General features: G+C 46.4%; 3 protein-coding genes and 1 non-coding gene across 13 annotated transcripts; 1 reads left to right on the top strand and 3 right to left on the bottom strand.

Annotated features, from left to right (window-relative positions):
• Nucleotides 1–12,224: 12,224 nt before the first annotated feature.
• Nucleotides 12,225–19,573, bottom strand: SLC35B1 (solute carrier family 35 member B1). Of its 2 annotated transcripts, none has more exons than XM_037033280.1 (9): nt 19,443–19,573; nt 18,337–18,440; nt 17,600–17,705; nt 17,288–17,318; nt 16,575–16,732; nt 15,489–15,615; nt 14,207–14,313; nt 13,916–14,069; nt 12,225–12,455 (listed from the first exon to the last, which is right to left on the bottom strand). In XM_037033280.1, the coding sequence occupies exons 1-9, from the start codon at nt 19,443–19,445 to the stop codon at nt 12,403–12,405; spliced, it is 843 nt and encodes a 280-aa protein (XP_036889175.1). In that variant the 5' UTR covers nt 19,446–19,573; the 3' UTR covers nt 12,225–12,402. The 2 variants fall into 2 exon arrangements, with proteins under 2 accessions (XP_036889175.1, XP_036889174.1); XM_037033279.1 differs by lacking the exon at nt 19,443–19,573 and adding an exon at nt 19,114–19,339 and having other exon boundaries at nt 17,600–17,730.
• A 2,099-nt stretch (nt 19,574–21,672) lies between these two features.
• Nucleotides 21,673–87,627, bottom strand: FAM117A (family with sequence similarity 117 member A). Of its 5 annotated transcripts, none has more exons than XM_037033278.1 (8): nt 87,606–87,627; nt 40,811–40,980; nt 32,767–32,862; nt 30,875–30,985; nt 30,281–30,415; nt 28,834–29,035; nt 27,320–27,470; nt 21,673–22,868 (listed from the first exon to the last, which is right to left on the bottom strand). In XM_037033278.1, the coding sequence occupies exons 2-8, from the start codon at nt 40,943–40,945 to the stop codon at nt 22,568–22,570; spliced, it is 1,131 nt and encodes a 376-aa protein (XP_036889173.1). In that variant the 5' UTR covers nt 40,946–40,980; nt 87,606–87,627; the 3' UTR covers nt 21,673–22,567. The 5 variants fall into 5 exon arrangements, with proteins under 5 accessions (XP_036889173.1, XP_036889171.1, XP_036889169.1 ...); XM_037033276.1 differs by lacking the exon at nt 87,606–87,627 and adding an exon at nt 66,268–66,339; XM_037033274.1 differs by lacking the exon at nt 87,606–87,627 and adding an exon at nt 65,831–66,026.
• Nucleotides 87,628–87,778: 151 nt separating this feature from the next.
• Nucleotides 87,779–123,180, top strand: KAT7 (lysine acetyltransferase 7). Of its 5 annotated transcripts, none has more exons than XM_037033268.1 (15): nt 87,780–87,970; nt 90,808–91,018; nt 93,848–94,024; nt 97,989–98,228; nt 102,665–102,747; nt 106,208–106,297; nt 107,712–107,810; nt 110,398–110,508; nt 112,119–112,310; nt 115,356–115,445; nt 115,685–115,825; nt 116,894–116,987; nt 120,022–120,168; nt 120,813–120,919; nt 121,548–123,180. In XM_037033268.1, the coding sequence occupies exons 2-15, from the start codon at nt 90,832–90,834 to the stop codon at nt 121,647–121,649; spliced, it is 1,860 nt and encodes a 619-aa protein (XP_036889163.1). In that variant the 5' UTR covers nt 87,780–87,970; nt 90,808–90,831; the 3' UTR covers nt 121,650–123,180. The 5 variants fall into 5 exon arrangements, with proteins under 5 accessions (XP_036889167.1, XP_036889163.1, XP_036889166.1 ...); XM_037033269.1 differs by having other exon boundaries at nt 87,781–87,970; nt 90,871–91,018; XM_037033272.1 differs by lacking the exon at nt 120,813–120,919 and having other exon boundaries at nt 87,779–87,970.
• Nucleotides 100,537–100,668, bottom strand: LOC118978239 (small nucleolar RNA SNORA41). Its single transcript, XR_005064666.1, has one exon. It is a non-coding gene; the product is annotated as a small nucleolar RNA SNORA41 (small nucleolar RNA).
• Nucleotides 123,181–126,527: the final 3,347 nt, after the last annotated feature.

The following is a 126,527-nucleotide window of genomic DNA, read 5'->3' as shown; positions in this document are numbered from 1 at the left end:
CCTGCCACAGTGTCCACTGTGTAATGTTCGGTACTCCTCACTGACATTATCTATCGCAGGGGACTCATCCCAAAGAGGAAGCGGGTCAGATGCCGGACTGCCAGCCCTCCCATGTCATCTGTGAAATGGGGCATTCATTACAGGGTCCTAAGCAGCATAGAATGACATGATATTTGTTCCAAAGTGCTTGGCACATAAAAGGCATTCTGTTACTCCACCTCTCTCTTTAATAAAACAAAAGGCTCAGAATGGTGTAGTTATTTGTGGATTTGATCAATGTGCTTATAGATATTGACCTTCTGAGGTTTCACCGAGAAAGAGGGCTAGGAAACATACATCTGAAGGTAAAGTAACCGCAAAGAAATGGCAGTGGGAAAGAGAAGAGAAAGAGAAAAGAGGAAACATTTACGTTTGAAAATGTCTAGCTTTCCTCTGACTTTTGCCTTGAACTGACAACACAGCTCCATCTCCATCTTGTTCATCTTTAAAACAGGTCTAAAAATTGCCTGAAGCCATTGCTCATTGCTTTAAAACAAGTTTTTAGCAGATTAATATTTGTTTTCAACAAAAACTGTATTACCAAATACAGATAATCTTCACCATTATGAATTATTTTCAGTGGGTCTTTTGGGGTCCTATTCTGATGGGGATTGGTCCACCACCTGTTGACATGTGCCCTAAAAGAACATTTACCTAAATGTAGATAATTTGTTTAGCATAAACACATTTTTTTCTTTGCCTCAACTCAAATAGAAATTACTTTGGATTCTACCATTTTAGATTACCCTGGCCATGGCTCTACTTTATCAAAGTGAATTGATTTCAATTGAAAGTTTACCCTACATTAGAATCCTATTTTGAAAAGGGAATTTAATCTAAAATTCAATTACAGAAGGTCTCTGCCAAAGTGAACAGTCAACTAGCACTTACCGAGTGCTCCCCGGGTACAGAGCTCTCCACCTACCTCGCTACAGGAGAAGGCAAAAGAAGTAGAAGCATTGTCCCTATTCCCAGAGAGTTTTCAGTTTCAAATAAAAAATAAAATTCAAAACTGGAAGGACCCCGTAAAGATTCTCCAACCCAGTGGTTTTTGAATGGTACTTGCTTCTCAAGCCCTGGGCTTCTGAAGATTTGTCCCAAAGGCCCCACAGCTGGTCCAAATGGGGTTGGGGCAGAACAAGCCAAGCCAGCCTGCTTCTCTTTCCACTCATTCAGGCCAGAAATTAGATAACATCCTTGCCTCCTCTTTTCCCCTGATACCTCCCATCTAATCCATCAGGAGTCCTTGTAAATTCCAGTTTCCAACTCACCCACACTCTCCTCATCTCCCCTGTCCTATCCAAGTTCTAGCCACGGCCTTCTTTCACCTGAACCACAATGAGAGGGTCTTAATTAGGCTTCCTAATTCTTTTCTTGGCCCTGGATCTTTTCTTCACTCAGTACCCAGGCCAATCGAATTAAAACTTAAGTCACATCATGCTGACCCCTGCTTAAGACCTTTTAATGGCTTCTCTTTGTACGGAGAATGAAATCCCAGCTTTGTACCACTGCCTACAAGAGTCTCGTATTCAAAGATGTCTCATGTCACTTCCTCTGTCTCCACTTGAGCCTAGGCATCTGTCAATGTCTAGAACTGATAAGGCCCATCAAGCTCTTTCCCTCCACAGGCCTTTGTATTCACGGTTCCCTCTGTCTGGAACGCTTCCCCCCAGCTCTTCACATGGGTGGTTCTGCCTCTCCTTTCAGATCTCATTTTAATTTTCACATCTGCAGAGAGCCTCCTCTGGCCACTCACCTGATCCAAAATAAGGGCCTTCTGTTATTTTTCTATCAAGGTACCCTGTTTACTTCCTTTACAACACTCACAACAATTCGCAATTGCTTTGAGTATTTACTTGTTTATTATCAGCCTCCCTTCCCAATTCGTCAGCTTCATAGGGACCTGTCTGTTTGGCTCTCCACAATGTTCCAGCATTCAGCCCAGTACTGACACACAGAAGGTGGGTAGTACGTAATGAATGGATGGATGGATAGATGAATGGATGAATGAATGAACGATCGAATGAACAGAGACAGAAAACCCTGGACTTATCTGGAATGTCAGAAAAGGCTCGCACAGAGATCTGAAGCCTAAAAGGAAGGTTAACAAGCAAAGAGTATGAAGAAGGGGAATCAGGAAGGAAAGCAGTCCAGAGACGCAGAGATCCTAAAGCCAGGGAGCACGAAGTTTTCTAGAAACTCAAAGAAAATCTGTGTGACTGGAGTACAGAGAACAAGTGGGAGTCTGTGGGAGGCGGGTCACAAGGGGCAGGCAGAAGCAGCCAGCCTCTCTCCCACAGGACCCAAACCACAGGACACCTCTCAGCAGGAGAAGGGAGAAACGAGCGCTAGAGGCCGACAACAAGGGACCATGGCCCCTGGTTTTCCTTCCACCCCTTTGGCTGCTTCCTTTAACCATCCTTTGAATATCCGGCTCTCCTTGGATTCTGTTCATTTCCTCTCCTCTTCACACTGTCCTCACTTGCCTGAAATCGCTCCTTCCCTCTCACAGCTCCACTGCCATCCATCTGCTGAAAAATACTCCAAATCTATCTTGAGCCAGGTCTTTCTCTTGAGCTCTAGACTCACACACCCAACTACCAACCTGACACCTTCAGCTGGATGTCCTGTAAGTACTAAGAGTCAGCAGATCTAAAACTTGCTTCTCCTCCACTGTTCTCTGTCTCACCAAGTAACTTCAGCCTGGAACTGATAATTATTCCTGACTTCTCATGCCCACTTCTCATTCAACAACAGGTTCAGATAATTCTATGATCTAGTTATCTCCCAATTCTGCCTACTTCCTTCCACCTTCTTGACACTTCCCCAATTCTCCCTGGAATCACAGCAGCTTCCTTACCTGCCTCCCAGCAATTCCCCCTTTCAGTTCATTCCCCCTTTCAGTTCACTCTCTGCTCTGCAGCAAGAGCCAGCTTTCTGAAATGCCCATCCGCTTGAGTCACTTCTTTGCATACAGCCCTTCAATGGCTCCCCACTGCCCTCCAAATAAAGTCCACACTCCTTCACGGAGTCAAAAGCTCTTTACCGGTGACCATGCCTTGGTCTCTAAGGGCTCTCTTACTCTCCCAACACCACTTAGCAACATGGTTTCTAGTCATACGCAGAACTACTTTCAATTCCCCGAGTAAACCAAGTTCTGCTTTTTGCACATGCTGTTACCTCTTCCCAGAATAGTCATCTCCACACCTTCCTCTGCCCCCACCCCCACCTTCCCCAGGTTAATTCTCTGCTGAGTCTCCAGGCTCTGATTTACCTAGTATGTTCCTCCAGGAAGCTGCGCATGTTCTCTAACCCTGAGCCACGTCTCCCCGTATTTCCTCTCCCACTGCAGTATCCTCTGATTCTTGGTTGCTTGATACCCTCTCTGTGTGGGGGACATGGATTCCTTTTTCTTTTTGTCTGGTATTGCCAGCACCAAGCAGCATTCCTGGTACATAATAAGTATTCAGGGAAATGCTTGCGTGATGAATAAATGGATGAATGAGTGAAATAAACATTCCTTTCAGGAACTTGGTTGCTGTAGTTTCACGTACAAAAGCCTCCAGCAGCTTCCTCTTCCTGCATCCACTGTTTGGCCACAGGCTTGTCAGCAGGCTGGTCAGCAAGCAGCCTGTGAGAACGCTGAACCCCGGCCCAAGGGGCTCCTTGACTCACGCCCAGTGCTGGGAGCCCAGCTTTGCCTTAAAAGGCCACCTTGGTGAAAAGTGCCTGGGATGGCATTTACGAGCTCTATTTTTATCTATGTTGGAAAAGTCTCACAGTTAATTCCCAAGCCAAAGACCAGAAACTCAGGAACCTGGATGAGCGAGGAGGCATCTACGTGACGCCTGTGAGTCACGGCTTTGTTTTCCATGGATGGCCAGGGCCTCCACTCCCTCCTGTCACTGGGCCCTTGTTTTTAAGGACCTTCCGACTCTAAAGAGCTTTTGATCCCACGTTCATTAACAGGAGATCCTGTGGCCCTTACTGGCCTATGAAATGATGCCCTCTTCCCTAAGATTCCCTTAACTCTGCTGGGGCCCTCAGAGCAAAACCCAGAATGGATTGCCAGGCATCTCCCAGTCAACTCAAATGAGCTTTCCACCTCCATCCCCAAATAGATAGGAATCGTGGGTGATAGATAGCACTGCCTCAGCAGCAGGAAAGAAGGAGGCAGGGTGGCCAGAGGAGAGGGCTCCCAATGAGCCTGGCCAGAGCAATAATTGGACAGAAGCTACAGAAACGAGGAGAGTAACCCAGCAGGGCTGGCAAGCAAGTGGAGGGCCTCTGCCAGGGAAAGGATTTGCCATCAGAATGGCGGGAAGGGAGGAGGGAGTGTGGAGAGAGGAAAATGCCAGTGAAGGAGAGAAAGGCGGAAGAGCAAGCAGGAGGGAAGCAAGAAGCAGCAGCAGAGATGGAAGAGAGTGAAGGGGAGAGAGGGAGCTCGAATTCCTGTTAACCCAAGTGAAGTAACTTGGAAAGGAGAAGGTTGGAAAGCCGGGCGGAGGCCCAGGAGAGATAGTCCTGCCCTTCCCCCGCCCCCCAGCACATTAGAAATGACAGCTGCCTGGGAATGTATCAAAGAATGTTCCCACTCTCAGATTCAAGGTTCTGACTTTGCCACCATTCCTGCCTCTGGGAATTTAGGAAAGATAGATTTTGTCCAAGGGTGCTGGATTCAAGCCACTATTGAGTCTCTCTCCCTTTTCCCTTAGTGACAACCTCAACCATCTAAAGTCCATACCTCATGGTTTCTGCATCCCCCTCACTCCCCCTCCTCCCAGCAACACACCCACAGGCCAAGGTCACAGCTCCCTCTGTGCCTGTGCCTCTGCCGGCTACTCTGGGATGGGGATCAGGCTTGGAGCTTGGAGTCTGGGCTGAGTCAGCACTGCCTGTAAGAAGGATGGCTTCCTGGAAAGTCTTGCTTCAAAGCTTCTGGCTGGCCAAGCGCTGGTAGGAAGCAAGAGGGACCCTGGAGGCTGGAGATCGTTTTGGCTTTCAAGATCTCTCTCACCAGAGAAAGAATAACGGAATAGAAATTTCCAGAGTCTAGCTTAACAAGTGATTCCAAAGTACTTCAGGCTGTCCAATACCCTCCACCCTCTCCAGTTCAGAAAATCACATTTTCCAGCCCTCACAGGAGTTTGGAGCAAAGATGGAGGCTCTGATTCCTAAATGACCTAGTTCTCCTGAAAACTAAACAACATACACTTTCTAAGCCTCAGATGTCTATTTTCCAAAGATACGTCCTCGTTCATTGGGCAGCAAGAGTACGTATGGGATGCTCTGTGTGGGCTCAAGGCGGCATCCACTCCTACGAAAAGGACAGCATAGCAGTAGCAGGGATCAGCAGATTTCTGCGCCGGTGGTCAAGCTCCTGCTCAGTCTCCTGGGGGCTGTGGTGGGCAGTCTAAGCCACCCCCACCCCTCTCTCGAACTTGGGAATTTTGATCTCCAGTGCAGGGGGAAGGGTCATTTTGATGATCTCACCTTGAACGAGTGAGAAGAGAATGAGTTTTACTTTGCCCCCCACGACTGCTTGCTATGCAGCGGGCACGCCAGCGGGTGGCAACCACAGCTGCTAGACGCCTTCCCCCTGAGGGTGTATCCATTGGAGCCAAAAGCCTATATAAGCTCTTTCTGATCTCAGTGCCAAGGACTACAGGTCCTGGAAGGAAGCCGGGAGTCCACCATGAGCCTTGCATTCTTCTTCTCCCCCTCCCTTGCCAAGAAGGGGTAGGGATGGCTTGGGAGCCCACCAAGAAAGGACCTGGTGGTTCTTACACAATTTTCAGCTGTCACACCTGCTCACATGAGAACTCACACTCATGCACACTGAGAAATAACTAACAGTTTCAGGCTGTCTTGTTCCATGTGCCCCCCACGCAAAGCAGTTGTAATAAAAACTCCCATCAATAAACTTGTTCCCAGTTTGCCTCCTCCCTCCCCCCTCCCCTTTTGGCCCTTCCACCAATGTTTATTAATGTTTGACTGGCACCTACCATGTGCAGCCACTGCGTTAGGGGCTAAAGACACAAGAACAGTCTTGGGGGAGAAAGTGTATGTGAATACTGATCAGATGCAAGACAATGATATCGCGTGACACGATGGTGGGTCAACCGGTGGCCACAGGCCAAATCTGACCTACAGGCATGCTTAGTATAGCTGGCAATGAGTTTTTAAAAATTGGGAAAATTGCCCTGGCTGGTGTAGCTCAGTGGATTGAGCATGGGCCTGTGAACCACACAATGGCGGTTCGATTCCCAGTCAGGCCACATGCCTGGGTTGCAGGCCAGTTCCCAGCAGGGGATTCACAAGAGGCAACCATACTTTGATATTTCTCTCCTTCTCTCCTTCCCTTCCTCTCTAAAAGACAAATAAATAAAATCTTTAAAAAATAGCAGATCTGGCAACAATTGGAAGAAGGTGAAAAAGCCACTGTCCCCTTTAGCTGGGACATGCATTCTCAGTTTGTCACAGGCCATGCCTCCCCACCTCCCCACCCCACCCCCTTCCCTACTACCTCAATGGGCTCTTCACTCATATGAGTTCCCTGCAATGACTGCGGATGTTAGAATACAGGACCCTGAAAATGAAAAGCCATCAGAAAGATGCAGAACAGAGAGCCATTAACTCTGCTCCAGGAAGTCAGGTGAGTTAACCTTTGAACTAAATCCAAGCACCTCACTGATTTAATTACGTGTTTATTGCTTCTCCCCTCTCCCCATGGTGACATGCATAAGGGAAGGGCTGTAGTCTGCCACCTTCTCCACAGGAGGTCCAGAGAGTACCTGCGAGCCTGGTGCACGGTTGGTCTCAATACGTGCTTGTGAGATGTGCTGAATGAATGGAGCCACTAGAAGAACCAGGTGGAAAAGGGAACTCCAAGCAGAGGCAATTGTGGGCACAAAGGCATGACAGTACGTAGTGTGCAGGGAAACTGCAGATAGTTCGTGATGGATGCGGGTGTCGGGAAGTGTGAGGCGGGTGGGATCACCCAGGGCAGAAGCTGCAGCCATGGACCGGGGAAAATAAACTTCACTGGGACCCTGAAGCGCTTTTGATGCCCTGTTAATTTACCCCAGGGAACCTTGGATGTGACTTAAGGAGTGAAGTAGTGATAGGATCGGATTCTGGTTTCATGGATATCACTCTGGCACAGTGGTGGAAGGGGAAAGTGAACTCCAGAGACAGGAACAGCGAATAGAATTCAATTCAATGCTCTCCTTACCTTTCTGAGGCCCCTGAAACTCCACTGGGATCTAGTTAAAGAAGATGGTGCCCCCTGCTGCCTAAGTCTGGGCTTGCACCTCCCCTGGGCCCTGGAGAAAAATCCCTGGAAGCCCTGTGCACAGAATTGCAAGCGGTGATGTATCCTTATCCTAGGAACATATGTGGTAATGACTGACGCCCCACACAGTCCTGCCAGATAAATCCAGAATGCTGGCTGCATGTGAATTCCAGATAAACAACCCATAATTGTTTGGTATATCTCAAGTAATGCAGGACTTAATTTTTAAATTAAGTATGTCTAAAATGATGGGTTGTTTATCTAAAATTCACATTTAGCTGGGCATTATTTTTATTCACTAAATCTGACAGTCCCTGACCAAGTGTGCAGAGGAACTGGGAGATGAGCAAGAAGGACAGTGGGTGGGCCGCTGCCCCGGGGCGGGGGGGGGGCGGCGGGGACCTCTGCAAACCCCACTCCACCACACCGCCCAGGCAGCGCCAGAAACAAGGAGTTCTCACGCTTTGCAGCGGCACCCGGTTACACGACTTGGTTTGGGGAATCACTTTTAATGAAAGTGCAAGACCTTACACAGTGTGCGTGGACCCCTTTGAGAATCTGGAGAGCTCTATGGATTCTTTTTTACAGAAAAATGACACGTGTGAGCACTTGTGCTATCTCACACACACACACACACACACACACACACACACCTTTACATAAAATTTCAGGGAGTTCCCCGCCTTCCTGTAAGAGTGACACCTTCCTTCTAGGGACGGGGTCTGGACGTGGCAGCGCTGGATTCTGAGGAGGAAATGGTGCTTAGTCAGAACCTCAGCTGACACGGTGCTTCTAGCAGCTCTGGCCTCCCACGTACGGTGAGGAAACACAGAAGTGGGAAGGAAGAAAGAGTCCGTTTCTCCCCTTGGGAAATGCCTGGAACCTTTACGCTCCCCCACCTCTCCCAGAACCGACGGGGAGTCAGGTGTATGCGGACAGAAAGCCCAGCAGCCCTCGAGGACTTGCTCCTCAGCCAAGTGGCAGGTGCTGGATGAGATCACCCCTCACTCCAAGACCCTCCTGGTCCCCCTTCTCGTGCGTCCTTCTTGCCATGGCAGGCACGGCCCACTGGTTCCCGGTCTGAGGGTCGTGTCTGTCAGAAGTCAGCTTTCACCAGCAGGTGAAAGCTTGCAGAATAAGTTCTGCACCCGCGGAGATGGGTGAGCAAAGCCGTGGCCTGGACATTCTGGGAGCTGATCTCCGAGTAGGGGAGCCCCTCGGCCTCCAGAGTCTGCTCCGGGCCCTGTAGAGGGAAGGCGGGAGTGGCCCAGGTCAGAGGGTGTGGTTTTCACTCTCAGAATATTCTAGATGATGAAAAAACTCCCTGCAGGCTTTCATCTTTGTTGGCATGTTTATGCGACATCCTATCTCCTGTGGACTGCACTGTGGAATACGCCCTCAAACTGACCTCGTTGTCTCAAACGAACAATCATTAACGAAATACCCAACCACAGGATGTTTTACGTTGAACGTTTTCTGCAATTAAAGCCAAATTAACTTGTCTCATTTTCTGTATGGTGGTATGATTCCCAACTTTAATTTCTTTAGACGGGTCCTTTATTCTAAAAAAGATAGCTTTTCCTAAAACTTTTAGAGTTTAAATGTCCTTTTATAAGCCATGAATGGTGATATTAGATTTTTTTTTAATGCTCTTACCTTAAGAAAAAACCCACATACCTACATCAGCCCTCCACATTATCTGGAGCGCTCCGAGAACAGGAGCTGCGAACTGGGCGCAGCCACCGACCTGACCTGCGGGGGCGGAGACTCGCTTTGGGGCCCTGCCCTCCCGCAGTCCTGCCACTTCCAGCAGATGGGCTTCAGGCCCCGCCCAGTTCCAAACACGGGAGACTCATCCCTGGCCTCAGCTCCCCCAGGAGTGTTGTAAAGACAACACGCCACGGACTGAAAAGCTTCGGGAGAGAAGGAGCTCAGCCAATACAGGAGACTGCTGCTCCAAAAGGCAGCTGGCATGTTCTCGGAGGGCAGGACCAAGGATCCCACAGAGACCCGGGACAATTTCTTTGCCAGGGCATCTGGGGAAAGTGACCAGCACCACTCATGAAATGTGCAAACTGTCCCACTGACAGGCAGAACCGGCTGCAGAGGCAGTGGCCCCCTGGGGAGCTTTGCTTCCACTTCCTCCAAACGGCCCAGGTCCCAGACACAACTGCAGCTTGGGGAACTGAGTTCTAACTAATGTCAGGGCCACACCCAGGGACTGCCTGCAGGCCACCCAACCCCTCCTAACTTGTTTTCTCATTTCTAGAAGGTGCAGATGCTGGCTCAGTCCTCTTCATAAGGGTGTCACAGGACTGTGAGAAAGCACACCATGCATTCCTAAATACCTCCCTTTAAGATTAGCGAGTGTTTCATTACTGCCTCATTAAGTCCTCTGAAAAATAATGTGTAATTTTTCTGTCTTCTAATGTTTAATTCCATAGCAGCTTTCTCCATGGTTTTACCCCAAATCACATTTGTGGGCACTCCCGTTGCTGCAGGCCAAGTGGAGTACAGGTACTTTACCTGGAGCCTGGGCACAAACTGGGGGGGGTGGGCCTCGTGGTCTGACCACAGCAGACTTAAGTACAGTTCACCCCAAACTAAAAACAAGTGTCTAAAAAAACCCCGTGCTGGTTCCCTCCCTTTTACACATAGCTCAGAATTAACTGCACGTGAAAGCCCTTTGATCCTTAGAAACCTGAGGCATTAGGCCGCCCAGGGTTAGGGATCAACAATACTTTTGTTTGAACTTGTCTGGAATTCCACATTTGTCAGCCCTATTATAACCTAACAGAGTGCTGTTGAATTGAGTCTCACCTAGTGCACTCAGTTCTGGTGACCCTGTGGGTGAGCGTGCCATCCCAGACGCACTGGCAGCTTATACATTCCCAAGTATCTTCCAACTGAGCTGAAAGGTGTCTCACTGCAGGGCCACCCTTCTGCCCAAGCTCTCACTTGGAAGGACGGGAGGCAGTGGCATGGAGAGGAGCCAGGCAGTTTAAAACCCCATTCCCCACTTGGCGGCAGAGCCAAAGCTCAGTCCCTCCACCTTTCATCTTCCCACTCTCTCCAGCTCAAGCCTCACCTTGCCCAGATGCCTTCCTTCCTTGTTGCCCCTGAACACCTGAGATGCAAGGATTTGTTTACCCATCTCCCTACTAGACTATGCACCCCCTGAAGGCTCAGTACCGGTGCCACTCAACTTCAAACTCCCAGCATACTCACGGATGTGGTGCACAGAATGGACTGGGGACTGAATGAACACACCAGAACCGGGCTTCTTGCCCGTTGTTGGTAAGACACGCTTGCTTTAGCATCAGGTTGAGCCATGCCGAGTTTTTAGAAATTCTGCCTTGCTCTCGGTGACTAGTGTTAGGCATATCTGAGACAGCCAGTTGGAAATGGCAGGGGGCAGAGGGAGGGGATTGGTACCTGGGAAAATGTCTCTTGTTAAGACAATAGGCCCAGATGTGGATTGCTTGTAGGCCCCTGGCCCTGGTAACATGCTCTATCTACCAAACCAATCCACAGGAGAACATCAGTCCAACAGAGAAGGAGCTAATTGATGCAACTTTAAGGATGAAAAACAGCAGGGAAAGGGGTGAAGGAAGTTCAGCCCGATGTACGGAAAAATTCTTTTCTCAAGGAGTTCAAAATGAGAGGGGGCCTTGAGGGCCAGTGCTGCAGTGATACCCAGGCCCCTCGAGAGGGAGATGAGTGCAAATGAGGTAGGGCTTGAAAGGCTGGGCGGGGGGTGGCAAGGCAGGGCTCAGGAAGGAGGCTGGGCTCCCATCTGGAGAGCCCAGGGGCCGGAGCTGCTGAACAGATGGAGTGAAAGTTGCAGCTGGTGGAAATGCACTTTCATGTGTAAAGCTCGGTCCCCGGAGGATCGAGATTTCCAGCTCTGAAGGCAGCAGTGGGCAGGTGGCGGCATGCCACGCTCCGCCTCCTCTCCCCGAGGCCGCCCAGAACACTCGACAGCAGCTCTGTGCCAGGACTCGGCCACCCTGCCTTCCGCCAGCATCCCTTTTCAACAGAGAGAAGCTGGCAAGCTGACACCTTGCCACCGCCAGGACGGCTGAGGACTGCAATGCTTTGGCAGCTGAAGGGGGCAGGGAGATAGGAAGGATTAATCCAGCCTCCCCAGGAGGGGACCAGGTGGACTGAGAACAGACAGAGATGGAGAGGGAATGTGACGTCCCAAAGCTGTCCGTGACATACATATCGGGTCTCCACTCTCGGATGAGCTTTGGGGGAAGGGGAGGCAGCGGGAAAATGTGAGCACACAGCAGACTCTGAGGCTCTGGGCCCAGTTTACCCCACACTCAAGAGCAGTTTCTTGACCTGGCTGGTGGCTCGGTTAGCTGGAGCATCGTCCCATATGCCAGAAGGTTGTAAATTCAATCCCTGAGGGCGGTACCTGGTCTGGAAGCATACAGGAGGCAAATGATCAACGTTTCTTTCTCCCGCCCCTTTCCGCTCTCTAAAAATAGTGAATATATCCTTGTGTGAGGATATAAAAAATATTTTTAAGAGAACTTTCTTGAGGGGAGAATATATATAATTTTTTAAAGAGAACTACTTGCCCACCAGAGCTTTAAGAGAGAAAGTGATTTTTTTACATTCTATGGCTCAAACACAGCCACCTGTCCCGGCATATTTAGACCTTCACCGGGGGGAATGGGGAATGCGAGCACAACTGCACAATCTATTAAAGCTCCTCCCTGTAAGGGTCGGGCTCTTGAAGGAACCAGCCACCCGACTGGGTCAACCACACCGACAGGCAGCAGCTCGGGCAGCGATCACTGGGCTCTGCCGCGTCCCTCTCTCTCTCTGTTTGCGGTGGGCCGCGCTCCAGGTCATCGAGAACAGAAAACTGCCAACTCTGTCTTGTTAAAATCCAAGTACTTTTTTTAGAATATGTGATTTTGTTTCCTTTAAAAAAAAACAAAAACGAAAACAGACTGGAGCCCAGTCCTTTATCCCTACTGTGTCCATTTCCCAAGAGATAGCACTATTGAGATAATAACTTAAATACTCCCGCAGTGGAGGTAGGCTCCCTCTTCCTAGTGGGATGTCTTCTTGGCTCCTTTCCCAAATTTGGCATCAAGACCGAGACCTATGGAAAGGGAGAATATGGGCTGAGCATTATGGAGAAAAATAAAACCTACTAATGATTTGGGGGGAAAAGAAAAGGTTGGCCAAGGTTCCCCCAGTTTGGGGGGAACCCAAACTTATCCTTCCCCTTTAAGTCAAACTAGTTCCCAAACATGGGTTTTATAAAGCTCCCTCAGAGAGAGAATGGCATTGAATCAATCACCAAGATATGGGTAACTATGCACATACACACACGCACATATACATACATACAGCAAGAATGAAAGAAACATAAGAGTCAAGATTTCTAAGCCTGTCCTCTCAGCTTGTCCCTAGCATAAACAGGGAATAAATACAGTGATTTTACCCTGTTCAGCATCTGGGGAAGCCTGAATCACTGAAAGGAAATCACTAAAGTGAAATGCTCATTAAGAAGGCCGGATTAGAGGTAATGCTTCCTTTCTTCTTTTAAGAAAGGTGAATTCCCACGTCTCCTGGCATGGAAATTCTACTTCTGGGTATTTCTCCAAAGAAAATGAGAACACAAATTCAAAAAAATATGTGTTATTGCAAGATTGTTTACAATAACCAAAACCACGGAAGCAACCAGATGTCTGTCCATCAATACATGAATCGATAAAGTAGATGTGATACACACAAACACGTATTTACGTATGTGATATAATAATAGACTATCACTTAGTAATAAAAAAATAATGAAATCAAATCTTGCCATTTGCAACAACATGGATGGACCTAGAGGGTGTTATACTAAGTGGAGTACATCAGAGAAAGACAAATATGCTCTGGCTGGTGTGGCTCAGTGGACTGAGTGCCGGCCTGTGAACCAAAGGGTTGCTAGTTCGATTCCCAGTCAGGGCACACGCCTGGGTTTCGGGCCAAGTTCCCGGTAGGGGGCGTGTGAGAGGCAACCTCACTCTGATGTTTCTCTCAATTCCTCTCTAAAAATGAGCAAAATCTTAAGAAAAAAGAACGACAAATGCTGTATGATTTCACTTCTATGTGGAATCTTAAAAAACTGAAACAAAACAAAACAAAAATAGACTCTAGACCCAAAGAAAAAAACGGGTGGTTGTCAAAGGGGAAGGGGGATGGGTAGACGGGTGAAAAAGGCGAAGAGGAATGAGAGGTATCAACTGCCCATGACAGAACGAGCCACAGAGACATGGCGACCAGCACAGGAGACACAGACAGTAACAGTGGGATAACCTGGCATGGTGACGGGCAGTCGTGTGACCACACTGTCAGGTGTGGAGATGCTGCATCATTATGCTCCACACCCGAAACGAACATACTATTGTACGCCAACTACAGTCATTAAAAAAATTTGCTTTAAGTTTTCCCTAAAATAACTAAATAAACTTCATTCATGTACGAGTAAATTTTAGAGGAAAAAAATAATAAAGCTCTGTCACTGTCGCTCTGTGTGGTCCCCAGGCGCCTGTGGCGGATGGAACTCACCCAGGAACACGAGCACAGTGCCCACCCACTGCATGGGGCTGATGGGGTTGGCAAAGAGGATCACAGAGGCCAGAATGGTGAAGAACTTCCGAGTCGTGGTGATGATAGAGCAGGTCAGGGGACCGAAATACACAACTGTCATGAAGATGAAGCTCTAGCGGAAGACAGAAAAGTGCGGTCAGGCTGGTTCTTGGGTCACTGCCACAAGGTCTCGAGTCTGGACCAGGACATCAGGGCTAAGCCCAGCACGCCTCTTCTCCCAGCCAAGCTGCCCCCTCTCAAGGCACTCACCTGACCCAGGGCACTGGTCAGGCCGAAGAGCAGGATATTATAGAGGATGGCAGGGTACCTTTCTGCGAAGCTCAAGAACTGCCAGAGCTCCCCCGTGAACAGGATTCCTAGGAAGAAATGGCACAAGATGAATGGTGCATCCTGTGCAGCCACACCCTCGCAGACCCCACGGATGGCCCGCTGAAGTTGTCTGACAGAGGGTGAGACGTGGGGAATGTACGGAGTGAGCTGTTACTACCCCACCAGGCATCCTTTTCCTATTTTTCTCACTAGAGAAATTAAAGTCTCTTCCAAGAAAGGTTTGGAATTAGTTACTTCTGCCAAAAGTGACTGAAAGCAGAGACCCCGAGATGTCGTGGAGACACTGACCCACACCGCCCCAGCTGAAGGTAGTCGAGCCCACTCCCTTCCAGCCATCAGCAGAGTTAATTCCAGTGAGTATTTTTAAATGAAAAATACTTCTTACATGTGCCCAGGTTTGGAAAAGGTTATGAGGTACTGATCTAAAAAGCAAATGCATTAACTTTTTAAAAGATTTTATTTGAGCCCTGGCTGGTGTAGCTCAGTGGATTGAGCGCGGGCCTGCGAACCACACGATCGCGGTTCGATTCCCAGTCAGGGCACATGCCTGGGTTGCAGGCCAGTTCCCAGCAGGGGACTCACAAGAGGCAACCATACATTGATATTTCTCTCCTTCCCTTCCCCTCTAAAGATAAATAAGAAAAATATTTTTTAAAAAAATTTTAAAAAAGATTTTATTTATTTTCAGAGAAAGGGAGGGAGAGACAGAGAGAGAGAAACATTGATGTGTGGTTGCCTCTCACATGCCCCAGCTGGGGACCTGGCCCGAAGCCCAGGCACGTAGCCTGACTGGGAATTGAACGAGGGACCCCCTGACTCCCAGCCTAGCACTCAATCCACTGAGCCACACCAGTCTGGGCCAAATGCATTCACTTTTGAGCTATATTCAATATATGCCACGTACCACTGTCTCGCCTCCCCTAGAGGAGGGTGAGTTTCCAAGGTACCTCTTTGTTCTACCACCATGTGTCTTCCCATGTTACCCAGCACGGTATACCCGAGACCGTGCCAGAACAAGTAGCTAGCACAACCTGCCAATGAAGGTTTCTCCAGGACGGTTCTCGGGAACTTGGAAATAAGGGCATCTTAGGGTTGAGGCAGGACTCTGGCCCAGGCTGTTAGCAACTGGCATCGGAGCAACTGGATAAGGGCAGCCTGCCCCCTGGTGACACACGGGAAGAACAGCAGAAGTGCTCCTTACCAGCTCCGAGCAGCAGCGTTGACCAGAGGTTAATGTTCAACATCATGTGGTTGGAGCCTGTCTGGTAATGAGCCCGCATGTGGTCTTGGGAAACACCTGTCAGTCCGTCCAGGGTCAGAGATAATAACTGGGGAGAAAGGGTGCGACCTGCGGTGAGAAGGCCAACAGTGCTTCTCCCCAGCCCAGGGCTCTCATCTTTCTGAGACTGCTCAGAAAGCTGTCGCCTTAAGACACAGCCCTCAGAACAAAATGCCGCCATATGGCCATGGGTGGAGGAAGGGGAAAAGCCACACAGGGTCCCTTGTCCCCCAGGCACTGGGATGACAGGCTGAGCCACATGGCTGTAACAGTCAGAACAGGGCAGGAAGCCTACCGATCTCCAACACAATGCCATGGAGCCTGGCGTGCAGGGCCCCACAGCAGGCTGGGGGGAGCCACACACATTCTTCCATTAAAGCTAGAGAGAGAAAACCTATTTCTAGCAGGCTGGCCTCCGGACACAGAGGAGAGACTGGATTCTGCGACCACACTGCCTGGATTGAAATCCGGTACAGTGTTAACCACTGACTGCCACTTAACAGTTGGGGGTAAGTGACTTAACCTCTGCATTCAGTTTTTTAGTCTACAAAATGGAGATAATACTGTCTATGTTTTAAGGCTATTGTTGTAAAAATTAATCAGTAGGTACATAAATCACTTGGAACACTGCCTAAATGCATAGTTAGTAAGACCTACTATATTATTATTTACCTCTGACTCTGGCTTCCAAGTTTCTCAGGAAGCCACAGTGAGAGACACACTACTCCTTCACTCTTTGTTCTCAGACTCTGAGAACACCAGCATTTAGACACAAGCCTCTGAGTCGTCCCTTCCACAGGAGAGCTGAGCCGCAATGAAACATCTCAAGCTTCCCACTGTGGCCTTGGCAGACCCAGGGGCCAGGAGGCAAGAGACAAAGACCAGCTATGGGGTGAGAAACAACACAGCCTCCCTCAAGACGTGTAACTAGCCTTTGCCTGCCACGGTGGGGTTGTTCCTTGGTGAAGATCACTAGAAAGGGCTGCCTCTCCCACCAGGACCACGTACCAGGAGCAGCTCTCCATAGCCAACTGTGTGTTCTTCCATCCCAACTACTTTCTTGGGTTTGTACATGAAAAGGGCCACTCCAGCCACAATTAGCAACACACACAGGTACTTTGCCATTGGGTACTTCTTCTTCAAGAGGGTCACTCCAAGGAGCATGACTTATAGGGAAGAAAGAGAGTGAAAAATTCAGGCCCCCGCAGGCATTGCTAAACCCAACACCCTCTGCCTAGGAGCCAAGAAAAGGTTCACAGGAGAAAAGAATGTCTGAGAAGGAAGGCCTATGGATGATAAGGGGAGGGTGTGGGAGGCACCTAGATAGAGAGGGTTGGGCAACAGGGTTGAACAGAGAATGTAAGGCAGAGAACCAAGATGAAAGGTCCAGCAAGGAACAGAGCAAAGGTAGGGAGAGTGAGGAAGAATGAAAGCTTGAGAGAAAGTAACTCATGACCAAAATGGGGTTCAGGGTGTCTAACAGCCAGGTAAGCACACAGGACACAAAATGCGAAGCCTCTGGCTCACGGCTTATGCACACCCAACACCAAAGGAACTGACACAGATGACAGGACGGTGCAGGGAGAGACAGAGGGAAGCCCCGGAGATAGCTGTGATGGGGTGGTGCAGCCTGAAGGGACGCGGAACTCTAGCAGAGAAGGTGAGAGCCCATTACAGGACAAGTGAGGATGAAAAACAGGAGCTCATCTTCTTCTGCTTACCTGGAATCGGTTTGCAGGATTTACCAAGGACCTGAAATTAAATTCAGCAAATCATTTCTGAGCATCTGTCGTGTGCCAGGTATTACACTAGGTGCTGCGTTAGGATGAGTCAGTGGGGGCCTGCACCAGAGACCACAGCCTCAGAAAGCAGCCCTATCGGGGCGACCCACCCCCACTGAACCTCGGATCTATGGTTCTTCGCACTCTAAAGCTCTCAAACACACTCTCCTTTTATTTAAGTCACAGACCTATGGTCCTTAGTTCTTTTCCAGGAACATCTGAGCCAACCCTCATCCCATCCTGAGGTTGCACCTGAGTTGGGTAGTTGACGAACTGTAGTGCCGAGTTGCTGGAGACCATGGCACCCAGGTAGGAGACAGAACAGGCAGCATAGAGCCAGCTCTGGGTTCGGTCCACCCTGGCAGTGTCAAAAAACTGGATCACTGGGAGAAGACAAAAAAAAAAAAAAAAAAAACCAGACAAAAAAAAACCTGATGGCGAAAACCTAGAATGGACCTCTGAGCCACAGTCAAAGCCACATGAAAGGAACTTGACAGTCAAATAAGATAAGAAACTATTCTGCCCTCTTGCACTGGGAAATCTCTGTAGATCATTCGATTTCCCAATCCCATCTAAGCTTAACACGGGACCACATCCAGGGCACAGGTGGGGCACTCACTGAGTTCAAGGGACTCAGCAGCTGCCTGCTGCCAGCCCCCAGGGAACAGAGAGAAAAGCACAAACTGTGTCTGAAGCTGACACATAAAGGAAAATCAAAGGGATGAAGGAAAAATTAAGCGGTCTCCACAGGGATCTGAAGTACAGAAGGCCCATTCTCTGCACGTGTCTGACTCAGGTGGTCTAATTTAAGGAAATAGGGTTTTACCCTGTGCCAAAGCCATGAGTTTTATAGGCCGAACAGAGGGGCTGTGTGAAGTGCAAAAGGGAGTGGGGACCTTGAGAGTTAGACCTTCCAGTTGGACCATTGCCTCATGCCCAGGACACAAGGAGGAGGGAATGTAACAACCAATCACTAACAAGGTACTCACAGATCTTGGCAAACACAGCATTGATCACACACTGGATGAAGACCAAAGTTAAGGCAAAAGTGAACTTCTCCTGCTTGGCTCCCTCCCCATACTTTCCTCTTGTTCTAGGAATAAAATGGATGAGAAAGAAAGGGGAGAGATTAGTGAATTCCCCTCACTGTCATTTCCTTGGCTCCCTCAGAGCCAAGGAAAGCTTTGAAATTATCTTGCCTCTCTGAATGTAGGGAGAGTCTGTTAAGGATCCCTGGGCTCATTTACAAAAGGAGTTGATTTTACTGGATTTAGAAATTAGACATCCCAGTCTGCTAATCCCATGGCCCAGAACAAGAATGTCCGTAAAGGATGGAGTTAGAAAAAACGTAGAAAATTAGATGGTGACTCGAGGCACTGCAGGCAGCAGAAGAAATCTGGGTTACAGCAGTGAGGCTGAGAGCGAAAGCGTCTGCTGTCTGCAAGCATCTAGGAGTTCCAAAGAGGAGCCGGTACAGATCAAGGGAACCTGTTTGGGAGCATATGTCTTAGCCTGTAACATCCCGGCCCTTAGAACCAACGGGGAAAAAAGCAATTAAGGGAAGAGAAATCACTAACTCCCAAGACCAATTTTCGCGTGTTGCACATCTGGAGAGGCTAAGCCGTGCTGCAAAGGTTCTGGAGGGCTGAGGGCAAGAGGGAACACCGTGGACAGGGGCCGTGAAGACTGCGAGCCCCGCCATGAGCTAGGGGGAGGAGGCGGGGTAGCGGGGAATGTCTGCTTTGCGACCCCTGGGACATGCTCACATCTTTTCCTGAAGGATCCCATAGTAGAAATAGCAGACAAAGACACCGAAGAAGCAAAGCGGCAGACGCAGCCGGTCGGGCACCAGGGAGCTGCTAGCGGCCATGAGACGCTCGGACGACCCGACCGGAGACCCGCTCAAAGCCGGCAGCGGCAGCGGCGGCGACAGCTCCAGTCGGACATCGCCGACCGGCGACAGGGGCCTCATAGGAGCTGCACGCGACTGCCACTCAGCAGGGCCCAACAGCCACCGCCAGAACTGCCAGCTCAGAATCGCCGAGGCAGAAACTTCTCAGAACCCAGAAACCGCGTCCAAAGAAAGGAAACCCACCATGAGACATTGCTTTCGTCCCTAATGGCCAGAAAAACTCGCTGCCCCGGGATAAAGTCTCGCCCTCCAGATTTTTCCGATCAGGCAATTCCGAAGACAACTGCAACCCGGAGTTCAATGGGGCGACCTACGAGGAAGGCGGGCGTGGAGTGATGATGTATAAGGATGTGGAGGCTGCCGATTGGCTGCGGGGGGGTGGGGGGGTGGGGGGGTGGGGGGGTGGGGAGGTGTGTGTGTGTGTGTGTGTGTGGACAGGATGGGCAGGGAGGTGGTGCGAGAGGCTGGGAATCGAATAGTCTTCTGCCCGGTCGGCCGTCAGGCTTCTGCTGGGTCCTAACGCCATGAAATTCTTAGTGGAGCCTTAGCGTCCCCTAGCCGCTGCCTAGCGTCATCGACTCTACCCTCTCTACCAAAAGAACGTTCAAGGCCCCGCGTTTGAGAGCAATCCTCCCGCAAAGGCAATTTCATTCTTTAGGCTTCCAAGGGTGGCAGGGCTTTTGTCGCAGTTCCTTCATGTCAAGGCAGGGCAACCTGAGCACGACACCTAAATTCCGAGCCAGTTTTCTATCTGTAAGCTAGGGATAGATAATCAGTAATTAGAGCCACCTTGTCACCTCTTGACTGTTCCAATGAGCTGAGATTTGGGAAAGTATTTTCTACATTGTGAAGTATGCTGATTATTATTCTTTATGATTCGTTATTCTTTCTCAACCCTAATCTTACTTCCTCACATGCTGGAAATGGAAATAGAAGCTTACCTAAGTGAATTTTCTTTAGGGTCTCACAACTTACCAACTATGGAGCAAACCTTCTCCCTACCCTCTGGACTCTTTCCTATTAATTGACCTCGTTGGTGGACCTGTCCCTTATCCAAGTGTTGGACTTTCACCTGCCGGCGCCAAGAACTAGGGCAAGATTGACCCCAGGTCTTTCCACTACCCACCCAAAACCCTCACTTATTTGCACTGGGGTGCAGCTATCTGGGTACAGGCTCTTTCTCCCCTTCTAGCAGCCTGCTCCTTTGGCACAGCCTCCGACAAAGGAAGGAAACTCAGGGCAGCACCACACCCATCACTCTGGGCCTGACTCACTAAGACTTTGGGGACTAGGCCAACTATCTTTTAGGGGGAGGGATGAGGTCTGTCCTCAACCCCCTCTCCTTTATGATAGTGGAAGAGGAGGGAGCCCCATACGTTAGCTCTTGTGTCTTTCGTGCTGAATGAGTGATTCCAGGGCACCAAGAAGCACCTGGGTGAGAGAACTGGGTTCCAGTTCCTAGCTCTACTTCTTTACTAGCTGGGATTTTAAACAATCCACTTGACCTCTGAGTTTAGTCTCATCTGAAATTAATGGGAATATAACAAATGGGAGTGCTGAGGTTAGAAGCACGGCCACTGGATTTACATGATTCAGTTCCTAATCCCAGTATTGTCTTTGTCTCAGGGTAAAGTTATTCAGTCTGTCCTTCCCTCCTGTGTACGGTGGGGTTTATCACATTTCTCTAGTTGGGTTGTTTTAATATTTCAATAACATTTTATGCAAGCACTTAATAGGGTTATCTGATGTTTACCAAGCCAACGACTTGCAGTGGGGACAGCAGCCTTAGGAGTCTGTCTTGAGGTCTTTCAGATGGCTGCCATTGTAGTTACAATCACCGCCCTTGGGGTAGTCAGCTTTTCTTTCATCCATCCAAAGGAGATTAATGTGTCTTTTGTGAAAATGCTTTGTAAATTGCAAAACACCCCTCAGAATGTTGGGGTGCTTATTCCTTCCCACTTCCTCCAAAAGCCTAAGAGCTTCTCCAGGACTGGCCCTGTAATAGGTGATAGGTAGCAGCAGGACAAGAAGTTTCTTCTAGTCAAGAAGCACCCACAATGTCCACTTGTCTCCCATTGGTCACCCTCATCTCTGAGACCCATCCCCCCTAGGGAGCTTTTCCAGAGTCACTCAAGAAAGAATGACTTCGTTACCGCACTCTTTGCTCTGAACAGCCTTTCCATGGACCTACTGTTCATGTGTCCACGCACAGAACCAAAGCCTAGCGGGTTGAGACAGGGACTCTGTTCATCTACATCGTTATGTGTTAAGTAAAGGCTCCTCTTAGAGACAAGGATGAAGTGATCAAAATAATACCCTCAATCTCCATCCCACTCCCCATCCCCAAATATTGAACAGAACCACAAGCTGCTGGGAATACTTATTTATTTGGTCTATTAACAACAAGATTTGCAAAAAAAAACAAAAAAACAAAAAAACACAACAACTTCTAAACACAGGATAAGAAAACTTGAACATTAACATTCTTCAATTTTGTGAAGCTCTGCAGTACGGAAAATATACAAACTTCAAACAGCTGCAAAAATAGTGTCTTTGGGAGAAAATAGAGTTTCTACATTGATACAAGAAAAATAGGCATTTTTCTAATCCAGCCCGACCCTGGGCAGGTAGAGGGCACAGAGTCACCACTGCCACCGAGAGGAGTGCCAGCTCTCCCCCCTCCCCCCTCCCTGGGGCTGGGCTGCTGCATAAGACAATCTTAGTCAGGATGAGAGCAAGAGGAAAATGCCACTTGGGAAAACATTAGGCTCCCCCTCTGCCAGCAGCTGGATTGGTCAAGTGTTAGGCCCTTTAGGGCTGCTTTGGTCAACTCCTCCAATGAGAGGGAAGTGTGGGGATGGAGGCTGGGAGGACGGCGGGTGTCTGTACTCAGGTCTCCTCTTCTGTGTCCTTGGAGGGGAGGGAAAGAAATCTGTGGTGTCCTCTTTCCACTGATCACGGCCAGCTTGCTCCATGACCAGGACAAAGGACCCATGTACAGTCCCTTGGACACACGCCAGGGGTGGGGGACCCAAGACCTTCTGGGTGAGTTTTCCACCAAGTAAGAGAGGTGGCAAGAACACAGGTGTGACTTGTGAGCTGCCCAGCTGCTAGTGGAGAAGGCAGGTCCCCTCCCATTCGGAGGGGACAGTGTCCGTCAGAAAGAGGACCCAGGGCTTTGACACAATAAATGAAAGTGCTCGAAGGCTGAGAGGGAAGGGCTCCTTTATCGCCCACCTCAGGGGAGCCAGGGACGGGCCTGCCACCAAGGCACTGGTCTCCATGGAAAGGCGGTGGGGGTGGGGCCCTCAGACCACCAGGGAGCTCTGGAAAAGCACGGGCTCTTCTGAGGGAGGGCTGTGCTGCCACGGCTCAAAAGGCAGCGAGGAGGCCTTGGAGGCCTCTGGATCCTTCCGAGGCGGTGGCCTGGGGCTGGCAGGAGGAAGGGGGGACCCCGGGCTTGAGGGGCAGTTACGGAAGATGAAGCCCATGCTGGGGAAGAGGGGCTTCATCAAGCTGACAGGGCAGAAGGCCGAGCCGGTCGGGTTGAAGTGGACTTTGTTCTTGTCAGGACAGGACGTCAGGAAGGCTAGGTCAGGACCTGGAGACCTGGAGCATGGACAAAGAAACACAGATGTACATGTGCGCGCACACACAGACAACCAGTGAGAAGAGATGAGAGACGTCCCAGCGTCTGGGGAGGAGAGGAGCTAAGTCTCTGTTCAAACCGCACAGTAATTCCACCAAAAGACGATAAGCTACTGAGCTCTTCACATTTTAGAAAGATGGCTAAACAACAGGAAATCTACTGTAGCCAGAAACAGGAGGGATTGAAGCTAGACAGGAAGAACTTCCTGACCATGTGATTTAACAGAGACTAAGGGTTCTCTTCATCGGCGAACAGTGTTTTGGGGGCAGACCCCTTCCCTCAAAGCAGACATCCAGGCAGTGGCTTTGTAAGACTTGGTACGGTCTGAAGCAGCGCTTCTCCGCCTCAGCACCACCGACACTTTGGGCTGGATAATCTCCAGCTGTTGGCCTGTCCTGAGCATTGCAGGGTGTTTAACCGCATCCCTGGCCCCTACCCATTAGGTGCCAGTAGCAACTGACTGCACCCCACCCCCACAAGCCGCGACAACAAAAATGTCTCCTGACATTGCTAAATGCCCCCTAAAGGTAAAAGTTGGCCCCCACCGAAGCGTACCATCCTAAGAATCTCATTCTGGAGCGCACTGGAAAGGTGTGAATCTCAAAGCCTTTGCTGGGAGAGACGAGCAGCCAGGCCTTATCAGATGTAAGTTCTAACTCGCCATGTAGTCTTGGTCCCGGTCGTGGCCTGAACTGTCTCACCTCTAATGTGAGAAGAATCATCCCTACCCTTCTGGTCACGTAGGGGAAATGAAAAGATAAAAGGTGAGATTAGAGAGTTCTAGAATAACAAATCCATATGATAAAAAAAAAAAAAGAGGACTTCCGCCAAGATGGAGGCATAGGTGGAAACACTGTGCCTTCTCCCACAACCAAGTTTGAATACAACAAAGGTTTGGAGAAACAAAGACACAACCAAAGGACAGAAAATTGAATTATACGGAAGTCCGACTACATCTAACCGTTCAGCGGGACGGTAAGAGGGGCGGAGCCAGCAGCGAGCAGGGTCAGGCAGGACAGGGCCCCCGACCCAGGCGCGCAGGCAGACGGGAACCAGTTGGGGTGCGAGGCAGACCGCGGGCGCATATTCGCGCACAGTGAGACAGACCACGCAGGCACCAGGGAGCGAGGGCTGACAGTGGTGGCACACTCGCGTGCAGTGGGACGAAACGCGTGGGCCCGGTGACGGCAGCAACTGCGGCACTGGTGAGGGCTGTGGCAGCAGGCGGCGGACAGGACGCCAGAGTCCCTCTTTGACCCCGCCCCCACATACAACGTTATAACCCAGCGACTTAGTTGCCCTGTTCTAGTGAACACTTTAGGGCTCTGATCCTGCTATGGAACAGGCACGAGCAACCCGAAACATGGCGCAAGAAGAACTCAAAGTCCCAGAGCCAATTACTCTAAGCGACCGAGAAATTGCCAGCCTCTCAGAAGCACAATTCAGGACACTATTTATCAGGATGCTCACAGAACTGGTAGATTATAGTCACAAATTAGAGGAACATATGAAGGCTAAACTAATTGAAATGAAGGGAGATGCACAGGAAACCAATAGTGATGGAAAGGAAACTGGGACTCAAATCAATGGAATGGACCAGAAGGAAGAACAAAACATCCCACCAGAAAGGAATGAAGAAATGAGAATTCAAAAAAATGAGGAGAGGCTTAGGAACCTCCAGGACATCTTTAAACGTTCCAACATCCGGATTATAGGGGTACCAGAAGGGGGAAAGAAACAGCCACGAGTGGAAAACTTATTTGAACAAATAATAAAGGAGAACTTCCCCAGTCTGGCAAAGGAAATAGACTTCCAGGAAATCCAGGAAGCTCAGAGAGTGCCAAAGAAGTTGGACCCAAGAAGGAACACACCAAGGCACATCATAATTACATTAGCCAAGACTAAAATGAAGGAGAGAATCCTAGAAGCAGCAAGGGATAAGGGGACAGTCACCTACAAAGGAGTACCCATCAGACTGTCAGCGGATTTCTCAAAAGAGACCTTACAGGCAAGAAGGGGCTGGAAAGAAGTATTCCAAGTCATGAAATCCAAAGACCTACAGCCAAGATTGCTTTATCCAGCAAAACTTTCATTTAGAATGGAAGGACAGATAAAGTGCTTCTCAGATAAGGTCAAGTTCAAGGAGTTCATCAGCACCAAGCCCTTATTATATGAAATGCTAAAGGGACTTATATAAGAAAAAGAAGATGAAAAATATTAACAGTGAAAGGACAGCAAACACACAGTTATTAACAACCACACCTAAAACAAAAGCAAACCAAGAGGACAGCTAGATCAGGAGTGGAACCATAGAAATGAAGAACACATGGAGGGTTAGAAACAGGGGGGTGGGAGGGGGAGAAGGGGGGAGAAGGCACAGAAAATAGCATAGATGGTAGGTAGAAAATAGGGGGGAGGGCGAGAATAGTGGGGGAAATATAGAATCCAAAGAACTTGAGACATGTGGTTATAAACTAAGGGGGGGGGAGAATGGTGGGGGAGGGAGGGTACGGGTGGAGGGGATTGAAGGGGGGGAATAGAACTGTTATGGTATAATCAATAAAATATATTTTTTAAAAAAGAAGTGTATAACTGCACGTGTCAAGGGGGAAAGAGCCCGACAACCTGCTGGTTGTGAGGATTCTGGGTGAGAAGACCAATGTGCAGGAAGATGGGGGAGCTCTATCGCCAATGGGTCCCATCGACTACCTTTTTCTTTAAGTATACTATGCATACAGAAAAATGTATTCAGTGTGTAGCTTAATAAATTGGTAACCATTTCCATTGTAGATTCTAAGAATTCCAAACCCAGGAAGAAGAGGGAGGCACGAGGAAGAGGACAGAGGTTGGCATGGAGTAAGAGGTGGAACGAAGTGCAGGCCTGGGGTCCAGAGGATTCCCCACTGACAAAGTGTCCCCTGACCAAGAGGGTTCAAAAGGACCTTATTTTATAGAGGGTCAGGAATGGGCAGGGGAGGGGATGCTCTCGGTGTGTGCAGGCGCACACGGGGAAGGTGACCAAGTGATGTTTGAGATAACCCTGAGCAGCCCCAGGGCCCCGCTGGGAATTCCAGGCCATCTCTCAGCGTCAGCAGCAGGAAGAGGGAACTGTGGTAAAAGAATCACTAAACATGAGAACTTCCCAGCAGTGAGGCTGACACAATGAAGAGACCCCGATGAGCTGGGAATGTCCACCTTAGAAAGTAAGTGATAGATCAGCTCCTGTCTTAAAGGGCAGACACTGGGGTAAAAGGCTGGACAAGATGACTTTAAGACCTCTTCTGAGTCTACAGAAGAATCACGACAAGCAGCCACCTAATTTCCATGAGCATTCCAGGTTGTAATTACTCAGCTATAACGTGGACTAGGGGAGGGCACAAGAGGCCAGAGTCTGCTACACACACTGGCCTCTTCCCTCCATAAGCCCCAGAGTTCTAGAAAGACACCAGGCAACAGTGATGATGCAAGGAACATGCCAGTGGCTCTGGTTCTCTCCTTAACTCCTACTCTGGGGTATGTATGTACCTCCTGCCCATACCGTGGGCTGTCCTCTCCTTACCTTAGATATGAATCGAGTCCGCAGGGTCACAAACCCTGTCCCAGCTAAATGTCCATGCATACACCATGATTCAACTTCCTGACTACTGTGGAAACCACACCTTCCATGGAGGATCTGCCTTAATGATACTAAAGCTGCTGGGGGTAGTGGGGAGGGAGAGGGCGAAATGAGCTCTTAGGGCACCTATCAGAGGAGTTGGACATGTGGGCTGTGGAAAGGCCGGCTCGCGCTCCTCTCTGAAGAGGCTGGCAGGGAATGCAGTGATGAACGGGAGAACGGCTTCTGAACTGTCCAGTTGGGCTCGGGAATATTCCATAGTCCTCTTACTTGTAGGACTGGAAACTTCTGTCTGGACACTTATGACACCGGAACCACTGAAGCTGCAGGGCACAGATGTGACTCACAAGCAATCAGAAAGTTGTTCAAGTCCCTCTGCCCCCCAGCGGGGGACGAGGCATTTCTCATCTCTACCTGACAGGAGCTGCTAATATATTCTCTCTCTCTCTGATTATGGTCTGGCAAATTCTCACACCTTCCCCAGGGGTGGAAAAAAATAGAAGAAACAAAGGGTTTAGGTTTCAGAGCTCTTTCCTTTCCAGCTCCTGCTGCACTTGCAGCTGGCATGTGGGCAGAGAGCAGGTTTCTATGGAGATAATGATAAGCAAAGATTTAAGTGCTCAGAGTAGGTAATGTCAACAAGTTTGATGGTGGAAAATCTGCAGTACCAATAATCTAGAGTTGACAGTACCTCTAGGACGGGAGAGAGAGTCAAGACTGAAGCAGGGCCTGTCAGGCGGGACAACACAGGGCCAATTAACTCCCCACGCCCGTCCCTCCCTCTGGTGTACTCACGTGGCCTCTTCAAACACACGCACTCTCTCACAGCCTTCCGGGGGCTCCCGTTTGAAGACGTAGCTGTGATTGGGCCGAGGGGAGGAGGCAAAGGCAAGGACCGGAGATGGGCTGCCATCTTCAAGGAAGGCTGGGTGGCCTGGAGAGGAGGCTGCAAACAGAGCAAGGCTGAGGCCAGTGGAGCCGAAAGGAAAGGGCACCATGCTCGGCTCAGGCCCGGGTGCAAAGGGAAGAGGCTGGCAGACATGGTGAGGTCGGGGGCAGGTTGTTTGTCTATATGCTACCTTAAAAGATCTTTGAGGGCCCTGGCTGGTGTAGCTCAGTGGGTTGAGCATGGGCCTGCGAACCACACAATGGCGGTTCGATTCCCAGTCAGGGCACATGCCTGGGTTGCAGGCCAGTTCCCAGCAGGGGACTCACAAGAGGCAACCATACATTGATATTTCTCTCCTTCCCTTCCCCTCTAAAGATAAATAAAAAATTTTTAAAAAAAGATCTTTGAGGCAGCTTACAAAAATACATATCCTGTTACATAGACCAATGCCCCCCCCTGAAAAACCCCAATACAGTTGAATTGATGGGAAAATCAGGTCTAATACCAATTTATATCCCCAGGAGATAAACAGTGATTGCAACGCCAAGCCTCGGACTTAAATAAGGAACCCGAACTCCTATGTCTCTCTGCCTTTTCAAGGCTTCACCGCCCTGCCTGGCAACATACCACAGCTTCTTCCTCTCCACAGCCTTGAAAATCTACCCCTTCTTCCAGGAAGAGCTCTTGCACCGACTCAGAGAAGCAGTCTTTACTCAACCCCACTCATCGGATAAGATTCCCCTTGCTTTTCACACAGCTAATGTACTTTGCCTAGGTTGCAAATATTGACTTTATCTGTATTTATCCCACATCTATCCCTTATTACTCTCTGCTCTGTTTACCTCTGTGTATGGTTAGAGCATGCCCTTGGCCAGCCTACTGCATGGGGTTGCTGTGAGAATCAAATGAGGCGATACAGGCCCTAACGCTTTATAAGGTGAGGGTCATTACTACCGGGAGCAGGGCCCACAGCCGGTCCTGTGCACGATGCAGCAGGGCACAGCCGAAAGTTGAGATTCGGAGTCAGAGAGCTTGGGTCTCCTTCCGGGTCAAACTAAGTGACCACGGGCACGTATAGCCACCTTGAGACCTATCGCTCATAATGGGTACCACAGACACCTAAACAGACTCAAGGGCTTTCCAGCCAAAAATGGGGATGGGAGGGAGCGCTTCTTTGGATCACAGTGAGGATTCAATAAAAGTGTAGAAACAGGGACTATATGTAAATAATAAATCAGAATCAATATCAAGGACCATTATTATTACCGGTATAATGCACAAAATAAAGATGACTCGCAAAGATATTCTAGTTGGCTGACAAATAAAAATGCCAGGTCTGAAATTGACTAGAGACAGAAAAGGGAGTGGAGATGCCACCGCGCTCCGAGCAGGTCCTGTCGCCTCGGCCTCCTCAGCTTACCTTTGTCGCTGGGGACGGGTGCCAGCTCCTCAATGGCACCCCGCTGCTCTTCACGGCTGGCCTGGCCCAGAGGCTGGGGAGATGCCAGGGGCATGGAGGGAGAGCTGGAGAGGTTGCCAGGCTCCAGGAGGAGGAGGGGGTGATCACAGCTGCCACTCTGGGGGGGAGCTGGGGCGCGGTGCCCATCAGGGATATCAAGGATCTGCCAGGGAAAGGGCGGGTGATGACTCTCAGGCCTGCCTCTTCAGGCCTGCAGAGCTTCGGGGACGGTCGGGCTCCTCCCTTTGCCCTTGTCACCCTCCAATCAGGACACACAGCGACAACAGGACACCATTTCCTCATGTCACTCCAGAACCCTCCGACCCCAGCCAATCTAAGAGAAAGCCCCTCCCATTTCTCTCCTAGCTCTTCATCCTTTTCTCTCACAGTACCTGCAGATCAATTATAATTCTATATTTATTTGAATGGTTTCTCAGTGTGGCACCCCTCCAGGCCATAAGCCTCACAAGGGCAGGGACCTTCTGTGTGTCAGCCACCGGGACACAGCTGCAGGACACATATGCAGATCATTGTTGTGTATTAAATATCCCTCCCACCCTGGCTGGTGTAGCTCAGGGGATTGAACACAGGCTGCAAACCAAAGGGTCGCTGGTTCAATTCCCAATCAGGGTACATGGCTGGGTTTTGGGCCAGGTCCCCAGTGGGGGCACTCTAGAGGGAACCATACACTGATGTTTCTCTCTCTTTCTCCCTCCCTTCTCCTCTCTCTAAAAATAAAAAAAATAAAAATCTTAAAATAAATAAATACATACCCCTCCCTTCCCTTCACATTTGATGGTGCTTGTACCCACAGCTCACCAAATTCTGTGCGTGTTTGGGTGGGTATAAAGTCCTACATACATGCAAATTTAAAATCAACCAGCAAGTAGATTATAAACCGAGAGGTGTGCACGTAAGAACTGTATTAATACTGCCAACTGGCATTCCCTGGTTGCACTGTATCAGTATGGAAACGTGCCTGAGACTGCAGAACAGGCAGTGAATGATTCTGCCTGGGAGTGGGGCAGGGAGCAAGGCTGCACAGGGGACCTGGGCATGAAGGATGATGAACGTGTGCCACCAGGCAGGGGTGCAGGGAAGGGAAGCGGTAACGCAGCAATGGGGTGGGTTCAACTGAGCACGGGGGTGACAGTCCCAGGGCCAAGTACGTGGAACAGTGGGCTGGTGCTTTGGCTGAAGAATGGTGTCTTGCTCATTCTTCCTTTCTGGGACCCTCCTCTCTGCCAACCCCTGCTCCTTCTCTGTCAACTCACCACCTCAAAGTGCCTCCCAGGTACAGCCACCCAGCTCTACTGTAGCCGTGGCCTGTGAGTCCCAGAGGGCAAGAGTCCCACCTCCCCCCAGACCCAGCCTGGCCTGCCTGGCAGTGCCCCTGGGCCCCACTCACCCGCAGCAGCTCCTCCTCACCCTGCTCCCTCACAAACACTTCCTCCAGCTCTTGGTTGAGCCCTTCCAGGCTCCTGTGCAGGCACGGGCTAAGTCGAAGGACAGGGGACCCCGAGGGGAAGCTGGGAGGCGACGCCTGAGGAAAGAGCAGATGAAGCACTCACTGAAACCCACCAAACCCTGACCATTGTCGGTTCTGCCCGGGGGGTAATGGTCACATCTATACGGCAACACCAAGTGAGACAAGGAGGGCTGGGTACAGTCACTGACTGCAGTAGGTCTACTCAGTGTGGTTTTCTCCAGAAGTCAGAGCTTTCAGAGGTCTGATGATTTTAAAGGTTGCAGGGGCATCACAGCCTCATCGTAAAGATGAGGGTAGAGGAGAGAGAAATCAGAACAGTAGGACGCTTTTCCAATGTCATTCACCAAGTCCAAGTCTGCACTACAGCTTCAACTGGGCACCCCTGTGGCCACAGGGCATGCAGTGTGATAGGGCTCTGCTGCTCAACTGGAGAGGTTCTGCCCATGTGGTGGGTGGGTGGGTGGGGGCTGCGGAGGGTGACAACGGGGAGAGGGCGGGGCAGGGGGAACGTACCCTCAGTGTTCCCCGCACTGCATGGTCCCCTTGGAGAGGGGAGCCCCGCTCCTTCTCTTTCCCGCTGCGGCTCAGCTTCGTCCTCTGCAGTTGTTGCTTCAACTTGGTAATCTGGAGGCCCAGAGAAAGGGAGAGGGGAGGCAGGTGAAGCAAAGCGAAAGTGCACCGGGTCCCTCCTCCCAGGTGTGGCTCCACCAGAGGCCCGTGAACATGCACAGAAGGGAGATGGCAGTTAACTTTCCATTCCACGATGCCTCAGCAGTGCTGGAGCTGGGAGGATAGGCCCGTCGGGTAAGCTGGGCACCTGGTTAACTCAACTGTTTGAGCTTTCAGATTACCACACATTCCACAGGTGAACCAGTTCCCCCAAACTTTAAAACACACAACACTGAAACGCTTTTTTGTCTTTCATCAGTTCCACAGGCATGGAATACTACTCTCTATTAATAAAAATGATGTTTTTGAATTCACCCCCCAGGTACACTCAGGACTACCTCAAAGGCCCCGAGACCAGGAAGGATGGAAGGATTTCCCCCCATTTTAACACAGACTGCACTGAGCCAGGAGCCAGCTCCAGAGGAGGAATATCAGATTCGGTCCCAACTCCCACTTCCTGTAGCAGTTATGGATCATCACCAACGATTTTGCACATCATCCCCGTCACATTTGGGATTCTGGATCTGCCTGCCTCCGCTGGCAAATGCTCAGGAGACAGAGTTATTTAAGTGTGGGCCTAGGAGGGACTGGGTGGAGGACAGTGAAGGAGGAAGAATTGGGACAACTGTACTGGCATAAACAACAAAATATTTAAATTTAAAAATAAAGTAATTCAATAAATAAAGGCCCGAGTTAAATGGAATTCAGCGGGGAGATCTGCTGCCCACAGCCATGAAATATGCACCTACCGCCAAAGAGAAGGTCGGTGCTTTTGGAGTCACCATCGGGGACCGTTCAGCCACAACTCCATGCTTCCCGCAAATGGCGGCTTGCTCTGATCATTACAAACTTTGAATGCCTTGTGTTTTCCACTAGGACTGAAACACTTCATGTTTTTTCTCTGTTCTTGCAACCAAGAGGGCAGAAGTGGCTCTCCCTTAAAAGGGGTGGAGAGCGACTCCTGGCTACTGGTCCCCATCAGGCACTACCCCACAGCATGGCAGATGGAACTGGTGCGGGAGCTCTGGAATTCCTGTTTATGGCTTTCTCTACTCAACCTCAATGCCTGGGACCCTCCTGAGAGAAAAGGGGTGCCAAAAAGTGCTTAGGAGCCCTGGCTGGTGTAGCTCAGTGGATTGAGCGTGGGCCTGCGAACCACACGTTTGATTCCCAGTCAGGGCACGTGCCTGGGTTGCAGGCCAGTTCCCAGCAGGGGGACTCACAAGAGGCAACCATACATTGATATATCTCTCCTTCTCTCCTTCCCTTCCCCTCTAGAGATAAATAAATAAAATCTTTTTTAAAAAAAGTGCTTGGGAGCAATAACTATCTTTTCCTTCTTGTCAAGCAGAGGCAGGATGAACAGTTAAGTATAACAGGACATGCGGCTGCAGCTTTTCAGCTCCCAGGAACTCACTCCATATCTCTCTCCAGTCTCTGAACCGCTTATCTGGATCCAACCTCCAAGTAAAGTGAGAACAATGGGGCTCCCTACCCTGTGCTTGGCTGCTGGAGGGCACCAGCAGTCACTGGCCAAGTCCCTGCTGGCAGGAGGGTCTTGGCTCCAAAGGCCTGGCCACCAGGAGGCTGGGAAGCAGCTGTGAAGGAGCCATCTCATTAAGCAAAGGCTGGGTGGAGACTGGAAGCATGAGTCTGCTTTGGAGCAGGTGCCCACAAGGCGCTGAGGGCAGACAAGAGGCAACAGCTCTGGCCAGAAAGTCAAAAGGGGCAGTTACCTCTTTGCGGTGGTCTGTGCTGCCCCAGGACGCTGAGCGCTTGTGTGTACAGGAGCTGGCCTGCTCGCCGTCAAGCTCTTGCCAGGACAGTGGGGTCTGCAGGGAGAGGAACCCCATGAGACAGAGAAGTTTCTCAGGCAGGCTCAGGGGAGGCAGACATGCCCTTTAGTGGACAGAGGCAGTGGCTCTTTGAAGTCTTCTCTGTCATCAGCTCCTCAACCTCCTCAATGAGGTTGGCCTCTGTGCCTCTTTCAGGCTCCCCCCACCCACCTGCACTTCCTCTTCCCAATCACCGTCCTCCAGGAAACCTTCCCTGACGAGCCAGTGAGGCCAAGCTGCTCTTGACTCTCTTGTGACTTTACACACGGGTGACAGGCCTGGCTCTCCCCAGTGCTCCCCAACGGTGAGCACAAGCACTACCCTCCCATCCCCACCAGCTCCAGAGGCGCACAGGCCCCAGGATCCACAGGCATCCTCGCTTCTCGTACCCTCCGAGCACCTGGCACAGTCCCAGGTTCCTCGGAGCCCAATGAAAACAAGTTACTAGACAGGTCTCTATCAAGGAATCATTCATCAGTAAAGCAGGAAAAAAGGTCAACAGAGATCCCCATCCCTCCATCCCTGACCAAAGCAGGAGATGTGGGTGCAGGGCAGTGCCTCAGGCTGTTCCCCGGTTTCTCCCAGTGCTCAGAGTCCATGCCTGGGGGGTGGGGTGGGGAGACTCCTGCATGTGCAAGGGAGGCACCATTTTCAGAAAGGAGGGAGCCAGAATTCTGAACCCAGTACTGACTCCTGACCCCTCTTGGCTTTATCACAGCTCCTTCTCCTGGGCCCTGCTCTGCCCCTCGTGAGAACAGGGTTGTCAGTCTGCCTGCACCCTCCCCTGCTGCACAGAAGACAGAGTTGGCCCAAGATGGAGGCAGGGGGAGTCTGCAGACCCACTTCCTGAGCCCCTACCCGAGGGAGGAAGCTGTTGGCTCTAAGCACGAAGCAGGAGGACAAGATCTCTCCCCACCGCCGCTGACATCCCTATTTCCATTCCCAGGGAGGGGCCCAAGGGGGAATGTGCGCCAGTGGAACCAGTTCCTCTCTAGCTTCTTTGCACAGGCTGCCAAAAGCATGAGGGCCTGGGAACCGTCTCCTCCAACAGATCTGCAACCTCCCCTGAGAGGCTGCTGCAAACAAAAAGGGGGAGGAAAAGAGAGAAAACCCAACAAGTCAACACCCAACAGCTGCTAAGAAGAGCTCGGTAGGGCAGTCCGAGCAGGGCTGTGGGAGCAGCGCGCCCCGTGTGACAGCTGCTGCAGAGGGGCCACCATGGGCCCGGGCTCCTGGGCTCCCCCTCCTCTCAGCTGCTGGCAGACCAGACCAACCTCTGCTGGGCCGTGCGACACAGCCGGGCAAAGCAAAGGCCCTACTTTCCTTCACTGAGGCTAGCACCACGGGGAGAGGGTCAGAAATCCATCCCCCACAACGCCCTCCTTTAGAAAAAGAGCAGGCCACGCACCCTCCAGGCCCACCCCCCAGAGTCCTGGAGGTGAAGCTGGCCCTGCCAGTCTGTGGACACGAAGCTGCTGTCTCCTTCCAAATGCCTCCATCTCTCCACACGGGAGCTGACTGGAAAGTGAGGAGGAAGCCCACCTCTCCCACAGGCCCCTTGGCCCAGCGGAGGCCTGGAGACTCCTCCTTCCAGGACTCCAAAGTCAACCCCTAGATGACTAGATCTGCTGATTGAAGTGCCAGGTCCCACACTGGCCTGCGGTCTCTAAAAAGGTGGCAGACCCTACGGAGGAGAGATGACAAAGGCCAGGGTGATGAGCCTATTTCCCCTCCTCCGGGAAGATACTGTACTCGCAGGTGGGTGGTGAGAGGCAAAACCAGTCACAGACAGGCTGCCACCAGTTCTACTGGCATCTCTGGCAACCTCTTCAAGTGCCTTCTTTCCTGTGCAATATGTGGGGGGTGGGAGGAGAAACGCAGGCTCACGCTGGGGTTTAGAAAGGGTGTGAAAATTCATGGTGGCAAGAACCACCTCATCTCAATCCATTTTACCCCCTGCTCTCTCTGCTCAGCAACATCTCCCAGCAACCGCCGCCTACTCTGCAAACTGTGCTACCAAGGCCATCGCCTTGCCTCAACACCCCGCTGTGGCCGTAGATGTCACCATCTCGCCCTCCCTCCCAGGGGCTGTCCTCTCCACACAGGGCTCTCTGCCCCGCCCCAGGCAAACCCAGCTCCTTTTCCTCACTCTTGCATTCAGTCAATGGCTGCTGAATGCTAACTGTGTGGCAGGTACTGTTCCAGGCCCTGGGGACACCACAATGCACAGAAAAACAAAACTCCTCATCCCCTTTGAGTTGACCTTCTAGCTGGGGACACAGTTTCAACGTGATAAATACTAAAGAGAAAAATACACCAAAGAAAAGGTCCGGGGATGGTGAGGCAGGGAAAGGGGAGGAGGCACTGACATAACTTTAAATGTCCAGAAGTCTCGGGGGAAAGCTAATGTCTGAAGAAAAACGAGAAGGAGACGAGGGAGTGAGCCACATGGCCACCCGAGGGAAGAGCGATCCAGACGAAGGGCACAGCAGGTGCCAAGGCCCTGAAGCAGGAGCAAGCCTGACACATCTGAAAATGATGAGGAGGGCCATGTGGCTGGAGCAGAGCGAGCTGGGGTGCAGCAACAGATGAGGTTATTAGGTGTGACAAATTGAAAAATGGTCCCCCAAAGTATCGGGTTGTAATCTCTGGGACCTGTATACGTTACCTTAGGGGGGAAGAATTTTGCAGATATGATTAAGGTGGAGAGATTATCTTGGGTTATCTGAGTGGCCTTAAGTGCTGTTACAAGTGTCCTTATGAGAGACAGACAGCAGGAGATTAGACACACAGAAGAAAAGGCAAGGTGACCATGAAGGCAGAGACTGAAGTGACGTGGCCATAAGCCAAGGAACGCTGGCAGCCACCAGAAGCTGGAAGACGTCTGGATTCCCAGAGAGCCTCTGGAGAAAGGGCAGCCCTTGCCAGCACCTTGATCTTGACCCAGTGAAATGGAACTTGGATGTCTGGCTTCCAGAACTGTGAGAGAATATGTTTTTGTTGTTTCGAGTCACTAAGTTTGAGGTAATTTGTTACAGCAGCTTTGGTACCTAATACACTAGGTTATACTGTGTTTGAAGCTGTTTATAATTTGGGCCTCGAGTATTCCTAAGGCGGGCACATGCACGAGTGCGGTCTTCGGCCCATCCAACTGAACTGAGTGCGCCAAGAGTGGGGACCAGGCCCTCCCCCTTATTTTCAGCATCACTGGGTGCACGGCCCCCTCTTCCTTTGGGTCTCATCACAGAGGTCTGAGCCAAGGGCTCCTTGGAGCACAGAGAAGTCACAGCTACTGAAGGCTATCCTTCAAAGCACTCCCCTTCACAGCACGACAGGGGCCAAGCCACATGACACGACAGCACTGTAAGAGGTTGTTCCAGACGATCTTTTGGAAGCGGGGTAGAGCTGGAGCTTGGCCGGCCAGAGGCATGTCTGTCAAAGGGACTTAAGCACCGGAACAGATCTGCTCGAACACCCTGGCCCCGAGGGAGCAGCTGAAGTTCGCAGGGCTAATTACTAGCCGTGAGTGGTGCTGGCCAACTGTGCAGATGATGCTCGGATCACGCAAACGTGACTGTGGGTTGGACCACGGAAGCCTTGCCAGTATGCCAGAGTCCCCGAGCAATGCGTGGAAGGCTAACTGGGCACAGGGATGGAGGAGAGGTTTCCAAAGAGCAGCCTGATGGAACAAGGTGGCAGGGGCCAGATGGAGCTGAAAATCCCTCCCAACTACAGTCTGTTTCTCTGCCCTCCACCCAGTTAAGTCTCTCCCTGGACTCTGAGACAGGAAGAGTCCTGGTTGAGTTGTCTCCAGTGATGCTGGCGGAGCCCAGCTGGGCCCTGGGAACACCACCCAGTACACCTGTGCACAGCGCAGGGCAGTATGGCGCCCAGCCTAGTACACAGGGTCAGTAACTACATGCTGAAAGGAAATCAAACAGAAAACCAGCCCCCTGGGTCTCTGGCCAGGCAGAGACAGGAAAGACTCCGAGGGGGGTCTGCTGGTCAGCTCTGAGAACTCTGGCTGCAGGTGGCCAAGGCCATCGTCTCTGGCCCCACAGTGACTGTGTAGCCCTCACATTTTCCACCAGGAACCCATCTTCAAACATTCTATGCTGCTGTCACACCACATGCTGCACAACTGGCCCCGCTCATTAGTTTGGAAAGCAGGCGCTGTGCCCAGGCCCCCACACCACAGGGGCCGGCCCGTGGTGAGCAGGCCGAATTGTGTGTCATCGCTAAATGCTGCGGCCCTGGCTTGGGAAAGGAGGAAGACTTCCGCACTGAGGGCGGGTCCCAGAAAGGGAAGTCTTCCCAAACAAAGTATGCCACCTCCGCTCCTGGCCTTCAGGACACTCCATGAGGCTTGTCAAGGCCTTATGCTGTTTTTGCCCCCCCTCCCCCCAAGGGTAAGTGAGGCCTAAAGAAAAAAGTCTGTCATAGAGATTTCCCCACCTCACCTGGAACATGCAGAGAAAGTAGAGGATGGGATGGTGGCGGGGGTGGGTGCAGAGGCAGAGCAGGTACCCAGGGTCCCATCTGTCTGCAGGATGAGAACACCAGCAGGGGAACTTTGCTCAAACAGTCATTCCAGCTGTGGTGAGACCACTTCCTCCCTCCAGAAGAGTGTACGAAGACTCAAATGCTTTGCAGAGCAACAAGGGAGAAAGGCGACCGCAACTGGCATGTGGTGCCATCACCGCCCTAGCCGAGCTCAGCCACTAGGAGAGGCCAGCCCAAAGCACAGACGGCCGGCTCTGGTTTACCAGCTGACCCGGGGGGGGAGGGTGGTCCACGGAGGAGAAAACATATTCAGGTTGATTTGGAGAGTCCCGACAGTTATCCAGATGCTGGGGCCCTCCTCATTCTCCCTGGCTAGCTGGCCACGCTGTGTCCAGTTCCTGCTGCACCCGAGCTCTTCCTTGTACCCACCAAGCTGGTCTCTGGAGGCCTGGTCATCATCCCTCTCCCATTGCTCATCCTGCCCCAGAACATACAGTGACTCCAGACACCCCTTCCCCGGTCACCACATTCACACCTCCTCTCCCTCCTAGAACGATCAGCTGCCCAATAAGACCCACCCACCCCTCTCCCTCCCCTGCCCCGAACACCTGGGTACCCCAGCTCTCCCTGTCACACTGTAAATTGCCTGAGAACTACCTGTGCTACACTCTGTGCCTGCCTAGAGCTTTAATCACAGCTAAGCCAGGGAGGGGATCCTGGGGCTGCTGGCAACCTGACATATTGGAGAACGGAGAGTTTTTGACTCCACCTTCCGCCTTGTGAGGAAGCCTCACAAATGCCACCTGAATGGCAGATGTTTGTGCTCACTGCCCAGGTCTGAAACTCACTTGCCATGGACGGGCCCTTGCTTGCTCGAGAGGGGTTCAGAGAACGTAGTCGAACAATGGCTTCCTGCCTTCACTGCAAAGCAGGCCCCCAGGAATACCAAGGCTGGTGTGATCTCCAAACACGCATTCCAGCTGCTTGCTCTGGATTTGGTGGGGGTGAGGGGCTTGGCGGGGCAGTGAGAGGTGCAGGGGGAAAAGTCAAAGTGCAGAAATGAGGGCCAGCCTGATACAGTAGACGTACTATGCCACTGTGGCTGGAGAAGAAAGGGTAGAAAATGCGGTAGGGGTGGGAAGAGGCCCCCTCAGTTCACAAGAATTAAGGCATTGATCTATTTTTAACAGTTTAAAAGCTTCCAAGGACTTTGGTAGATCCCATCTCCCCACCTTTCCTCTTCCCTTCCCCACCCTCCTTTGCACCTTCCTGATAAAAACTCTCCCTCATCTCCAGTCTGTGCTGGGTGGTACACCCATGCTCAGTAGGGAGATGCCAGGAGAGCCTCAGGTTGCCATGGTGTAATACAAGTGTGGAAGAAGGGAGCTTGTGCCAGGCTAGGGACTCAAGTAGGAATTTGAATGGATCCCAAACCTTAGAAGCAAAAACTCCCAGAAGGCCAGGAATGCAAGATGGGCAGAGCGCATATTTTGTAGGCATACTGGATGCCCACGTTGATCAGAATTCTCCCACCTCCTGGCTGCAGCCATAATATTGACAGGTTGCTAAGAGTTCCTCGAGGGCTGGAGCCCATCCCAGGGAAAGAGGAAAGTTGCACAGCCCGGCCTTGCCAGACCCATGGAGGCGCATCGCTGACCTCTGTCTTGCTGTGGCAAGAAGCCCAGACTTGTTATATAAAAGATCTGGCCTGCAGCTGGAACCTGAACGGCAACACAGAGCCTAGAGCCCACACCTCCACATCCAGCCAGGGAACATCTGCGGCCAACCCGGCCTTGGGCTGACAAAGCGCATGCTACCTGAGGGGTGGGACAGAGGCCTCCTAGAAGGCTGGCAGCAGGAGTGACAGACAGGCTACACGGAAGCCTGCCGTCAGGAAAAAAGCAATGCGATTGTGAGCTTACACACTTGAAACAACCTCAAGTCCTGCTCGTCCACAAAGCCCTCCTGGACTACATACACTATTTGGGCTAAACGCTCCTCTCAAGTGAGAAAGGGGTGTGCCCTCCGGGCCTGTGAGGGGAGCGCATAACCTATCCTACTTGCCCTTCTCCAAGGGTACAGGGAAAGAGAGTGCCCAGGGCTCCTGGGAAGAAGACCTGCTCTGTCCGCCACCTGCAGTGTGCTTTCCCTTCACGTTCTATTCTTAGATGTAAAGAGAACCATCCATTTCGACTGCGGTAAATCCTTGTAAGTTCAAGGCAGGGCATTCCCAGGAGAATTCCCCTCCTTTGAAATGTGCCAGACGTTTGGCCCGTCTCACTCCTTGGCGCTCTATTCACTGGCCTTCATGGAACTGGCATCCAGACGCAGAGGCCAAATCTTGTTCTCATTTCCTTATTCTTCACTTCAACATGCCAAGAACAGTACTGGGCATTCAGACTTTCACTAACAACATTCGAAAATGGAGCTCAATAAAAAAATAAATAAAAGAAAGGGACTGACGTGATGTGCTCCGAAGGGGAGGTATGGCAAAGCGAGTGCACAAAACACTTTCGCATTTGGCTGTCACCCCACCTACGGGCAGGCCGAGTGGGCATGAGCCCTCCATCTCTGCCCCCCCTCCGGCCCCCGGCCCCCGTAAAGGAAGAACTGGCCTGACCAACACCCCCCAGGACGCTGCTTTGACTCTGAGCCATGTCCTCCTCCTTCCTGAGAACAACTCATTTTTTCTGAAGTTGAACAGGAACGGGTTTAAACCCCACTAAAAGGGGGAAGATTTGACTCTTAACAACCTAACAAACAGCTAAGACTGCTGAAGTCCTGAATCAGATGTAAAAATATCTCCTATAAGTTCATAGTTAAGATGACTTCTTGCTCAGGCTAACACGATCTTATTCAGGAACTGACAAATGGACTGGACAGTCTGCGGCAACTGCTTCCGAGTTTTATGATTCTCAATGAAAAGACTGTCATCTTTTGAAGAGAAGGGGGACCCAGGCTCTGCAGGACTCCAGGGCGTCCCCTGGGACCCCAGACGGGGATGCCAACTAGGGGTCGGCGCCCTGCCACCTGAGAGCCTGCCACTCCTGCTGCTCCGGTCAGATCAGCCCTGGCTCAGCGCCCTCTCGGGCCGCCTCTGCCAGTTGTCTGGGGAATGCAAAAGCGATCGAATGTTGGCCTCAGTTTAATTTTAACAAGGCAGATCTCATTTTTAAAAATCTACAATAAATTCCAAAATCAACTCTTGCTTACCCACGCATGAATCCTCACGCCATACTGAAAAACCCAGACTGGCTTCTTTCTCCCACCTGTCAGGTGGGATGCAAGCTCTTTTTCACGTAGGTTTACAAACCCAGCTGGTAAACATTAGATGATGAAGATAATTCCAAGGACTGAGAGTTGGTAAGCAGACTGAAGGCCTGTTCCTCAGCCAGCCCGACCCCCCGTCCGCATCTCTTACCCAGTTAGAATACAGGGTTACCTGGGTGGCCTTGTCATTGGTACAGCAGGTGAAGGCCCCATCAGCATCTCGTGGCCACTGGCCCAGAAGGTACGAGCTGAGGATGGTGTCCAGGGAGAATGTACGTCGGACCTGGGGAGGCTGAGGCCTACACATTGGCTTTTCTGGGGCCACCGAACACGGGACGCTGGCTGGAAGAGAGCACAGCATGCCCCTTGACATCAGCATGGTGGAAAGAGACATGGAAACCAACCTTCTCTCTTCCAGGAAGCCTCACCTCAGCGCCACCCCTTCCCTTGTACTACCCCCTCCTGAAGGGATTCGAAGCTGCCCATAAAAGCACATACAGTCTGTGGAGCGCTCTCCTGTCCTAACCAGCTGGCTGTCATCACGGGAAACAATTTATACCATTTTACTCTGGACTGGGGTGACTTTATATACGTGTCCTCCATCTCTGTCCTGTTCCTAACGACCGATGAACTGTGAACCCTGAGAGCTCCATTCTGAGTTTCCTGAGAGCAGGGCTGTTTCCCATCTTTAGAGAGGGAACACTCCAAGTGGATAAAAACAAAGTTTTCTCTATCTCTTATCTCCTGCCCTTCTCCCTCCACCCAGCACTCATCACAGGGCCCCTAAGTACTGCACAAACTCAGTGAACTGACGGAGGGACCCTTCATACTCCCTGCAGGGATGGTCAGCCCCAGGGAACCTAGGTGCCTGAGATGAATGATGTAGTAATGACTTTCAGTTGTCCAGGACTGAGGTATCAGCTTAGTGGACTAGCCAAGTCTTCTGGTTCTCTCCTCTATCTCAGACCTCTGGCTAAATGGGACAAAAATAAAGCAATTATAAATGCACTCGCTTTACTTTTACCTTGGCCAAAGTGTTCTGGGAGAAGGGAAAAGTGGAGACTGGTGACAACATGTAAGGGCTCTGGCATCATCTCTAAGTTTCAATTATCTGGGTGGGCTGGGGTTTCCGTGGCCACATTCAAAATGCTGTCCTGACTTCAGATCTGTAAGACTCTCCCCTTTACACAGAGTGAAACGCTTTCACATCTGTACTAATCCCTTGAAAATTCACGTGTGCATTAAGCACAGCAAAAGGAACTGGGGATTGAAGATATAAATAAACTCGAAGAGCTTTACATTTAAAAAGACACTAACGGGCTGGCAGTTCCTCAAAAAGTTAAACACAGAATCATCATATGACCCAGCAGTCCCACTTCTCGGTACATACACAGAGAATTGAAAACGGGGTCTCAAAGAAACATTTGTACATTCACGTTCATAACTCCATTACTGACAATAGAGAGAGGGTGGAAACACCCAAGTGTCCATCAGCAGATGAATGGATCAACAAAATACGGCGTGCACATGCCATGAGATGTTCATTTCCAAAAGGAATGGAATCCCCATACATGCTACAACGTGGATGAAACTTCCGATACTGTGTTAAGTGAAATAAGACACAGAAGGGCGAGTACTGTACGACTGCACTCAGGCAGATTCACAGGGACAGAGAGTAGAACAGAGGCTCCCAGGGACTTAGGAAGAAGTGCTGGGGGTTATCGTCTCACGGGCGCCGGGTTTCTGCTCGGGGAGACAAACACATTCTGGAAATGGATTGTGGTGATGGTGGCACAACACTGTGAGCGTGCGTAATGCCCGAGTTGGAAAAATAAAATATGCTGAAAAGGTAAATTTCATGTTATGTATATTTTACTACAGTAAAAAAACAATGATAATACAATCTATGTTCCCCAAATCCATCTAAGTATTTACATACTTGTACATTTTGACAGTTGTAATCAATATGAAATGTACTCTATGTTCTATCCATTTCATATACCAATTTCTAAGTATCAACAGTCTACATTTCATTTTTAATGACTATATAATATTCCACCAGGTGGCCATACATAGTGTGCTCAGCCATTCCCATATTATTGGACATTTGTGGCAGGTGTCTCTTCCCTTCCCATTTGGGACATCATAAATAATACTGCACGGACAACTTTTAGTCTCAGTTTTTCTCTAATTCCTGGCATATTTTAAGTCATCTCCCTCAGCCATCATATAGTATGTGCTAATCTAAAACAAATTTAAAATGATTTGTAATTACACAAGTAGTATGTATAAATTGTGGAAAAGTCAAGACATGCAAAAATATAAACAAACGAACAAAAAAACCCTCAGCTCTCAACACCCAGAAGGACTCATTGATACTATGAGGATACTACCCTTCTCGGTCTTGCCTTCTGCACGTCTGTGTGTATGCTTAAAAAAACGAAATCATACTGTACATAATCATTTTGCAATGTGGTTTTGCCTTACATCATAAACACTTTCTAAATCAATATGTATTGACCTATAATATACCCTTTTAAATGATCTTAATATTTCTGTTAAGGCTCTTTAAAGGCCCTCTTCCAAAGATGGTGGTTGAAGTCCTCATGTTCTGGTCCCACCAACCTGTCCCTTACACTTCACTCCTCTTCCGAGTCTCCACGTCCTGGACAAATCACACTACACTGTTTCCCACCCGGGTCCCCGGTATCCCCTCCTCTGAGGTTTGCAGACGTGCCCAGGGTTGAAATCCCATCTGTCCACGCAGACCAGCCTAACTACCTGCCTCCACCCCTAGAGCCTTCTGGATCCCCTGGGAGAAATGTCTCAAGATTTTCTGATTTTCTCCAGCACTTTGTATCCTTCTGGTACTTATCACTGTATCCCCTAGATCACAGATATTATATTTGTAACTCCTGGATAATAAACAACCTGTAGCCAAGGACTGTCTCTGATTTATCTTTGTCCTCCTCCCAGTGCCTAGAGAAAGCATAGGGCTGGTGATTGGCAGGTGCCTAAGTATTTGCATAAAATCAAAAAACTCTCACTGCAAGGCAAACCTGTTCTAATCATGTCATAGATTCTACGTTTGTCTGCATATCCAAGCTCAACCCACTCCCCAGGAATAAGGGCTCCAGAGCTATGTAACTCTTTCTCTCTCTGAGGCTCCAAATGGCCCAACCTCTTTCTTCCCTGTCCCTTCCCTTTACTGGACACTTTGTCGCCCAGTAAATCCATGACAGGCACACTGGGTTCAGTTCCCAACTTCCTGTCCTGCACTAGCTTTTTAACCACTTATCTTCTCATTCTGTGCTTAAGATCAAAAAGCAGCAATCAGCAATGGTACTTCTGGGAGCTTCTAACCTGCGTCGGCAGCCAAGGCAGACACCAGAATGCTGTCCCCTGTGGCCTTCCTACGCTGTCTTTAAGAGCCCAGTGGGGAGGTGGGGGCTCTGCAGAAGCAAGTTTACAAGATTATGACAGAGAAGCAAAGACACAGGTGGGAAACAGAGGAGCAGAGACTGATATAAAGGCCAGGACACCATGATTCCTAACGGCGGCGTCATCACTGTGCAAAGGCAAAACCAGGGCTGAGAAAGAAGAGACAGGGGAAGATTTCTTGGAGATGCCTCTCCCAGCCCCTCAGCGTAAGTGGCTGCCTGTGCTCTCCTGGGGCCCTATAGCCCTCAAATCACGCCCCATCCCCACAGAGTACTTGTGTGTATCATCATCTATTCTCCCATCAGCTTTCAAGGGTTCTAGGGAAAGACTGGGGGGGAAACCAAGGCACAGAGAACCCCAGTCTGGGATTAGACGCAGTCTCCCAGCAAGTCAGAGGCATTCCTAAACCTAAATCCAAGACTCCTCCCTCCTATGTCAGTTCACTGGGGCTCGGGGCCCTCCTGCATGAAGAATACACTCTGAGGCTGCGGGGACACCTGCCTCTTTAGCTCCTTTTCAGGGAAGGAGATGATAGGCCAGACCTGGCAGTCCGCAATGACCTTTTTTGCTTTTTGGTTCTTTTTTTTTTTTTTTTAAAGAAGTCTTTGAAACCTGGAGTAAAGAATTCTGCTACCTCCTGAGGACAACTTAAACCACACTCATTTTATATCAGTTCCTATTACCCCTCGTATCCCACCCGTCCCTGCGCAGGACTCCAATCTCAATCCGATGTGGTACTCCACTGTCAGCTCTCACTCGGCCAAGGAAGACCCAGAATCCTGGAATCTGATGTGAGACTCCAAACACCCACTTTGGTCATCTCTATGTGCCTTCTGACCACCTCCGACCAAAGTTATTCACAAAAATTCTGAGGACTTCATGGGTCCTGACTTACTCCTTCATAACAAGGAAAAACAACAACAACAACAAACTCAACCAACCAAAACAAAACAAAACAAACTAAAAAAGAGAAATGCCAAAAAAAAAAAAAAGGAAAGGGGGGGAGGCAAGGAGGAAGGGGTTAAGAGATAGAGAGAGTAGCGGGCATGGGGAGAAACCAAACACCCTAATCCAGACCCCGTGGCTAGACCTGCAAGGGTCTCACGACAGCTAAGTTGAACTAGAGGACCTGCCTCAGTTTCTTGTCCTTGAACGAGACAGCTGGGCCTCAGCCCCATCTCTATACTGACCACATCCTAGTGCAGGGCATTGGCATAGCTCCTAGCCAGCCACAAGATGACAGAGTTACCTTCTGTCTCAGAGGCCCCAGCAAGGACCTCTCCCCTCCCAAACCCCCAAATTCTTGGCACGTCCAGGCCCCTGGGAGGAGATAATAAAATGCTGTGTTTCCGCCCTGGCTGGCGTAGCTCAGTGGATTGAGTGTGGGCTGCGAACCAAAGGGTCGCTGGTTCGATCCCGTCAGGGCACATGCCTGGGTTGCTGGCCAGGTCCCCAGTCAGGGCACACGAGAGGTAACCACACATTGATGTCTCTTTCCTTCTTTTTCTCCCTCCCTTCCCCTCTCTCTAAAAATACATAAATAAAATCTTTTTTAAAAATGCATGTTTCCTTTATAACCGAAAAATAAGGGGGGGCACTTAAAAATCAAATTTTCACTGGAAAAAAAATCTACCACTTATTTCAAAAACCTCATCCCAAACGGTTTGGGGAGCACCTATTAATTTGGGCACCAAAATTGACTAAGGACTAAACAAAGGTGTCAAGTTCCTTCTAAGTGAATACCAACTGAAGCTAAAATCAGACACTGACATGCTTTGTTCCATCCTCCAAGGGGCTGCAGGCTGGAGCAGCGTGGCCCCCAAATATCTGGGTGCTCAGATGGGAGAGATCTCGTTCTGACGGCAGCTCTGCCCTCACCGTGGCGTGACTGCAGCCAACATCACGCAACCTCCCTGGGCCTGCTCTCCCATCTGGCAAGCAGCAGCACAATCGGGCCTAAATTCCCTCCAAGGGGTGCTGTAAAGAACAGAAGATGAGATGCAAATACAATTTAGTCTCATCAGCTAGATTAGGTCAAATCAATTGTCACTGAACCCCTCCCTCCATCACAATCCTTTAGGATTGAAGGTGGGGGTGAGGGAACCTAGAAAGAGGAGGCTGCCTAGAAAAGAGGTCAGGGTGAGTTCTAGCCACCACTGTCCCCTAGGAAGGTGCACATATGCACAGAGCCCCCTCATATACTAGGGACAGTCTAACCCAGCATGGACACCACCATAACTAAATGGGGCCAGGGTGGGACTAAAACTGCCTGTAGACATGGGCAGTGGCTGCTGCAGGTCAGCACTCACGTTGTGCTACCCACTGAGACCTACCTCAGTTAGAACACCCCCTGAGAAATCTCACAAGCCAGTGTAGTGGAAATAGGAACTCACCAGCTTATCCCTCCTGGGCAAACCGGAAAGGTCTGGGTAGTGGAATGTGCTCTGCAACTGTGTGATTATGGTTATAGGAGAAGCAGTATTGAAAAGGCCCAACGGCTGCTTGTGGTTGGAAGATGAACTGGTTTCATTTCTGGAAAGTACCCCTCTCAGATTTGGGAAACGGGGAGGGAAATAAGACAATCGGCTCTCCTATCTGAGAAGAGCCGCCCGTATCATGACAGGCCGTGACAAAGCAGCAGGCTGCTGGGGCACTGGCTGGGTGGCTGCGGGAGGGTGGAGTGTCCTGTTTACAGCACTGTGGGGTATTATCGGCCCATCGCATGCAGCAGCCTCCGCGGCTCAACCACCTGGTGAAGTACCTTGGCACGGGGCCAGGCCATTTCACTGTGTAGCTGATCAGTGGCGGATGCTTTGGTTCTTGGGCAACGGCAAATGGAAAAAACAAAACAAAACAGCACACACCGGAGATAAGAAGCCTTAGGTGCTATCTTCCAGAGCCACTTGGCCCTGTCTCCCAACTGCTCCATTTTTATGGCTTCAGGGAGAGGAGACTCTGAGAGCAGAGGACCAGCAGTCAAGTGTCTGTGCATTGCGGGGGAAGCACACAGACCACAGATAAGACACCCAACCAAGAGTGGCCAAGGGTGCCTGGCACACCGCAGTGGACTGATTCCTTCGGTAAGCAGATTTTGAGCACCCACCACAAGCCAGGTCTGTGATAAGCACTGGTGATACAGGAGGGGTAGGGTAAGAAGCTGCTGACATGGTTGACACAACCCCTAAGCACCTGAAGTTACGCCTGCCAACGCCTCTCCAGAAGGCTCACCAAGTTGTCTCTGCTATTTTCTCGTATCCCTGGCTGGAACCCTGCTCAGACCTGGCCACACCGGCAACCCCCCACTGCTGGTACCCGAAGGAGAACGATGACAGCTCTTAGAAGGACAAGAAGGGGTGAGGAGAAGGAAGAAGGTAGCAGATGACACAGGAAGTGAGGTGTTTGTGGCTGGCTGCTCTTCTGAACTTGGCACAGATGGACTGCAGGGTGGAGATCAGGCCCTGACCAGAGGGTCCTGGCTGAGCATCTAAGGGGCTACTTCGTTTATTCTATCCTCATGTAGGAGAAGCCTGGGAAATAAGACAGGGCTACACTTCACCCACCCTCCATTAGCATGAGGCATTGTGATCCCAAAATACCCACGGACTACAGAAGGAAGAGAAAGACAGCCAGTGAGACCTCACACATGGCAAGAGCTCAACAACCAGCAGGTCCAACAAACAAGTTATGAGTCACTTTCTCATATGTCGTTGGGCTTTGAAGCATTGGCGCTAGTCTTCTCGCCTCCCCCCTTAAAGAGAAAAGAACTCTTATTTATAACAGAAACTATACATATGTTGGAGGAAGTAAGAAAATGCAGATGAACAAAAACTGAGAAATAAAAACCATGCATGCCCCCACTCAGAGATCACCACTATGCACATCTTTCCTGGGTCTCTCTTCACACGCATATGTATGCATTCACATTTTTAATAAAATGAGATCACATTATATACATTTTTCTATGGTCTGCTTTTCTCAGTCACTGATCTTCACTTAGGAAGGACAAGCAGGCTGGGCAGGACAGCCCCAGAGGATGAGGCAGGGCACATGGTCTGCACATGGAGGGAACAGGCCTTGCCCTGTCCCATCCCTTAACTGTGATGCAGCAGCTTGGAAAGGGAGGAGCGGAGTTATCTGGAGAAGAGCAAAGCAAGATGGGGATTCAGAATTTCTAAACATTTCCCCAATAAGAGTTGCAGTAAGCAGGGGAAGTCCCTCCCTGCAGCTTCGCAGGGATTATTTTTCCATTTCTGTACATGTGCGGGGATTAAACTGTGCAGTCTTCCGAGCTCCCGGGCTCCCACACCGCTTAACTGCTTAAACTCAGGGACGTGTGGGTTTTGGAGGGAAGTTGTGGTCAAACTGAAATCCCCAATATGACTACGTAAGAGTTAGAAGCCCTCCCTGGAAAGCCCAAGGATACCCCATCCATCCCAACTGGGAAAATTAAACTCTGGCCTTGGAACACTTCTTTCAACACCAAGCAACAGCTCATTTCAACCATAATAGGGAGAAGAAACCAAAGAAACTAGATTAAAAAAGAAGAGCCCTGGCTGGCACAGCTCAGTGGGTTTAGCGCGGGTCTGCGAAGCAAAGGATCGAGGTTCGATTCCCAGTCAGGGCACATGCCTGGGTTGCAGGCCAGTTCCCAGTGGGGGACACATGAGGGGCAACCACACGTTGATATTTCTCTCCCTCTCTCCTTCCCTTCCCCTCTCTCTGAAAATAAATAAATAAAATATTTAAAGAAAAAAAAAAGAAGAAATAAACAGTAACACCACGTTTCCCTTACCAGAAGGCTTACCCAATGAGAAAAAAGTGATGAGATTTGTATATGTATGAAAAACTTCTCAGGCAGACCCTCAATTAATTACTGACTCTATATTCAAGTGCATATCTCAAATGAAAGCATTTCGGGCTACACACCTGACTCCCCAGGGTGCAGACCACATCTATGGGCAGCTGGAGAGGGCAGTCAGGACAGCCCCCTGGAGATGTCACTGTGGGCAAAGAATAAGGAATGCACTAACACTCTGCCACCAGAAAGGAGGAAAGGGCGATCCCTATGTGTGAGGTGTGAAGACGGAGTAGACAGCAGCTACTCAACTTTGTGTTCAATTCTCAAGTAGCTGCAGTTTGAAGAAAAGGAAGTGGGGTGAACTTTTCACCTTTTATCTGAATCCTCTGAAGAGTTCTGTAGGAACTCTTAAAATTCTGACATTCTTAAAACAAAACACCATTAATTACTGACTGGAGTAGGCTTTTCTTTGGAATTGGTTTGGCCTTTGCAAAAATAATATAAAGAGCACATAGTCTAGCCCTGTCTCCCTAGAAAAATAATAATAATACTAATACTAATCCTCATTCTGTGGTTTTGGGGAGTGAATTTCTGGGTGGCCTATAAACTCAGAGGACAGGCATAAACCCTTCAGTATCTTCATTTCTCACGATGATCTGATGCCTGTCAAGTAGAGAAGAAACCTCAACACCCAGTCAGCTCTTAGGCAGTCTTTTAAGAAGGAAGAACCAGCCCTGGCTGGTGTGGCTCAGTGAATTGAGCGCGGGCCTGTGAACCAAAGGGTCACTGGTCTGATTCCCAGTCAGGGCACATGCCTGGGTTGCAGGCCAGGTCCCCAGTAAGGGGCACATGAGAGGCAACCATACATTGATGTTTCTCTCTCCTTCTCCCTTCCCCTCTCTCTAAAAATAAATAAAATCTTAAAAAAAAAAAAGAAGGAAGAACAAGAGATTGAGGAGGTTCATCTGCAACACATACTGTGAGAGGACAATTGTGGTTGAAACTGCACCCTGATTTCTATTCTGAATACACCCTATGCATTCTCAATTCTCCTGTGCAAGGGGGCAGAGCTTCCAAGTGTTACTGGCGGGGGGACCATGATATACCCTCATGCAGACAGTGAACTGGCTTCTTTAGTGCCACGGAGCAAACTGAGACCCAGGCCTTTTCCCCGATAGAAGACTTGGGAAACCACATTTCCCACCCTTGCCTTGCACTCGCAGACTCAAGCGTCGGACGACTGACTGGCGGCCTAGTTCCAGGAGCCACTCCTTTGAGCCGCACGGGTTCTCTTCCTTCTCCTGGCTAGGAACCAGGACGGCCGTCCACACCTGGGTCTTGGGGACACTGTTTTACCCACTGGAGTGTAGGGTGAGGGGAAGAAACAATTAAGATATGAGGGATCCCTTTTCTAGTGAAGAGAGTGGAAAGTGAGTGCAAAAGGAGGAAATAAGAATAGAATTACAGATAAATTCCAAATAGTCAAAATAATTTTCCCTTTGAACCATGACTTAGCTTTAGCTCCACTCTACCTGCTTTCTCCCTGGCCTCAGACTTACAGACGGCAGTGAGTGTGTAAGCAACTGATACTTGATTGAATGGTGGCCCACATCACACACAATACCTACACTCTGATAGAACACGATGGCCCCATTTTGCTGCTTTCCCCTCAATGATTCCAACCCCCACACCATTTTGAAATTATTTTCAACTGCTCATGTCAATACTTACATTGATTAGCGTTAATTCAGAACTGGCTTTACACAACTCCCAACAATGGCCCAATTAAGAAGTCATTGATGGATGCCAAAACTACTGGGAGAAAGGTTTGGGGAACAGAGTATTTATATCACGCCAAAGTATCACCCCATTAACTAATTATTAAGAAAATTTTTAGTATTATTTTAAATATATGTTTACAATGGGAAATTTGGTGATCACTACCTCCATGGCCAGTAATGGACACTCTGTGTTTCACCCATGAAATGCTCTCACCAAAATGTTTTTTTTCAGTCCAGTCAGGTCCCAGACCTAACTTCTCATTTGCATGAAACAAAGGGGATAGAGGAACAAGTTGAATGTCACCATAAGGAAAGAGAAAAAATCAAGACAGTGGGACAGCTAGAAGACAACTGGTCCACTTTTCAAGTCATTAAATCAAATATATGGTGACGGAAGATGATCTGACTTTGGGTGGTGAGCACACAACGCCATATACAGATGACGTATCACAGAAATGTACACTTGAAACCTATGTGACCCTGTGAACCAATGTCACCCCAATATATTTAATAAGAGAAAATAATGTAATTTAAAAAACCCAAACATTCAAACAAAAAACAGGGGTGGGAATGGAGTTCTAGATAGACTTTTTAAAAAAGACATAACCAAACAAGAACCTTGACACTGGATCCTGGAACAAAAACAAAAACAAAACAAAAAAAAGAGCCATCAAAGGGGAAACTGAACATGGACTAGCTGTGAGATGAGATGAGATGAGATGAGATGAGATGAGATGAGATGGACTTACTGATCATTTCTTTGGTGTAATAATGGAATTGTGATGATGTAGAGGAATGCCCTTACTCTCAGAAGATACCACTGAAGAAAAGGGCAAAGTGTCATATTTGTAACTTATTTTCCTGGTTCACCCAAAAAGCACATATGGACACACATATGTATGCATGCCTAGACACACATATACATGCTACACAGGAGAAGAGAGATTAGACAATATTGCTACATCGTCAAACTCATTTTCACCAGGGGCCACATCAGCCTTGTGGTTGCCTTCAAAGGGCCAGATATAATTTTAGGACTGTATACGTGTAACTACTCCTTAACTAGGGGCAAGGAGCTCGGCGCTGGCACCAGGTACAAACACGGTGCCGGGCCAGATAAACAAGGCGGAGGGCCAGACTGGGCCCGTGGGCCTTGCGTTGGCCACTTGTGAACTACAAGCTGTCAGTGAGTCTAGGTGATGAGTAAGTGCTTACAAACTTTTCTATAGGTTTGAAATTTTTTCAAAACACAGTTGTGAGAAATAAAAAAAACTGGCTTAATTTGGGAAGATAATTCAGTTCACTCTCAGCAAGGATCTAAACTCTTTAGCACCTCAATATTGGCAAATTATAGTCAAATTCATTTGGGTCACTGCACTCTGGATTTCTAATTTGGGTCAAGAGAAGATGGGCGAGAAGAAATGAAACAGTGAATGAGGCTTAATCTGAGGCAAGGAATTGAAAGATGTAAATGAGTATAAGGTTAGAATAAGGCCACTAAGTGAAGGAGACTTTAGGCCATATCGAGAAGTGCCATGTCATCCCAGGAAGGAGAGCAAGACTGGGGGCAGAATTAAGGGGGTTCCTATAGGTCCAGAAACACAGTTGAAGCTGGATATAACCCCATATATGTCCAGCCAAGTTACCCCTGGGCATCCATTTGCTATCATTGTTCTTCAAAAGAAATGTAGAAACCAGAAAAATCCTAGAAAAGAGGGATAAGAATGGCTAAAGGAAAAGCAGGTGGGTCCCCGAGAAAGATGAAACGAATTCGAATTTATCAGTAAGTCTTCTGAGTGGGTGCAAAAATGAAGGGCGTTAAAAAGACTTTAGTTAGGAGAGTCTAGCTGGGTAAAATGAAGAACTTGCTCATCAGAAGTGAATGAGGGAAACTGTAGAATCTACCAAAGAGCAACTCCAGGAAGAGATAATTATATGCTCCCAGATGTCTCAGTGTTCACCCCCAGAAGGCAGTATGTTACATCAGAACAGCCGAGTCTCCACTAGTTCTAGAATTCCCCAACCATTAAAGAGTAAATAAGAGATGGTTCCCCACCAATTCAGCTAAAATGAAAGCTTGGAGTCCATGCTATTTATTACCTGAGGTAACATAAGGTGAGAAAAAAGGCCCAAAGTCAAGGGGAGACTTGCTGATTAAACAGCTGTGTTGTGGACGCCCAGATCATCCCTCCCACCTCCTCCCCCAAGCAGGAGAGTATAAATAGTGCTCAATTTACCTGTGGCAAGCCACAGGCAGGTCTAATCACATGACGGGGCCAGCCTGGAGTAAACACCTGGTACACATCAGCGCTCAGAGGGCAGGTTTGCTCACTTGCTACACCTCAGCAGTTTGGAATCTGTCAGGACCTCTGCTTCCACCCCTGACTGATTCATTTCGTTCTGGATTGAGAGTGGGGAGCAGGGCTGTAGTCAGCAATTGTCAGTTATGTTCCTCGGGGAAGGTACAGTCACAGAATTTGCTTTGCCTTCAGGGTCTATTAGGGTCACTCTGCTCAACCCTCACAGCCTTGCAAACCTACGTGGACCATTTAGTCCCCCTGCAGAAAGTCCTCTCTGGTCATCTCCATCTCCTTATTCAGGTTCTACCCCGTGTCCCTAGTTTCAAAGAGGAGATACCTGAGAGACCACTACACCCCATCAAGCGGTTCCCAACTAGCCCCTGACATTCTGGAACCGACCCAACCTGACCTCAGCTCAGGGGCAAACTCCCAGGCTGTGTCCTACAGGTGGAAAAGCCCACAGTGTGCTGGGCAACCTTCCAGGTCAGCCCCTGCTCTTGCCAGTTGTTCAGACCCCCTGGGGGAGGCTCAAAGGCTATGCAGTGCCTCCGCAGCAAACCAAGCCTGGAAAGCTAGCCCCCTCCAAGAGTGCTGAAAGGTCTGACACTGGGAACATCTGTCCCACTGTTGGCATGTGCCTGAGCACTGATGACTTCATAGCAGAAGGATGCTAGTCAGCTCACCTCACCCGCACGCTTCCAGTCACTGAAGGTAGTCATGCCATCTTCCCCAGTGTGAGATGGGCTTTGTGTCCACTTTTAAACCAAGGGCTGCATAATGGTAATGTCACCTCCTTTTCTAAATCGGGTAAAGAAAAGGCTTATCCTCCTGAAGCAAAGGGAAGCAGTTTGAAATGTTAATTACCAAGACTGGCCTATCCATGTCTCTAAGAACTGGAAGGAAAAAGCTCCGTTGTCACTGTCCCCTCTAAGCAGACAGCTTTGGCCATTTGTGCAGCTGCTCCAACACAGACCTCGAAGCTGCAGACAACGCAGTGGGTTGTATTCCTCTGCCCTGTGACCTGATTCGGGATGCCCAGCCACCCAAGCACTTATTCTGGGGTAGGACAGAGCCAAGAAGAATCAGAGAATAGTGGGGACAGCAGATATAACTTGGTAACTGCCTAAGGACAATCTAAGTATGTAAGCTGGGTAATAATTCAGTAAATGCTCCTGGGTGTATTTTATGTAACTGGCTGAAGCCCATGAAAAAAATTCCTTCATGCCCACTTAACCGGTCTTATGGCTCTAGGGTAGCTGCTGGGAGACATTTCAGATAGAGGACACACACTAATGCAGACAACTTTTTAAAACCTATTTTTTTTCTATGTTAAGAAATATAGTAGAGCCCTGGCTGGTGTGGCTCAGTGGATTGAGCACTGGCCTGTGAACCAAAAGGTCACTGGTTCAGTTCCCAGTCAGGACACATGCCTGGGTTGTGGGCCAGGTCCCCACCCAGTTGGGAGAAGAAACTGATCGATGTTTCTCTTGCACATCAATGTTTCTCTCCCTTTCTTTCTCCCTACCTTCCCCTCTCTCTATAAATAAATAAATGAACGAATGAATAAACAAGAAGTACAGTACGACTCATTTACCTACCCCAATTCTGGAAATGAGGGGACATACCAGTAAGCAAAAATGTCAGAAATAATTCAAGTGCCTTAATGGAGCACAGATGGGATGTATAAAATGTGGTTTGGTGTGAGAGAAGAGGAGCCGGGAAATAAAGATGGGGATGAATACTAGATGAATACCCCACTTGCAGGCAGTGGCCTGAACCTCTATTCCGTTCACTTAGCAATGATGACCAGGTCCACCCTTCCCTAGGCCCTGTGCTATGAGGAAGGTTTCGTTGACTGAGGCATGCCTTTGTATTTAAGTTGGAACTCCTGTCCACTGGTTAAGACACGCCACAATAAACCATTCAGATGCACCCTCTCCCAGGCGCCTATACATTACAAGGCAGTGAATACAACAAACCAACTGAGAAAGCTGTCTGGCCCAGGCCCATAACCTGACATCATTTTCTAAACCCAATTCAACTCTTCCCCTCTCCCCTCAGATCTCTACTGTAAAAATGCAGAGTAGTTTCTCTCCTTCTGATTTCATGTGTTGTAAGAAATGAAGAGAGTCGAGTGAAGAGCAACGGAAGAGTGTTTCTTAGAACAAGGAGGCAGCGTTCCCCAAGAGGGTACCTGGTGCAGACCAGCAGACTGCCGCAGCCCTACCGACCCCTCCACTGGTCAGTGTGGGGAAGGGACTGGGCTCCAACACACAGCGGCAGGCGCCCTGTCATGGAATCTGATGCCCACCTTGTTCAGCTTAACTTAAACTTAGTAAGGACATGATGGAGTGTCCTGAGGGGTGGCCTACTGTAACAGTCAGTCCCTGGGTCCAAATCCTGCCTCCGCCCCAACATTCTACATGAACTCAGATGAGTCATTGACTTCTCTGGGCTTCAGCTGTTCCATCTATTAAATGGGAAGAACAGGAGATGTTATGAGGATGGCAGAAGAAAACGTCTACCATGGCACAGTCAAATTAGTTTAGCACATATTTATTTTCTAAACTTTTAACTTGGTTTCAAACTTATAGATGCAAGAACATGAACAGTGCATAGAACACCCATATAACCTTGACCCAGATCGGCCTATTGTTAAATATTTGCCCCACTTGCTTTATCACTTGCTTTTGTTCATGTGCACTTTTTCTCACACACATATACACTCTCCCACATTCACACCAGAGACACACACATTCAGATACACATACACCATCCTTTGTTGGGTTTCTGTGTGGTGTTCTATTTGAAAACAACAAGGAAGTATTGGAGGGTGGGAGGTTTGGGATGAAGAGAAAGCAAAAGGGGCCTTGCTACTTAGTGATGATTCCACAGCTCTGCTCCCTTCTCCCTGACCCCAGTGCCAACAGCAAGCGCTTGAGTGTTCTGGTGTAGAGACGAACTAGTACGTGGACAGGGACCAGAAAAAGTACTTGTTACATGAGATAGTTGGTTATTCTTGTCTTTTTCATTAAACAACAAAAAAACACAAAAAACAACCACAAAGCAGTTATATAAACCATGGAAGTTGCTTTATTATACAGAATAATTTTTATACTTGTTACAATGGGATTTTATTTTATGAAGTTGGAAAGTAATTGGGAAAGAAAGGTGCTACATAAGCATATGGTTAGTAGAATGTTAAGAATTCTCTTCAGAATCTGGTTTGGTAAGGGAGGTAAGGAGGTAAGGCTGCCCATAACCCTGCTGAGAGGGGTAGGTAATCTCTATGAAGCAGGCCAGGCAACTCTCCATGACACCAAGTCCCTAGATGGACCTTGCCCTGAATTCAAGTCCCCCGCTGTCCCCCTTACTAGGCACAGGCTTGTCTTAGAAAGGCACTATCATGCGCTACAAGGACTCCAGGCCCAGTTAACCTAAAGCTAGGTGACAGAAACATACTCAGGTGGGGGTGGGGGGATCATGCTAGGGGACTCAGGGGAAGGTTTGCACCAGGAATTCCCTACATGGAGCACTAAATTGTCATCAAGATGGAATGCCACCTGCACCTACCCCCCAACATAGGAATGCACCACCCACATTCATTCCCAGTTGCTTTTTGGGGGTTGCACACCATCACACTTAAGACATACACCCTTTCCCATTTGCTCCATCTTAAAAGAATCTTTACATGACCCCAAGCTCAGCAAAAATGACCATGACCCCCAGAGGCAGGAAAACCCCACCCGCCTCCTGGGCCCCATCTGTCGCTGGTTAGCTTCTCATTCCACATGGAAATCGCTTGTGTCCAACCCATTAGAAACACTCAAAAGCCACCATCATATTACACATATGACGTAATAACCACCACCTTCCGATTAGCCGCACCAAGTGGACAGTCACTTACGGGTGTTAAATGAACAGACTTCTATGAAGCCCATTTTCTTTTCTGATTCTCTAATTTGGTCAACTGAACAATTGACTTTTTGCTCCTGGAATACAGGTGTATAGCAGAGGGGAAACCAAGGCTGGGCACATGCTGGGCAGGCAGCAGAGGACGCCAGCTGGGGAGGACATGCACCCCAGGCTGTCCAGACTACGTGGGAAGAGCCCTAGGGTCAGGGGCAAAAGAGCTTTCTTAGTCACACGGTTTTAGGCAAGTCACTTCCTTTCGTGGCCTCAGTTTCCTTATCTGCAATAACCACCAAATGCCACCTGCACCTGCAGGACCGAGAACGTGCAGGATGTGCAGATGAGTGAGAAGCATTGGAGAGCACTGACTGTGAGCAACAAAGAGCTAAACAAATGGTACCCACTGTCAAAGGCAAAGATCTACATGCTCTACTCCCCTGGAAAATGCCGATGAACTTGGGGATCTCCCGGAACTGGGATTCACAAACTCTCCCTTCCCACGGGGCACCTGTTTCAGCTGTCTCCCGTGAACATGGAACTACCCAGGATTTCGGTTCCAATAAGGACAAGTCCAGGGGCCGCTCTCAGTGCGCAGATGTGCACAGAGCCCATGGATGTGACTCACGTCACCCTTCTCTCCCCAGTCTCTGAGTCCGGACTACGTAATACTGTGAAAGCTCTGGCTGCATCCCCTCTATCATGCCAAGTGCTATCCACCTCCGCCCTCCGCCCCAGCATGTGTCGTATCTGATGGGCATGAGTTACAAAGACAATCCCAGACAGGGGCCATGCAGCAGGTTTTGAGCCAGCTTGCAGGTGTGGGGCAGGGAGCGCACGTGTTATCAACGGTGGTTCTCTCAGAGCACAGAAAACCCTTAAAGGGAAGGCAGTGTGTGCGGTGGGGAAGAGAAGGGAGAAGGAGATGAAAAGAAGCTGCCTTTCTTTTTTCCCAATCACACTTTTACCCCTCCAAAGCTACCCCTGGCTGAGGGGGTTTGTAAACCATTTTGACTAAGCCACCAGGCCTGTGGTTGACAAGGCAAGGGAACGCAGGCTCCATGGATGACAGTATTTGCAATCAAGGGCTGACGAATGATGAGCTTCTCTTTCCAGGATTTTCCCACACGGTGGGGGAAGAGAAAGAGAAACCACAGTGCCTTGTATCACAGGATGGCACCTGGCTCGGGAGGGGGGCTTCCAGGCCGATCACACTTCGGAAGCCACCGATGGGGTCAGCAGACAACTCTGCTCCCTGGCCTAGAAAAGTCACCAGTTCAGGCTTTGTCTTCCTGCTTTTTTTTTTTTTTTTTTTTTTGCTGTATTTTTTAGGACTACTAGGAATTTGGCGCAAATCTATCTGCAGTGAAAGGACATCTAGTATTCATCCTGGTCTCCTTGGCCTCTCACCCATATCCACATTTAAGCCTAAAGCTAGGTAGTCTGGCTTTTTCACAAAAACCTTTATAAAACCCTAAACACTGGCTGTTTCCATGGATCAACCTGGTAACTAACTACCCAAGTCATCCTCTGGCTTTGTGTGTGTGGGGAAGAGAGTCTACCAGCCTAGCAATGACATCCATGGAAATGCCACGTCGCTGCCACCAGCTGGGCTTCAAGCCCAATGACCAGGATGAATAGTGATTTAGAGAGAGAGGGAGACTAACACTTGGGGTGGGGGGAGTGCTCATGAGGAGCTGAAGAGAGGTGTTATAAAGGGGGCACAGTGTATGGGGACTTGAAGTGGGAAAAACCACCTCACGTGAGCCCGGGGGAAGTGTGGCTCACTCTCCCCACCCCTGCCGCCTTTCCAGCAACTCAATCCAACAAGTATTTATTGAGCACGACACTCCCCATCTGCCCTGGCCCTCCCTCTGCAAAAACACTCAAATCTGTTCAAGCTGCAGGGTGAGTTCCATTGCACTTAAACTTGAAACATGAGGTGCCTACCTTTTAAAAAGGCAGGCACATAATTTCAGCATGAGGCAGAAGGGACTAAAGAGATGTGAGAAAGTTAAGGACTACCGCTGACCAGACAAGGCCACTCCAATGCCACTTCTGAAAAGGGAAAGGAGAGGAGAGAGTAAAAACTTAACCTTAGGGAGAATAATATGATGTCCAATTAAAAAAAAAAGCCTGCCCAAACCCAGTAATTCTCTAATTAGCTCCACCTAACACTGCAGCATTCCTTCATTCTATGCTGCCTCCAGCTTGAACTTGTATCTGATTCACTTGTAGACATGTTAGTTATTTGCTTTTAGAGTTGTACATTTAATCCTGCCTTTGCCTCTCAAGGAGGTTAGACCTTAACGTTCTCCTGCATGTTTTCATTTAGGATCAGATAATAAGGGATTCAGGTGGAAGAGCTGGTGGTAATGTAGACTATGCTTGTTAAGAGTCCCCCCTCCCCCAAAAAGCCACCTGCCACTCACAGAATAGGGAGCATGGGGTCAAAGAAGAGGCCTCCCAAACTTACAGTTCTGCACTGCCAAACACTGCACATTCTCTAATAAGTCACCTTCAGTCATCTCTGAGAGACCCCGCCCCCCCGCCCCCAAACCCTAATCATGGGCTTGCTGCTTCAGATCAACCAAAACCCTTCAGGGAGTCTTCCCAGGCCTCCCCCAGCCTCCACCCCTTTTATTAGGGAGCTGGAAGCAGAACTGCTAACGTGCAGGCAGGGCTGAGCCCCAGGCGCTCCATCCACCCCCAGTGTCAGCTCGTGAGCAGGGCAGGGTAAGTGCCTGCACACAGCCCGGACTGCAGTTCCAGGTTCCCCAGGGGCTGAAGTTAGAAGTTTTCCGATTATGAAATACTTTGAGAGCATTCTTTTAAGTCTGCTAAAGCTACCTTTGATTAGCTGTGATGGCCCCACACAGCAGAAGTCCACTGACGCTTAATGGAACCTGAGGATAAACATTTACGTGGCTCCAAGCTGGGCAGCCCACTCTGCAGTGACTCTGAGGAGGAGTGTGGAAGGGAAAGCAAAGTGCCAGGATGACTTTTCAAAACCAGGAGGTTCAGTGAGGACCAGGAGCTGGAGTCCAGAGTGTGAACAGCCAGCTGTGCAGAACCTCCCACCATGCAGCTGTTCCCAGCAATGGCCCCTTCCCAAGCTCCCCATGACTGGAGAGGAAATGGAGCACAGATAATTTATCACTTCAAATATAGTCCCAAACTCTTTTTTCTCTGAGACCAGGATTTGTTTCTGACCTCACAATGTGAATAGAATTGGCTAATGTTTGGTTAATTCATAACCCTGCAAACCAGATAATGGGAGCTTTCTGTGAAGAGTCGATTCAGGAAAAGGTAGAAAGTTGAACCAGCTGTCCCACTCATCTTTCCCCTGCTTCCACCCTTCCCCACTCCTCCTCCTATTCATCCCAGAGGGGAGTAAAACTCATTAACCCACAAAGACATCGGCCCATCTCACTGAACTACATTCCTGGTGGGCACCCATCTTGGCTCTGAACTGGGAAGGAAGCACAAAGGTTTTCCCTTCCAGCCCCTGAACAGGACTCCTGTGGAGTACAAGTAAGCCCAAGTAAGTCTAGTAAAGCAGGTATATGAGCTGGTGTCATACAGTATCTGATATATAGTGTCCATATGAGCTCAGAACCAGCCCTGGCCCTGGAACATGCCACACATCCTACCCCTCCAGCACAAAGGCTCTCCCTGAGAGAGCTGTAAGAATCCAGAGGAGGAAGTGCAGTTTCTAACAGTTCCATTAAGATCAAGGAAGAGCGTATGTAGCCTTGGTGCCTGCCCGTCACACTGTTCAAGGGACTGTGTTCTGTGGCTATGAAAGCCCACCAACCACTTGGGCAATGCTCACTACTTTGCAATCCTCCTTCAAATGTCCTGGAGATGTGTCTGTATCTAGAACCAGAAAGCGATGCTGTCCTACCACCACACCCCACTGTTGTTTCACCCCTCCTCCACAGACCTCAAGTGGTTGAAAATATCCTAGAGCTCTATTTTACGTAAGTGGAGAACATCCCATACGTACAGAAATAATCCTTTACTGTCCAAAATACAGAAGAACACATAGACCCACACTCCTTTGGGTACCAAGGAATAAAGCAGTTAGGCAGTGTGGCCCCCTATTTCAAGGATGCCATCACTGATGATAACATTTAAGAGTCAGATACTTCAGCAATGCATTTTGCTGACCATGTGCCTGGTACTAGCAAAGCTGTCAAAAGCAAGTTAGCAGTGCCAGGCTGGGAAGTGCCTGCTGTTTAATGCTTCCCAAACAAAAGCTGCCTCACTCACAGGGTTTTGAAGGACAACTGTAGCTCTTAAAGGATTTTAACTGCACCCCCAAGCTTCATGACAGCAAGGATGGCTCTTTGGCATAGAAAAGCTGCACTCTAAAAACCTAAATAAATGTCACATATATCTATATTTGTATAAAACATTTGTGGATAGAAGAACTCAGTACATTAAAAATGATGTCATTTCCCCCCAAACTGGTCTACAAATTAAATGCAATTCCACTTACATTTCTGGGTGGGGGTAGGGGGAGAATGGTTGCACTCTGTTCTACTCTCCAAACTGTTTCTCAGACTGTTGAACCAAGGTCCAAAAGGAACATGGTTTGCTAAGGGCCTCCTCTCAGCGTCTCCTATAGGCAACCTCCTTCTATGTGGTTCCACACTGATCTGAACCCCCAGCATCCTCCAAGGACTCGGTTTTCAAAGCACTGTACGGAAAGGAATTTAATAACTACCAATAGCATTGCTAATAACAATGCTGCCTTATGTTCACTGAAACGACCATCCAGGAGAACATAATCAACGTTTAAAATAAACCCTTTCCATGTCCCTGTGGGGAAGCCAGCGTTTTAGAGCAGCCATGACTGCTGCCAGCTCACAGTGATCTGTTCAGAAAAATAAAAGATAACAAGAAAAATCCAAAACAGGAGACGAGCCAAAGGTAATTTCCATCTGGTTTTAAAATGTGTTCCCTGATGTTATGAGTTGTTAGGTTTGCAAGGTGGGTAGCTGGGGGTGGGGGTGGGGTGCAAATTTGCCTAATAGTTACGCTTTTATGTAAATCCAAATGAGTTTATGTCTACTGAACATGGGTCACCTGAAAACAGAGGGGACGGTCACCCTGGATTCACATGTGCAGATCTTCCACAAAGACTGAGAACTGGCTGGAAGCTGATAACCCCTTTTCTTTACCCCTAAAACATGCATGGGACACAAGCTTGTTCGTTTTCTTTACCACCTTAGAATTTAAACATGATTCCTACATAAAGTTTAAATATACAGGAAATCATGGTCAGGAACACTGTTTAAGACAAGAATAGGCCAACTTCTTCTGTTAAGTGCCATTCATTTTATTTTTTAAAAATATTTTATTTATTTATCTTTAAAGGGGGAGGGAAGGACAGAAGGAGAGAAATGTCAATGTATGGTTGCCTCTCGTGAGTCCCCTGCTGGGAACTGGCCTGCAACCCAGGCATGTGCCCTGACTGGGAATTGAACCACGATCGTATGGTTCGCAGGCTTGCACTCAATCCACTGAGCTACGCCAGCCAGGGCAAGTGCCATTTATTTTTGTCTTTGCAGGCCAAATGGTCTCTGTCACAACTACTTTACACTGTCATTGTCGTGCAAAAGCAGCCACTGATGATACCTCAGTGAAGGAGCAAGGCTATGTTCCAATAAAGCTTTATTTACAAAAACAGGCAGAAGCCTGGATTTGGCTTGTAGGCCCTAAAGTCAAGCCCTGGTTTAAGAAGGTTCTGGTGGGCGAAGGAAATGCAGAGGCAGCATTAGTGTCCCTTAGCACTAAGCTGGTTCCAGTGGAGGAGAAGTTGCAAAGCTGGATTAAATATTAGCTTCGTTCTAGGGATATGAAGATGGAGACACTTAACAGGATAGGAAGACTGGAACCTCAGACAATTTACCTCCTGGTCCCATTTCCCATCGTCAGTAGTCCTGGAAGCACATAAACATTAACAGCCTTCAAAAGACATCAGACACAAACAAGAACTTAATTAAAGGAGAAACTGCAGTAAGAAATTTGTCCTGGGTTTCTATTATCCACTAGTGGCTCTTAGCTTTCTTAGAGTTGACCTTTATTTTTCTCTCTATTCCGTCTTCCACACCCCTAGCCCAGGCTCATAAAACGAAGCCATTCCTCACTTTATGAAGACATCCTTATGGATGAATGGCCACAGAAGGGAAATCTCGCTTTACGACATAACCCTTTTTTACAAGGTCTAATATATCTTGTCAAGAACACGACAGAGTGTGCAGATAACTGCACAGCACGGACCACTACATCACTGTAAGATGGGAAACAGAAACGATGACACTTAATTGTTCCTGAAACCCAGTCCCAGCTCACCTGCCTTTTTAAACAGTTGGGTTTCAGAGCCCTGTTTTAAAAAGCTCATTTTAAAAGATGAGGGCATAAAAGTGCAAAGGGAGGCCCTGAAATTCTGAAACCTGCAGTACTGGTTTCAGACCAATACGGGTTTGCTCTCTGAAGCCTGAAAAGGCAATGTGCTCCCGCCAGCAGTGCTCGCGCCTTGGCTAGGTGGGGGGAACGACCGTGTCAGCAGCAGCAAACACTTTCATAGCACCTTCTATGGGCCAAACACTGTTCTAAGCACTTTGTATCTACTACCTCATCTGACGCTTATCGTTTTGTTATTACTCACACTTTACAGATGAGGAAACTGAGGCACAACAGTTAAGTAACTCCCTCCAAACCACACAGCTAGCAAATGGTGGAACCTGGATTCAAAACCCAGACATTCTGGCACCTAAAGTTATTCCCTTAAGGGCTTATGACTGCAAAGCCATTTCCTTCTATCACATATGGCCTAGAGTGGAAACACTCTGCACACACATAAAGGTTAAAGTGAACATGCAGAAGACCTGAAGTGCTTCCAAACTGAAGGCCAGGTACATTCCCTTAACATCTGGCCACAAAGGAGTCACCAAGCTAGTCTTTCCTTCTATCTTTCCTTGCTCCTGTCTCACTGGAAATCTACAGGTAATCTTACCACACACAAGGTTGGTGCCTTATTAATGGCTCTAGGATAGTAATAAGTGAAGAAATAATCCGCCAGCCCAATTCCTAAGCAAGAGACCACCAACCTTGCCCTAAATCATTTGACAGGTAATGCAGAACTCTAGTTTCCTGTTTTCACCAGTGTCATAGGGCCCTGGGCCTACAGAAGGATCAGGCCACATAAAGAACCAGTCATCCAAGCCTACACTCATCTCCTTTCCACAGCATCTGCCAGTGCTTGTCTTTTTAATGTAAGTGCTATGGTAGACACAGCATAACTGCTCTAAAATACTACTGCTAATAGATTTCCAGCTACTACACAGGCAGGCTTTCTGTCGCTTTCTACTAAATGTGATTAAGGTTCTGGTGCTTGCTGTTATACTAAGTTCCCTGGACTCCGAAGAAGCCCAAACAAAACCAACAGGTTTGTAGTCTCGTGGTTTACTTTAGAGCTCATGAGAGGTGTGAGTTTGTCTGGACATTACTTTGCTCTATACCGCCAGATTCTAAGCATACTTTTACTAGTCGGTCACCATCTTGCTATCAGATTTGATCAAGTTTCTGCATTCCAAGATGCAATGCTAACATTTCCGGTAAGGTCCAGATAAACCTGGACTTTCTATTTCAGAGACCCTCTTAATCCCATTCTTACCTAGAAGGCATTGTAACGGCTATACTTTCAAAGAGGGATGTGCAGCAGGCTAAGCCTAGTAATCACAAAAAGCTCAGGGAACTCTGGTTTGGAAAATGGCACTAACTGTTAGACAGCAGGGACCATGACTCTTGTACATTTGGTAGACTCGGAGGCTTCGGAAGTGTGCAAGGATCTTTTCACATATGGTGTGAATCAAATGCAAGTCTCACTTTCATCTTACTGCTAGCCTCTTCATGCATGTAGGTTAGGTTCCTTTTCCTACTTCTCACTGCCTGTATTTGGGGGGGGGCAGGGGGGCATCATAGCTATGAGGATGAAAGTCAGGTAAGCTTACTCCTCTGTAGCTTCCTCACACTCACATCAAGCTGCTATTAAGACACCGTTTCAGTGCTGTTTGGAAAGTGGGGGTATCTGCCATAGTGTACTTGATTGTAGCCCTCACCCCACTGCCACGTTGGCTGGCAATACCCAGGACAAAACGGCTGTGGTATGGAGAGGAGGCAAAGCTGGGTGCAAACTGCCCAGGTCCCTCTCCCTCAAACTCACACACACGATGGCTGGAATGAGACAGCCATATTAAGCAAGTCAGTGATGTGGGAACATACAACTTCTGGGACACAACAAGAGGAATGTAGGGAATAGGAGTGGAGCATTTGTACCTATTCAAAGTCGTTAAACTAACTTAGTCCAACAACTCAGATGAAATCAGCTCCAGGAGATGGCATAAAGGAAAGAGCACGAAAAGTGCCGGGGAAAGGAACTCCAGAGCTATAGAGCGGGATGCTGGGGCCAAACTCAAGTACGAGAAGTAACACATGGCTCCATTGGACTCTCCTTTATGCCCTTCCCCCTCCCCATGCAGAGGCCCAGCGCCCACCGGCCCCTGGCTCGAGCGCCATCCTGCACAAGGCGCCCCCATCAGACGCCAACTACTTCTTCCTCACACCTCGCAGCTACCCCTGCATCTTCCACTCACCCCCACACGACACCTCTGCCACTTTTCGGTTACGCCCCCAAAGCCAGCTTCCATCTGCCAGGTCCCTCCCCTCGGTTCCCAGCTCCGACACCTAGGACACAGACCTGGCGGTGCACCCCGAGTTCATGGCTCCTCGCTCTCGCTCCCTCCGCCCTCTCAGACTTTGTGCGACCCCCTTTCTCTTTCCTCGCCCCCGTCCACTTTCCCCTCACACTTCTTCCCAATGCCCCTCCCCCCACCACGCGGCCCCCTCCCCCAACGGCTCCTCCCCCAGCACCCGTTCCAGGCCCAGCTCACCTGCGCGGCCACCCCCGTCCCGGCGCTGGTGCGGCTGCTGCAGCTGGAAGGGGACCGTGGCCCTGAGCGGCTGCAGCCCAGCCCGGGGGGAGCCGGCGGGGGCTGGAGGAGAGCAGCCCCGCCAGAGCCCCCCTGCCCCTCCACGCCCGGGCCCCCAGGCACCTCCGCCTCTGCCGCCAGCTGCGGCCCCCGCCATTGCCCGCCCGACTGCCTGCCTGCCTCGGCCCCACAGCGAGCCCCGCACAGCCCCCAACCCCCGTTGCGGCTGCTTATCAGCCCTACGAGGCGGAGACCGGCCCCCTCAACCCGGGGCTCTCATTGGCCTTCGGATTCCCAGACCTCTCCTCCCAACCAATCGTCGACTTGATCGTCCCTTCCCAGAGGATAATTGGTCAATATGCTTAGCGATCCAACCCCAAACCCTACCCCCATCTCACCCGTGCCCGCTTTCGCACGTCCGAGGGGCTGCTGATTGGTCTACCCTGAAGAGGGCTAGTTCCCTGGTGCCCCCAATGAAAAGACGCAGAAAAGGGGAGCGTCACACCCAGTCCCAGGTAGTATGCAAATAAAATGTCACGTGACGTCAGACTGCGGGGGCGGGACTAAGCGTAAGATGGAATCAGACAGTGCAATCTTCGTGGGGGGTAGGGAGGAGTGTCAAACTTTCAGAAGTTGCGTCTCACAAGTACCAAAAAAAGCGTTAATTTAAAAAAATCATTACTTTTGGTTTAATCTAAATGCAGGTTCGAACTCTCAGTATCTTGGTGCTGCTTGCAAGCTCCAAAGAGTCTACACAGTAATGCAAACTTTGAACATATTTGCATGTGATTTGCATATATGGCTACCGAACCTCCTGTGACACCCACATTTGTCTTTCTCCACATTTCCAAGTTTGTACTTGGTGTTGGTCCAACCTGAAAAAAATGGAAAAAAAAAGCTGCTAGCCTGTAAATTAAATTGTGATTGTAAAGGAGCAGGACTTTTTTTCAAGAGTCGTCCATTTCCAGTTTAGCTCGGCAGAGTGGTAGGAATAAAGGGACTGAAAAACTTGCTCAAATTTGCAAGGTGACTCCATGCTAAATCCTGGTCTTCTCAATTCAATACTCTCTGACCTACAAGTCAAAATGAGACTGGATGGTCCCCAAAGAGAATGCATGCAGTTGTGAAAATCATATATTAGAATATATAAGAAGACATTTGGGAAAGAAAACAGCATTTAAGTTACTACTAAAAAGTATTACTCTTCAAAAGAAAAATATTACCCTTGGTATTTATTAATCATTTTGCTCTATAAATGGACAAAGCAAAAGGCAATCAACCCTGGATTGTCTGCGGTAAGGGACTATCCAAATAATTGGACAATTCCCTCCAGATTTATATTTAGCTATGAATTCTAATTTTGATCTTGCTACAAATTTATCTTTCTATTTCGGTGTTTTCCCAGTTTAATGTTAAAATGAAGATATTCCCTGAAGCCATACTAACTAATCAGAGAAAAGCAGGTAATCTGGGAGCATGCTGCAAGGCAAGAAGAGGTTATTCTGGGATTAAATATTGAAAGCAGATAATACTCAAAGTGGATATTCAAGAGTTGGGTGAATATTAAAATTGGCCTACATATACAGAACAAATTGAGGCAATGCAATATCCTGAAGAAAGGTTTTCTTTGCAGGGTGTACTCTTCCAGGTTTGAAGGATTTACTTCAAGATCTGACATTTGAAATCCTTTTTATTGACTAGGAAATATTGTACTCCTTTTCCATGAAGAGGACAACTTTACCAAGGGCAGGTAGAAATGAACAAAAACTGAACTGATGAACTGAAAAAACTCAATCTTTATAAATTTAACTGTTTTAAAAAAATCTTGCAGCTTATCAGATTACTCAATCCTTCCAATTAGCTCAAAGTTCATATATATGCATATGTAAATGCATATATATATGCATATGGAAGAAGAAAAGCATAGATTCTTATTATGGTGCAAGTAAGGAAACTAGGGCCCCAAAAAGGTGAGTCCTTTGATTTCTAGCTCAGATCTCTATGAGATCTTATTGGACCACCCTATCTCACATCTTCATTAATAACAGTGATGGTAGCAGCTACCATTCATTGAGTTCCTTTTTTCCAAGCCAGGTACATGTTAAGCACTGTGCTTACATTATCTCATTTAATGTTCAAGACCATGCCTATGAGATGAGTACTATTTCCCCTTCATTGAGGTTTCAGAAAGAAATAACATGCCCTAGGTTACTCATGGGTCCTGAATCCAGAGCTGAACTCCTAATTTCTATTCTTGTAAAACTTTCTTATGAACACAGAAGGCTTACTATTTATGTTTTACCTAAAGAATCTCCAAAGGTGCACATTTGCCTGAGATGTTAATATTAACAGTTGTCTAGTATTTTATAGGTTTTACATATATTATTTCATTAAATTTTCACAACAAGCATGTAAGGCAGAAAATGCAGATACTGTCTCTACTTCACAAAAAGCTAAGTCACAGAGGCTAAATGACTCAGCCAGGATCATCCACTTAGTAAAGAGCAGATCCTAGGTCTTTTGACTCCAGATTCAAGTCCTTTCCAAACCAATACTTAACTCCTGACCACCAGTCTGCCTGAGGGCCAAAGGGTGGGTGGTTGGTCTCTTGAAATCTGTTCTTGCCTCACAACTTATTCCATTTTCGGACTCCTCAACATATAAATTCTCAGTCATAGGATATGGTGAGTGATTTATTTATTTTTTTTATTGTTTGAGCCATACAGTGTGAGTTTGAGGTAAAATTGCTGGAATTAAGAATCATGAAATACTTTGGGCAAGTGGTGCCCTTTCTTTATGCTAGAATTACCGCTGGTGCATCAACTCCACAGAGTTAAAGTGGCATACCATTGCACAGACACATTCTTCCCCTGGAAAGAAGGGTAATATGGGTAGTATCAAAGACATGGGATTTCAATTTTGTTCCAAAGCAAAATTTTGTTCCTACCAGGAATTGAGGGCCTAGACAGTGGAAGAAGGGCCCATGGAGGCAGCACAGCTGAAGAACTGGATCTTCTGAGTCCAGAGAGTCCTGGTCCTTCCTGATAAGTTGCTGGCAAAAGACACTAAAGTTGTCCTAGCCAGAGGAGCGAGAAGGCGGGCAGGCATAGGAGATCCCTGTCCTCTCCTTATCCAGGTATCATGCCCAACCAGCTGTCTCTTATTGCCTACTCTATCACTGATAGCTTCTCCTGGCATGGACCTGATGGGAGGATAAATACTTCATTCTGAAGGTCAATGCCTGTCTGTTTCCTCCAATAAAAGAAGCCATGGCTTTGGGGAGGATGGGTGCTGCTAAGGAGAGATGCCTTGCCTTACAAAGTATCTTGCAGCTTACAAGAAACCTTTGTCATCCTGTCATCCTTATCAACGTAACAGACATTAATTAATTCACTCATCAAAAATAGGTTGAAATGACCAGTATATGCCAGACACTAAAGTAGGTGCTAGACAATAATATTCAGAGGCATGTTCTCGGTACTGGTGTTCACAGCCCAACAAGCCTCGAAGCCTGTTTGCAGAAGTGATGTGGGACTAGCTGCTATTCTGATTGAGCCGTGACCTGGTTCCTGCTTTCAGGGACTTCCGGTCAGAAGCAGGTGCTCATAAACATCAGAAGTGGGCAATTGTGTACACCAGGTGTACCAATAAATTGTTTTTCAACTATAGGGAGAATTATCTGCCTCAGAGAGTCCCAATAACAAACCTTACTCAGTCCCTAGATCCCAGCCTGCTATTGGGATGTCCACAGATGTCACAATAAATGAGGATTCAAAGGCCTGGAAGGTTTTCCTACAGGTGTATTTCAGACGTACAGCCATTCCCCAGGTCCCTATAAACCCCAAGGATCTTAAAAGGTGTAGAAGTCTGAGGGACTACCAAGGACAGAAGGTTGTGGGGAATGCTGGCAGATTAGAGGATCAGCAGGGAAGCCTGTTCCTACTGGCTGCAGAGTTAAGAGAAGGCTGTGGTTGTCATCGTCAAGAGGAGCTTCCCAGGTATAGCTACTTCCAGGGCACCTTAACCCTCACCCTGTGCAATTATGGCACAATAACCAATAAGAACGGGAATTACAAATCACCATTTTTGTCCTCCAAAATCTGACACTTGGTAGTAATTCGTCAGCAGAGAATTAAGAACTTCTGATATTCCTTGGTGCCTGGGGGACTGGAATTCTTGGTAAATGTCTAAGTGCTTACGTCTTCGGCCACCTGGGTTCCAAAATAATAAAACAGAAAATAAGATGACGCAGACACACAGTGCCTCTTTCCGACCTACCTCCTTTCCGCGGCTTCTGTCTGAAATGTCAGGCCTCGCTCCTCAGGGAACGAGATCCTGAGGAAATGGGGTCAGAACTAAAGGAGCAGAGCAGCCTGAGAGGTATTGGGAAGGAGGGTTGAGGGAATGAATGAGGTTATGGGAACAGAGTAGGGAGGGGGTCCTAGCCCTCAATACCTCTCCCACTCTGGTGGCCTCCCTCTCCCTATATCCCATCTCTCTTACTCCCAAGGTAACCAGATGGCCTGGATTTTGACCTTCAATACTATGTCTGACACGTCCGTGGCTGTGGCCCACCCACCACTTTCTGTCCTCTGGCTTAGTTATCTCACTTGTTTCTTCTCCTTCATTCAGACTAGATGGCATTTGCTCCTTAATTCTTTTCCTCTCTTTTGGTGGAAACTGGATTTTCTTGCTAAACTGCATCCTTTTTAAAATTAAGATTCCTCAACCTTGACAATAAAGGAGATGGCAGTTTTAAAACAGGTAAAGATGTGGGATCAGAGATACCAACATTTTGGAATACTAAATCTAATGGCACTCTGTGAAAAATACAAAGTAGGGGGGTTGTTTTTTTTTTAAGAATTGGAAGAGGCTTTAGAAACTATATGTATGATCTAGCCCCTCATTTTACAAATGGAGAAACAGATGCCCAAACTAGGCAATGACATGCCAAAGGCCACTCAGCAAAGCAGAGGCGGTGTAGGAGACCAGGGCTCTGCATCCCATTCAGTGTTGCCTCAAAACATCAGTGACTTTTAGAAGAATTTGGATGGAATACTATTCAGCAATAAAATGGGACAAACTACTGATATAAGCTTCAATTTGATGGACCTTAAAAACATTATGCTAGGACTTCTAGCCAAGATGGAGGCATAGGTAGACACACTGTGCCTCCTTGCACAACCAAAAGGACAACAATTTAAAAACAAAAACCAACCAGTACCGACAGAAAATCGAACTGTATGGAAGTCCAATAACCAAGGAGTTAAAGAAGAAACATCCAACCCTCGCTGGCATAGCTCAGTGGATTGAGGGCAGTCTACGAACCAAAGGGTCACTGGTTTGATTCCCAGTCAGGGCACATGCCTGGGTTGCAGGCCAGGTCCCCAGTGGGAGCCACATGAGAGGCAACCACATATTGATATTTCTCTCCCTCTATTTCTCCCTCCCTTTCCTTCTCTCTAAAAATAAATAAAATCTTTTAAAAAAAGAGAGAAGAAGAAACACCCATCCAGACCCATAGGAGGGGTGGAGAGGACTCCCAGCAAAGTGGCGGTGGTGGACCAGGGCAGGCAAGGAGGCTGCTGATGGAACAGGTGGTCCCACATTCACATGCGAATAACGTTCCTCATTTCACAGGAGGAACACCTGGGGAGCAAGACCGACCTCACAACCCAGGGTCTCAGCACAGGGAAATAAAGCCTCAAACCACCAATTGAAAACACATGTGGCAGCAGTGGGAGAAACTCCCAGCCTCACAGGAGAGTTCATTGGAGAGACCAATAGAGTCCTAAAATGAACGCAAGCCCACCCACTGGGGAATCAGCACCAGAAGGGCCCAATTTGCTTGTGGGTAGCAGGGGAAGTGACTGAAATTCAGCAGAGAGTGGACCAAGCGCCACTGTTCCCTCTCAACCCTTTTGCCATATACAGGGTTACAACCCAGCCACGTGAGTTGCCCCACCCTGGTGAACACCTAAGCCTCCACCCCTTACTATGTAAGAGGCTGAAAGACCAAAAAAAAAAAAAAAGGCCTGAGTGAAAGAACAGATCAAAGCTCCAGAAAAAATATATCTAAGCAACAAAGAGATTAGCCAACCTATCAGGTGCACAGTTCAAAATACTGGTGATCAGGATGCTCACAGGAAGTTAAGGAGTCTGGGACTTCCACCAAGATGGAGGCATAGGTAGAAACACTGTGCCTTGTCCCACAACCAAGTTTGAATACAACAAAGGTTTGGTGAACAAAGACGTAGCCAAAGAACAGAAAATTGAACTATATGGAAGTCTGACAACAACCAACCATTCAACCGGACCGGTAAGAGGGACGGAGCCAGCAGCAGAGCGGGGACAGGCAAGAAAGATCCCCCGACCCCAGTCATCCAGACAGCCCCAAGTTGGGCGGACCCAGTGAGGGCGCAGTGTGGTGGGCTGGCTGAGGTCACACATTCGCATGCAGATAAACCAGCAGAGTGAACAGTGGGACGGACCGCACGGGCACCATTGGTGAACTCAGCAGCAGTGGGCTGACCATGGTCACACATTCGCGCGCAGTGGGACGGACCGTGTGGGCCCCAGTGGCCGCCATTGTTTTCCTTTGACCCCGCCCCCACATACAGAGTCACAACCCAGCGACTGAGTGAACACCTAGGGTTCTGTTCCTCATACGTAACAGGCATGAACAGTTCAAAATATGGCTCAAGAAGAACTCAAAGCCCCAGAGCCCATAACTCTGACCAGGAAACAGCCAGCTTCTCAGATGCACAGTTCAAAACACTGGTGATCAGGATGCTCACAGAACTGGTTGATTCTAGCCACAAATTAGAAGAATATATGAAGGCTAAACTAATTGAAATGAAGGGAAATGCACAGGAAACCAATAGTGATGGAAAGGAAACTGGGACTCAAAGCAAGGGGGTGGACCAGAAGGAAGAAATGACCAAACAGAAAAAAGTGAAGTTACAAGAATTCAAAAAAATGAGGAGAGGCTTAGGGACCTCCAGGACATCTTGAAACATTCCAACACCCGAATTATAGGGGTACCAGAAGGCGAAAAGAAACAGCCATGAGTGGAAAACTTATTTGAACAAATAATAAAGGAGAACTTCCCCAGTCTGGCAAAGGAAATAGACTTCCAGGAAATCCAAGAAGCTCAGAGAGTCCCAAAGAAGTTGGACCCAAGGAGGAACATACCAAGGCACATCATAATTACATTAGCCAAGATTAAAATGAAGGAGAGAATCCTAGAAGCAGCAAGAGATAAGGGGACAGTCACCTACAAAGGAGTTCCCATCAGACTGTCAGCAGATTTCTCAAAGAGACCTTACAGGCAAGAAGGAGCTGGAAGGAAGTATTCCAAGTCATGAAATCCAAAGACCTACATCCAAGACTGCTCTATCCAGCAAAGCTTTCATTTAGAATAGAAGGGCAGATAAAGTGCTTCTCAGATAAGATCAAATTCAAGGAGTTCATCATCACTAAGCCCTTACTATATGAAATGTTAAAGGGACTTATCTAAGAAAAAGAAGATAAAAAATAGGAACAGTGAAAGGACAGCAAACTCACAGTTATTACCAACCACACCTAAAACAACAGTAAACCAAGAGGACAGCTAGATCAGGAGCGGAACCATAGAAATGAAGAATACATGGAGGGTTAGCAACAGGAGAGTGGGAGGAGGAGAAGGGGGGAGAAGGTACAGAAAATAAGAGGCATAGACAGTAGGTAAAAAATAGGGGGGAGGGCAAGAATAGTAGGGGAAATATAGAATCTAAAGAATTGAGACACGTGGTCATAAACTAAAAGGGGGGAATGGTGGGAGAGGGGGTGTGCAGGGTGGAGGGGAATGAAGGAGAGAATAGAACAACTGTAATGGTATAATCAATAAAATATATTTAAAAAAAGGATGCTCACAGGATTGGTTGAATTTGGTCATAAATTAGATGAAAAAATGAAGGCAATGCTAAGTGAAAAAAAGGAAAATGTACAAGGAACCAATAGTGATGGGAAGGAAACTGGGATTCTAATCAATGGTGTGGTCCAGAAGGAAGAAAGAAACATTCAACCAGAAAAGAATGAAGAAACAAGAATTCGAAAAAATGAGGTGAGGCTTAGGAACCTCCAGGACATCTTTAAACGTTCCAACATCCGAATTACAGGGGTGTCAGAAGGAGAAGAGGAAGAGCAACAAATTGAAAACTTATTTGAACAAATAATGAAGGAGAACTTCCCTGGTCTGGCAAAGGGAATAGACTTCCAGGAAGTCCAGAGAGTCCCAAAGAAGTTGGACCCAAAGAGGAACACACCAAGGCAAGAGATATCAATGCAAGAGATATCAGTGCAAGAGATATCAATTGGTTGCCTCTCACACACCCCCAAATGGGGATCTGGCCCAAAAACCCAAGCACATGCCCTGACTGGGAATAGAACTGGTGACCTTTTAGTTTGCAGGCCAGTTGCTCAATCCACTGAGTCACACCAGCCAGGGCAGAAAAGGCAAATTTATAGAGACAAAAAGTGGATCACTGGTTGCCTAGGGTTGAGAGTGGGAGCAGTGGTTACCTGCAAATAGGCACAATGGAGCTTTGGGGGTGGGAAATGATCTAAACCTGAAACGTGGCAATGGTTGCACAACCCTATAACTTCACTAAAAATCATAGAATTATAAATGTATAATTAGTAGATTTTATGGTATATAGTTTATGTCTCATTAATACATTTACAAAAGTTTTATTTAGATATGTTTATGAATGCAAGGTCTATGGTATATGCTAATATTTTAAGGCAGGGGTGTCAAACTCATTTTCACTGGGGGACACATTGGCCTCACGGTTGCCTTCAAAGGGCCGAATGTAACCTCAACTCCTTAACAGTTAAGGAGTAGTTACATTTCTACAGTCCTAAAATTACTTCAGCCCTTTGAAGGCAACTGCAAGGCTGGTGCTGTCCTCAGTAAAAATGAGTTTGACACCCCTGTTCTAAGGGAATGTCTCAGGAAACAAATATACCTACCCTCATGATATCCCTAAAAGGTCACCACACAAAACGTAAGATCTGGGTCTTTGGCCTATGAAATGCCAGATTGGCATTTTTCATTTTTTAAAACTCTTCTCCTCTCTAAAATACAGGGTCTGGCACAAATAACACCCCCCCTTTTTTATTACAAAATCATAAGCATGAGATTCTGTTACATAACATTCAAGCACACCATATGACATTTTAGGTGAAATGTTCAAATTAAAACCACAAATTATTACACCCATATTATTACCCTACCAACCACACTCAAGTAGGCCATACTTCTGCCGGACCCTGTTGTATGTTTCCTGGGGAGAAAAGGTGTGTCTTGATCATCACTCTAATTACTACACCTAGCACACTGTGACCAACATGCAAATGGCGCCTCACAAAACATTCATTAAAGTAAACTGGAGTTCTGCTGCATCGTGTGGTTGTGGGCACACCCGGGAACCACCTGGTTTCTAGAGCAGTGCCGTGGCGGGAACAGTTTGCACCCGCCATTCCCAAGTTTCCCAGGCCCACTAGGAAATCAAAGTCTTTGGAGAGGAGATGTTGGTTTACATACATTCCCAGGAGATTGCATATAAACCAAATGGCCCATTTGTCTCAGCCACCTTTGGACTTCCCTCTTCTCCACCCTTGTTCCCATTGACCTTCTTCAGGTCAGCCTCAAAAATACCATTATCCCTGAGGCAAATAAGGTACAATCGTCTAAACATCCTCCATCTGATTTCAGTGCCTCTCCCTTCCCCTCACACTGTGCACCAAATCAGATATCAAGTATTACTCCAATTCAAAAATATTATAAATATAACTAAAGGGACGAGTGATTTGAAAGTTGGTCTGTAGTCTGATTTCCTTTAGATCCAGGATATAGGCTCCAAAGCTATTTTCAGAGCCAAAAATACTCTCTCTAAAGGGCTTTTGTAATAATAGATAACTGCAAAATATCACCACAGATTCTTCCTCAGTTTTATTTTCTGTGCCTTGGTTTATGGATTTCCTCCCTGCAACTCCATCTTCTTCACCATCTGCTTCAACTTCCAAGTAGACTTCACTCCCTCCAAACAGTCCTCAGCTGACCTTGTGAGACACTAATGATTCCCTCAGGACACAGGCGTTCAGTTCGTAGCCCAGTAGTGGTGAGTACTAGCTATGGGCAGCTTTATCATTTCTGCGTAAGTCATTTTATAACTGTTTGCCCTTTCTTTTCAGTTCTGAGCAAAGAGACCCATTTGTTCTGGTATTTCCTGTCAGCAACTAGTGCGAGCCACTGCACCCGGCAATGTTAAGTCAACGCTGGTTAAGTGTTGAATTTGACTGTTTCTCCAACTAGTGTTTCTGATCACTCCCAAAAGCAGGCCAAAAGCCCTGTAGACTGAAAACGGGTAAGGCTTGATGTTTTGTAAGGCCTGATGATTATGTCATTTGGGGTTCCTCTTTAAGTTAAAGAGTAAAAAGAATTACAGAATCAGGTACATGGCCTTCTGGGCAAGTGAGAGGGGAGGTTCCAACACTTAAGTTTCATTAGGTTCACTGTAAATTCGTTCCTAATGGAAAGATTGGAGTCTGGTTACATCCCATCCACGCTTCAACCCTGACTGAATTGAGTGTCTATTCCTGGTTTTTCCTGTGGATATCCTGTTCCTAACACATTTATTCCTCAAGATGGCTCTGGCTTGACAAAATGGCTTTAGCAGCCAAGTCTCTCTACCTAATGAAAAAGTCCCCAAGGGCTGGATTGACATTCCTCCCACTGAGTAACTTGGTGGCACATAGAATATTGCCCCTTTAAAATCAGGTGGTTTCTCCTCCTGTGCCTTGTGGAGGGGGAGGACCTTGTACCCAATCCTGGAAGCCCCTGATGGCTCAAAGCCTCAAGGAATAGTGTTGTTGTGCAGCGGAAGAGCCTGGAATGTTCCAGTACATTCCGCCAGTGGCCTCTGCGACCCTTGTTTCCATTTAACTTGGGCAAAGGCCTGGTATTCTACAAAGTGGACTATATTCTGCTGGGGTAGGAAGTAGCTTGGGCTTGCTGCTTCCATGCCACTCTATTAAAATCACACAGATTGGCACCTTCCCTGGAAGTCCCACCCAACAGCTCCATCCAATTCTCTGACCTCGTGGGTATTTGCCCAGAATGTCAAGCCAGGGTTTAGATACCAACCCTAACAATTTCTTGGCTCTATACACCCAATACTGAATTCTTCCCCAACAGACTAGAAATCCTGGGAGCCCTGAACTAGTAGAGGATCTGCATTCCTCAGAATGTCCAAGACGCCTGTACTACTTGTAAAGACAGAAATATCAGGGCCCTAGGAAGGAAGTAATATAATCAGGATACTACAGACCATGGGCCCCTGCTACCCAGCATAGAAGGAAACATTTATTTACTAAGCACTTACTGTAGGAAAAGCAATTTGCTCACATCATCTCATTTAATTCTGTCATAGTATATACTATACAGTAGGTATAATTATCCCCATTTTACAGGCAAGAAAACTGAGGCTCAGAATGGTTAGGAAACCTGTGGAAGGTTATACAGGTAGAGGTGACCTGCTTTCACTTCTACTGTGTATAATCACAACTGGGAGTGGAGGGGGTGCTCTGGATTAGGTGAAGGGGCTACACACCTAGTAGTCCGCTCCTTACCCAGAGGTTGAAGGTCAGAGACAGGAATACAGGCCAGACCAGTCACACTATAATCCCCTCCTCTGCCTCTTTGTCACACGGTCACTCCCCCAGCCCTCAACTCTCTAGAACTCTAACTTTGTTTATATTGCAGGGGCTCGAAGTGCTAGAAATCATGCAGGTGAGCCTGGCAGGTTCCAGCTGTTCCTCATGTGAGAGTCAAACTTTTCTAATTTCTTGGCAAAAGCATGTCTCCTCTTCAGTGGACCAGCTACCCTAGGAGCAAATCCATTCCCTTTCCCCAAGCTTCCTATCTCTGGGGAGGAGAGAAAGAGATGGGGAAGTTGGGGGATTTCCACTGAGGAGAAACCAGAGAAGATTAAAGGGTGCAGAAGGGCGGTGCTGCCCTTTTAAGAAAGACTGCCAGAGCTTTGGAGCTGAGACTCTTAAAAAACTTCTGTAGTGTGCCAGGTAAAGTGAGAAAGCTCTTCATGGGGTCAAAAGAGAAGCCACAAGAGAAGGCCCTAGGTTAAGACTTGGCAGAAAGGGGTGGGAAAGAGGCAAGAATCTATCCAGAACTGAAAGTGTGTTTAATTCTGAAAATCAGAAAATGAAGGGACTCACCCCTTGGCTTTGTCCCCCCACCTCTGGGAGGGGGCAGCCAAGTAAAGGGAACTCTTTGCTGGCTCCTGCTCGCCATTGCCAGAAAGCTCTGGCTGCACTGCCTGCACAGCCTGCCAGCGTCCTGCTGGAAAGAGTGACTGACCCGCTGTGTTTGGTCGATAAATGATGGGCACCCCTGCCTGCTGTCCATTCTCTCTTTTCTCCCTGCTTAGTTTGCAGTCTTGTGCCTGACGGGGAGTCCCAGAGTAGAGGTGGGGGCAGGAAGGTCCTCTGGACAATATTTAATACTCGGTGATTTATAGGCTGCTGGAAGGAAAGGAAGGGAAGCCTGAGAGGGGAAGGCCCTGGGACTGGTTTCCATGACGCATTAGCACACCATTGACAAGAGTCAAAAGTATTTTCTTGATCAAGTCTGTGCCTTCAGGCTCCAGCTTTGGAACAAGATACAGCCCTCACTTCTCCTGGGACCCAAGATTCTGATACTCTCTAGGATGAGACCAGCGGACCTTGCTGGTGAGGTGAGTAAATACACACCCAAATCCTTATCCTTTTCTTTAAGCCCCATACTGCTGGGAGAGGGAAGGAATAAGTGAGGTTGAGTAGCTCAATGGCTGTTTTTAGAGGATTTATTTTTCTAATATACAAGAATTCTTTTGAACCCTCCATGGCTCCAAGAAAAACTATTTGAAATGTCCCTGCTTAAAGGGCCAGGGGGTTAAGTGCCAGGGATGGGAGGCTAAATGCCAGGGGTGCTGGTTGCAGGGATTCTTGGGCCTGGGGCTAATGGCCTCCCTGCTGTAGGCTCAGGAATACCAGGCCCAGGCTCTGGTTGCCCTGAGAGATGCAGCCATTTTTACTTCGGACTAAAGGGCACCTCTTTCTGGGATTGTTCCTTTCCTGATGAAAACCAGAACAGAATAGGCCCAAAGGACAGACAGGGCATGTGCTCAAGAGTCTGAAGGACACTGAAGGAGGTAACAATGTGAGGTGAGTGAGACCAATGCTTTGACATAGTTTAGAATTTGGGCCTTGCTGAACAAAATAAGATGTACTTTGTGAGAGTGTGAAGTAACTGCCCTTCATAAGGATGATCTCAAAAAAAGGTCAAGCGAAGGGCCTTGAATAGCCCTAATGCCCCTGAAACAGCCTATTGTATAGCTATTGTCTATACATGTAAAGGACCCCTTCTTGACCCTATTCATACTTTTTTTGCCTCTGGTGTTTCCCAAGTGAATAATGATGTACTCCTTATCCCCAGAACCAGTCAAACTCCTTTAAGCTCTGGCAACAAAACAGTTCAACTGCATGTATTGAGCTCCTACTATGTGCCAGGCATTAAGCTAGGTGCCAGGGGATATAGAAATGAATACCACATGGTCTCTTCTCTGGGTAGCCCACAGTCTGCTTTTCAGGATTTCCCTTCATGCTGACCTTTTGGGATTGAATTCATCGATCTCCTTTTATTTTCATGTACAAGGACCATACCCCTCAGCCTTGATTTTTCCACAATCTTTTAAATTTTGTCTCATTTGGTAACCTCCATTTTTCCCTTGACTGATTTAGCTTTCTCTGGACTCCAATATATCTGCCTTGGGAGCTCAGTGGCCAGAATTAAGCTCTAGATTTCATATACAGATGCTACATGAAGATGTGCACAAGAGTAAGGCTGTTTTCTAACTTATTTGTTCATTTGCCATTCTTTTGTACACCCAATGGTTACTGAGTGCCTACTAAGCACCATGCACTCACTGTGCTAGGTGCCAACGATCAATGGCATTGCCCTCACGAAATCTGTAGTCTGGGGTATGTGTTTGGGGGGCAGAAGGTAAGGAGTTCAAATGTAATTAGAATTACAAATTGAGGAAAGTGTTGGGAAGCCAAGTACAGGGTGCTACAGAAGTGTGGAAACAAGGGGCTTATCTAGTCTGGAAGCTGGAGGAAAGGGTTCCCTGGGGAAATGACATTTGACCTGAGATCTGGAGGATTAGTAGACCTAGGAGAAAAAGAATGTAGAAAAAGAGCATTCCAGGCAGGGTAAAGAGTCTGTGTGAAGATCCTGAAGCAGAGGAACTGGGGCACTCCCAAGGAACTGCAGGAGGGCCAGTCAGGCTACAGCATGGAGGATGAGGTTGTGTGGGGTGGGCAGAGGGTTACCCAGAGGACAGGTCATGCAGGGCACTGCAGTCCCAGTGTGGCTTTCAGTCCTTATCCTACAGAAGCACAGGGAATGGAAGTCTTGACAGAAGAGTTGACAATGGTCATCTGTCCCAGATTACTAACGCTGCTTGTACTTCTCTTGAAGGAGAACAACAATGGTGTGAACTACTAGAAACTTCACCAGTGTCCTCGCATGGTGTGGCCATGTCTGGCTGGCACTGGGGAGGCCTCAAACTGATGAGCAAGCCCGGGTCTGGCAGCCCTTAGGTGAGGGCTGGCTTCTGCCCATGTGGACGGAGGGGTTAGGGTGGAGGGTGGGTGGAGTGCTTTGCCTAAGGTATCAGCTGCACAGTGACATTGGAACAGGCCCAAAACTATGCCTCTTGTTCCTAGATAACTCTATCATATGTGCCCCCATTTAAATGGTCTGCTCACCCTGCTGCCCTTCCTACAGCAGCTGGCCTCCCCACCCAATCTAGGGAAAGGCCCTTGGATAAGAACTGTGACTCTGCCCAGGACCTGGGTCTTGGCCTGCTGAGTTCAGGCCTCTGTACTGTCTTGAATGATATCTATTTACATATCCTTGATGGATTTCCAGAGTCATTAATGGAAGCCATGGGAGAAGAGGGTCACCTTCTCTGAAGCCCTCTCTTTGCTTCTTAGTTCTGTCTTTGGAGGATTGGTTTGGTGTAGTGACATCTACTGGCAAGGCCAGGCAGGTAAGAAAATGACCAGATGCTTACTCATCCTCAAGTAATTTCCAGATAAGAAAATCATTCTTAACCCGAGGCTGGGTTGAGGTTAGTAACCTCGGTTGGTTAGAGCAAAACTAGTAAGTCCAAGGTTGTGGATTTGGGCCATGCATGTGCTGGTTTGCCTTAAATGGAGAAATGTTTTTTCCTAGTTATTGCTTGCATCCCTCACCTTGGCCAGCTGCTTCACATCTTTAACCGTTAGTTACAAGAGAAACTGGGTTAGCATTGTAAATGACACAGAGGGACCCGTTCCTAGGCCCCATTCCTGGGAAAGTATCTCCCAACAAATAAAAGGACCCACAGTTCATAAATGGCAGAATGCAGGGTCATTTTTCATCCTCCTAAAGTTGGCTGATATGGAATTTTTTTTTTCTGGGACTCAGTTCTTCCCAGGGGAAAAAAGTGTCTACAGAACCATATTCAAGGTTTTTGGAGTGGGCAAGAGTGACTACAGCTTTTTAAGTAGGCCCCTCAGTTCCTTCTGAGGTCAGATGCAACCTGCCTTCCCACTGTGTCATCCCTGTCATCTATGCATTGTTCATCATCCCATTCTGTTTCTCAACCAGATGCACACCTGACGGAGTTCGCCACTGCAGGTAACTAGAAAGCCAGAGTGAAAATGAGGAGGAAATACTAGAGAAATAATCATGAAGCAAATGTTCTGCCTTCTTAGTAACACTGACTCTGTAACTGAATGTGGCTCAGATAAAACGTGTCTCTATCTCTCATTGGTACTTAAAAGAAAATCATCAAGACACCAGTTTGAGAAATCAGTAATGGTAGGATTTCACAGAAGAGGAAACAAAACTAGTAAATAAATACATGGAAGATTGAAGTTTATCCTTTTGACTAGAAACAAAGGCAAAAGCACAGTTGAGACAGTTTTCATTTCTACTAAAACTGCAAGATTTTGTTCAGGGGCGACAGTTCTGGGAACACTGTCTTAAAACTGGCACCTGTACCCAATGGTGGTGACACTTCTCAATGTGGGAGAGTCTTCGGGGAAAGCAAGCAAGCAGTACATAAGGGGTAGTAATGAAAGCGAGAGGGCGCTACAGATGTATATAAGTACTCACTGTGGCTATGTCTGACACAAGACCCTCAACAATCCCCAGCGGGAATGAGAGCCCGAGAGCCACAGACCGTGAGGTAATGTCACACAGTGACTACAATTATGCAGACTAATAGAGAAACATGGGAAATGCTAAGAATGTGTCAGAAATATGAAATTTGATGTAAAAAATGAATGTATCCATGCAAAAGCATGCACATGTAATAAAACATATGCACGTAAAGACAAATTGAAAGGCAATATATAAAAAACACAAAGAGCCCTGGCTGGTGTAGCTCAGTGGATTGAACGCGGGCCTGCGAACCAGAGGATCGCGGTTCGATTCCCAGTCAGGGCACATGCCTGGGTTGCAGGCCGGTTCCCTACAGGGGACATACAAAAGGCAACCATACATTGATGTTTCTCTCCCTCTCCTTCCCCTCTAAAGATAGATAAATAAATAAATGAAATCTTTAAAAAAAAAACACACAAAAAGCTTTGTGATAGCAGTAAGATTAAGAATATCTTTTATTGCCCTGGCTGGCGTAGCTCAGTGGATTGAGTGCGGGCCTGCAAACCAGACGATTGCGGTTCGATTCCCAGTCAGGGCACGTGCCTGGGTTGCAGGCCGGTTCCTTGCAGTCTAACTACCAGCAGAGGATGCACAAAAGGCAACCATACATTGATGTTTCTCTCCCTCTCTCCTTCCCATCTAAAGATAAATAAATAAATAAAATCTTTATTAAAAAAAGAATATCTTTTATTTTCTCAAAAATGTACTTAGTGTTATTACACTGGTTAACACTGTTCGAAAAGGTGGAGGGGGCTGAGGCAAGTGAGAGTCATACTCCTGCAGCCCCCTCTTGTCACTCTTTGTCCTAAATGGTCAGTTCTAGGAAGGGAAGGACCATACCTGTCAGCTCTCAGCCCAATGCCTAGCACTTATCAAATGCTCAACGAATATTTGTTGAACGAATAAATGAAAATGCATGGAGTCCAAAAAGTCTCAACCCATGACGACTGGGTACAATCCATCCTGGGGAATAAAGGGAAATTTAGTTTTGCTGGAATTAAAAAATGAAGGCTCATCCATAAGGGCAATTCCCTGGTCTTCTTGATAAGTGAATTTGGGAATGAAGAACCCAGGGAGAGACAGTCTGTGAAAGCAAACCCAATTACCACCCAGGAACATATGTTGCCCCGAGGCCTCTGCTGCCATAACAACATCTTGTAACTATAACTACAGCCCTGAAGGGCTTTGGCCCTGTCAGATATGGAAAAAGATGTCTTCATCATAGCACAGCTTTGTGCTCAGATTGACCCTAGGGAGCCTGGATCAGGGGAGGGAGGCAGATAAGTGGAGGAAGGGGGCGGGGGGATGAAGGGCATGAAGAGAAGAGCTGCTACTGAGTCAGGAACAGAGTAATTTTTTTAAAGCAGTTCTCAAAATGTGGTTATTTGACTGTTTAATTTTGGTGGCTATTTATAACCCCAGCTGCAGAGGCGGGGAGTTGTGCCTGAGCCTGTTGGGATCTGTCCAACACCTTCCCCCAGGGTAAGGCTGGGAGTGGGTGGTGGGTAAGGGTGATACAAGAACCAAAGTAACAAGTGTCCGAGAAGGTAGGAGAAGTTCCAGGCCATCTCCAGCAGGAGTAAAAAAGAAAGGACCATTAGTGGCTGTGCTGACTCTATTTTTAAAGCAGCTTTAAAGAGAAAATATTTTAATATGAATTATGGTGACATCAGCAACCTCTGAGATTTTCCCAAAGGGATAAAGACTAGACCAATATTTGTACTCAGAAGTTAGGAGATTGGCCTGGCTATACTAGCATTGTCTTAAAAAGGTCAAGGTACACTTCCCCAGCTTATAGAACAGTTATCTGCACACAGAGGAAACTGCTGCTCCTAACCCCTCCTAGGCACATCACTGGTCAAAAAAGAGGCTTGGAGGAAAGAGGATGGCTGGTTCTGGCAAGTCTTTCCTAATTGAGCCAACTCCTGGCAGTGGCCACCCCATTTACTGAGCCCTTTTAGATGCCAGCCAGCAAGGGAGAAGCTGGAGACAGTGTGGCCAGCCAGGCAAGGCTCTCAACCTCCAGGAGCTCTCAAGCCTTTGAAGCAAACAATGAACAACTGCACTTTGTATTTGAAGTCTGGTACCTATCATTTTACTGGCAAGGGGAGCATTTTAAAGGAAATTGAGGGATCTTTTAGGAAGTTCACAAATATAGCTGAGGAGACAAGATACAGTTAAAAAAAAGAAAATGAACAGGAACACACCCGAAAGATTGCCTTCACTCCCCCTGCCCTGCTCAATTCTGGGTAAGGTTACTACAGCAGTGTTCTTACTGGTCTCACTGCCTTGCGTCTCCCTGCCACTCTGCTCAGGTACCCTCACAGCTTCCACAGAGATCTTTAAAATGCAGGTCTGATCATGGGACTCTCCTGCTTAATCAGAGATCTCCCACCACCTCTAGTTCAGGACCTTAGCAGGGTGTTCAAGACTCTGTATGAATGGGTTCCCAAACCACTCCTGCCCCTTCTTTTAGACAACTACCCCCAACTCCATCATGCCATGAGTCACCCCACACACAATGCTGCTTCACACCTCTGCACTTTTGCACATGTTGCTCCCTTTGCATAGAAAGCCCTATTCTTGTCCACTAGCAAAATTATTTGTCCTGTGAGATTCCACTCTTTCACCTTTTATAAATCCTTCCCTAACCCTCCAAACACTCTACTTCCTCCTCTGTACCACTTCTGAACTTTGCCATTAATACAGTAATTTGGAACAATGAACTTCCTGGCTTGGGGAAACACAGTGTTTTGTCCATATTGGTGTCACTGAGTGCCTGGGTAATCATTGTGTCTCTTGAGGTGAAGTGAGGAAGTGGTTGAACAGACAAGAACAAAAAGCCACTGGGACCATGTCAAGATGTATTCACAAACACAAAAGTGATACAGACATGACTAAGATGACTGGCATTAACATGAATGTCAGTAAGAACGACCCTTTACTGAGCTCTTCCTGACACGGGACTGTGCTTTACGACAATCATCTCTTTCGACCCTTACAACAACCCTGGGAAGTGGCTATTAGTGTCCCTGGTTCACATAGGAGAAAACTGAGGCACAGAAAAATTTTAAAACTTGTCCAAGAGCAACACAGGTAGAAAGTGGTAGAGCTGATGAATGAAATAAATAGGAGTTATATACTCCTATTATTTGGGAAGAAGAAAGGGGAACAGAATAGCTACTGAACTGTATAAGGAAAAGTATAAATATAGCAGTAAATGCAGTGCCCTACGACCTCAGAAATCCTAAATCAGGAAAGACTTTCTGAAGAAAATGAGTGTTAAAGAAGGTTGGCAGATGTACTGAGGCAGGAATAACAGCAGTTACCTCTGTGAAGTCTGGTGGATGAGGCTGGGCAAGGGGGCAACGAGTCAAGGGCTTTGAAACCAACATCAGTTCCTCCTTCAAGAGCTGATGGTATCATGATGAAAATGACACTCCCAGTAAACATTGTTTGATTCAAAAAAAAAAAAGAGAGAGAGAAAGCTTCCAGGATCCCCCTTTGCCCATTATAAACATACTTGGATGTTCTACTTACATCTTAAACACACATTTTCTCTAGGATTATATTTCTTTCCTATTGGTGTTATTTTCATCTTTCCACCCGACTGTACACTTTCCAAGGACAAGAACCATGTCTAAATGAAACAGTAACACTTTCGATGTCCACTGCAGTGTAAACTAATGTTGGACATTTGTAATGCTGTTATTGGCATGATGAATGGTTAAGCATGATTAGATCTTATTTTAAAATACTAATTTCACCATCTATACATTCAGTGACTGTAACAGTAAACACATTCTGATTGACTAGCGAGCATTTTTTTGTGGGTAGAGCATGGTCTGGACACTTCTGTGGATTGTATGAAAGAAATGAGCTACATTCTTAACATAAGAGCACCTGACCACTAGTCGGGGAGCCAGACATCCAAGAGTGACCTCAAAAACACACCAGTAAGTGCAAAATAGCAATAACGGTGTGAAAATAAATGCTTAAGTGCTAGCGGTATACTGGAAGAAGAATCTTGAGCCCTTCCAAGTTTTTATGTGCAGTTCAACCTAAGTAGGTTATTCAAAGGTATTTATACTAAACCCTAACATCTAAATATTAAATACTAAAAACTGCCTGTCTTTTTTTTTAAAAGAATTTATTTATTTATCTTTAGAGGGGAAGGAGAGAGGGAGAGAAACATCAATGTATGGTTGCCTTTTGTGCGTCCCCTGCTGGGAGTTGGCCTGCAGGGAACCGGCCTGCAACCCAGGCATGTACCCTGACTGGGAATCGAACCGCGATCCTCTGGTTCGCAGGCCCGCGCTCAATCCATTGAGCTACACCAGCCAGGGCTAAATACTAAAAACTGCCTGTCTTAATACCAGCCCAGGATATCCCCAAGGAAAGTGCTGGCTAAGGGTCTGGAATTTTAACTCTTCCGAGTCCTCCGTTGGGCACATCAATCAGATGTTTACCTTCTGTTGCTTTGTTCTTTAGCTCTGCACCTGCGGGAAACCTCCACTTTCGTTGGCCTCAGGTGAAACTGGGGTCCGTGATGCTAAGTCAATGACCGAGTTTGCCTGGAGTCCACCCAGGCGTTCTCGGCCAAGCTTTGGTCCTCTCAAGGCTTTTCCTCCCGGGATGAAATCCTCAATGCCTGGTCTCCACTTCCCAGCCTTTTCTTAAGTCTCTTCCTCCAGCCTTATATCCTTAATCAACTTCTTCCTCGACCCTCTCAAAGCAAGCCCTATTATTATTTAAACATCCATGTCTTTTTTTAGCTACAGTTTCACTAAAACTGTTTCTTCCTCTTCTTCCCTCCCCCCAACTCCTGGCTCAAACATCTGATTTCCAAGGGTCACTTGGGCTAAAATGGGGTTCACTGCTTCTCCGATTCTGATACGACACCCAATCTCCCGTTCCCGCGGGCTACCCAGGCCTCTCAAACCCATACAGATTAGGGGAAGGAGATGCGCGCCCACCACAAAGCTAAATTGGGAATTCTTTAAAGGTGCGGCTTCTGGAGAATGGTTCAGCCTTCGGGGACATGAATGACTAACTTAATTTGCCGTTCGCTAAGGGCAAGGACCACGTCTCCCCTGCAAAAAGCTTCCTGATTATGGACGCTACCCTTTCGTTCCTTTTACAAATCTCCATTCCCACCACTTTGAGACACTGGGTGGCTCTGAAAATAGTTTTTTTGTGCAAAGTATCCCTTCTCAACTTTGAAATTCTATGATGGACGTAAACGTCCGTTAGCCAGTTAGGCAATGAAGGGGTTAAATACCAACAACCTGATGAATTCTGGGGATTTCCTTCCTCGACTTCAGAAATTAAAACGACTGGGAAGGGAAATTTTGCCCAATGTAAAGATGAGAATCGTTAACTTCAACTGTCAGGTTTCTGCCCCAAATAAGAATGGCTACTCACGCCCACAAAGGGTGTCATTCCCCTGAATAAAAATGGCTGGCGCCCGTTAGTTCTTCCTGCCCAACTTCAAAATGGCGCTCGACTAGCCTCACCAGGAGCGAACCGCCCAGCACCCGATCTGAACCGCAACGTCAAAGTGACGCAAGCCCCAGCCGGAAGTGAAGGAAAAAGCGCTTCAGCCCGCGGCGCCTGCGCAGAAGGCTGTAGACGCTGTAAAGCTAGAAGCACTTGAGATCGTCCGCAGGTTTGGGACTGCTACAGAGGCCGCCACGGAGCCCGCCGGAGCCCCCGTTCCTCTTGCTGCTGCTGCCGCTGCCCGAATTGGCACTGTCGGGCCGCAGCCGCCGGCAATGCCACGAAGGAAGGTGAGAAAAACGGGATCCGAGGGATGGCGGGTGTCTAGGGACGGTCGATTGAGCAGTGTGACGCAGTTGGTCACGTCTCACAGCCCCTGTGTTCCAAACTTCCGCTCCCTAAAACCCAGCTCAGCAACCCTCTCCTAAGTTCATACCCAACAGAAAAATGTGGGCCCGACCCTGGCCTCGGCCTCTGCCTGTAACTATTCCCGCCCTCTGCTTGCCAGGCTCGGAGGCGTTCTTTTTGTTAATTGGTCGCTGAAACGGCTAGGAGCATATTAATTGGCTGGTATCACCGCCAATCATTTGGGCCCAACGGTTACCTCCCCGCATACAGGGGAGGTATCTGGGCTGGGCCCTAAGCTCTCGGACTGGCTGTGGAGAACGATCCCTTCTTTCTTGACTGGCTGAGCTTGGCAGTCTGTCCCGTTCAGGGGGGCGGTGCGGTTTAGCGGATCACGATTGGGTGTCACAAATCCCCACCTTTCCGGCTGGTGATGCGGATAAGTGGAGAGGCGGGGTTTGGGAGCATCCTTCCTTTCCGGGCGGGGGACACAACAAAGCAGGGCACTGCGTGGGACGGAATCCAGCGCTTACTCCCACGGGATCTCACTATGGCCAGTTGCATCCAAGCAGTAATTTTTTCTTATTTGCCTAGTTGGACAGTGCCTAGAAAATGCAGTTCATAAAGTAAAAAGCTTTCTTGAATTAATGGGACTTAACGAGACCACCTTGGGACACCCCATGCCTTCTTTTTATAGCTGAACAGAGGCCTAAAGGAGAGCCCCAAGCTACTCAGGCAGTGGCAAAGCCAGCATTACAGAACAAATCTAATGTAACAAATTTTTGTTGACTAGTTGCAGTGTGCTCATTGCTGGGGATTCACAATTAGATATAACCCCTGGCTTAAAGAAATCCTAGTCCGAAGAGGGGGTGGGACGGACATATAAGTAACTGTAGGATCCAGTAAATTCTCTACTTAGAAGTATATATACAGGGTGTTGTGGTGTAAAAGGGAAGGAGCAAGTAAGTCTGCTCTGGAGCAAGTTGGGGAGTAGACTTGGTGAAAGCCAGAGAAGAGGTCAGGCCAGGAAGGGATGGTCAGAGATGATCAGGGATTCAAATATCTGTGTAACTAGATGAGCTGACCTTTAATTCCCACCCACCCCTTTTCGTCTTACAGATTTTTGTGATTCTGGGATCTGTGCTCATTTCTAAACAGATTACCTTTGAACTGTTTGGAAGGCTGGGTGGTATTCTTGCTCATTTCTGCAGACATCTTTCTCTTCACAGAGGCTTTCAAATAAAATATTTACACTTTTTAACATTATCTAAAAGTGACCTATGTTGGTAATTGTTTATATTAAGGCTTAGCAAATGCAGGAATAGTTTTGGTGCTTTGGAATAGGTCCACAGTCTCCCCAAATCAAAGAGCTCTTGAAAAAGTAGGGGTTGTTTTCTTTTTTCTTTTTCTTTTTTTTTTCTTTTGGTAACTTATTTGGTGGCAAAGCCAGTTCTAAACTGTCCTGAGGCTGCGTATAGTTTTTCTGTGTCTTTAGTGTATTTATATGTTTTGCTGCAGAAATATCAATGTGTTTGACTATGGGGTGTAATTATTGAAAGTATTCCTTCTCTAAAAATCGATGAAGTTGTGAATTCTAAACACAACTGGCCCTATGGATTTTTAAAATTTTTATTTACTTATTTTTATAGAGGGAGAAGAAGGAAGGGAACAAGAGAGGGATGCGTGAGAGAAACATTCATTTGGTTGCCTCTGGCAAGCCCCCTGCTGGGGGCCTGGCCTGCCACCCAGGCATGTTCCCCTCTGACTGGAAATCGAACCTGTGACATTTCAGTTTGCAGGCAGGCACTCAGTCCACTGAGCCACACCAGCCAGGGTCTCTAAGGGTTTTGAATAAAGATCAGGGGGCTTGTAGTGTGAGCCTTTGTATTTTGTGTGTGCTTTGTTTTGTTTTGCAAATGCTCTTCCCTTTCTGGTTTAGTAAAATATGTATAGTGTTAATACTTAACTGATAAAAGTTATCCTTATGACTAAACATGCCCTAGGAAGCTAATAACTGACAAATAATTATTAATTGAAAATATGATAAAAATCCTTTGTGAATCCTACAAATCTTGTGCAAGTTACTTTTTTAAAAAGCGCTTTTAGCTTTCTAGATAACATAAGAAAGAAGAATTTTCCTTTTTTTCTTCTTAAGTTATTTTGGAATCAGCGTTATGGACCATGATATTTTGAATTAATGTATGGCTTTTTAAAGTGTGCTAGAGACTTTGAATGAAATCTACCCTAAGGTTAAATGGGGTCAGGCAGTGACAGTTTTCTCACTTCCTTGGACTTTCTGTAAGTGCATGGTTATGTCAGCCAGGTCATTTTGAGTTGGATACTTTTATTTGCAGTTTATGATACTGACCTCCAAATAGGCTTGTTTTAGAAATAGTCTTAATACAGGAGGAATTAATGTCTTTTTTATTTACTTTTTAAAGATTTTGTTTATTTATTTTTAGAGAGGGGAAAGGAAGGAGAAAGAGGGAGAGAAACATCAGTGTGTGATTGCCTCTTTCGCACCCCCTACTGGGGAATTGGCCCATGACCCAGGCATGTGCCTCGGCCAGGAATCGAACCAGCGAACCTTTGTTTTGCAGGCCAGAACTCAATCCACTGAGCCACACTAGCCAGGGTTCTTTCTTCATTTATTTAATAAAGGTACATTATTAGTACCTTTGTTGTTCCTTTTAAATGTTCATAATAAAGGGGAATTAGCTGTGGAATTCTTTCTTACGTTTGAACTTTGTGTTTTCAGCATTGTGATTTGTTTTATTTCCAGTGTTAATACAAACCCACAGAGTAAATGTCTTCTGTGCTAATGTCTGGATCTATGGTGTTACAGAGGAATGCAGGCAGTAGTTCAGATGGAACCGAAGATTCCGATTTTTCTACAGATCTCGAGCACACAGACAGTTCAGAGAGCGATGGCACGTCCCGGCGATCTGCCCGGATCACCCGCTCCTCAGCCCGGCTGAGCCAGAGTTCCCAAGGTAAAAGGCTTCTATCTTCCTGACCACACCCCACAACCAAGTGACTTGTCATCACATTATTGTGTTAATGTGGAATGCAAACTGGTCCCGAGGTTTGTTATAAATGCTAGAATCTGGTGACATGCAGGGTAAATGACAACACAAGCATCCGGTCTTCAAAAACGGTTCCTTTGGGGATGCTGTCTAGTTTTTAGACCCACAAGAATTTTGTCTGGTATAATGAATGTGTAACACATGTATGTTGAGTCACTTAACTTGGGTCCCCAACCTCTGGACTGAGGACCAGTACAAGTACCAGTACCAGTCTGGTACCTGAGGAACCCGGCTGTATAGCAGGAGGTAAGCTTGAATATAATGCACTTGAATCATCCCGAAACCATACCCCTTAACCCTGGTCCATGGAAAAATTGTCTTCCACAAAACTGGTCCCTGATGCCAAAAAGGTTGGGGACTGCTGGTTTAACTTTTGTAGTTTTCCTGAAGTGGGAATGTTATAATTTTCTTTCTGTTAGAATGGTGTGGATTTAGGGACTTAAAATAGTCCCTTGAGCTTGTTATTCATGGGGACCCAATACTTTTAAAACCATGTTTAATTCTGTATATAGTCAGATATGCAATTAACAGATAGAAACAGTTGATTCAATTGTAAGTTGTAAATACCCAGAATTTTGCTATGTTAGTAAAGAATAGAGAATTTCTGGGTTAAAACTTTTTTTTCTAGAGCAATTAGCCATCTGAGCTTACATTTGGAAAGCACCTCTGATCCCTCCTGGCTCTGCTCTGGGATTCTCTGGGTAGGAAGGAGGGTTGCAGTTAATACAGAAAGCTGCTGATCATTATATTAAGGGGGGAAAATATGATATACATTGAGCACTTAAGTAGTGCTGATTTGGTTGCTGCTATGTGAACGTTAGAGAAAACACCAGTTTTTCAAGCAAGACGGGAATATTCTCTTAACAACTGTTCCTAACTTGATTTTTGAGTTTAATATTTCAGCTGGATTATAGCTGTTGTCTCTCGATTCCTCAATTTTAAGTTTTATTTTTAGCACAGTGGAGATATCAATAAGTGGCTACTGTTAATTCAGGTATGATGTCATGAACTGGAATGCTGTGATAGAAAACTCAGTTGATGCCCTCGAGGACTGCTCATTTTAGTGTGAGATACAGATAATGTGAACTGGTCATTGTAATGCATTGTGGTAAGGACTCAGAGAGAGGTTTGCATGGGTTACTGTGGAAGCCAAGAAATGGGGCAGCCAGTTAGGACTCCCAGATGGAAACTTTAAAGAATCTAGTAGAAATTTACAAGTTGAAAATGGGGAAATGTTATTATAGGCAGAAGGAACAGTATATTCAAAGGAAAAGTCATAATGTTCTTAGAAGGTATAATTAGTCATGCCCTGGACACCTGAAAGTTTTTTATTATTTATTTACTTATTTGAAAGATTTCATCTATTTATTTCTAGAAAAGGGAAGGGAGGGAGAGAAACATCAGTGAATGGTTGCTTCTCGTGTGCCCCCTACTGGAGACCTGGCCTGCAACCCAGGCATTTGATCTGACTAGGAATCGAACTGGTGACCCTTTGCTTCACAGGCCTGTGCTCAATCCACTGAGCTACAGGAGCCAGGGCTAAAAGTTTTAAGTATTCAAAACAGCTAGGAGGTACATGAGCTCTCAGTCTCTTTCTAGTTATATACTCCATGGCAACAGAGTCGCACAGCTGCTGGGGACACCATTCACAATGTAGTCTATGTTAGGCAGCCCTCTCTGCAGTGAAAGGTAGACTACATTGAAGTGTCGCCCCCTGGAGGTGTGCAAACTGATAACCTAATTGTGTGCTAACTGACACAGAAGTTCGAGAATTTCAGTTTTCTGTTTAAAATACGCTTTAATTTCAGCTTCTAATTTCTTTTATTCTTTGTGTAAGTGTCATCAGTCTGGAGATGTAGAAAAGCTAGTAGGTGCTTTAGAACAGGTTTTGCAATCCAAAAGAATTGTAAAAGTTGTATTATTACATAAGTCTTTATGAATTTATTATGATTTTGCTTCAGGGTATCAGAGAGGGTAATCAGGAAGAAAAAAGATTCCTAAAGAAAGGAAATGTTTGTATATTGTTATACTGTTAATAATAGAATATTTGTTTTATGCTGGCTTAGGGTAAGGGAAGAAAGAGAGGATGCAACTATTTATAAAGCACCAGATCTATGTACCAAGCATCATGTTAAATCCTTTACATACATTATCTATCTTATTACAATGAACAGTGAAGAATGTGCTACTACTATTTTCCCTTTTTTAAGAATAAGGGAACAGGCCCTGGCTGGTGTAGCTCAGTGGATTGAGCATGGGCCTGCGAACTACACGATTGCGGTTCGATTCCCAGTCAGGGCACATGCCTGGGTTGCAGGCCAGTTCCCAGCAGGGGACTCATGAGAAGCAACCATACATTGATATTTCTCTCCTTCTCTCCTTCCCTTCCCCTCTAAAAATAAATAAATAAAATATTTTTTAAAAAAAAGAATAAGGGAACAGGCTTAGAGAGATTAAGCTTGCCTGAGTTGCCACAGCTAGTTGGTATGGTAGAGTGGAGTTGAATCTTTTCCAGCCCTGATTCCAGATCCTAAACTACTAATTCTTCATGACATTTCATCTCTTTGCCCGATCTAGGCTCTGCTGCTAATTTTTATTTACTAACATAGATATTTTAAAGATTTGTTGGATTTTGTGAAATACGAAGAACGAGGGCCTACATGCTAATAAATCATATGGAAAGGAAATGCAACAGAGTTCCTTCTTTTTTCTTTAATTATTGTATTATCTTTTCAGATTCCAGCCCTGTTCGAAATTTGCAGTCTTTTGGCACCGAGGAGCCTGTTTATTCTACCAGGAGAGTGACCCGTAGTCAGCAGCAGCCCACCCCAGTGACTCCAAAAAAATACCCTCTTCGGCAGACGCGTTCTTCTGGCTCAGAAACTGAGCAAGTGATTGACTTTTCAGATAGAGGTGAGTGGGTGTGGGATAATTTGGACCCAATATAGGGAGGGTGTGGTCAATTTCTTTGTAAGGAAGGCTTCAGGCCACTGCCTCAGGTATGCCTGATAAGAAATTTCAGCTAGGTGCATGCTGTTTGCCCAGTTGCTTTCGGGTGTCATGCTAAGGATAGTTTGGTACTGGAGTGTTCGTGAGATACCGAATAGCTGGATCTATTAGATTGGATCTGCAGTAGGCAGGAGGGACTGGGCACCTCTTAACCTACAGAGGAAGAAGGCTTGGATCAGATTTTCCTTTTTAAAAATAAAATAATTTTTTAATTTTATTTTTTAATTACAATTGACATTTGATAATATTTTTATTAATAAGTTTCAGACGTTTAAGATGTACCACATAGTGGTTAGACAGTTATGTAATTTACATGGTGATTCTCCTGATAATTCTAGTCCTCACCTGGCATCATACGTAGTTATTAAAATGTCATTGGCTGTATTCCCTATGCTGAACTCTACATCCCCATGACTATTTTTTAAAAATATATTTCATTGATTATGCCATTACAGTTGTCCCATTCCCCCCCCCTTATTCCCCTCCACCCTGCACACCCCCTACCCCCACATTCCTCCTCCCTTTAGTTTATGTCCATGTGTCACCAGTTCTTTAGATTCTATATTTTCCATACTATTCTTGCCCTCCCCCCTATTTTCTACCTACCATCTATGCTACTTATTCTCTGTACCTTCTCCCCCCTTCTCCTCTTCCCACTTCCCTGTTGCTAACCCTCCATGTGATCTCCATTTCTATGGTTTTGCTCCTGATCTAGCTATCCTCTTAGTTTTTGTTTTAGGTGTGATTGTTAATAAGTGCATTTGCTGTCCTTTCACTGTTCATATTTTTTTTAATTTTTAAAGATTTTATTTATTTTTCTTTAGAGGGGAAGGGAAGGAGAGAGGGAGAGAAATATCAGTGTATGGTTGCCTCTTGTGCATTCCCTGCTGGGAACTGGCCTGCAACCCAGGCATGTGACTTGACTGGGAATCAAACCTCGATCCTTTGGTTTGAAGGCCTGCGCTCCATCTACTGAGCCATACCAGCCAGGGCTCACTGTTCATGTTTTTTATCTTCTTTTTCTTAGATGAGTCCCTTTAACATTGCATATAATTAAGGGCTTAGTGATGATGAACTCCTTGAATTTGACCTTATCTGAGAAGCACTTTATCTGCCCTTCCATTCTAAATGAAAGCTTTGCTGGATAAAGCAATCTTGGCTGTAGGTCTTTGGATTTCATGACTTGGAATACTTCCTTCCAGCCCTTTCTTGCCTATAAGGTCTCTTTTGAGAAATCAGCTGACTGTCTGATGGGAACTCCTTTGTAGGTGACTGTCCCCTTCTCACTTGCTGCTTCTAGGATTCTCTCCTTCATTTTAATCTTGGCTAATGTAATTATGATGTGCCTTGGTATGTTCCTCCTTGGGACCAACTTCTTTGAGACTCTCTGAGCTTCCTGGATTTCCTGGAAGTCTATTTCCTTTGCCAGACTGGGGAAGTTCTCCTTTATTATTTGTTCAGATAAGTTTTCCACTTGTTGCTCTTCCTCTTCCCCTTCTGGTACCCCTATAATTCGGGTGTTGGAATGTTTCAAGATGTCCTGGAGGTTCCTAAGCCTCTCCTCATTTTTTTGAATTCTTGTTTCTTCCTTCTTTTCTGTTTGGTCATTTTTTTCTTCTTTCTGGTCCACTTTCTTGATTTGAGTCCCAGTTTCCTTCCCATCACTATTGGTGTCCTGTGCATTTGCCTTCATTTCACTTAGTTTAGCCTTCATATGTTCATCTAATTTGTGACTAAAATCAACCAGTTCTGTGAGTATCCAGATCACCGATGTTTTGAACTGTGCAACTGAGACAGATTGTCTGTCTCTTGCTTAGAAGTATTGGCTCTGGGGCTTTGAGCTGTTCTTCTTCATGAGCCATAATGTTTTGGTTTGTTCATGCCTGTTACAAATGAGGGGTAGAGCCTTAGGTGTTTACCAGGACGGGGTGACCGGTTGCTGGGTTGTGATGCTATGTGGGGGCGGGGTCAGAGAGGGGCAGTGGCGTTTGTTCTGCTCTCTTTTCGATTTCAGTCCCCTCTGCTGCTTCCTGCAAGCAAATTGGGCCTCTCTGATGCTGGTTCCTGGGTGTGTGGGCCTGTGTATCCTCCAGGACCCTGTGGGTCTCTCCACGAACTCTCTGTGAGCCTGGGAGCCTCTCCCAGCACCTCGACCCCTGAAAGTTTTTTCAGTTGGTACTTTTAGGCTTTATTTCCCTTTGCTGGGGCACTGGGTTGCGTGGTCTGTCTCACTACTCGTTTCTTTTGCCTGGTTTATCTGCACACATATACGTGACCGCGGTCAGCCAGCCGCCTTGCACCCTTACTGGGTCTGCCCCTTGCCACCCCACACCTGGGATCTGCCAGCTGCCTGCTGCCTGCGCACGTGGGTCTGTCTGGGCACTTTTTTCTGCGGGACCATGCTCTGCCAGCCACTGACTCTGCCCTTCTTACCGGTCTGGTTGAATGGTTCCTGGTTGTCGGACTTCTGTACAGTTCAATTTTCTGTCTGTTTTGGTTGCGTTTTTGTTACTAAAACTTTGTTGTCTTTAAACTTGGTTGTATGAGGAGGCACAGTCTTTCCACCTATGCCTCCATCTTGGCCGGAAGTCTCCATGATTATTTTGTAACTACCAATCTCTACTTCTCAGTCTCATCACCTTTTCCACCCAGCTCCCCAGTGCCCGTTCCATCTGATAACCTTCAGTTTTTTCACTGTATCTGGGAGTCTGTTTCTGTTTTGTTTGTATATTTTGTTATTTAGAATCCACATATAAGTGAAATCATATGGTCCATCCATGTTGATGGACCAGATTTTTTTACAGCTGTGCTTATCAGTCCATTTATCTCTGAATTTCTGAGAAGAGGTGTCCTTCAGTAATGGGGATGGTGAGCTATTGAGATTGTGACTCACCAGCCCTAATCAGAGGCCTGAAAGGCCAGAGGTTACAGACTGGTGAGCTTCTAGCCTCCCAACATGGTTGGTTGGTTTACTTGCTTGCACAGTATTTACTTTTAAAAAAATGGTTGCCAATATTTGAAAATACAGAAATTTTATATGAAAACCTGGGTTACTGGTTTCTTTTACAAAATGGAAAGCCCTGGGCACCTCAAATGGCCAATCACCACAGGAATAGTTGGTAGCTGTCCCTTGAGATGGACGATTATCTCTCTCTTTGGCCTTGCTCGGCCCCTGTAGGCATTTGGTGTGCCAGCCCTGATGTAGAGTCTGGAGTTGTTAGGTACCAATAGCTAACTCAAGAGTCAGGTCTAGCCCTGGCTGGTGTAGCATGGTGGATTGAGCGCAGGCCTGTGAACCACATGATCGCGGTTCAATTCCCAGTCAGGGCACATGCCTGGGTTGCAGGCCAGTTCCCAGCAGGGGACTCATGAGAGGCAACTGTACATTGATATTTCTCTCCTTCTCTCCTTCCTTTCCCCTCTAAAGATAAATAAATCTTTCAAAAATATATTTTAAAAAAAGTCAGGTCTATTTATACTTTTCACACCAAGTCTGTTTAGTGTTATCCAGAAAGGTGGATGTTTTTCTTTGTCTTTCATCTTGTGTATCTCCTGGAGATAGAATGGTGTGGCAATGTTTTTAAGAATTATTTCCATCCACTTTTGATTGGCTATCATTGGGGGCTTAGGAGAAACATGGATAAGTGAAAGTGTTAGGTAACTCACAAATTCAATTTTAGACAGAATTTAAAGTTGCCCAAAAAGAAATGTTCTTTTTCCTTCATTTTCCATTTAGCCTTTGTAAGAGATAAATGGCTAAAAGTTAATGGTCAAATCATAGAGGATTTGGGAAGCCCATAAACTCTTCTGAATAGTAAACTGCTAACTAAACACCATTCATGAGTTTTACCAATTGTTTTTGCTTTAGAAACTAAAAATACAGCTGATCACGATGAGTCTCCACCTCGAACTCCAACTGGAAATGCACCGTCTTCTGAGTCTGACATAGATATCTCCAGCCCCAATGTGTCTCATGACGAGAGCATCGCCAAGGACATGTCCCTAAAGGACTCAGGCAGCGACCTCTCTCATCGCCCGAAGCGCCGTCGCTTCCATGAAAGCTACAATTTTAATATGAAGTGTCCTACACCAGGCTGTAACTCTCTGGGTAAGTTCACGGCACCCTGTGTTCTGTGGCTCTCTCCCCCTCGGGATTTAGGATCCCCCAGAGATGTTTAGTGCTCTGCTGTGATCCAGCTGTTTGGTTCATTCAGTGACCACGTGCTTAGGGTAACAGTGAATTAGTGGCCCAGTTAAATAAAAGTATTTCTGCTTCATTGCCTATTGTCGATAACAAAAGATCTGGAAATTAACTGTGATGCACCATTCAGTTTATTGAGAACTTTTTCCCAGTGAAAAATTCTATCCCTTTTCTAGTAAAAATGAAACAGAAGACCAGTTATTTCCCAGTATTTCATTGTTTGGTATGTAGCGCAAGCTTAATGAGGATTATTAATAGAGTGTAAGCTAGTGCAGAATAGTGGTTGTATGGCCAGGGCTGTTAAGGAAATGAGGAAAGCAGATTATATATTTATCAAGAGGCAATGAAACTTCAAGACTACAGATGAGACCTCTGGCCTTTTGTGACTTCAGTAGTTTTAGCTCTTGTTGCTTTGCATATTTAGTGAGTGTAAACTAGATAAACATTTCTTCTCAGATAAATGAGTATTTTATTGTTTCACTGACACTGAACCCTTGCTGAGGGTTTCTTGTCGTGGTTTAAACCTCATTTGTGCTCCCTAGGTGAGCTTAGGGGCAAACGTTGGGCTTAAGCTTTTGTCTAGAGTTGGAGGGTGCTGATTGGGAGATAAGGGGCCTTTCCCTACTGGGTCTGCATCTCAAATGTAGCCTTTGAATGTGGCTAGCAGGTTTAGAAAAAAAAGGTAGAGCAGAGTAAGTTGCTACTTTGCAGGCTACCATACATTTTCTCTAGTATTTTATTTATTCGGATCCTTCCTAGATCTTAGTGGCAGTTTCTAAAAAGATTCAACCCATCCAAATGCATAAAAAGAAACAACTAAAGTTCCTCTGAATGCATAATAGTTGTCCAAGATAACTGTTTCAGGCCCAGTCAATTTCCTTGGGATAATAATGAAAAATTAAGATTAGGTGACATCATATAAATCTTAGTACAAGCAGGAGATAGCTAATGTACTTTAGAGGATAAAGAGATCTGCCGGCTACACAGGAAGAGAGGGAACTTGCCTCAGCTCTGCTAGTCACATCCATGCATCCCTGAATCTTGCTTTTATTTTATGTACTGTGTTTAACTAGTCATTCAATAAATAACTTCCTGAGTATATATCTGGGGGATACAGGTGAAGAACAACTTTTGCTTATGCACTTCAAGCCTTTCTGTAGGGTTTTAACTTTTCATAAGCACATAATACTTTTATACCAAAATTGTTTGTTTTTTTAGTTAATGCCATTGTTTGGCCTAAGATAAGGAGTGGAACAAGATTAATAATAATTTTGGAAGCTCGGATTCATACTTTTCAAACCGTTCCAGTACATTAAAACCAAAAGTCAAAGTAAACTTTCCTTGAATGCAATAGATTTATATTTACCCTCTGGTCTGCCTCATTAGGGGCTAAGTCCTGGCCTTACCGACATGCCTTCTGACCTCATCCCTCCCTCTCCATCCTGGTCACTCTGGCCCAAAGCGTGCCTCTCTGCTTAAGCATTCTCCTGCCCCAGGCCCCTCTGCACTTGCTCTTCCCTCTAAGCTTAGTGCTTGATCCCCAGATACTCATACCGCTCTTTCTTCTTACTGCTCAAATGTCACTATCAGGGTGGCTTTCCCTAACCTACCGTGTGTGCACGTGCACAAACATTACCCTGCCCTGTCTGCGCATCATACTTATTTTCCTCCGTGGCGTGTATCTCTAGTTGAATACACATCTGTCTGGTTTGTCTTCTTCGATTAGTTACCTCCAAGAGGGTTGGGATTTTGACATGTTTCCAGTTACATCACCAGAACTTAAAAAAGTGTCTGCCACTTGGAAAATAATTCAGTAAGACCCTTGTTGGGTGGCTCAGTTGGTTGGAGCATTGCCCCTTATACCAAGAGATTGCAAGTTCCATCCCTGCCCAGTCAGGGTACATACAGGAGGCAACTGATCACTGTTTCTCTTTCACATGGATTTCTCACAGTCTCTCTCTCTCCCTTTCTCTCTCTCTAAAATCAGTAAACATATCTTTGGGTGAGCATTAAGAATATATACTTATATATATACATATTTCTTGTTAGTATTCATAAAAACTATACAATGATTGGTTTGATGTCTTGGATATTCTACATTATTAGCACTTAGAGAATACAAAGAATTCCATTGTATTGATAGTTCATAAATTTTTAAAATTGTCCTATGTTTTTATTTGTTTGTTTGTTTATTTGTTTGTTTGATTTTTCTTCCCTCTGTCTGTCACACACATGCCCGCTTTCTGCTTTGCTAAGAAAGAGGGTTCAGCTGTGTAACAGTTCCTTTCCCACAGAGGAATGCCACAACTGCCACCATCAGAACAGCTGCAGACCAGTAGCTGTGGAATTAAATTGTCCTATGTTGATTGACATTTAGATTATTTCTCATTTTTGCCTGTTTTGAACAATAGGGTAATGGATAGTTTTGTATATATGTATTTTGGTGTCTTTCTAGTAATTCTGTTGGATAAATTTATAGCTGTGAAATTGCTAGATGAGCTATTGTTTTAAAAAAATTTTTAAAGATTTTATTTATTTATTTATCTTTAGAGGGGAAGGAGAGAGGGAGAGAAACATCAATGTATGGTTGCCTTTCGTGCATCCCCTGCTGGGAGTTGGCCTGCAGGGAACCGGCCTGCAACCCAGGCATGTGCCCTGACTGGGAATCGAACCCCTATCCTCTGGTTCGCAGGCCCGCACTCAATCCACTGAGCTACTCCAGCCAGGGCCTGTTTTAAATTTTTTTTAAAAAATATTTTATTTATTTATTTTAGAGAGAGGGGAAGGGAAAGAGAAAGAATGGGAGAGAAACATCAATGTGTGGTTGCTTCTCATGTGTCCCCTACTGGGGACCTGGCCTGCAACCCAGGCATGTGCCCTGACTGGGAATCAAACCAGTGACCCTTTGCTTCACAGGCCCGTGCTCAGTCCACTGAGCTACACCAGCCAGGGCTAAAATTTTTAATATAAACACATTAAATTGGTTTTAGTCGCCATATTATAAAATAAGTCATGACTTGGGTAATTTACTCAGTTATGAGTAAATGCATAATATCTAAAAAGGCTTGCTATAGCAGTCACACTTTACATTTTATATATATTGTTTGACCACTGAGGGTAGTTTTTTGTGCCCGAGGATTTCTAAAATTATATTTTTAATAATACAATTCCAGAGAAATGGCAGCCTGTATATCATATGGTAATTCCCCTTTCCTCCAGAACTTGGACTGTGTTTGCCCTTTAAAGCTTATTCTGTAAGTCATGTTGTATAATTTTTTACTCAAAATTAAATGTCTTTTTTTTTTTCCATGAAAGATAAATTTGCAGACTTGCAGTTTTTGGCTTAGCCAGTTTGTCTTTTTACTCCACTAGCATTGTCACACCAGCACGCTCGGTTTTAGCTGTTCCATACACCTTTTGGTTGGGGAGCCGCTTAAAAAGGAAATGATGTTTCACCATCCTTATTAGAGGACCCTGTGCAAACCGCCTGTTTAAAAGTTTGGTTGTGGAAGAAGCCTCTAAACTTTTAAACAAAACCAGCCTTCCCCTCCAAAAAATGAATATATTTAATTTGGTCTGAAGTTACCAAAATGTATTTACTTAAATGATAGAAAAGACCATTTCGTTCTCTACTTTTTATAAGCTTCTGTTGATTGTTAAAGAAATTCATCAGGTAGATAGAATTGCAAAACAGAATGTACACTCGTTACACATATGGCTTGATCCATTTAGCATAAGAAAGTTAAATTTTACCAAAAGAGAATATTCATGCTTGTGATTTTGTGCCTTTATTGTAACATGGTTTTATGACATCTTAGAATTTGAGAAATTCATATCAGAATAGAAGGAACTGAACATACACGAGTATGTGCAAGGATTGTCAGATCCAACCTGTGGAAGAAAAGAATTTATTGTGGGTTCGACTTGTGCTCCTTAACAGCACTTACCTTTGATGAATTCAGTCTGTCTGATTCAGTCTCTTTGACCAGACATACATTTGGTAAAAATGATATAGCAAAAAAGAAAAAAGAAAGAAAAAAAACCACCCTGGCTGGTGTGGTTGAGTGGATTGAGCACAGCCTGCAAGCCAGTCACCAGTTCGATTCCCAGTCAGGGCACATGTCTGGATTGCGGGCCAGGTCCCCAGTTGGTGTGTGTGTGAGAGGCAACCACACATTGATGTTTCTCTCCCTCTCCTTCTCCCTCCCTTACCCTCTCTTAAAAAAATATAAAATCTTTAAAAAGAAAAAGAAAAACCAGCTTTTTGTTTTGTTTTTGGAGAAAAATAGCACTTTCTAAGTTTAAATTTTCTATCTTGAGGTTGTTTTTTCTTCCTTTAACAGGACATCTTACAGGAAAACATGAGAGACATTTCTCCATCTCAGGATGCCCACTCTATCACAACCTCTCAGCTGATGAATGCAAGGTAATTGTGTTCTCTTTTATTCAACTTGTACTTACCGAGTGCTTACCATTTGCCAGGCACTTTGCTAAACAGTAGGGCTCCAGTGAGGACATAGGCAAGGTTCTTGCTCTTAAATTCCAGAGGGGGCCCTGGTTGGTGTGACTCAGTGGACTGAGCACTGGCCTGTAAACACAAAGGTCACTGGTTCAATTCCCAGTCAGGGCACATGCGTGAGTTGCGGGCCAGGTCCCCAGTTGGGGGGGTGTGAGAGGCAACCAATTGATGTATCTCTCATACATCATTGTTTCTCTCTTTCTCCTTCCTTTTCCCCCTTCTCTGAAAGTGAATAAATAAAATCTTTTTAAAAAATTCTAGTGGGGGAAACAAAATCAACTGTTTTTAAAAACAATGGTTAGACAGATAAAAGAATCAACTATAGTACATAATGAGTGCTTTGAAAGAAATTAACGAGGGTTATTCGTGGACTATCTGGAACATCACTTTATAGTGCATTACTGATCATTGAAAGTTAAAAGACTGGTAGGGACCCTTTTCATTGAGGACTCATTTGTGTAAATATGTGGTCTCAATATTTATGCATTAGGTAGGTTCTCTTCTTACAAATCTGTGAAAACATTTTGCTTTCAGCCTCGGCCAGTGTGGCTCCATTGGTTGGAACGTTGTCCTGGAAACCGAAAGATGATGGGTTCATTTGCCAGTCAGGGCACAAGCCTAGGTTGTGGGTTCAGTGCTACTGTCGGGGCATGTACGAGAGGTGACCAGTCAGTGTTTCTCTCTCACTGCAGTGTTTCCCCCTGTCCCTTCTTTCCCCTCTCTCCAAAATCAATAAGCATACCCTTGGGTTAAGAGTTTTCAAAAGTTTTTCATATTTCTTTGTCTCTTTCTGTGGAGTACTCTTCCTTTTTGTTGCTCTCAATCATACCTACTCTTGGCTAATTCTTGTTTTAAATTCTTGAAAAATATAGTCTTAAATAACCTTTGTGATTTTAGAATAATGGATTTAGGAGTGGAACCTAAGATCCTATTTTATATGTTTCTGTGTGGATTGCTGCTACCAAGGATGGGACCAGAAAACTATAGGGAAGCAAGAGTTGAAAATGTTGTTAATTACCATAAATGGATTACTCAGATAGTAATTGTACAGGTTATCCAAGCTGGTTAAAACAAAGCATTAATTGTTTCTGTGCTTGTTATTTTGTTAATAAGTCCAGGATCACAGGTTGATTCTTATCTGAGGCAGTTTCATCCTGAGAAAAATTAGATTCCCCAGCTGACTTTACCTCTCCTTGATTCAGAAATTTGTTCTCTCGCTTACGAGCCAAGCACAGGATGGAAAGTTTCTTTTTGTGTTCAGTCTTTCAGCAAAGTAGTATGTTGTCAATGCGTATAGGGATTTTAAGGTTGAAGACACTTTTTTCTTCATTCCAAATCTCTTCTATAAGCAAGGCAGTTTCTTCTGCTCTGTGTAAGAGTAAGTGGTAGGTCTTCCTGTTGTTCTTCCTGTCGTCTTCCTCTTAGTCTGAGACCAGCTCAAAGCAGGAGTGGCTCTGCCGGCATCTGCGTCTAAGCTGAGAAGCCACTGTGTGGCCTTTCTCTGAAAGTAGCTGTGATCTCAGGTTTGGAGAGTTGTCTCCTATCTCTTCTAAGTTAGAATGGTCTGACCCTGTCAGACCCTGTCAGATCATTTTATGTTACGGGTCTTACATAAAATTCTTGCTGAAGTATAACTTAAAATTGTTGGCCTGTAGCAATAGGAACATGTTATCTAAAGCAATTTGTTTTTTAAAAATAAAAATATCAGTTGTGGAAGAAATTCTGAAAAAAAGTGAAGCATTACCTGATTTTTTCCTCTTCTGTGCTTTTCTTTTCAAGGCTCAGCATAATCCATCTTTACCACTGGAACATGTGTTTGGAGAATCAGGAGAATTCTGGGAGATACATATTTTTACTATATTTAGAGTCCCAAATGGAGAGATTAGACTAATTCCTCACATTTATTAAAAGGTCTAGCATTTTTAAAGCCCTTACATATACATGGTGACTCTGAGTTTCCTGGTAAATGATGGCCGTCAGTGATGTGGCCATGTTTATTCAGTCCTAGGTTTCTGTGACTGCAGGTGCCAAACAGTGCTGGTATCCAAGGGTTCTGCGAATGAGAGAAAAGGCTGTGCATTCAAAGGAGTGTACGTTCTCATGGTGGGAGGCAAAGTCAACACGTGAATTAATAAGTAATAAGAATGTCATGTAGTGGTAAATGTAAGAAACACACAGACTGGAGATACAGAAAGTGGCAGCTTTGGGGTGTCGAGGGGTATGGCTCCGCTTTTGCTTGGGCTGTTAGGAAGGCCTGTTGGAGGTGTTGACATTTGACCTGAGCCATGGCTGACAACAAAGAGGCAGTTGCGTCAAGATCTAGGAGGAGAGATCTAAGTAGGAGGATGAACAAGCTCAAAGGCTGTGAGGGGGGTAAATTGTTGGGCCAAAACTTGGCCAGTGTGGCTGGAGCATGATCACAAGGGACCTGTGGGTCCTGGCTCAAGGAGTGTGTTTGTGTTCTGGTGGCTGTGGGAAGCATCTGGAGTGTGATGTAACTTCATAAACCCTTTTCAAAAATCACAGCATGCTAATGTGCAGAGAATGTCCTGGAAAGGGAAGAGCTGACTCAGGGTAGTGTAGTTGGAAGGTTGCTCTGAAGTTCAGGCAGTGGATGGTGACTGGACTTGTATTGTATCAGTGGAGACAGTAAGAACTGGTGGGACTTGGGATATATTTTGGAGGGGAGCAGCCTAATAGACTTGCTGATGGATTCAGTGTGAGGTGTAGGAGAAAAAGAATCAAGTACAACGTTCAGGTTTTTGACCTGACCACTTGTGTAGAGACAGTTGCTTTTCAATGGTGTAGGAAGATTTGGGGGGGAGCAGAGCTGTGGGGGAATGGCAGTCTTCTGTTTTGACCATGCGGAGTTTGAGGGTTGAAGTTGTCTAGACGGTTGAATACGAGCCCTCACTTTCCCGAAGATGAAACTGAAATTATTGGAGAGCTAATGCGATTTGTCTTAACTACGGAGCTGAGTTTCCCTATAGACTTGACCACAGGTATCTAACGTTTTCTTTGTACTTCACTCTGTTCTTTGTACTTGCTCTGTTCTTGTTTCTTTTTCATTGTGTAGTGGAAAGAGTCCAGGTCAGAGTTTTCAGTTAAACTTTAATTAAATTCTTAGCTTTACCACCAAGATTTAGCTATAATTGTTTGACTTCTCTGATTCTCAGTTAATGGCTGGGAAAACAGGTTGTGAAGCTTGCTTTACCTGTATCGTACAGGTTTTGTGAGAACTAATGTGAAGACCCTTTGGAAGTAGAAATGCCACGTAAATCCAAGGGATTCGTTCGTGTGTTCTTACGCACGAAGTGAACATAGTTGTAGAGGCAGGAGGATTTATTGACGTTGTTGATGGTTGCAGGTGAGAGCACAGAGCCGGGATAAGCAGATAGAAGAAAGGATGCTGTCCCACAGGCAAGATGACAACAACAGGCATGCAACCAGGCATCAGGTACGGCCCTTGTTAAAGCTCTGGCCACTCACAGTTTGAGCGCCAAGTCTTGGGTATCCTCTGCCCGTGACTGTCTTTAGGTGTATCCCTTGCCTCTTGTTTTCCATGGTATGTCTACGTAACTGGTCTTTAGTCAAACTCAGAATCACACTTGATTTTCAAATAGGAAGTTTTCATGAAACAAACACTTATACGTCACAAATGAAGGAATCATGCAATTTATGATAATGGTAGTGATAATATAGAATAATACAAGATAATCCTCATTTTTTGAAAGATTGTACCTGCTGCTCTATTTCCTCATTTTGCATCTACTTTTTAACCCACTGTAATTTATCTTCAAACCCTTCCACTCTGCTAGCACGTTTCCAAGATCACCAGTGACTTTTCCTGAACATGACATTGGTTGATGATGTCATTTTTCTTCTGCTTCTCTCTTCCCTTGAATTCCAGAATGCTGCTTTACTCTACTTCTTCCACCTCTCTGAACATTAATTTCTTGTTCCTCCCTGAATGCCTTTGGTCTCTACTCTTGCTGTGTTTTTGCTCCAAACTCTATACCTATACCAAGAAGAAGATGTATTTATTCTTCAAGGCCTTGTGCAACTCTCAGCTATTATAGAAATTCTTCCCAAAATGTCCCCTACAATTAATGGATTTCTTCCTCATGCATTTCCACTGCACTGTTCTCAGAATGTTAGTTTAGCGCTTGTCACATGTTGTATACACATAGCTCATCACGTGATGACTGTTTCGTGATTAGATTATATAGCTGATAGCAGAGGAAGCATGACAATGAGAGAGAAGTTTTGCTTTGGAGTCAAACAGGGCTGAATTTGAATTCTGTGGTTCTTTGACTCTAGCATTGTGGTCTTGGGCAGGTTAGCTAACTGCCTTAAACTTTATTTTTTTTGTTAATAAAAAAGGAGTGAATAATACCTATCTGGCAGGGTGATTAGCTAAATTATGCGTAATAAGATACCCCCAGTGCTTGGCAGGTAATAAGCACCCTCTAAGTCACAGCTACAGTTTTCTTCATTGTCTGTCTTGGGTTCTATTCTTACTCAGTTTTTAAATTTTTGCTCATTTTTGTGTCAGTATTTGGAAAACAGTAAGCTTTTGATAAATCTTACTGAATTGAAATGATCTTTATTTTAATCCTTTTGCTTTGGTGGAGACTTCCATCCTTAATTTATGTTTGGGTTAATATTAAAATAAGTACATTCCTGAACCCGGAGTAACTGACAGGGTAGTAGTTTAATTTAGAATTTTTAAATTGCTAATAGCTTTCACAGGGTGGTTGTAACACCTCTGACACCCCCCACCCTTATTTACTTTTTGTTATTTTCATTTTGCAACTAATTGCACCATAAGTTTTCTAGCTTAGATCGATTTTCTTCCTTTTTCCTTCTAGGCACCAACAGAGAGGCAGCTGCGATACAAAGAAAAAGTTGCTGAACTCAGGAAGAAGAGAAATTCTGGGCTGAGCAAAGAACAGAAAGAGAAATATATGGTGAGAAAAAGTTAAATACTTTAATAGCATGAACTCCTTTTGGTTTCTAAGCTTCTGTTTTTTGTATTTGCTGTTTGGTGTTCTGTGTGAGTAGGACTCTTCTCTGGCTATCCGAGTTTACTGTGTTCCCCCAAACCAGGCTGGTAAGAGTGGAAACCAGAGGTCTTCCAAAAACAAAATACTTTTAGAATTTAGATGGGGGGAAAAAGTTCAGTCCTGTAGTTGTTTGTAAACTTCAGCTTTACAGGGTTAAATTCACCCATTCAAACAAATCTTACAATGTCTGTATGAGGAAAAATATTCAAGTTAAGTTGTAGTCCACTTATTTTGATGGAAAAATAAAATTCCTACACAATAAAAAGTATTCATTGATACAGTATATAAATCTTTTCATAGTATTTTAAACTTTTTTGTTGTAGTTTTAAAATTAATGCACATTTTCAGTAGAAAATATAGAACAATTAAGTAAAGTATACAGAAATACACATTAATCTACTGCCTCAAAGTAACTTCAGTTATTAGCATTTGGGATGTATCCTAGTGTTTTACATAATGCCTAGTTATTTACATCATCTGGTTGTTACTCTGACTACAACTTTGAATTCTGTTGTAACTGAAATGTGTTAAACTGATTTCCTCGTTTTGTTAAAAATTCTTCCAAAATTTTTGGTGAATTTAACTTTAAGATTTACTTTATTATAAACCTATTAACAAATGCTTACTGTTGAAAATACCAAAAAAAATAGGGAAGAAAAATTCCAGTGAAAATGACCCTCCAAGATGTATAAACAAACCCCTGTTGAGAGTTGGGCATGCGCTCACTCAGTCTTTTTCTGTGGGTGTTTTTTATTGTTCTGCTGGAAGTCCTTGGAGCAGGTCATTAGGAGTATGGTCTGTGACTGCTGAGCAGTCAGCGTGGCTTCATTGAGACAAAAATATGCCAGACGATGTGTGTACTTTTTTGGTAGCCATCCCTGTCTTGAAAGTGATCTTATGAATGAATGGAGATGGGCCCATGTGAGATGAGGGCGCGGTGGGGTGGATGTGTAGCTGAACACCCACCCACACCAGGCTGTGCTGGGTTTGTAGAGGGAGGGCTCTCTAGTGGTGGGCTGTAGGGTGCAAGGTGGTGGTTTTCTCTCTGTCTTGTTCAGTGTGTTGATTTACAGGGCAGGCAGAGGTGTAATGATAGCGCTGTGGGCACGTTGCTCCCCTTGTCTTTGTAGCAGAGATGGAGGGTGTTTCGCCTGTTTTGTAGATGGGAGACAGGCTGTGAGAGGCGATTTGCCCAGAAATCATACAAGTAGAAAGACGGTCTAAAGTAAAAGTTTCTGAAATTTATCTTACAAACATCTGCTTTCCTGTAGTTTTAGTGGTTATTTGGACCCAACATTCCTGGTGAAAGTGTTGGGTGGTGTATTTTTTTAAGCTTTAAAAAGAAGGTTTACCATTTATAAGAACTTTTAGAGTAGGTAAAACTAATCTATAATGATAGGGAAAAAAGTTCCTGAAACTAGAAGAAACAGCTAGCTAATACTTAGAACCTAAATCTTAGATGACAGAGCCCACATTCAGAAAGCTCTCCGTCAGATGGGCCCAGGTTAACCATAAGAAATTTTACTAGGAGCAAAGGTACTGGTGAATGGTTTCTTCATGTGTATGTGTGAAATCTATAGTGTTCTTCCTGGGACGGGCCATTCACTCCATCTGACTGCCATTATCTTCTACCCTGTGGGTGGGGGGTGGAGCCTGATGGAGTGGGAGGGGCTAGAGTCGGGTTTAAAAGGGATATTTCCTTTGTGGCCTTTCTTTCCTGTGAAAGGATACGTGTAGGAGTGCCATGGTGAGGTTTGATGGTTATTTAAAACTGGGTTGTGTTTAGGCTTTTAATTTCCCGTGGCTGTCCTCTCTTCTGTTCTTGCTTAATATTTAGTAAAATATTCTTCAAAGAATTGAGCCTGTTTTTCATTTGCACTTGGGCTGAGTTCTAAGTGAGAGCGTTGCAATGCCTTCCATGGACAGTGTGATGGTGCAGCAGTTCAAAGGGAAGAGTTTACAAAAGTCTCTTCATCCAACTGGCCCTTCCTACCTGCAGATTTTCCTTCAGTCTAAAATCTTAGACTCTAGGCTTAAGGATTTATTTTTTTGGTTTGTGTTGTTTTTAAACAGGGGAGTGTCCATCAGAGTTTCTTCCAGACCTCTGGAGTCTGGGAATCTGGGGTGCCTTTGGGTTTGTTACATTTTATTTATTTTTACTGTTGAGCACATTTTCAGGGGGAGAAATGGACGCATAGTGATCAGATTCTTGGGTGCTTGTTTAAAGATAGAGAAGAATGAAACTCCCCTTTGGAGAGGTTGCTTGTAAGAGCATTTTCCTTTCCAGATTCACTGGGATTGGTATTCGGTGTCTTCTGGCATTAACCTGCCTGATCAGTGGTATGTCTGTTCCAAATCCATAGTGCCTAGCATATTGCTGGACATATAGTGGCACTAAAAAAAAAAGCTTGGCCCTCTGGTTAGCATCGTTGAAATGAAATAGATGATGTTCTTAAAAGTGGAGAGTATCATGCTCTGGTTCTTTTCCTAGGAACACAGGCAGACCTATGGGAACACTCGGGAACCTCTTTTGGAAAACCTGACTAGCGAGTATGACCTGGATCTTTTCCGAAGAGCACAAGCCCGAGCTTCGGAGGATTTGGTGAGTATTAAAGCCTCCAGTGGAGGACCACTGTGACGGGCCCCTGAGAACTGCCCAGGGAAATGATCAGCAGTCATTTGGATGGGAATTCCATGTACCTTGCTGCTTGACTCGCTTTCCCCTTCCCCCAGCCATCTTAATTGAGACTGTCTCCCTTCCCATTCATATTTAAAATCAGTTACCCCTCCTCCTTTCCCTCAACCCTTAGAATTTTTTCCCTACATCTTAATTCCTGGAAGGACCTGTTTGGGCATGGGTAGCTGGATAAAATGATAGGTGCCTCTTTGTCTCAGTTGAGTAATTTGCAATTCTGAGAACCTGTAGACTAGGAGGTACCCCCTGTTGTTCTCTTAACCCAAACAGGAACTCCCCTTTTAGGGGCTGCCTCAGCCCTGAAATACAGCCATAAAGAAATGAAAAGAAGAGTGAAGAGGAGTGATGGGAAAGGCTCTCGTCAGACATTCTAGAATGAATGTTTGACACATCCGAGTTTTACATATTAAGTTGGTTTTCTGTTCTGATTTTTATTTACAGTTCATTAACGTTTAATTTTGATGCTCTAGGCAGAATTTTTTTTCAACAAGTGTGCTTAATGAAAACCGTGATTGATTAAATGTGTTCAGGGGATCTCTGTAAAGTGAATCTCTCTTTTTAAATTGTATTGAATACTTAATTCACTTAGAAATCTCCCAGTAGGCTTGTTGAAAGTTTCATAGGCATCAGGGCTTGCTTGCTGTCTTGACTGGGACGGGCTAGTACTGCTGATTTTCTCTCTACCTGCGAACCAGAGCGTTTCCTAGGCTAACCTTCCTCCGTGCTCCACATGGTTGTGCTTAGAAATGATTTTCTAAAGGACCTGAGTTGAGAAGGTGGGTCAGTATCATGCAGACCTGCACAGCTTTGTAAAACTTTCTGGAGACACGCAAAGCACATTCTAGATCATCTTTTCTGTTTAGTTTTAGAATGTTTTGTAAAGGTAGAAAGTTTGTGTTGATGGTAGATTGGTCTTTTATAATTCAGTGTGGTTCAGGCTGATGAAAACGAGATTTATCCAGAGATGTGTGAAGTTAGAGATGAGACCATGAGTGTGGAAGGTAGCAAGGGAAAGCCCTTCCTCACTGAGGCCTAAGCCTGCCTGGTTATCCATGTCCACGTAGCCCCCTTCGGTTTCTTGTGAGTTTAGGAGCCAGATGTGCTCTTTCCTCTCACAGCCTAGCATGATGACCTACACACAAGCTTACAAAAAACCCAAAAACCAAAGATGATTGTAGTTTGTACTTGAACGACATGGGTTTGAACTGCATGGGTTTACTTAGATGTGGATGTGTTTCAATAAATACTGCAAGTGTATTTTTTTTTCTCTAGTGTCTGTTATTGTAAAACTATAGTATATGACATAGAGAACACGTGTTAATTGACTGTTTAGGTTACCCATAAGGCTTCTAGCCCCCAATAGGCTATTCACATTGAAGTTTTGGCAGAGTCAGAAGTTATGTGCTGATTTTCAACTGCCTTGGGGGGCCGGGGCTTTCCCTTCTGACTCACTACATTGTTCCAGTGTGAGCTGTCATCTCATTCTCCTTTGACTTCTGATTTCTTCTCTACAATAGGAGAAGTTAAGGCTGCAAGGCCAAATCACAGAGGGGAGCAACATGATTAAAACAATTGCTTTTGGTCGCTATGAGCTTGACACTTGGTACCATTCTCCCTATCCTGAAGAATACGCACGACTGGGACGTCTCTATATGTGTGAATTCTGTTTGAAATACATGAAGAGCCAAACAATACTCCGCCGACACATGGTAAGTTGTCTGGGGTTCCATGACCATGGTTGCAGTAGGCTACAGGGTCTCTAACTTTTGGCATCAGTCTGGGTAGCATTTACCCGTCTCTCAGAGGTCCACAATAATGGGACGAAGGCATAGGAAACTGAAAGCCACGTTTCAGGGTGATGCAACCTGTGGTGTGGCTGGTGCTGGGTTGCGCCTCAAGCAGCTAGCTGATGGCCCCAAACCATGCCCTGTCAAACACATCTCCCTGTCTTTTTTTCTTGCTGCCTTCTCTTTTCTGTTTCTTCCTTTGGACATAAATTATCTCTGCCTTTAGTTTTTTTTGTATCCCGGATTAGGCGAAAATAACTTTGGTGCCTTCTCAAGTTTAGTGCTTTTTGGTTTTATTGTTGACAAATAGATTTACTAGATACTGTAGCTAACCTATCTTTCTTTCCCTAGTTGTAGAATGAAAGGTCTTAAAGGGACCTTCCGCCATGGGGTAGGGATGGGGAAGCAGTACAGGACAGAGATGAGTCTTTCCGACAGGGAAACCTTTCTTTTTTGTTTCTGTGGTCATAACATAATTTGGCTGTAAGGCCTCTTAGGAGACCTTTTCTCCTTCCGTCTTTGTTTCCCGGGATTTCCATATGCTGAGCCTCTGTAACGTAGGCTTCCCATGGTTTCTGGTTTATACTCTTCCTCCCCAGTTTGGTGATGCTGCTTTTGTGGGTATCCAACATGGGAGCACACACACAGTCTGTGGCGCCGTGGCCCAAACCCACCCCTGTGAACGAAGCCCTTCAGGCTGTGGCACACTTGACCTGTGGTGAGGGCAGAGCGCTGGTGGGGAAGTGGCAGGCCAAGACGAGTGGGGCGCTAGGGCACACAGGGCTGATGTGAGGACTGGTCTCCGTGGTTGTAGACCATGGAGATCAACTAAGATACAGTTTCACCATGTGCAAGTGAGGCTAAGGTTTTTATGGATGTGAACTGTTTACCATTCCTGCCCTTTGTCTTTTTGTTCTGATTATTTAGGGCTGCTAACCAATGAAACAGCCAAAGGGGCAAGAAAGAGCAGTAGGTAGAGAAGAGAAAGGGTCTGGATAAATCTGAGGGTCAAGTGAACATTCTGAATTTTTTTTTTTTAAGATTTTATTTATTTATTTATCTTTAGAGGGGAAGAGAAGGAGAGAAACATCAATGTATGGTTGCCTCTCATGAGTCCCCTGCTGGGAACTGGCCTGCAACCCAGGCATGTGCCCTGACTGGGAATCGAACCTCGATCATGTGGTTCGCAGGCTGAACATTCTGACTTTTTGAGGGTTGACTGTATTATATGAGTTAAAAAATCAAATTTTAGGAAATAAAAACCTATTTTAAATCCATGCTTCTGATTCCTGTTGCTTAATCGTTGAAATGGACCTCCTTTGGCCATATGGCTAACAGTTTTGGCGTCTATTTCTAAACAGATAATTGTTGTGTTAGTTTGGCTGCTGTTGGGAAAAGCCACATGACTAAAGGGTTGGTGACAGGGACAAACAATAGGTGGAGCTTTCTTGAAGAAATCCTAGTCAATTTTGGATGTACATGTGACAGATTAGGTCATGATTCTTGAGTTGATCAAAAGACACGATGAGCCCTGGCTGGCCTGACTCAGTGGATTGAATGTCCGCCTGTGAACCAGAGGGTCACTTGCTCAATTACCGGTCTAGGGCACATGCCCGAGTTGTGAGCCAGACCCCAGTGAGGTGGGAGAAGCAACCACACATTGATGTTTCTCTCCCTCTCTTTCTCCTTCCCTTCCTCTAAAAATGAGTAAATAAAATCTTTAAAAGTACAATCAAATTTAATAGAAAATGCTCTGAATATATACATGTTTTTGAAATGTATTTACATAAAACCTTTAACGAATTCACCAAATAGCAGTGATTTTCAACCAGTGTGTTGCAAGAATTTTTAAAAACATGCAGCCCCTGACTATTTAGTCGGGGGCAGTGACGACTTTTCCCTGATTGTCAAATTAAAAAAAACAACAGCTGCCAACACAACAATAGTGGTTGAGTGTGGATGCCCTGTCTTGAACCGTTAATATATAGGTCCTGTAACAGAGTTTCATCTTATTGGTCATGTCACATAATGTTGTGTCTGCTTGGTTAATTTTTGGTAACAGAAATAGCACCTGATTTTTTTTTTAAGTCTCTTTGGTGCAAAAAGGGAAAATCACTAGTTTTATTTTTGTGTAAATCAATCAAAATTATACCTATTTTCTTTTTGTCAGATTGAGGAACAGTATGTTTTTGGTGTGCCACAGAACTTTAGTGATTTACGTGTGTGGTGAGATGAAAAGTGGTGAAAATCAGTCATTTACAGCAATGGCTGACTGGCTGCTTTAAATCTACTCGCAGTTTAGAGTAAGGAGAGGGGTACCTGGTGCCCCCTTGTGGCCAAGCCCCCCCCCCTCCCCCCGCCCCAGCGCTGCCTGTCCCAGCTTCCTGCTCAACCAGGATGCCCTGTCTGGGGGGGGGGGGGNGGGGGCTGGGGGGGGGGGGTGGGGGCGGGGGGGGGGGGGGGCGGGCACACAGAAGGAGTTGCTCTTATTTTCTTATATAACAAAGGGGACACTTGGGGGTAACCAGTGAAGTTACTGGTAAAAGTGAGAGTAAAGTACTCCTCTCTCTTTACTTAGCAACTCTAAGCTGCTTGAAATAAGCTGCTTAAGAATTTCCTGTTGTCTCAGGCATTTTCTAATAAGCAAGGGTATTTTTCTTGTTTATCTGGTTTTTACGTAGTAGATGGTTTTAATCTCCTGGATTGAAATGGTGCCAGAATATAATCCAGAAAGCTTGCTCCAAACTGCTAGAAAATATCATAAATTTATTACAGTGATTTAGAAGCCTTAAGTTGTTTTACTTAAAAAAAAAAAAAAAAAAACTGTTTTGCTGCATGTTCTCAAGTGTGTGTCCAACCACCTGTCATCCCGGCTGACTGAGTTTGACCTGCAGTCCTTTCCCCCTTTTGCACAGCCACCTCGTTGGGAAGGTCTGTTTCCCTGATGTGAATTCCATTCTCTTGCAGGCGAAGTGTGTGTGGAAACACCCGCCCGGCGATGAGATATACCGCAAAGGTTCAATATCTGTGTTTGAAGTGGATGGCAAGAAAAACAAGGTAAAAAGCGGTGTCCTAGAGCAGAGGGCCAGCGGGTGGTGGTGCACGCTGACAGCTTCAGAAAGAATTTGCTCTGTGTTCATCTCACCTTGTAAAGAATGGAGAGTTCTTCTGTTGGCCAAAACACACAGTTTCTGCTTTATTAACAATGATGACATGACCTTTAACTTTAGTCCCTTATCTCGTAAGTTCAGGAGTCACTGGCCTACACATGAACTCTCTTTTTTTTCTGCTTGTAGATCTACTGCCAAAACCTGTGCCTGTTGGCCAAGCTTTTTCTGGACCACAAGACGTTATATTACGATGTGGAGCCCTTCCTGTTCTATGTTATGACAGAAGCAGACAACACTGGCTGTCACCTAATCGGCTATTTTTCCAAGGTCAGCAGGATCTGGACATTAAAAAGCCATAACCAGTCAGAACAGGGTGGTTGGTACTGGCTCGTGGGGACTCGGAGCACTGACAGGAGAATGCAGTGTTCTGGACCATGAAGACAGCCCTTCCCTTTAAAAAAAAGGAAAATCCATATCAAAGATTGTTTAGTGAAAATGTGCCATTCTTTATTAAAAGCTTCTGGTTTATTCAGTTCTGGATTGTGGCTTGGAACTGCCTATTAATTACTGGCCAGTGCCCTGCCTTCTGACCCACAAGCCCACGTCTTATACTCAGGCCAACTGTTCTGGCTCAGCCCTGTTCTCTGTTATTAGCTCAAAACCAGGAATATTTTCCTTTTGCCTTTTTTTAAAGCTAGGTTCTTTCAACGATAATATCACAGTGCTTTTAAAGACTTGAGGCCAGACTGTGCTGATGACTTTTTAATGTAACAAACAACTTCATTGAAATATAACCCCTATACTATACAGTTTACTCATTTACATTAAAGCGACGGTGGTTTTTGGTACAGGCACAGCCGTGCAGCCCCTGCTCATCACCACGTCTATTTCCGGTACCTCAGTGAGAAGGCTGGTCCTCCGAGCAACACTCTGCCATTTTCACTCAACCCCCTGTCTCTGAATTTGCCTGTTATGGACATTTCGCATAAATTGGAACCATACAATATGTGATTTGATTGTTTTTGACCTCCTTCCAGAACATGGGCTTGCTGTTTCGGATCCCTCCCTTCTCCTGTAGGCAGACCCTTTTGAAAAATTGCTTTTAAAGAGGGCTGCTGTAGGCCAACTATGTAATCTAATCATTTTTTCCCTGCTCTCTGACTGTAGAGAACCCAGAGTCAGCCCCTTTTAAAATGAGACCGGAGGTCTCATTAATCCTTGGATTAATGGCTTTGGCTATCTTAAAGGGTGTGTGACAGCTGTGAGCTGGACAGCCACTCCCAGGACTGGTTAGCCGGATCCTTTGCAAGCAGCCTTATTTTGTGTCTGTAGGACTGCTGACGCCCTTGGTTCTAAACCCGCATGACCTGTTCACCCGTTTGTTCTTGATTCTAGGAGAAGAATTCATTCCTCAACTATAATGTATCCTGTATCCTTACCATGCCTCAGTACATGAGACAGGGCTATGGCAAGATGCTCATTGATTTCAGTAAGTGAGACGGCCCAGCTCCGTGGGGAAGGGACCGTGTGAATACTGCCTTTGGTCTCTACAATTTCTGGCTTTTAGCTGGTGTATACTGGTGTAAAGTGAGTAGGTGGGCAAAACCTGAACATCATCAATTGGCCTGATGCACAGTGACTACTCAGGGAATACAAGACCTTCAGCCTGGTGCCTGGTAGTGGGCAGTGTAGAGGAGAGTAAAGTCAGCTTGTTAGGATTATTCCAGTTTGAGACCTATGACCGGCACATGTGCGCATAAGACTTCAGATCTCCTCGAGGGTGTTAAGGATTTCATTTTTGTAAGGACTTTTCTGGAGGCAACCAGGATACCTGCCAAAAGGCTTTGGACCCCGTTAATTGTGGCTTCTGTATTTAGGAATTTGTCTTCTCACTACAACTTTATTTGTAACCTCAAAATCAGTCATCTTGGCCCTTGGCTGTCATTCATGGATGTGTGCACAGCAGCAAAAAATGTCACACATTTCCGGCAGAGGTCAAATGGGGTGTTCACCTCTCTCACTATAAACAAGTGTACTTTCCATGGTTCGTTGGTGCCATGTTTTTCATATCTTTGTGCTTTTTGTTGCTGCTTTTAAATGGTCCCTAAGTATAGTGCTGAAATACTGTCTAGAAAGGCTTATATGTGCTTTACACAGAGAAAATACGTGTTAGGCTTCGTTCAGGATAGGTTATTGTGCTATTGGCTGTGAAACTAATTTGACAATGTGAACAGTAAGTATTAAGGTGTTGTTAAACAGAAATACATGAATAAGGTTACAGACTGATTGGTTGATGAAAATGTGCCCAGAGGCTTGCAGGAATGTAACTCTGTTCCCCTAGGAGCAATGGTTCATTATTCACTAGCTCACTGTGTGCAGTGACTTTATAGAACTGAACTGCTATAAGTAATAACAGTTGGCTGTATTTGTTCCCTGTCGCTCGACATATTTTAGTCAAAATTAGAATTCTTAAGAATTTTGAGAGAAGATTGTGTGTCTTCAATAGGTAGCACCTATTTTATAAACTTGACTTTGTGGAAATTTTGAAACATAAAAGTAAAGTAATAGTATAATAATGCTTCCTTAATGGTTACCGTTTTATGGCCAATCTTGTTTTACCTGTGTTCCCAACCTCAATTATTTTAATATTTCTAAAAGGTCCTAAAAACACAAAAAAACACCAAAAATGTTCTTAATTTTAATATCATAAATTAGTATTTATATTACCCTGGCACTGTGATTTTGTTCCTTAAGGAAAAAATTGGTACTTTTACTCAGATTCATATAGAATTGGTGTATTGGAATTGATAGATGTGGCTTGTAAGACATTTTTAATCCGAAAGCTCCCACTCCATATTTTTTTTCTTTGCTGTTTATTTGTGGAAGAAAGCAGGCCAGTTTTCCAGTAGTTTCCCAGACTATGAATTTTACTGACTGTGTCCCCATAGTGTTGGATGATGAATGTTTAGGTGTTAGAACTAGAGGCTTCTTCATATCTGGGTCTCCCCAGCTACTACATAGGCAGTACCGAGATAATCTGTTCTTTGTTTTTTCCCCCTTTTCAAAGCAACTTGGTTGAGGCGTAATTTCTATAGCGTACGTTCATCCATTTTTAAATGTGCAGTTTGGTGACTTTTTACACTTACAGAGTTGTGCAGTCATCCTCATAGTCCAGGTGTAGATTTTCATTTTCCTCTCCAAAAAACTCATGCTTACTAGCGATAACTAATTCCCCATTTCCCCGTCTCCCCACTTCTAGGCATCTACTAACCTTCTTTTTTAGAAATACTTTAAATTTTTCAATTACAGTTGATATTAGTTTCAGGTATACAACATCATTATGAGACACTTACATGATGTACGAAGTGATTGTCCCAGTAGGTCTGCTACCTGTGTGATACCACACGTAGTATTACAGTGCTATTGACTAATCTTCTCGTCTCCGTGAATTTGCCCATTCTGGCCATTTCATATAAATGGAAGCATTTCTTTCCTGTGGCATAAGGTTTTCGAGGTTAATCCATGCTGTAGCATGTATGAGTACTTTGTGCAAGACTGTATAGCGTTGAGAGAAAGCATGAATGACTCATGGTGAGACATCTCTGTCAGCTCTTCATCTTTAGAGGGTTGTCTTTGAAAATCTTTTTAAGGATTATGGGTCATTATTAATTAGGGGAGGGCAATATCAGGACTACTAGATTTTCAGAAAAATAACAGGTCCTTTTCCAGTTTATTGAAGGATGTGATAGGGGTGCGTACAGTGTGTGGCATCCAAACGGAAGAGATGCGCTGGCAAGGAACAAGGACAGGCAGCGTTTCCACACCCTCTCCAGGCCCACCTTTCTCCTTGTGTTTCTCCTTGTTTACCCACCTGAAGCCCTGATGATCCTTAAAGTTCAAAACTTGGAAAGTGAAAGCTATATAATAAAATGGCTTCCCTACCCTGTTCCCAGCACATACCTACAGATAGTCATTGTTATAAAGTTTCTGGTGAAGCCTGCCAGTTTCTTAATGTTTATTACAGTAAATGCAAGTGCACATTCTCCCCACTTGCTTATACAAAGACAGCATATTCTACGACGGCTAAGTAGTATTCCACTGAATGAATAAANGTTTCTCCTTGTTTACCCACCTGAAGCCCTGATGATCCTTAAAGTTCAAAACTTGGAAAGTGAAAGCTACATAATAAAATAGCTTCCCTACCCTGTTCCCAGCACATACCTACAGATAGTCATTGTTATAAAGTTTCTGGTGAAGCCTGCCAGTTTCTTAATGTTTATTACAGTAAATGCAAGAGCACATTCTCCCCGCTCGCTTATACAAAGACAGCATATTCTACGACAGCTAAGTAGTATTCCACTGAATGAATAAAATTGACTGAACCCTAATTGATACTGCGAAGTACTGTACTTTTTGTACCTTATTCCATATTGGCACATTGTTCTTTTCTAATAGGATGAGATACAGTGTTGCTAAAAAAAAACAAAAGCAAAATACCAAAAACTGTGTTTATTCACTGGCAGGTTATTTGCTTTCCAAAGTGGAAGAAAAAGTTGGCTCCCCGGAACGTCCACTCTCAGACCTGGGGCTCATAAGCTACCGCAGTTACTGGAAAGAAGTGCTGCTTCGTTACCTGCATAATTTCCAAGGCAAAGAGATTTCTATCAAAGGTTGGTTTTTGACTCTGAATGTTTGTTACCCAAGATGTTAACACCACTGGACATCTTGACTTTTCCACTTGGCCCCGTTCATGCTTTATAACCTGCAGAGACAAGGCCCCATTCTGTGTTCTATCTGAATATCACACGTGGCCACCCGACTCGGGGCCACTGCAGAGACACTTACCAGCGCCTAAGCATTCCAGAGCACTTGGCTCGTGGGGCTGGTTATATGATTTGGTTTCTCAAACCTCAGGTTGTGCTAGCATTTTAATTATTTTTAAAAGATTTTATTTATAGCATTTAAATTCTTAACAAAAGTTTAGAAATGAAGAAAAACTTGAAGTCTTTCGGCACATACAGGAGCTTCTAAAACATCCCTGTGTGTTTATGCAAAGGTAGAAGAATTTCATGATATGCCTTTGACCTTGATTTCTGTAAGGGCTGAGAGTGGTTTCTTGCTGTGATAACTGTCTTCTGCAGTTACTGGGACTGGTCGAAGGAATGCTTTGTAAACTGTCTGAGCAGCTTGGGTTGAGTAGCAAAGGCTCCAAGTCTTTGGAGTTCATTTGGACGTCCTGTAAGGGAGGGAGCTGCGGGGAGCCTGATAAGAGTCTGCACTTTTGGCCAGGTTCTCAGTAGCTGTTCTCTTTCAGAAATTAGCCAGGAGACAGCTGTGAATCCTGTGGACATTGTCAGCACTCTGCAGGCCCTGCAGATGCTCAAGTATTGGAAAGGAAAGCACCTAGTTTTAAAGAGACAGGTAAAGTTTTTGTCAGCTACTTGCTCATTGCTGAAGGTCCCTTTAAGCCTAGCAGAGCAAAGTAAGGCCTTAACACTAAAGGTAAACTCCCTTCTTAAAGGAGTTTGGCTACGTGCACCCTGTTACACAGTCTCATTTCTGGAGTTCACAGGGATGCCTCCAACTTTATCCTTATCAGAAGCTTCTGGTAAGCTCCACCTCGTGGGGATGGCGCACGTTAAGCAGCTCTAGCTGAGCAGGCAGCTGTGTGTTGTACAGCATGCCTGTCATTCGGAGATTTTCTCGGATTGCAGAGAATTGCCCATCTGTAGAGGGGAGTGAACTGTAGGCTTGTGAAAGTGGTTTTAAATTCCTCTAAGAAATGCCACCTCAACTTAAACACATTTAAAGTTTTCTTATACTTGACTCACATTCATCATTAAGGAAGGTGGATAATGATTTTCAGGTCTTGCTAAGGGTGTCGTAGAAAGAAATGGATTTGTAAGTCAAAGATCTTTTTTTTTTTTTACACCTTAGCAGAGTATTAAACCCTTGGTGATTCCTTCTTTGCTAACATTCGTTTTGGAATTCATATAGAAAGCCATTTTAGTGGAATGTGTATAATAGTTTTTTCATTTTTCTCCTCTAGGACCTGATTGACGAGTGGATAGCCAAAGAGGCCAAGAGATCCAACTCCAATAAAACCATGGATCCCAGCTGTTTAAAATGGACCCCTCCCAAGGGCACTTAAAGTGACCTGTTACTCCGAGCCAGCGAACCCCAGCAGTAGGAATCCGTACCCTAGGGATCTGTCTGTCATTTCTGTTGCTCTTGTGATTGGCAAGTACAGTGTCCTTTGGGAAGGCCACCCCCTCAGGACTGTCCTGGCTCCGACCTTCATGCACACTGCAGACGCTGGTTCTGAGGAACTGTAGTTTCGGCCTCAGTGAGGTTGCCCGGATGGGATCTATATTAGACTGGAGTGCAGGTCCCTCATAGCACTGACCCAAGGTGTTCTGTTTGGTACTGTACCTGTCCAGTCACCGGTTCTCTCCTCATGTTCTCTTACCCCATGAGGTTGTGTGGTGTCTTCTAAACTTTGTCATGGTGCTTCTTGCCACCTTGTCGCCAGACCTCCAAATATAGTTGCCACTACCAAGACCTTTCCAGTTATTCCTGACATGTGTTTTTTGGATGGGCAGGGAAGAGGTAACATTCTCTGTGTGTGTGTGTATGTGCCGGGAGGTGTCTCTTCCCTTTGGGTCTCATCTCACTTTAAATATTTTCCTCCATTTTTATGGAAAGACCTGTTTGACCAGTATCAGGCTGACCAGAGCCGAGCATTTTGGAAGTCCCACCCTGGGATTAGTCTCGGTAACAGCACATCATCTCTCTGAATGAGACGGAGAGAAGTAAGAGGTGGTGGTTCTGGGTTTCGTGCTGAGTTCACTGGAGGGCAGTGGGCTGTGTCTTGGTGGAAGGGAATGAACACTTGTTACCTCACCAGAAAGTGCCCAGTGGTAAACATTTTCTTCCCACTTTACTTCCTGCCTCTTTCTGTTTGCAGGTGCCAAATAATTTCCAGTTAGTTCTCCCTCTGTGCTGCACGTTAACTGGTTCATGAACTGCACAGCCCCTTTCACCAGTACCGGTCTGACCCAGCACACCTGTACTTCCACATAAGTTGCACTGATTTTGTCTGACACCCTCGGAGGAGTGGAAACTGACTGAGAAGGACCTCAGCCCCTTCTCTTTTCAGCAGTGCCTCACCCTCCCTCCAGGGCTGAAGTGCTTATGCCCTTCTGAGAACTCCGCCTCCGTGCCCTCTGTGGGTTTGCCACCGCCCCCATCCTCTGTCTCCTGTATTTGGTGTTTAAGTGGAGGAAGAGATGCTCCCTCTAATTTCGCTCCAGCCCTTTATAACCTGCTATCTTGGGGCAGCTTTTGATGTATGATATGTCACCCTACCTAACTCGGTCGCCTCCAACCCTGCTGTCTTCATGTGGAGCCCTCGCCACAGTCCCGACTCTGGTCATTTGTGCCTTTCTCTGGTCATCTCTGTACACTACTCACACTCCCTGTGGGCTGGGGGAAGCTTGTTTTAAGCATGTTCAGTGGCAGCACCCTGCCAGTTTCAGTGTCACTTAAAACTTACCCAAAAGCGACTTCACTGGGGGTTTTCTTAAGGGGTAAAGGCCTTTTACAGAAGCTGGCCCTTCCCCACATGTGGTAGAATGTGCTGTTCTGTATCTGCTCCTCAATAAAGCATGTTCTCTGCTCCAGTCTGTGTCGGACGTTCTCATTTGTTGTGAAAACGGTGCAGCCGGCCTGCCTACTAGTAGCAAGTACACTTGGGTTCCCTTTCCCTTGCTGTAAACGATCTGTTGAGGGATGCGGTTTGTGGCTGGGGGATTTGTTTCTCTGATGCAGGCTCTCTGTAGAGGGTGTGTTTACTCTGAATTTGTCTAGGTAGAAGAAACTTTTCCTTGCTTTAGTTCCACAAGATCTAGTCAGTATTATTTGTTTCATTGAGTTAATTCTCTGATTTCAAGGGCAAAGGAGCCAGCAGGAAGTTAGAGTAGGTGGGGTACAATTGATACTTGTGGGAAGGTGAAAACAGGTGTATCCCTTCTTATCTCTGAGCTCATGAGCCAATAGTGAGCTGTATCACCTCTCTGAGAATCACTGACTTTCCAGTTGCGTCATTTCTGAAAGCAGCTATATGTTCCCGTAGCATTTGCCCAGTGCCAGGAAAGGGAGGTCGGGCGCGACTCTGGGACGGAAAGGAGGGTGGAAATAACTGCTGGGGAGGTCTTGCTCTCCATGCCGGTAGTGGTGAGAAGACCTATCTCTGTGGGCACCCCCTTTGCAAGGGCAGAGTCCTGGATGTCACGGGTTGGGGCTGGCATGCAGAGAAGCAAGGTTATATCAAAAGCCCCTTAACATTGATGGAATGATATTTGCCCAGCGCTCCCTGTTCTAGATGTTTGCATCAAAGGGGGAAGTAAGCTGTCATGTTTTGGAGACCTTGAAATAGGTAACAATTGACCATGAGAATGGAATGCTGGGAGATCAAGGCACTTGAAGATTTGTGCATATCTAGGTCCCCAACCTCTATGGATTGCCACCTGTCCACCCTTCACCTAAAAATACAGTGAGTTCTCACTTAATGTCATTGATGGGGTCTGTGGTTTTCACTGATGTTTAGCAAAACCAGTCTCCATAAGCTAATCGATACAGAGGAGTTAAACTGTGGCATCTAGTCAACTTCAAATGATGTTATTCAAGGAGCTGTTTACTGTAAAAGGGAGATTTTTCTGGTTTAAATCACAGGTACAGGACCAGAGGGTACACACTTTCAGTAAGATGATCTCCCCTCCACCCCTTCTGTACCTGCGCAGGGAAGCTCAGCTGCTTTAGGCTCCTTCATGAGAAGAGAAGCCTGCAGTTACTCTTGGGTCTGACTCCAGAAACCCTCCAAATGAAAGCACTTCATGTCTGGGGGGCAGCTAGCCCTGCCATGTGCTGAGTGGTTTCAGCACAGTGCTGGCTGCCTTCACACAGCCCCACTTGACCTTCCTGCTAGCCCTTCTGCAGAAGGAAACCTGGAACCCCGGGTGACGCAGTCAGCAGTGACCCCAGAAAGCTCATTCTGGTCTAAGTTGAAACCCCCACCTTTGCCTTTGCCATTTGTTTTCTCAGCTTTCTTGATTCTCTGGGGATTCATCATCTCTCCTAGTTAGATCCCCTTGCTATACCCACAGTCTCCCATGCTTCTAGTGGCTTCCACTGCATGGCAAATAATGAAACTGGTAAAAACTTTGACACCAAAGACCTGACTTTAGTTGATTCTATAAGCAACAGTCGGGGACCAGAGACCTAAATGAGGAGTTAGAAGCTGTGCCGCCTCCTGGCTCTGCTGCTGGTTTAGGAGTAAGCTGATAAGTCAGCTCTGTCCCATCACTGCCTGATAGCCTCCAGTCCTCCCTGTACCACTGCTGTAAGGTGGGCGGGGGTTTTTGTTTTTTAAATAAAATGTATTTATTTTTAAAATATATTTTATCGATTATATCATTACAGTTGTTCTATTCCCCCCCTTCATTCCCCTCCACCCGCACATTCCCTCCCCCACCATTCTCCCCTCCCTCAGTTTATGACCATGTGTCTCAGGTTCTTTAGATTCTATATTTCTCCTACTATTCTTGCCCTCCCCCTATCTATTTTCTTCCTACCATCTATGCTATTTTCCGTGCCTTCTCCCCCCTTCTCCTCCTCCCACCCCCCTGTTGCTAACCTTCTATGTGTTCTTCACATCTATGGTTCCACTCCTGATCTAACTGTCCTCTTAGTTTGCTTTTGTTTTAGGTGTGGTTGTTAATAACTGAGTTTGCTGTCCTTTCACTGTTAACATTTTTCATCTTCTTTTTCTTAGATAAGTCCCTTTAACATTTCCTATAATAAGGGCTTGGTGATGATGAACTTGAATTTGATCTTATCTGAGAAGCACTTTATCTGCCCTTCTATTCTAAATGAAAGCTTTGCTGGATAAAGCAATCTTGGGATTTCATGACTTGGCAATACTTCTTTCCAGCCCCTTCTTGCCTGTAAGGTCTCTTGAGAAATCGGCTGACCGTCTGATGGGAACTCCTTTGTAGGTGACTGTCCCCTTCTCTCTTGCTGCTTCTAGGATTCTCTCCTTCATTTTATTTTATTTATTTTTTTAAATATTTTATTTTTATTTATTTATCTTTAGAGGGGAAGGGAAGGAGAGAGGAAGAGAAACATCAATGTATGGTTGCTTCTCATGCATGCCCTGCTGGGAACTGGCCCCTGCCGGGAACTGGCCTGCAACCCAGGAATGTGCCCTGACTGGGAATCGAACCGCGATCGTCTGGTTAGCAGGCCCGCACTCAATCCACTGAGCTACACCAGCCATGGCTCTCTCCTTCATTTTAATCTTGGCTAATGTAATTATGATGTGCCTTGGTATGTTCCTCCTTGGGACCAACTTCTTTGAGACTCTCTGAGCTTCCTGGATTTCCTGGAAGTCTATTTCCTTTGCCGGACTGGGGAAGTTCTCCTTTATTATTTGTTCAAATAAGTTTTCCACTCATGGCTGTTTCTTTTCCCCTTCTGGTACCCCTATAATTCGGGTGTTGGAACATTTCAAGATGTCCTGGAGGTTCCTAAGCCTCTCCTCATTTTTTTGAATTCTTGTTTCTTCCTTCTTTTCTGTTTGGTTATTTTGTTCTTCCTTCTGGTCCACTCCATTGATTTGAGTCCCAGTTTCCTTTCCATCACTATTGGTTTCCTGTGCATTTCCCTTCATTTCAATTAGTTTAGCCTTCATATGTTCCTCTAATTTGTGACTATAATCAGCCAGTTCTGTGAGCATCCTGATCACCAGTGTTTTGAACTGTGCATCTGAGAGGTTTGCTATTTCTTTTTCACTTAGAGTTATCAGCTGTGGGGTTTTGAGTTCTTGAGCCATATTTTGGACTGTTCGTACCTGTTAAGTATGAGGAGCGGAGCCCTAGGTGTTCACCAGGGTGGGGCAACTCAGTCACTGGGTTGTAACCCTGCCTGTGGGGGCGGGGTCAAAGGAAAGCAGTGTCGGTCCCTATTGCTG

This window comes from Sturnira hondurensis, unplaced genomic scaffold (assembly GCF_014824575.4).
Source record: "Sturnira hondurensis isolate 20B ecotype Veracruz unplaced genomic scaffold, ASM1482457v3 Scaffold0021632, whole genome shotgun sequence".
NCBI classification, from domain to species: domain Eukaryota; kingdom Metazoa; phylum Chordata; class Mammalia; order Chiroptera; family Phyllostomidae; genus Sturnira; species Sturnira hondurensis.
This window is presented reverse-complemented; position numbering and strand designations above follow the sequence as displayed.

Bases quoted from the DNA above. Each gene is read 5' to 3' on its own strand.
- SLC35B1 (XM_037033279.1), bottom strand. From the start codon at position 19,319: ATGAGGCCCCTGTCGCCGGTCGGCGATGTCCGACTGGAGCTGTCGCCG. The intron at 17,319-17,599 runs GTGCAACCTCAG...ATTTAATTTCAG, and splicing joins TCGTCAACTACCCAACTCAG to GTCCTTGGTAAATCCTGCAA. The intron at 14,314-15,488 runs GTAAGGAGCACT...ATTTCTTCCTAG, and splicing joins AACGCTGCTGCTCGGAGCTG to GAATCCTGTTCACGGGGGAG.
- KAT7 (XM_037033268.1), top strand. From the start codon at position 90,832: ATGTCTTCTGTGCTAATGTCTGGATCTATGGTGTTACAGAGGAATGCA. The intron at 107,811-110,397 runs GTGAGAAAAAGT...TTCTTTTCCTAG, and splicing joins AACAGAAAGAGAAATATATG to GAACACAGGCAGACCTATGG. The intron at 115,446-115,684 runs GTAAAAAGCGGT...TTCTGCTTGTAG, and splicing joins TGGATGGCAAGAAAAACAAG to ATCTACTGCCAAAACCTGTG.
- FAM117A (XM_037033274.1), bottom strand. From the start codon at position 66,026: ATGGCGGGGGCCGCAGCTGGCGGCAGAGGCGGAGGTGCCTGGGGGCCC. The intron at 30,416-30,874 runs GTACGTTCCCCC...CTCTTTCCTCAG, and splicing joins CAGTGCGGGGAACACTGAGG to GCGTCGCCTCCCAGCTTCCC. The intron at 29,036-30,280 runs GTGAGTGGGGCC...TTTCCCTGGCAG, and splicing joins GTGAGGAGGAGCTGCTGCGG to ATCCTTGATATCCCTGATGG.